The sequence below is a fragment of the Antechinus flavipes genome, chromosome 4 (genome assembly GCF_016432865.1).
Source record: "Antechinus flavipes isolate AdamAnt ecotype Samford, QLD, Australia chromosome 4, AdamAnt_v2, whole genome shotgun sequence".
In the NCBI taxonomy this organism is placed as follows: Eukaryota; Metazoa; Chordata; class Mammalia; order Dasyuromorphia; family Dasyuridae; genus Antechinus; species Antechinus flavipes.
In genome coordinates this window covers 39,827,673-39,971,851 of record NC_067401.1, presented here as the reverse complement: position 1 = coordinate 39,971,851, position 144,179 = coordinate 39,827,673, and the positions used below count along the sequence as shown (strand labels likewise).

The 144,179-nt window shown below is 37.3% G+C and overlaps 4 protein-coding genes and 1 long non-coding RNA gene across 6 annotated transcripts in view; 1 reads left to right on the top strand and 4 right to left on the bottom strand.

The window, feature by feature from the left end:
- Window positions 1-2,214, bottom strand: part of MCL1 (MCL1 apoptosis regulator, BCL2 family member) — a 7,755-nt gene extending 5,541 nt beyond the window's left edge. The window contains exon 1 of one of the 2 annotated variants that reach the window (XM_051992751.1): window positions 1-2,214. This exon is cut by the window's left edge and continues 1,713 nt beyond it. The gene's annotated coding sequence lies outside the window, so the exon portion shown is untranslated. The other variant, XM_051992750.1, reaches the window with a different exon arrangement.
- A 40,175-nt stretch (window positions 2,215-42,389) lies between these two features.
- Window positions 42,390-50,959, bottom strand: ENSA (endosulfine alpha). Its single transcript, XM_051992755.1, has 4 exons — window positions 50,755-50,959; window positions 47,222-47,347; window positions 45,770-45,936; window positions 42,390-43,133 (listed from the first exon to the last, which is right to left on the bottom strand). The coding sequence occupies exons 1-4, from the start codon at window positions 50,809-50,811 to the stop codon at window positions 43,118-43,120; spliced, it is 366 nt and encodes a 121-aa protein (XP_051848715.1). The 5' UTR covers window positions 50,812-50,959; the 3' UTR covers window positions 42,390-43,117.
- A 28,177-nt stretch (window positions 50,960-79,136) lies between these two features.
- Window positions 79,137-106,831, bottom strand: GOLPH3L (golgi phosphoprotein 3 like). The gene is made up of 5 exons (XM_051992754.1): window positions 106,643-106,831; window positions 103,197-103,388; window positions 83,867-83,998; window positions 83,112-83,226; window positions 79,137-81,351 (listed from the first exon to the last, which is right to left on the bottom strand). The coding sequence occupies exons 2-5, from the start codon at window positions 103,380-103,382 to the stop codon at window positions 80,924-80,926; spliced, it is 861 nt and encodes a 286-aa protein (XP_051848714.1). The 5' UTR covers window positions 103,383-103,388; window positions 106,643-106,831; the 3' UTR covers window positions 79,137-80,923.
- Window positions 106,832-106,994: 163 nt separating this feature from the next.
- Window positions 106,995-107,606, top strand: LOC127559114 (uncharacterized). Its single transcript, XR_007953067.1, has 2 exons — window positions 106,995-107,094; window positions 107,315-107,606. It is a non-coding gene; the product is annotated as an uncharacterized LOC127559114 (long non-coding RNA).
- Window positions 107,607-107,695: 89 nt separating this feature from the next.
- HORMAD1 (HORMA domain containing 1) lies at window positions 107,696-136,376 on the bottom strand. The gene is made up of 11 exons (XM_051992753.1): window positions 136,290-136,376; window positions 135,153-135,173; window positions 134,969-134,995; window positions 131,028-131,095; window positions 130,433-130,584; window positions 129,795-130,045; window positions 123,593-123,656; window positions 123,441-123,514; window positions 121,499-121,582; window positions 110,182-110,253; window positions 107,696-109,040 (listed from the first exon to the last, which is right to left on the bottom strand). The coding sequence occupies exons 1-11, from the start codon at window positions 136,323-136,325 to the stop codon at window positions 108,957-108,959; spliced, it is 933 nt and encodes a 310-aa protein (XP_051848713.1). The 5' UTR covers window positions 136,326-136,376; the 3' UTR covers window positions 107,696-108,956.
- Between the last annotated feature and the right edge of the window lie 7,803 nt (window positions 136,377-144,179).

Sequence of the window (144,179 nt, the reverse complement as noted above, 5' to 3'; positions counted from 1 at the left end):
TAGCTAGCCCTCCTTCATTCCTATTTTTCCCCTATTACTCTGAAATTCTTGACCTTTTTATTCTTCTAAATGAATTTTATTATTCTGCCTAGTTCTTTAGAGCAATTTCTGAGTAGTTTAGTATAATAGCAAATCTATGAATTAATTTAGGCATTATCATTTTTATTATATTGGCATGGATTAAAGTTGAATCTTTGCACTAAAGTCCTTTATATGAAAACTGTTTTGTAGTTGCATTTATATAAATCATGAGTGTGTCGGTTTAAATGTATAGGTTAATTCTCAGATATTTTGTGCATTTTATTATTTTAAATGTTATTTCTTTTTTCTATTTTTTGCCAGTGCCATATAGAAAAGATAATTTTGAGTATTTTGTCTTTTGCTGTTTTATGGCAATTATTAATCACCTAATTAGTTTTTTTCTGATTATCTGGTGTTTTATTTTCTTCCTAAGATATATTTTATTGATATTTTCTGGCTCATATTTCTCTGTATATCTCCTCCTCTCCTCTCTCCATTCTATTAAGTATTCCCTATAAAAAAAGAAGTTTTAAAAATTTAGAAAGCCAGCAAAATCAATTAACATAAATTAGAGAATTCCATATAGGATAGTACATCAGTCCATAAAGGCTTATTTAGGACCTACTGTATGCTGGACATGGAATACAAAAAAAAAAAAAAAAAGACAAAAGAGACTTCCTGCTTTTAAGGGGTTCACAGACAGTGGAAGATGACAACATGAAAAAAACTACCTTGTGGTGTTCAGTCCCATGCAACTTTTCATGACCCTATGTTGCACAGCACTCCAGGTCTTTCTGTCCTCCACTATCTCTTGAAGTTTGTCCAAGTTCATGTTTGTTGTTTTTATGACACTCTCTCCATCTCATCTTGCCTTCAGTCTTTACCAATTCAAGGATTTTTCTAGTGAGGTCCCAACTTCTCATTGTCTTGCAAAAATGCTCCATTTTTTTCTTTCTTTGCTTATCTCTTCCCACAAATTCTGTACCTATTGTTTATAGTTAGATAATATTATGTGGATAGAAGCTGCTAAGTGGTTCAGCAGATAGAGGGTTGGGCCTGGAACCAGTAAGACATTGAGTTCAATACCTCTTCCGCTTACTAGTTACGTGACCCAGGGTGAGTCATTTAGCCATGTTTGTAAACCCCAAATATATTCAATATTTATAGCAAAGGTATTAATTACTCCCTAACAATTTGATGGAATTCATTTGTAAATCGATATGGACCAGAATTTTTTTTTCTTTGACTTAGTTTATAGCTTATTTGATTTTTTTAAAAAATAAAATGAGTTGATTTATTGTTTTTGTCAAATTGATAATTACATTTTAAAAAATATTTTATATAGCAATATTGATAACTCTCATGACTTCCTCTTTATTGTGACTTTCTTTTTGATCTTTCCTTTCTCCTTAAAAAAATTTGATTTTATTATTCTAAAAATCCCCACGTTTTGTCCTTAATTAATTGGTCTGTATATTTATTCTGTAATTTAAATGCTTGTTCTTTTGGGTTTGTTGGATTTTATGTTATTAAAAAAATTACTAAATTCATGATCTGCTTTTTCAAATTTGTTTTCAAACATATCCTATCAGTTCTGATATGTCGACTCATTTTCTTTAATATAGTTATCTATTATTTCTATGATTTGTCCTCTGACATTTATTATTCTGACTATCAGTACTTAGTTTCCTTTTATCTATATTTCAATTATCGGGTTTGTTTGTTTGTTTTTAATTGCTTTGTGATTTGTAAAGGGCATTTGCTTCTTAAAATTTATTTCTTTGTGCCCTGGAACATAATTCTTAAAGGTACTATATGATGTTGAGACTATGCTTATAATATATTCACAGTAAGAATTTTCTAATATTCTCAATCAAAAGTTGCCATAGACATATAATTTCAGATAGGCAGTTTTTCCAAATTCTATTTAGCTGTTTTCCTTTAAAATCTTTCAGTTAAATGTATTTGGCTATGGAAGACTATTAAAGTATCCTATAAATATTATGTCACTATCAATGTTGTACTTTCATTAAGTTTTTCTTTATTAACTTAAGAGTCGTATAATTTGATGCATATTTAAGAATGATATTGTTTCATCGACTATGATGCCCTTAAGCTAATGAAGTTTCCTAGTTTGGCTCTCTTGACTTTGTCAATTTTTATTGTTTCCTTTTTCTAAAATTTTGATCGCAACTAATGCTTTTAGGAATTGCCTGAAGAATAATAACTTTTATTCTGACCTTTCATTGTTAATGTCTTTGTATCATTTGCTTTAAGTGTTTTTGATACAGTAAATTGTTAAGACTATTTTCTGATTTCATCTTAGTGGGGAATTTAAGGCATTCACATATGGAGTGGTAATAGGTGTTAAATTTATGTTTTTAATCCTCATTATTTTATATTGACCTTCCCCTTGCCCCTCACCTTAAGTCAGATAAAGTTGCTGACTGCTTTTAAGACTTTGCCACAGAGTTTCTCTGCCCGTTCTCTTTCCTTCCATTCCCAACAATCTTATTAACCTGTGTGGCCCAAAGTTTTTGAGTTAATTTCAGTTATCTTTCCCCTCTTCAGTCCAGATAAGATTAAAAACAAAACAAAGCAAAGCAACCTTCCCTACTCCAAGCAAAAGAGTTTTAGTTTTAGTAACAGCCCAGTTTGGCATATAATTTCTCATTCAGGTACTTTGTTCTTAGAACTACTTTGTCTTCATACCACATAGGGCAAGATAAAAGCCTTGCTGTTTTCTCTAACCTCCAAAACTAAGACTACAAGTTTTGGATATCATCCACACTTTTCCTCATTTCTCTGTTTTTAAGGGTCTTTTTCTGACATTCTTCAACCCTAGATATAATCAATCCCAGGGAAGGCAGTATGCCCTGGTGGAAGATGCTGTATTTTGTATAGTTGAGCATCTTTTCCTACTTCATGCCTTTTTGTTCACTGTCTGTACAATCCAAGCCTGCATACATGTGGCTACCTTTGAATCATTCTTTCCCAATGAAACCAGATGCAAGAAACACACACACACGCACACACACACATACACACACACACACACACACACACACACACATCCCCTTTTCAAAACCTGTAGAGATGTCCCTAGAGCATTCTCCATGGATATGATCAAATTCCCTCTCGATTCCTCTAGTTCCTATCCTCAATCCCTTACTCTTTCCCTGTTCTACCAAATCTCATCCCCCATCTTATTTAGGAGGGATTAAAAAAATGCTTATTCTCCTTTTCAAGCCAACTCTAGGCAAAAAAAGTGCTTCCTTAATACTCTCACCTCAGTCCCATCATAGAGATTCATTAATGAGGGAATACATATTTATTTCCTCTTCAGGATTTAAACTCTTCACCTTTTTTGCTCTCTTTCCTACCATCCTTTTACTCATTAGTGCTCTTTTGTCTTGCTCAGATAGTGGAAATTTTTATTTCTTAAGATGGGCATGTTTAGCCCCAGAAACACAAAAACTTTTACTTGTTAATTGCTTATTTTTTTCTGTTTCTTTTGTTTGATATGTTTGCATGTCAAATACCCTGTTCACCCCGATTTCTTTTAAAGAAATAACTCAAATTCCCCCCTTTTGATAAAAGTCCATTTTTTTTTTCCATTACTGATTAGACTCAGCTTTGTAGGATATGTTATTTTGGTGTGAAAACTTGGATCCACTTAATTCTTATAAAGATCATATCCCAATCACTTATTTAATTTTTCATAAACAAGAAGTTATCTTCAGTGATTTGGCATATAATGCTGGAGAAACTGAGGCAGGAGAGAGATTAGAGAGTTTTTAATATTTTATTAATGGGAGAGTAAAATTGACTGGACAGGACTCTTGTCTCAAATTATCCAGTGCTGAATGGGAGAATCTCAAACCTTTAAGTACCTTTTGGAGACAAAGAAGAGGGAAAACGCGGGAAAGCCTTTGTCAGGATACGGAAGGCCATAAACCCAAAAAAACCCAGAAACAGGATGTCTGAATACACAGAGATAAAGATGTCAGTGAAATATCTTGAAATATTTTAGAGGGATATTGTAAATTCTTGAGGACAAAAAAGAGTCAGGAGGTCTACTCTCTTGTTTATCTTGCTTGGTATAACAATTTATAACCTTAGCGTAATTGGTCCTCAGTCTTAATGGACCAGAAGGGGATTTACAGCTTAGGGGAATAGTTAGGGAGACTGAGATAAGGGAAACTTGTACAAGGAAACTGAGTCAGGACAGTTAAAGAGAACTGTAGCATAACAGGCATGATTTTCTGAAGGCTCTCCTGCCTAAAATATTTGTTCTTTGACATCAGTCTGAAGTCTTATATCATTGTTGTTTCTTAGTTAAGTTTAAGTTAAATTGCTTGCTGTGTACCATAGAATCTAACTGTACTTTGTCCTCTTTTTCTCAACCCTTCTGGATAGTGTTCTTATATTAAGTATTCTAGAAGCAGAAACAGAATAATAGTAGAAAGCTAGCCAGCATTATTAGTTAGGTCCCAGTCTGCCTATCAAGATAATTTTTATTTATTTATTTTTTTTTTGCTAAGGCAATTGGGGTTAAGTGACTTGCCCAGGATTGCCCAGGAAGTGTTAAGTGTCAGGTCACATTTGAACTCAGGTTCTCCTTCAGGGCTGTTGTGCCACGTAGCTACACCCATTTAATCTTTTAGTACTTAGAGCATCACTCCAAAACTATAAATTGCTGAGGACTCTTTACCATTGATTTTGTATTCAGACAGACTTTCCATTCAGGAAAGCCTTAGAAACTTCAACATCTGACTTATTTTGAAAATCTCCCAGGTTTATGCCCTAATCTGAGGAAAGCCTGGAAACTTTGGTATCTGGTTCATTTTGCTTTCCAGGAAAGACCCTTAGATTTCCTGCAAGTATTAATGTTAACAAAACACAAAACATTTAAAAGGTTTTCTTTATAGAATCAAAAAATATAAAGGCTTTGTGATTGAGCACAATAGTAAAGAAAACTTCCATTTCCAGGGGCCATTTAGTGCTTCTGACTTATATTTCTCCCCTATGTGGCTTCAGTTAAGAGTTGATGTCCTTGCTCTGTTAGGGTTAAAAAAAAAAAAAACTTCCATATATTTCAATAACTTGTGAATGAATATCACATTTCCCACCAATACAGATCCTGAACTAAGAGAGTGCTGTTAGACCCTCATCTGACAGTTTACCTTTCAATCTTTTTAAGTGTTTGGTCAAGGCTTGGAATTTGTGATAGGTATTCATGGCCCCTACTAGTTTCCATAACTAGATTATAAGATCCTTGCATACCCTGAACTTGGCACAGTATCCTATATATAATGTTTATCATAATTTCTGACAAAATAAGCACTTATTAAAAACTCAACCAACTCAAATTTAAATGATGAAATTTGTTACATAGGAGATGAAAATTTAAGGCTCAAAAAAGGTTTAACTTCATTTATGGAAGATATGTTTCACTATTTTAGTTCTATCTTATGAATGTAGTTATACTTTTCCAGGTATACAAGCTTATCTTATCTATGCTTTGTCATCCTTTCAGATTCTTGTTCATGTCCTCTTCTGGTGAAAGCAAAGATCTGTTCATCATGTTGAAAGACTTTCTCAAATATTTTCACATTCTGTGGAAACCAATGAAGCACTACAACCATCAACTTCCTTTCTTCCTCCCTCAACACATAACCAGCCATTATCCTTATTTTTCAGTCAAACAATTTCTGGATCTCTTTTGCATGCAGGTCTCTTGGTGATATACTATATAGTAGGCTGATTATGCCTCCTTTGTATCTCTTAATTGCTCTCTGGATTGCAATTTTGATATTTTAAAGATTTTAGGATACCAGATTTCTCACCTCTATATTTACACCAGAAGAGTATGTGCTGAAAAGATGGAGAGAACAGCTTAATTGAAAATACTGGAGCTTCCTAAATGGCTCTTCCATCTATCTGATTTTATGTCCTTCTATTCATTTCCCTGTTCAGAGTAGATATATTAATAATTGTCATTGTCATTGTCATGAATTTAGGATCATAGAGCTGGAAAAGGCCCTCAATGTCATCTAGTCTACATCACTCATTTTACAGATAAGGAAATGAAGACTCAAGAGAAATTAAGTGATTTACCTGGATCACAAATGTAAAGAGATATATTTAGATATAGATGTATATGGAGATGTGTATAGACAGATATGTAAAGTATGTATATATTTGTGTATCGACATATATAAAGTACTTTGGAGAACTTAAATTTGCGATTTGTAAATTATTATTTCTAAATGGCAGAGCTTGGATTTCAACTCAGATCTTCTGTTTGAAGACATTTTTCTTTCCACAATGCCATTCTGCCCTTCATGGGGGGATATGGGAAGGGTGGAAACCCTCTAACAATACTCCTGGGCTTTATGTAGTCAGCAGAGCAACATCTGTAAATAGGAGCATCTGGAGAACCCCAGCTTCAACATTGCCATTTAGCTTCTGCACTGGCCATTCTCCATGACAGAGGTAAGCATATGCTTTCCCTCCTCCCATTTTATATAGTACTTGACATTGATAATTGGAGGATTGTTGAATTAAGTTATTTCTGTGGTACTTCTAAGAATCTTCGAAGATCTTATTATAAACATAAGATACCTTGTTGGAAGAATACCTTTAAAGCCTCATTTTGCTTTACTGAGTGTTTTGGTGGGAGGTGGTAATCAATAAACACAATTGGATCTTGTTTCATCTGTATTTTTCAGTCATTCAAATTCCTGGAGAGAAGAGTGTATGTTTTAGAAAATTTTTTCCAAAAATCTGTTTCCTCATAGTTTTATAAAGCAAGTCCTCAAATTGTTCACATGAAAATTTTAAACATATTACTGAATTTTCTTGATAGTATTATTGCTTGTGATTTTTTCCAGTTGTTTAGATTATCCTTTAGGTAGCTCCATAATTGATTCTTCCATATCTTAATGTTGTATGGTGGTGATTTATGGAATAACAATAGAAATAAAGAGGGACAGCTAGATGGTGCAGTGGATAGAGTGTCTGCCCTGAAGTCAGGAGCACCTGAGTTCAAATCTGATCTCAGACACTTGATACTTCATAGTTGTGTGACCCTGGGTAAATAACTTAACCCCAATTGCCTCAGCAAAAAAAAAAAAAAAAAAAAAAAAAAAAAAAAAAAAAAAAAAAAGAAAAGAAAGAAAGAAAGAAAGAAAGTTAAAGGTCAAGTAATCCATTTTAGTCACTACTAGGGCAAAGGAGAGTTATGTATAGTGGGTGGTGTAGATTGTTATATATTAACAAAGAAGAATTATGTAGAAGGATGAAGTCATAAAAGTTGCCTATTGACCAGTGCAGTATAATATTGAAAAAAAAAATTATATCCATGTGGATGTTCTAATTATAAATGAAATCCATCCATATATATATAAAATTGCAGCTAAATTTAGGATGGTGGATGGATGGCCTTTGGAAGGAACAACTAGAGGTGCTGGTAAAATTGACCAGCAACATTATGGGACACATTCTTCATGATAAGCATAAAGAATAATACGAAATTAACTGTAATTTTTACAGGAACAGCTGTTGTGCAAATAAGTATAAAAAGTCTATAAAGAACTTAAGATTCTGAAAATCACATCAATATATACATTGATGCTTGGTGATTTCAGTATAAAGATGGCCATGGGAAAGGACGGTTAAAAATATGTCCTAAAATACTGGTTAGGATTAAGTAACAAAAAAGAAACAAGTCTATTACTATTCAGAAGCTTTCTGCCTATCATCAATTCATTTTTCTAGGAAGAAGTGCAAGATTTGGTGAATAATAAACCACTGATAATATCTTGACAGGAAATGATTGGTTAACACGTGGAAATCATTTTGGAATTGGCTAACTATGTTGAGTCAGACTCTCATCTCATTGGAGCAAAGGTCAGAAATCAGCACAAAACTAGATTAAAGTCTAAAAATGACAAGACAAAACCTTACCTTCTTTTTCTCATTCTCATTCTTTCCCGTCCCCCCCTTCCTCTCTACAAACATTTATTAAGTACTATGGGAGATGAAGAATCATGTTGCTTAATAGATAAAATAAACATATATAGTGTTATTTAATATATAAAGGATAATTTGTATTAATTTACATGATTAATTCTCCCTCTTCCCCCCCTCTTCCACTGAGGAGTATGGAGATGTGATTTCATTATAGCAAGGAACTCCTAGTGAGGCAACTACTTCTACCAATGTATATTTTATTTGAGATTTTAGAATATTGCCTAAGGCACTGCAAAGTTAGGCTTCATGTCCAGGATCACACAACTATAAATCTTTCTAGTTTCAAAGCCAGCTCCCATTTCTCTATGGCTAAATTGCCTCTTTCAAATATATTGGGATGTGTGTGAAAAACACATGAGATAGGCTGTTAACAAATGCAGAGCATCAGAGAATGCTTCATGAAGAACATGTACTAAGACTTTTTTTAAAGTAGTATTATCAAACCCAAACTCAGAGGTCAGTGATCTGTATGTAAGGATACCTCTGGGCCACATAATAACTTAGTTTTAAAATGTGATATTGTTGACATTTTATGTATTTTTATTTATTAAATATTTCCCAGTTATATTTTAATCTGATTTAAATGCATGTTTGACTCCTTTAAAGGATGGGTAGGAATTCACTAAGTAAAAAGGGGGAGAGAGTACATTCTAGGTATAAGGGATTGAGTGAACAATGATTGGGGCAGGAGATAACAAAACATACTTAGGAGGCAGAAACTAGACAAGTATGAGTATGGTGTTTATGTAGTAAAAGTGGAGAGTAACAAAAGATGATTGGAAAGATGGGAACACTAGATTTAAAGGTCCTGAAATCCAAAGATCAGAGGAGTGACATGAATGAGATACTAGATTTGACATCAGGAAACCTGGGTTCAAATTATGATTCTTAAATTTCCAATACACTAGTCACTTCACATCTAGGCCTGAACACCACGTTGAATTAGAATTAAAGTCTTCTGGAATATCTAAATTCCATGATCCTCTGCATAAGAAAGATTATTCTAGTAGTTATATAAGAATATGTTTGATCAGTAAGACAATATAATTATGGTGACCATCTTTTTTAAGCCACAAATTGTAATGTGTACGTGGTCTGACAAAGAAAATTCATTTTGCAAAGTTTCATTAAAATCAGTTTTTCATCTTGAAGTTGAAAGCTTCCCAGAAAATCTAAGGTGTATAATTGTTTTATATATGATTTGGCTCCTATAAATCATAACAGTAAAGGGGGTAAAAGGAGCACAATTTATTTACTAAAAAATGAGAATTAGGAGATACTCCTTGAAATTCAAAATAAGGGGGGTTAAGGAAAAGTTATCCTTTGCATAGCAGAACTCTGCCCCTTCAAGTATTACAAACTCAAAATAGAAATAGTAAATAAGTGATCAGAATTAACTACAAATGACATTTCTCTCAGTTTACTATATAGTATGATAGTTTCAAATTCATTATTATCACCTTCAAGTGACATATCTATTGAGCCTTTAGTACCAGGTTTATGTATCTAAATTCAAATGGAAGATGCCACATTTAGAAAAAGAAATGATGGTCACCAAAAGCCAGAACAGACAAGCTTCATCCAGAATGGGTCATGTAAGACTTAAACTATTTGTCAGACTCATATTATATAATTAATCTGCATTTCAACAAATTAACTGACCACTTTCTAGGTATGTTGTAAAGGGGATTTCCAGGTGTAAACTGGATTAAATGAGTTGGGATCTTTTCTATCTCTATTATTGATTTCTGCCTGTCAAAACATTCAAGGCCCAGACCAAATGCCACCTTTTCCTCCATGCTTTCTCTTATTGTAGATAGACTTTCAAACAGCAGTTCTTTCCCCCAGTGAAAAATAACCTTTCCTATGTGCTGCCTAATAGTCCTTTGTATCTCTCGTGGAGTACTTCTCACATACTGGGTAGTAGTCAATTCATGTGTATGATATTTTGTTTTCTTTCTTTCATGTCACGGGGAGCCTTCCTCCACTAGTGTGAATTAACCCTGCCTGGAGTGGGGGAAACTGAATTGTCCAAAAGTCACATAGTCAAAATGTGTCAGAGGCAGGACTGGACCCAAAATTGCTCTCCCTAATCCCAGTGTCACTGTGCTTCTCCCTGTGATTTCTGCCCATAGATTATTCCCCAGAAGGCAGGCACTGTGTAGTTCATCTTTGCATCTCCCTGCATGCCTTACATATATTAGCTAATAAGAAAATGTCAAATGATTAGAGACAGACTATTAGACCGGATGGACCACTAGTTTGACCCAATGTGATTATTTTTATGATCTAATTTTTCTTCATAATAAGATGTCCATCATTATGACATAGTAATTAAGCAACTTGTCTGTGGGCAGACTGCTGAAGGATGTGTTGAGGGCAGAGGAAGGAAGCAGTAGGAAAAGAGGAAACAGCCTCTGTGCTGTGTAACAGTAGACATAGCATGCACAGATGAAAAGTACAGAAGATTTGCAAAGGAATAAAAGTAAAAATGTCATCAAGGGAACAAGGATAATTCCAGAAAGCATCCAAAGCAGCAGTCTTACTAGAATCAAGAAAGAACTAGTTTACTGGAAAGGTGAGAGAGGAGAGGATGGAGCAGAGAGGCCTGTTCAGGGGAGCAGAAGTCTGCAAGAACCTTTAAGAATCATCTCTCTACTGGAAGAACTGCATTATCTTGAGGAAAAAGCACTATTTCAGTAGCATAAAAAAAGCCTTTCAGGCCATTTATGTACCTACCACTTTTATTTTTCACCACAAAAATCAATGGGAAGAAAAGCTCAGCTTTTGATGTAGGTCACTAATGAGCTATAACGAAGGGGAGGGCAACAGAAAGCTGATTCTGCCCAAAGTCTGGCTAGGACTTCAATGAATATTGCTTTGTCTATCATCATGAGGAAGAGAGAGAAATCCCAGAAAAAAGGAAAAAGGAAGACCGACCCCAGGGAAAGTCCTTGAAAGGGTATGGGATTTAGCATGAAGCAGAACCTGGTTAAAACCCCAAGACACTAGTTACATGAGCATGAACAACTCTCTTGGCCTCTTTGACCTTGGTTTTTCTTAGTATAAAAGGATAATAAAATAATAAGCATCCAAAATGTGGGCCTCAAAGCCCACAGAAGTGTTAACTATCATCATTACAGTTTTTGATGAGAATTGTTAAGATATAGCCTGAGATATCATAACTGAATTTCTGGAGCATCATCAAGCTTCATCCACCATCCCTGCTGCTCCTCCTTAAGAGTTAATAAAGTTAGTAAAAACCTAGGTAGGCTGCCAGAGAAAGCCATTGATAAGCCTAAGGCATATTTCAGCTCCCATAGCTTCTGATGACATATCAGTTTTGAAATATGCTGTTATTTCTGAGAACTTACTTCACATCCTCCATAAACAGAAATGAGGAAAAACTTCAGACCCATCTAAGACTTCCACCTCCGGTTTGCTGACTAAGCATTCTTAAGTCTCTTTCTCCTAAACACAGTAACCCTTATTAGTCTTGCCAACCACCAGCTCTAAAAAAAACCGGAATCGATTTTGCTTTTTTTCACCAGCATATCCTAAGAGATCCAAAATTTATCTCCCCATTTTTTGGTACTTTGTTTTGTTTTGTTTTCACTAGTTTTCTAGGTTTACTCCAGTTATGAGTTTTGATGCTAAAATATTTAGATAGCATGATAAAGGAAAGAACTGAGGTTAACTAGAGGATAAGGGTAGTGCTTTCCTCTCCCACTTTCCAAAAAACCTCCCATGAGAATCCATAGCTGGGTTCTTCTCCACAACTTGTTTGAGCAGCATACGTTTTCTGTTCCAGCCAAAATGATCTTATTTTGCACCAAAACCGCTAGACCCATTCTCACTCACCTTAGCATTTAAGTCCATTTTTTCTGCTTAGAATTTCCTGTCCCCCTGCTCATTCACGCTCTTCTTTTAAAAGCCTAGTTCTATTCTTACCTCCTCTATGAAGTCATTTAGCACTTGGCATATGCTATCTTGTATCATTACTCAATTCAAAAAATTCAAAACCATGTATGAAACATCTAGGCAGGTAGGTAGCTCAGTGGATAGAATGTCAGGCCTGAAGTCAGGGAGATTCATCTTCCTGAGTTCAAGTCTGACCCCTGACACGTCCTAGCTGTGTGACCCTGGCTAAGTCACTTAACCCTGCTTGTCTCAGTTCCCTCATCTGTCAAAAGAGTTGAAGAGGGAAATGACAAACTACTCCAGTATCTTTGCCTAGAAAGCCCCAAGTAGAGTCATAAAGAGTCAGATTCAATTGAAATAATGTAATAAAATTAAACATCTATTGTATGTAGAAACATGATTCCTGCTTTAAAGGAGTCAATACAGAATCTAATAGAGGGATATAACAAATACACAAATATTTCAATTATTTATGATTGATATTGGAAGTTCCAGTTCTTCATGTAACTTTGTTAGACAATATCCAAAGAGTTGTTTTGGTGGAAGAAATTCCTCCCCTGGTGGCCCGTTCTTGTAAAATGAACCTCTCTAGACCTTGCTAGGCTGCTTCATGGAAAGGTCACATAGTCTGTCACCAGCGCCATATGGGAAAACTTTCCAGGTTGATAGAATCTGCTAATGATTGGGTTCCACTGATGTAGCTTTTAAGAAAATTTAGAGTCAACTTGACAATGAAGCATATAAACCATTATTGGAATTATCTATTTGTATATATAAGTTTTATACACTAGATTGCTGGGGAAGGGGATTAGCCTTATTCTGTTAGGCCCCAGAGGGCTAGACTAAGAACCTTTGAGTGGTAGTTATAAAAGAGGAAGATTTACACTGATAAGAAAGAAAATACTGACAAAGAGAACTTCCCCAAAAGGGAATGGCCTGCTTGGGGAAGTAGTGGATGTCTCCTCACTAAAAGTCTTCCAGCAAAGGCTGGATGACTACTTGTTGGAGGTTTTGCTAAAGGTGAATTTGGTCAGGGACTTTGTGTCATTTAGTCCATGGGGTCTTTGAGCCTCTGCAATGAATTCTTCTAGGCACCAATACAATTTTGTCTTTATTTGTGTCCTGAAATGCTCTTGAAGAAAGATGTTCAGTGCTGTTGTTGTTGTTGATGATCTTTTGTTGCTGCCATTCCCTGGGAAAAGGTCTGGAGGGGAGTCCTCCTCACTAAAGAACTTTTTCTTTACCCCTTCAGTATCCACTTCAGTGCAGTTGTCCACAGTCAGTACAAATACACAAACTTTTTACAATGAAAGGTAATTTTTGATTACAAATTATACATAGAATAGACATGTTACAGATATGGAGAAGGTTTAATTAATTAGTGTCAATTAGTACTAACCGTTTTTAAAAATTGTTTTCTTTTCCAGGCATTTAGGTGCCTACTAGTCACTAGAGGTTATTGACTATTAATTTACCTAACTTTACCCACCCAGACTCGGGTTAACTATGTTAAAGTTGGTCTGGGTTGAAGCCATATCCAATTTTGTCCAGGTTCTAGATTCAACTTCCAGCTTCAAGTCAAAACTTTTTCCCTTCTAACTAACTGAACCTTAGACCTTAGCTTTACTACATCTTTTGGATTAAATTCCCTCAAAAGTGTACTCTAACCCAAACTTAATCAAATTATCCCTTTCTCCCCTTATGAACTGAACTCACTATTCTTCCTCCCAAGCTTTGTTCGCAACTCTTCCAGCAAACATTATCATCTAAGGTTCCAAATCTCCCACTTTTTTTTCTTTTTAATTATGAACTTGCCTGGTCAATGTTAATAAATCCCAATGTACCATCATTAAGGGTGTCTGCTGTTAAGTGTTGTCAAAGATTACAGGTTATTCAGAAAATACATCTTTAGGAAGTGTTCAAGAGTAACAAAGAGGGATCTCAGCTAAACTATGGCCAAGGTGAACAAGTAAGAAATGGAAACAAGGTCAAACTGGAGTGTGGAAACAGCAACAAGGAGAATCTCAAGTCACATGAAAGTGACTCTGCCAAAGAAAAAAATTAATCCCCAGGTGATACATAGAGGAAAGCAAAAGAAGGACTGTTTTCTGAGATGTCCGTGGAAAGTGAGAAAGGAGCCAAATCTGAAAATGGAAGACAAGTTATGGAAGGCTCTAAATCAAATGAAAGTGACCTAGTTAATCAGTTGAGGCAGGAAGCAATAAGAGAAAAGGTATATTCCAAAGACAGCACAAAATAAGCTATCCAAGTTGAAAGTGTTATTGCATAATAAACTTGTCCTGGAAGTGAGTTTAAGCTACAGTTTTTCAAAGATATAGAAGTATTAGACATATAATGCTATATTTCATCAGTAGGTCCACTGGTTCAATTAGGAGTGGTCAGAATAATGTGATCACTACTCCATCATCTCCCAAAGGGAGTGATTGGGTTAAATTGCTTTTTTCTCCCAAAAGCATTTTTTCCTCATCTAGACTGAAAATTACTTGGGGACAACATTTTAAAATGGGAGAATAGGATTTTAGGTTTTGGACCACTGTTTAAAGATAGGAAAGTTAAATATGTTAGAATTTTTCATATATGAGCAAAGTTTAACTTAGAAATTGTTAGATTCTTAGAACATCTCCTTTTTCAGGATTTATGTGAAATAACTTGAAGGAAAAATCTGTATACATTATTAGCAGTATTAGGGAAATGGAAGTGAGAAGTGAGAGAGATACTTTTTATATAAATTTCCAGCTTACGCCCAGCTTCAAGGAAGAAGATATTTTGATGGTAAGCTCACAAGATCCCTTGGAACTTAAAGACATCTGAGTGTGTAAAGACAGTCACATCTATCTAGAATGTACTGTCTATTATATGTTACCAGAAAGTTGGGTCCCCTTTATATGTTAATTTTGAAAGGCCCTGTAGAAAGAGAATTTTTTTTTTTTTCATTTTCAAGAGTCTTAGATCTTCATATTTATTTCTGTGGTTTTGGTGCTATCTGAATAAAATATTTTCCTAAGCAACTCTCATGGGCACAAGTAACGTCCTTAAAAAAGGGCACAATGTAGCATATTCCCTTATAAGTCCAGTCAGTAGCAGTCCAGTGTATTAATTAATTCACAAGTACCTCACAAAATGGTGGAGTTTTCTGAGAGCACCTCACTATATTGAGAAGTAGGACACAAAAAATTGGGGTAACTTTTACATTTCCTTTGTGTTGGAGATAAAGGCCATGTATGGGATTCTGGCACCAAATGAAGTAAATTGGGAGACCATGGTTTTAGATTGTTAGAGAGTAATAGAATGGGAAGACAGTTATGAATCTTAGGAGAATGATTCCATGAAGAAATCACGTCAGAAATGGTTTATCAGCTGTCACAAGAAAATGCCTTTTATTATGTGAAACAGCTCATGGGTTCAACTAAATGTGAGTAAGCAAGGCAGAATCATAGATGATTAAGCAACATTTTTGTGGATTGGGGAGACTTTTAAAGTCTTAGGGAGAGGAAAAACAAGGGCAAAGTCTGGGGAGTAAAGGAAGAAATGTGGGAGGAGTTAGGGAGAGGCCAGGGAGAGATGCAAGAAGAGCCAGGTGGAGTCTATAGGACAGACCAGGCCCCAAATTTATGTGAAGATAATCTAATCAAGACCAACTCAGAGGTCTGCTCATCTCTGTGAAACAAGGAGACAGGATGGATGGATTAGAGTTACTGATAATGGAGGTAGATAGGCTGATTAGAATTCCTGCTGTACATCAATACTTGTACTGCATTAAGCTTGTAATATATTCATGCTGTTTTGCATCAAACTTTGTAATAAACTGAATTACTTATTTTAAAGGCTTATTTTCAATTTTATAAACTCTTTTCTCATACTGACATTTCACTTTTAAATGTCAAAATTCTAGGGTTCAAATTTATTTGTCCTTTTACCTCATTTATAATCTCAGATTATTTTACCATATAGAGAAGAGGGGTAAACATTTGTATCTAATGTTTCATTATTGCTAATATTAACTAGAATTTAAAAAGTATCCTCAACACTATTCTTTTCTTTATTGTTTGGTTAAATACGAACCCATAGGAAGATACTATTTGTTTTTCATTGATACTTTTTCAGAAATGTGAAAATAAATTTTACAGGGAAAAAAATTTATGAACTTAACAACAAAAATAGTCCATTATTGAAAGAATTATCTATAGAACTGTAAATTTATATTACATTTTGCTTTTTAAATGCATGTATTAAATTTAACAAGACAGTAACAAAATTGCCCTGTTTCCAATCTATTTACAAAGACTACATTCTGTACTCCTTGACACCTACCCCTCCACATAATGGAGTCACATTTTCTGCTTAGATATCATAAAACAGAGATTATAAATCTCTCAGAACAGGCCTGCCAATGCTTATTGACTCTAATTCAGTTTCCTGGGCCAGTTATGATGTCTTACTCCCTAAAGTCTTTAAGAATTAGCAACATCCTAGTTAGCCAGTGGCTAGGAGAATTAGATGTAATTGCCTTGTGGGTATGTAAATACTTATCCAGGAGGGATGGGACCCAGAAAATGTTAAGTGTCCTCTGTACCACCTAGAAAGGGCTGATAAAACTTGAGGGGAGACAGTGGTGGAAAACATTGCAAACTAAATAATGACATTAACCGTAGTCTCATTCTTTATGGCTACCGAAAAAGAGCATACTGCAGGTGTTTAGCCAATTTTTCGGAATGAGTAAAAATTTGCATAAACCAAAGTAGGAACAGTTGGGAAAGTGAGCAATAAGGAGAGGTGATTGATTTCTTTTTATACCCACTCCTAATATATTCTATTTTCTGGTACCTGGTACCTTCCTTCCTCAATTCAGCACCTTCCTATATAAAGTAGTTTTCATTTTTAACTAAAGAAAATATGTTCAGCTGGAAATGGTTGGTGAACGTTTCTATGACTTTTTAATTCAGCACCAGCAATCTACCTTACTATGCTTTACAGTTACAAAGTGCTTGATACACATCATCTTTAAAAACATTTTTTAAAAATTCTGAGTTTACATTCTGGAGAGCAATTTGTAACTATGCTCAAAAAGTTATCAAACTGTGCATACCTTTTAATCCACCAGTGTTTCTACTGGGCTTATATCCCAAAGAGATCCTGAAAGAGAGATGTGCAAAAATGTTTGTGGCAGCCCTTTTTGTAGTGGCCAGAAACAGGAGACTGAGTGGAAGCCCATCAATTGGAAAATGGTTGAGTAAATTGTGGTATATGAATGTTATGGAATATTATTGTTCTGTAAGAAATGACCAGCAAGATAATTTCAGAGAGGCCTGGAGAGACTGACATGAACTGATGCAAAGTGAAATGAGCAGAACTGATGAGGACAATACAGCCTCGCCCAGAAGAGCATCTACATTCCCTGGGAAAGACTCTCTTCCCACACATTATGCACCTTTTGGATGCAAAACCTACATTCCCTGGGAAAGACTCCTTTCCCACACCCTATCTCAAGTATGTTCCTTTTGGATGCAAAACCCAAATTGTTTTTGAAAATGTCTCTTGGAAATTCTTTGACATTGCCCACCAAGATAACATCTAGGTGTCTCTCTCTTTAATAAAGTGCCTTTTCTTATCACAGCCTTTTGTGTAGCGTTTCTCGCTGTGAACCCGCCCTAACTTGGCGTTCTGGAGAACTAGGAGACCAACCCATTTTCCTGCCCCTATCCATACCTCAACAGAAGCAGGAAATCATTGTACACGGTAACAACAAGACTATATGATGATCAATTCTGATGGATGTGGCTCTCTTCAACATTGAGATGATTCAAACCAGTGCCACTTGTGTAGTGATGAAGAGAGCCATCTATACCCAGAGAGAGGACTGTGGGAGCTGAGTGTGGACCACAACATAGCATTCTCACTCTTTCTGTAATTGTATGCTTGCATTTGTTTTCTTTCATAGTTTTTTTCCTTCCTTCTTGATCTGATTTTTCTTGTGCAATAAGAACTGTATAAATATGTATACATATATTGGATTTAACATATATTTTAACATATTTAATGTATTGGACTACCTGCCATCTAGGGGAAGGGTTAGGGGGAAGGAGGGGAAAATTTGAAACAAAAGGTTTTGCAAGGGTAAATGCTGAAAAATTACCCATGCATATATTTTGTAAATAAAAAGCTTTAATAACATTTTCTTTAAAAAATTCTGAGTTTAATGAAATACTTTCTTATACATAGTTGAATAGGAAAAGAGGATTGTATGTGAAAATGTGAATCTCTGTTACTTTATATATTAACTCATTTAATTCTAAAAGCCATATAACTTAAGAGTATCATTTTAACTTTTACATCTAAATAAAAAGAAGTCATAAGGTCACATAAATATTAAACAGTAGAGGCAAAATGACTAATGTTCTATTGCAGCTCCCTAATGTAATAAATTACAGTATGAGTGTCAGTCAACAAATATTAATTTGAACATTCCTGGTATAGTTAAATGACATAATCCAGAAGGCTACACTTTGGGCAGCCAGACTGGACATAACCCATTGTGAAGAATAAAAATTCTTTTATAAATCTTGAGAGTAAATTGGGCTTTACATTAAATATTTTCCAGGGCAATGGGGAAAACTTTTTTCTAATCCTGTTATTTACTAGTTTTATAGTTTGGGGATAGCACATTTAAATTCTTTGAACCTCAGTTTCCTCATTTTAAAACTGAAAGGGTTTAACTATATGACCTTTAAGGCCCCTTCCAGCTCCCAAGTCCTGTGATTCTATAATAATATTTTTCAGGAAGTCTCCTTTTTCCAATTTATCTGATGAGAGGATGCATTCCCAAGAAAGGTTAGGCCATGTTCTGAAAACAAAAAATAGTCTCCTTTGAAAGGATGGTGTTGACTATGTCAAGAGGAAGTACTTGCAAGGTATGATTCAAGGCTAGAGCTTTGAATGCTAGTTAATTCATCAACTATCATTTTAGTTTTCTGACATCTGCAAATCTGATAAGCAGGCTATCCATACTTTTCAAACCATAAATAAAAATGTTGAAAAGAACAGGGTCAAGGGCACAACTCCTGTTGCTTCAATGAAAGAATGCCCTCCCTGCTTAGTCATTTCATTAGTCAAAACATTTTGGGTCAACAGGCTGTAGGTTCACCAACAGACCTTTCATTTACATGCATCTTTTCCATTTAGTTTACAAGAATATTATGAGATGACTGTGGGATGTTTTTCTCTAGTATGGATATCCTGCTTCAGTAGCCCCTATCAAAGAAATCCCTTTAAATCTTAGTTTCTTCATCAATAAAATAGGGGTAATATTTACTAGCCCTACCTATTTCACAAAATGATTATCAAATGAGGTCAATAAGAAAATATTTTGTAAATTATAAAGTTCTATGGAAATCATAAAAAGTCCATAGAGTCACTGATGCCTTATTCTGTTATGTAGAGGATCCCGGGTTCTTACAGGCTATGTTAGGAAAGGGTAAGTGGTGCAGTGAGTAGTGTGCCAGGCCGGGCCTCTGGAAGACATTTTCTGAATTCAAATCCAGCTTCAGACACTCATTAGCTTTGTGACCCTGGGTAAGTCACTTATTCCTGTTTGCCTCAGTTTCTTCCTCTGTCAAATGAGCTGGAGAAGGAAATGGCAAACCTCTCCAGCATTTTAGTCAAGAAAATTCCAAATAGGCTCACAAAGACTGAAACACGATTGAAAACACCTGAAAAACAATAACGAGATTCTATCATGAAAAAAAGACTGGGAATGTGGTTCAGCCAAGAGACTGTTTTCTTTCCAAGGACCAGCCTAGCTCACTGTGGAGAGGTTCAGAAGCCCTATGTTGTGAGATGGACACCACCGGCAAGGGCTGCTGGAGGTCTACCTCAGACTTGTAGAATGGATCTCTTCATGTGAAAGGGTGATGATGATCAAGGAGACTGAGAGGCAGTTGCTATTCTCTGACCTCTCTCCTCTTCCCTCTGCCTCTAATTTATTTCATTCCCAGTCCTCAACACCTGAGTTACTGCCCTGCAACTCCTTCAGACGCCATCATCACAGCTGTGAGGCTCTCGGAGAATCGACCTGCCCCTTCACCTAGGCATAGTCCTTAATAGCCCTAAGCTGACAATGTAGTGATGAAAAATTTGGTCATGGAAATGTATAAAACTAAGAAAAAGACAAAAGTGCCTTTGGCATTGTGTAGCACTCATTTATTTAAGGCATTGTGGATTTTAAAGCTGGAATGGACCTTAGAATCATTATTCCCTTATTCTACAGATAGGAAAACATCTGCCCTGGAATTAGCAGTGAGGCAGAAGTGGAGCAATGGGATTACCGGTTTTTATAAAAATTCTCCACAAATATTAACTGTTGTTACTCTAAATATGAGATCCTCAGTCAATAACCAAGTAAACCACCTATTGGAAGAGTTATATGGTTATATGGCATCTTGATATTATTATTTTTTTTTTTTGAGGCAATGGGGTTTAAGTGACTTACCCAGGGTCACACAGATAGTAAGTGTTAAGTGTCTGAGGTCACATTTGAACTCAGGTTCTCCTGACTTTTGGGCTGGTGCTCTATCCACTGTCCCACCTAGCTGCCTCACATCTTGATATTCTTGCAATAAATGAAACTAGAAAACAGAAGTTGCAGCTAACTAGGAGAAAGAGCTCACAAGTTCTTAGAAGCCAAATAAGAGTCTAGAGAATTTTTTTTTTTAAACATGGGCTTCAGGATCACAAGAAACATTTTATCATTTCATGTTTGTAGTGCTCACAGTAAATATTTGAAGAAAGATCGATAATTCATTTATTCAATGAGGCAACATGGTAGTGAGCTGGCTTCTGAGTCAAGAAGCTGGATTCATGCTCCACCTCTGCCATATATGCCTTTTCCTGTGTCACTGTGGCTGAAGTCATTGATATGTTTAGGCCCTCAGTGACTTTCCAAGGCTGTAAGTTAAAGGTGTTAAAAGAAATTTTCTAATCCAGAAATTCCCAAAACCACTGAAATCACAGGTCCAGGGACTTGTCATTCAATAGGTATTTAGGTGCCTATTCTGTGTCAGCATTGTGCAAAGGCCCAGGTGATACAAAGACAAAAAAAACAAATCTAGCACTTAAGGAGCTTCTATTTTGTTGAAACATGGATCAGCACTTGTGGCAGAGAATAAAAATGTAGAGAGAATCTAGAAAGAACTAATAAGACTTCCAAATTAAATCAGCATATACTTCGATATGCAAGGGCGACTGGTGAGAATGGCAAAAAATGTTAGAAAATATGGATAAAGAATAAGGAATGAAGCAGGCCAAAGACTGCTTATATGTTATGATCACTTCCAAGAAAATGATCAGAAAATGATGCACTTAACAATCATAGAATAACACTGGTTATATTTTAACAAGGAAATGACTTGTTATTGATATGAGTTTATCATGTATCAATTATATTAGTAAGACCACCAATATATTAGACCAAGGAACAAGATTAATACAAAGCTAAAAGAAAAAAAAATAGAAAAGGATGTGGTATTCAATTAAAAAAAACTCTAAACTAATCTGTTTCAACAAGTTATATTTTTAAAATGAGATTTGAAGGAACATCAATACATCAAAATAATTTAACCCATATAAGTCAATTATCCTAACAAGGAGACCAAATGAAACCATAAAATTCATTTCTCAATAAAAAGTTGGCTCAATTGTTAAGTGAAAGCATGTAGCAATAAAGGGCAATGCAGGTTTTAAATATAAATTAATTTGTAAATTCATACCAAAGAATGGTGGAAAATTTAGAGCAGTATTTCCTCAAAAAAACAATCAATAGATGATAATGCCATTTCAAAGAAAGCTTGGCAAGAGTCCTGACTAAACAAAACCAACTTGAAGGCAATTTTAAAATGAAGGTAGAAGGGAGACAAAGGAAAAAAGGACAGGAAAGATACACAAATTTAACAAATTCTTTTCTCTAAGACAGTGAAATTGCCACACTTAGACGCTAACATCAAAATCTCAGAAAGGTCAGAATAGCACTGAAAAAACAAAGATGAGAAAAGCAGTCAGACTAGCCCAAGAACATATAAAGAAGCAGCTTTTTCAAGATTATGTGTGCCCTCAAAGATCAATTTTATAGGTATTTGAAGAAGGAAGATATACCAAAGGTGTGGGGAAAACTTAGGCATTATTACAAAAAATACAATAAAAGAACATAGACCCATAAGCCCAATTCCTCATCTATATGAATTTTTTATTAAAATCTAGACATAGGAATGAGACCGACAACTTTGTATAACTCTGCCTCAGTTAAATCCAATTCATGCAAAAGTAAAGAATCACCCTGTGATGTCATGTATCCTCTTCAAAACAAATTAGAAGGAAACAAGAGGATGTCACAAAATGACTACTTCTATATCAATTCAAATGATGTAAAGATACAGAGAATACGAGATCCTAACTGTACTTGTTTGCTGAAAATTTTTTAAAAAGTGATTCTTTAGAGTAAAACATTTTTAAAGGCTTTCTACCAGCACCATGATTTCCTTTCATAGACTAACATTATACAATATTCCTTGAACTATATAGCTCACCTATTTTACTCCTCCAATTCTGTGCCCAATTCATTGTTTGTTGAGGGTTGATATGATATAGTAGATAATGAGTTGGAACAGAATAACCTGCTTTGAATCCTGCTTCAGTCACTTATGTATAACCCTGGAAATGTCACTAAAACTCTCAGAATCTGTTTTTTCAACTATAAAATGAGAATCATAATAGCGTCAGACTCTGTGAAGATCAAATTAGACATTATAAGTAAAAATGCTTTGTAAACCTAAAATAGGTAACACTTCTCAAATACTGCTTTTTGGGGATGACATTTTACTGGTCAACTTGGTCTCTGGAACAATGAAACCTCCATGGTGGGATCCATAACCATCCAAAAGATTTAATGGCTGAAGAATACCTACTATCCAGGTAACAATATAGAGTCCAATAGGCAGCCAATAAAAAGCTTATTCATCAGCATATTTTCTTAAATAGCTCCTATAAATGATAATGACTCATATTTACCTAGTGATTTAATGTTTGCAAAGCATTTTATGATAGACTGTTTTCTCCAGGACAACTAAAATTAACTAAATTAAAATAGAACTGTTAGTAGGAATATGTCCATTTCAAAAATAACTTTTCCTTCATTGTTATTGTATTGCTTTAAGACATAGAACAAGAGTCTCCAAAGAATTGGCTGAAAATGAGCATCCTAGGCATTAGAAAGGCACATAATGAGTGTGGAGGCCATAACATATCATAAGGAATTATGAAAGAGAAGAAAATAAAGGATATATAAAAAAGATATACTTAAAAAGAAAATGGGCTGATCAGGTGTCAAGCCACTGGACAACTTGTGTCCTATATACATGTGATGTCAAGACAAAGTATGATTCAGCATGGGCAAGCGAGATATCTGGTTGGGCGTCACATGTTGCTGTTCTTCAGACAAGAGGATAAACACAACCCTGGCATGCTTTACCAGAAGATAGGGACTTTGAAGGAGTTTTTAGACTTATTCTTGGTGGTTGTCTTCTTCAAGAAAATACTGTGGTAGCTCTAGGGGCACCTCCTATATCATGTTATCTCAGCTGGGAATGACCAAGGGACTTGGAAGCTCCCTACCTCCGAGTCTGATAAAGTTGCTGTCATGACTATGAATGGCCATCTCTCAGGACCATTATTTATTCACTTATATTCAAAGAAATACAAAGAGGCAGCCAGGGCTTTGATAATACCATTCAGCTGGGTGAGCTCCTATTCTACTAGATTTAGTAGAGCAACTGTCCTTTCTGCCAGGGAAAGGAACCGATATTGCCCAATATAACACAGAAGAGGCAAATTCCACATAGGGAGAGTTATGTGCCATACTTGGAGAAAGAGATATTCCAGCGGGCACATGCTCCTTTTAAGCTCTCCTAAATGAATGGCTCTTCCTCAGTGGCTAGTTCCCTTTGCTATACTTCCCAATTCCCCACTCCAAGTTGTGGGCAATAGCAACATGTAATATATTAAATCAGAAACCATGGTTGCAGATATCAAAGGGCTGGAGTCAATATGTCACCAGAAGGGGCCCAGCTCAGAGTCCTGGAGCTGTTCTAAGTAGTATATATAGCAAGAACGAATAGGGGTGAGAGGAGATCCCCTAATTATACCTAATTATACTAGGAAGGCTACCAGCATGTTGGGTGCAACATGTGGGCGCAAACTTATGTAAACACATAAACAATGTCACAGGTTGGGCGGGCATGGATAGTTCGCAATCTGTATTGTTAGAGGGAAAACCCATATTGATGTGTAGTGGAGTACCGCTCACAAATTGATCTTGCCTTCTGTCTGAGGTTAGTCTTGGCCAAAACAAATTCATGGGCTAGTCCCTAGGACCTGAGAAAGAAAAATACTGTCACTGATCTTCCTCTGCCACAAGTTCACAAAATACAAAGATGGGAGAAGTGTAAACATTTGTTATCTCAAGCAGTTTACCTCTGGGTAGGGCTCAAGCTGAAGAAATCAAGCACATTTTTAAAGAGGGCAGTGATGGACTGGCGTCATCTTGATCTTGCTTGGCTTTAGGAGTGAAATTCATCTAGAAAAAGTACTAAAAATTTGTCTGGAGGAATAAAAGGTTGAGAATCTAACTGGAAATAATGGGGAAAAAAAGGGGGGGGGGGGCGGAGAAGGGAATCTAGCAGCACCAGATCTCAAACTACACTACAAAATAGTGGTCAAAATTATTTGGTACTGGTTAAAAAAAATAGGTTAATCAATGAAAGTGAAAGGATCCACAGAAACAAATCCACAGAAACAAATGAATGCCAGTATTTGGATAAATCCAACAACTCCAGTTACTGAGGATAAGAACTTACTTATCTGACAAAACCTGCCAGGAAAATTGGAAAGCAGTCTTGACAAAAATTAGATATAGCTCAACATTTCAGTACGCCAATATAAACTCCAAGTGGATATATTACTAAGACATAAAAGTTGGTATGATTAGAAAATTAGAGGAGCAAGGAAGATCTATAGAGATGAGAACTTATGACCATATCGAGGGAGGAGAAAGGTGGTCACAGAAAATGGACAATTTCTAGAAAGTTGCATCAACAAAACCGATGCAACTAAAATTAGTAGAGAAACAAGTAACTAATGAAAAATCCTTACAAGTTTTCCTGATAAAGATAACATATATAAGATATATAAAGAACTGATTAAAATTCAAGAGCCATTCATTAACTGATAAATGTTCAAAGGTTATAGACAGCTCCAAAGGAAAGTTATTATCAGCCCTATTTTAATAATGTTCCAGTGATTCAACCATTCCATAGAGCAATCTGGAACTATGCCTGAAGAGCTAGAAAGCCATGCATATCTTTGACTCAGCAATACCACCCCTAAGTCTATATTCCAAGAGACTTAAAAAAAAAAAAACAGGAAAAGGACTTATATGGGCAAAAATATTCATAGCAGTTCTTTTCTGATGGGCAAAGAATTGGAAATTGAGGGGATGCTCATCAATTGGAGGAAAGTTGAACAAATTGTGGATGGGATTATGATGGAATATTATTGTGCTATAAGAAATGATGGCTGCTCTCACAAAAACCTGAGCTGATGCAAAGTGAAAAGTACTATGTACAAAGTAACAGCAATATTGTAAGATAATCAGCTGTGAATAACTTAGCTATTCTCAGCAATATAATGATTCAAGACAAGACTCTCTGAAGGACTTCTGATAAAAAATGCTATCCATCGCCAGAGAGAGAACTGATGCTGTCTGAATACAGATTGAGCATACATTTTAAAAAAATTTTCTTTATATTTCTTGAGGTAATTTTTGGAGGGGGCATATGTTTTCTTATTTTTATTATGAATAAACTATAGTAAATTGCTTGTCTTTTCAATGATGGAGAGTGGGAAGGGAGGAAGAAGAGAATTTGGAACTCAAAGTTTGGAAAACAAATGTTAAAAAATTTTTTTATATGTAACTGGAGAAAAATAAAATAATTAAAACAATACTTTGATAACTTTTAAAAATGTTCCAAATTCTCAATTAGAGAAATGTAAATTAAAGCAACTCTGAAGTGCTATTTCATGTTTATCTTTCAGATTGTTAGATGACAAAATAGGAAAATTGCCACTGGTGGAGACCCTGCAGGAAAAAAAGGCATATTAAAGCACTCTTGGTGGAGCTGTGTATTATCCAGCCATTTGGAAAGCAATTTGAAACTATAGCATCCCTGTTTATACTAAACTGTGCATATTCTTTGGCCCATTGATAAAACTTCCAGTCCTATACCCCAAAGAACCAAAGAAAGAAGAAAGGGTCTTATTTAAACAATTATAGCAGGAAAGAACTTAAAACTAAAGAGATTTCCACTTATTGAGTAATAACTAAATAAATCATGGTATATGTTTTTGTTATTTTTTTCCCAGTGGGATGTAGGGGGGAAAGAAAATGATTTTGTTATTTGAAAAAAATGTATTTTAAAAATTATAGCATGTGAATGTAATATTATTGTACCATAAGAAGTAATGAAATTGAGAAATTAGAAATTTCTCTGGGAAACCTCTGAGAAGACTGCTATGAATTGACACAGAGTGAAGTGAATAGAAACAGGGAAAAAAAACTGGTACAATGATAACTTTATAAAGGAAAAAGTTGAAAAAAAGTTTTGGTAGAAGAGGCATTGACAAACCTGGATTCCAGAGGATTAAAAACAAAACATATTATCCACCTTCTAACAGAGAAGTGATAAGAATAATTTTTAAAATCCAGAATGAGACATGTTTTTTGGAAATGACCAACAGGAAATTTGTCTTGTTCAGTTACATATTTTGAAGATTTTTTTCTTTTGTGGTTGTTGGAAGGGATAAGTAGGAATGGAAAAAAGAATGCTTACTTAATTTGAAAAACACAAGAGTGAAAGTTTATGTTCTACCAAAAGCAAAAAACAAAATAACTCTTTAGAAGTCGAACCCAGCATTTTGTGCTCATAATTCCAGGTCAGCATTCTTGTTTCCACTTTCACTTCAGGTCTCTATTTTGGTGAAGGTAGGGATGGCACAGGGAAAACTTCACTGCCTAAGCAAAGGTTCAAGACAGTATGGCTTTTTCTTTCCTCATCTTCCCCTCTGGTCCAAGGAGGGCAATTCTGTGTTCAGGGCACTCAGTCTAGTGAACTTAGTTACCACCTATGGAACCCAGGAGATCCCTCCCTTTCCCTGATCCAGTTTCTGACCTCTCACCCAGAACAACTGAACTTTCAGATGTTAAGCCCTGAAAGGACAACATACTCCTCCTTACTTTGTCCCTCCCACTTTCTGATGGGACAAAGGGCCTTTCCAGGAAGTAAACGGACACAGGTTTTCTAAGCCTTGAGCCTGGAATGTAACTCCCAGGGGCTCCCAAACTACTGGAGGAAATTTAGCACCTAGTGGGGATGTGGGAGGTAGAGCACCCTAAGCAGTGGGAGGTTGGGAATAAACTGAGGGTAGCGTAGGTGTAAGGAGTCCAGGAACAAAGCTAAAGGAGTCAAGAAAAGAGATGACTAACTACCCCGGAGTGCGAGAGCATGGGGGGAGGGGGGAAAGAGAAGACAGAGACGTTCTCGCAGTGACTGCCGTTTCACCTGTACCAGCCAGCCTGAACGCTAATAGGTTAATTTTGGCGTGTTTAAAAAAAAAAAAAAAAAAAAAAAAAAAAAAAAAAAAGGGAGATGTCCACCGCAACCATCTGTTTTCTGTTTGTAATAGGAGAGCAGATTTACCTGTGGGCAATGGGAAATGAGTTGGGGACAGTTGTTGGGCTGGGAGTGGTCAAGTTATCAGGAGATGATGAAGCAGGCTCTGGTGCATATCATTTTCCTCTCCTGTTCCTATCCTAACATGGAGAGGGAAGGAAGAACTGACACTAGAAACCAACTTTCTGGTCTTCCTTATTACAGAGGAGTTATAAAAAGGGCTGGGCCATGCAATGATTTTTCAATTGAATAATTCAAATTCCCAATCAAAATAGGGGACATTCCTATTGGTTAGAAGGGAGGGATTAAAGATTTAGCTTCCTATGTTTTGCCTCAAGTGCCACATTCAAGGAATGGAAGACTAGGGAAGAAATTAAGGAGAGACACTGATTCCAACTACAATAGAAGGCAAAAATATAAAGACATAAGGATACAGAGATGGCTTGGGTCTCAGGCTGTCCAAGATGTCCTAGCCACCTTAAGATATCAGAAACTGATTCCAGGTGGGGAAATCAGTTCAGTGTCCAGCAGCAACATCTGTGGCTTAGTCCCTTGTGTCTAATTACCAGAAGTGAAAGTCAAAGTGGATCTTAACCCTTGAGGACAAAGATTGCATTTAGACTTCTAAACATTTATTTGGTATTCTCACAACAGTGACTAAATGTCTGTAAAAGCCTCTGGTTTTTATGAAGCCAGATTCTTGTGGGGAGAAGTTGGGTGACAGGAACTTCCTAGGATGACCTGGGAAATTCCTTATAGCACCCTTTCAGTGGAAGAGGAAATGACTTAGACTGACTCAGAGTCATGGGCAGGGACTGTGTATTTTACCGGGGCTTGATTCATGAATATGGGCACTCAGAAAAAAGAGACTGATGTCTTAATTGGAGGTGTCAAACAATAAGCCACAGGGCCCAGATATGGCTCACCATACTGCTAGGTGCAGCCTGACAGATTAAAATGTAACTGGGGATTGATAAATGGTCAAAGGATATGGACAGACAGTTTTCAGATGACAAAATTAAAGCTATGTGGTCATATGAAAAAATGCTCTAAATCACTATTGATTAGAGAAATGCAAATTAAAATGATTGAGGTACCATCTCACACCTTTCAGATGGGCTAAGATGACAGGAAAAGATAAGGATAAATGTTGGAGATGTGGGAAAGCTGAGACACTGATACACTGTTGGTGGAACTGTGAATGGATCCAACCATTCTGGAGAGTGACTTGGAACTATGCTCAAAAAGTTATCAAACTGTGCATATCTTTTGATCCAGCAGTGCTACTACTGGGTCTGTCTCCCAAGGAAATCATAAAGGAGGGAAAAGGATCCACATGTGCCAAAATGTTTGTGGTAGCTCTTTTTTAGTGGCAAGGAAATAGAAACTGAATGGATGCCCATCAATTGGCTAAATAAGTTGTGGTATTTAAAAGTAATAGAATATTCTTGCTCTATAAAATGTAATTGGGGAACATCTAAGAAAAAAATACAATAAAACACAGCATTAAAATGTGAAGCCAGTCTCTATGCAGGCCCCTGTTTTCTCTGAGTTTGGCACCACTCACCTCCGTGTTTTGCTTTGGGGAACGTGACTCCGGAACTGGGAGATAGCTTTCCCGCCTCTCTTCCTTATTTATAACCTACTACAGCACTAACGCTTTAACTTTCATTATTACAGAAATACTGCTTCGAGAAATTTCCCCGGCAGGATGTGATTCTAACACCGCTATTCAGGCTTGGAGCTGCAAGGTCAAGGCCTTGAAAACTTCCCATTCCTTTTAAGTCACGATGTCCTTGGCTTGGAAGAATGTCAGTGACATCCCTGTTGGCGAGGCAGAGTTGCGGTGCGCCAGCCTCGCGCTCTCTTCAGTGGCGAGACACACGTGAAGGCAAGTAAGCGGTGGCCCCGGAGGCGGTGGGTGCCCTTGGCACCTGTCTGACCGAGCTACCTTCATTGCCACAAAGGTGTCCCTGTCTTCTCACCCGCTGGGAAGACTTCCCCTGCCCGGGGAACCGGCACGAGGCCTGACAGCCCAGACGCTTTTCTGGGGATGCGGCTACTCGGAGCCACAGGTGGGAGTTGGGCGGCAGGAAGACCCCAAAGTGTGAGCGGCAAGCTCCCCCCCAGGAGGTCCTGGTCCTCCCTGAACACCCTGTACAGAACAGCAGCAGTTGGGGAGCGGCCACCAGATGGCGCTCGATAGCGACCGTTCAGTGACCACCCTGACTTCGTCCTCCTCAGGCCAAGTCTCCCTGCTTCCCGGGACTTCGTCCTTCCACTTTCAGCATCTTCCCTCCTTCCAAACTGACTGCGAGGTTAACCAGGTCTACTTGGCACTGCCCCTTCTTGCCCCCTTGTCCTCCACCACTTGTATTTCCAAGCAACCCCTCAGACTGGGGCCACCACAGATGCTTTCACTGTAACGCGGCCAATGACAGTCTTGCCTAATTGGTTCTAAGTGTTCCTCCCCTTCAGTTGCTCTAAGCTTCAAACGGCCGACGCCAATTTCTCCTGCTCCACCCTTCCGAAGCGAGGACTGGCTTTGTGGCCGACTAAGGAGAGAGAGACCGTGGGTTTGGAGCTTTCTTTTTTCTCCTACTCTCCGACTTAAATTCTGTAACCTTTAGTCTTCGAGAAGAAATGACCACTCTCCTTGTGCAGATTAAACCCAGTACACATGCCCTTGGTCTCATCTCAGGGGGTAGCCGGGCAGCCATTCATCTCCCCTTTCTAATCTTCGGCCTCTCCTTGTCTAGAGATTCTTTCCCTCAGCTACCAACGAGTGATTTGTTGATAGGTCTCTCTTCATAAAATACCCTACCATCCAAGCTATTACCATATACTGCTTCTCTTTCATTGCAGGTCTCTTAGAAAAAATGTCTACCCCAGTCACCTTTCTTCTCCTCACTCCTTTTTCAATCAATCAAAAAGCATTTACTGAGTGCTATTCACCAGATACAGAGTCTCCCTAGGAGTACAAAAAAATGAAAACAGTTCCTATCCTTAAGGAGCTCACATTTCTTGCACCCAGGAAAGCCTCCTCTGTAAGTACTATATGCCTTAGATGTGAAGAAAGCCAGGAGAAACTGAGGCTGGGAGCTGAGGACAGAGAACATTCCGGGGACAGCCAGTGAAAAGGCAGAGCTGGGAAACAGACTCTTAGGTCTGAGACAGAGCAACCAGGGCAGACCAGCTCCACTTAGTGTGACAAAGGGAGTCAAGGCTAAGAAGCCCGAAAAGGCTGTGAAGGGTTTTAAAAGCCTAACAGAACTGATAGAGAGCCTCGGGAGTTTCCTGAGGAGGGAGGATTCTCAGGGCCAGGCTCCAAGTTTAAGAAAATCACTTTGGCAGCTGAGTGGGGGATGGATGGGGATGGAGATAGATCTAAGGCAATGAGATGAAGTGCAATGGTCCAGAAGAATGGTGATGAGGTTCTAAACAAGGGCCATGGTTGTAGTGGAGAGAAGGGGAATGTATAACACAAGATACACTGTGAACGTAGACATGACAACATTTAGAAAAGAATTGGACATGTAAATGAGACCAAGGTGGCAAGCCTGAGTGACTGGGAAAATGATGGTGGTGCCCTTTAGAGCAATAGAGAAGTTCAGGAAAAGGGAAGTTTTTGTTGTTTTTTTTTGGAGGGGGGAGGAAGGAAAGACAGTGATTCTGTTTTGATCTGACTCGTCTATGAGACATCCAATTTGAACTGTCCAAAAGGCAGTCCAAAAGTAGATGATAGGAAACGAGCTCAGAATTATATAAATCTGGGAATTATGTGCATAGAAATGACAAATATGGGTGTGGATAAGATCATCACATAACAAACTAAACAAGGAAAAGAGAAAGCCCAAAACAGAACACTGGGAAGATTAAGAAGCCATATAGGTAGGGACACAGGAAAAATCATTGTCTTCAAAACTTATAGAGAAGGAAGTATCCAGAAGGAAAGGATGATTGATAGTGTCAAATGATAAATTAACAGAGGTCAAGAATGTGAACTGAGAAACCATTCATTTGAATTGGTAACTGAAATCATTGGTAAGTTTGGAGGAGAAGGTTCAGTTGAAGGACGAGAACAGAACCTAGAAGAAAATGAGAAGTAGTAGTGAAGGCATCTACTAGAGATACTTTATCAAGGAATTTAGTTGAGGAGAAAAGACATATAGCTCATGACTACAGTAGGATCAAGAGAGAAGTTTTTGGTGTTTTTTTTTTTTTTAAATTATGAGGAAGGTATGGGAATGTGTATAGGTAGCAAGGAAATAGCCAGTAGAGAGAGTGAGGATAAATTAAGGGAGAAGAGAGATAACAGTGGGGACAATCCACTGGAAAAGATAAGGAAGAATGGAATCATAGATTCACATAGACACTTTGGCCTTGGAAAGGATTGGTTTCAATTGTCTTTGGTGAAGAAGAGGCTGCAAAGAGAATAGTTTAGAATAACTGCTCTGAAGAACAGAATAGTCAATAAGAAAACAGTAGATGATTTCATAAATTTGCGGTCCCAATCATGGTTTTGTGATTTCTTCCAGTTCTGTTCAGTGACATGTGAATTAGAGAGTAGGAAGTAGATGAAGAGAAATCCAGAATTGGGTTTGGACAAGATATGACCAGTGACAGAACAAAGAGCAAAGAGGGAGTGGGGGGGGGGGGGGAGAGGAAGAGAATGTATTTGCAAATAGAGGAATTTGCAAAAATAGGAACTGATTCATCAAGGGATTGAGTCTGGGGCAAAAACAATATACCTAGTGAAGGAATAATGGTTTAGGAAATTACTGGGGGGTTGAGGGAGGTCATGATGAAAACAAAAACCAAGGGCCATAAGGCATAGAGAAAGATGGATTGAAACAGAATTATGATCAGATAATTTAATTTTAAAAATCATTCAGGTGATGGCAAGATCGGCGATATAGATGTCTCTGTATTTAGCTGAGGTGGACGGGAGAAATAGGTTGTGTAAACTGAATAAATAAAACTAAGAAGTTATGGCAGGGAAATACTGTTGTGTGTGAGGACAAGCAAGTGGGCCAGTGTGGCTTGTATTCAGATTAAAATGTAAGATTAGAGAAGTAGGAAGGGGAAAGTTGCTTTGAATGTTCAACAAAGCAATTTAAGAAATAAGGGGCCACTGGAGTTTATTGCTTAGGGGAGGGAAGTGACATGATTAAACTTGTTTTAGGAAAATCACTGGCAACTAAGTTAGAAGACGAATTATTATATAGACTTGAGACATAGAACAATTAGAAAGCTATTGTAATTCAGGGGTCCTCAAACTACAGCCCGAGGGCTAGATGCGGCAGCTGAGGACGATTATCCTCCTCAACCACGGCTATGAAGTTTATTTAAAGCCCACAAAACAAAGTTTTTGTTTTTACTATAGTCCAGCTCTCCAACAGTCTGAGGGACAGTGAACTGGCCCCTATTTTAAAAGTTTGAGGATTCCTGGGCCTAGGCAATATGTAAAGTGATGAATGAATAGGGCTGATGGTTGTATAACTGAGAAGAAGGGATTATATGCAAGAGATATTTTAGTAGAAGAAATTACAAGATTTATCAAGTGACTGGCTGACACCAAGGGTATGAACCTGAGACAACAGGTAAATTTAAAAGAAGGGAGGGTTTGAGAAAGATTAAGTTCTGTTTAGGGCATGTTGAGTTTGAGATTGCCTACCCAAATGTCAAGTTTGAAATGTCCAATAGGCAGCTGGTTATGCAAGAATTGAAGCTCAGAGACTACACTTGGATAGAGATCATTGCACCAGAAAAGTTGATAAGATCACAAAGGAAGAGAGTAAAGGAAGAAAAGAGAAGAAAGTCGAAGACAGAACCTTGGGACATACTCTCTCATGGTTAATAGACATAGCATGGATGAAAGTCCAGAAAAAAAGACTGAGAAGGAATGATGAGGCAGGTAGGAGAACCAGGAAAGAACCGTCACAAAAACCCAGAGAGAATACCCCAATTTGATCAACAGTATCAAAAGACAAATCAGTGGAGTTTGAGAAGATTAGAAAAAATACTTTGCATTTGGCGATTAAGAAATTACTGGTAACTTGTTTCAGTTGAAAAGATTAAGTCAGAGGTTTTAGAAGTGAATGAGAGAAGTCAAGGGACCTAGTAGAGGTGACTTTTTCAAGAAGTTTAACTGGTTATCTAGGTTAGCATGGTGATTAATAGTTCTCTAATTCAGTATGATTGAATTAATCTTACAACAAATAATGGTTCCCTAATGATATAATGATTAGCTTATACTCAGTATGATGAATGGATTTAATTGTAATAGAGTATTTAAGAGGTCAGAGTTAGACCTAGAGACAGACTCGAAGAGGACAGAGGACTGGAGGCTGGAGCTTAAGCTCTGGGACTCAGAGAGACATTCCATCTTTGATCAGGCTCCTGGTGGCTCTTTCTTCACTGAAACCAGTTCCGTCTGAAGGCCCTACAGAAAGGTAGCTGGGTCTCAGGTGAAGGAGACAGACTGTGAAGGAGAGCCACCAGGAGCGAGATCAAAGATGGAATGTCTCTTCTCCAGTCCTTGTTGGCTCTTATATACTTTATTATAATTACATCATTGTAGGTGTCAATCTTGTACTAAGTACATGTAAAAAGATAACCATTGTCTTATCAATTCCACTGAGTTAATACCTTGGACTAAGTCAATCACACTGTGCCTTAAGTACTTCTCCAGAGTTCTGGCCCTTTCAGAAAAGGAGAGATTTAGGATGAGAGCTGCTGGATATAGTAGTATCCAGTGAAGTTTTTAAGGATGGGGGAGCCTTAACCAGTTCTGTGTGAGCAAGAGAATACTGGATATCTCAAACTGCATGGCCAAATTCAACTCGTCCATAACAGAACTCATCATCTCTTCCCTAAAGCCCATTCCTCCTCTTCATTTCCCCATTTCTCTTGAGGGTACCACCATCCTCCCACTTGCAGACATTTGCAATTTGGGCCCTACTCTCAGCTCCTTATGCATTCTCACCCACATATGCATTTGCTGCCAAGGCTAGATGATTCCATCTCCCCATCTCATACATTTGCTTCCTTCCTTCTTTCCTTTCACTCAGTCACCATCCCAGCTCAGGCCTCATCTCTCACCTGGACTGTCCTATTAGCTTCTTCACTGGTCTCTCCCTTCTTCAATGAATACTCTGCATAGCTGCCTCTCTCCTGCGCAAATAAACAAGCTACTCCTTGTTGTCTACAGGATCAAGTCCAAACTCCCATTTGGAAAGCCCTTCACAACCTGGCTCCAGTCTGTCTTGGCAAGTCTGCATCGGTGGTATCAAAGTCAAATAGAAACAGATCCCAGTAGCTACATATTGATTTGGAAAATCGCAAATTTATATTATCTGTGTTTCATTGTATTTTTATTTAGTTAGTTAACCTTTTCCCCATTGCATTTTAATCTGGATCAGGCCTCGGGAGTGTGGAGGGCCTTAACTCTGACATCCCTGCTCTATATAATTCTCCATTTGGGTTGAGCCCCACAGTTTGGCCAAACTGGTTTTCTTACCGATTCTCATGTATCACATTCCATTTTTCATCTTTGCTCTGACTTTCCACAGACCATCTCCCATCCAAGAATGAACTGCTTCCTCATCTCTACTTTTTAGAATCCTTAGCATTCTTCAAAGCTAAGCTAGCTAAAGCCTTTCCCAGTTGCTTACTGCTCTCCTTCCCAAAATACCTTGTATTATTTTCTAAATTTTTGTATGAATAGACATTATTTCCCTTGATAGACTAGAAGCTCCTGGGAGCAGCCACTGTTTCATGTTTTCTCTATATCCCCAAAGCCTGGTACCTATTAAGTTTTGAATAAATACTTGATGATTGATTTCTTACTTGTGGGTAACTGAGAAAAGCATACAATCCACTCACTTCTGCCTTTAATAAAAATGGAATTTTTATTCCAAAATAACATTTGAAGTAGTATCTAATTTCTACTTATACTATGGTATATAAATAAGAGCAAAATTCAATAGTGTCATATCCAGATTTGGATTATGTAAGGAATCTTGTCCCTAGACTTCAGTTTTAATAATTTGATTTAAAAAAATTAAAAGTAGGGTATTGATAAGTTTACCTAACAATTCCTTTAATTCTGAATATGACCTGATTCAATAGAAGGCTGATTCAGATTTCTGCTAAGGCCATACATTCTGTTTTGAGTTTTACATGTTTATGTGTTTTTGTGCTGTCACAAGCTCCAAAGTGGAGGTTCAGCATTCTGGGATTTTTTTTTTTCCCATTCCTTGGTCAATCCTTTAAACTTCCTTGCCAGAACTGTTTAAAGGGGCAAAACTTCTCCCCTCAACTCCCTATCATCTTAAAGTCATTAAAGCCAAAAAAATCTATTAAATTGGGATTACAGAGTTTTTTTTCCTCTAAGAAAATAAGTCAACATTTTGATGTGAATTTGTTTGTCTGGTCTCTGTAAGCCAATTTATAAGAAGACCCCCCCCCTTTTTTTTTTTTAATCACAATCACCTAGAAACTAGATTTTTTTTGGGGGGGGGGAGTACTAAAGTCAAAGTTCCATTTTGCAAGCATTTCTAACTTGAATTTGGGAATTGGATAATCTCTTGACTCTTCCCTCAACAAAATTTTATCCCCTCTGGCTTCCTTTTTTTGCAATATAGTATACTTTGCTTTTTTTTTTTTTTTTTTTTTTGAGCTGTATGGTAACTTCCAACATGTAAAGCTTCTTTGTACATGCAAACCAGCCACTCATCTATAATTTACTTTCTTAAAAATTACCTGGGGCCATAAAAGGTACCATGACTTGCCCAGATTACAAAATATGTGCCTGAAGGAAAACTTGAACTCAGATCTTCTTGACTCTTGACAACATCAGGCAAATTCTTAAGATTTACAAACTATTTCATTCGATAATCCCAATAAGCCTGTGAGGTAAGTACTACAGGTATTTTCTCCATTTTACAAATGAAGAAAGTTAATAGTGTTAAGAACACCATAACTAGAAATGGTCTCAACACTTTATATATGGTGCTAACCAAGTCACAACCTCTTATAACTCATATCAAATACTTGGAATCTATCTTCTGAGTCAAAGATTCAATACCTCTCGTGGCAGAAGAACTTCTCCCATATCAGCAGATGAAGCACCCAAGGGTTACAGAGGTTTAAAGGGACTTAATTATAATCACACAGCCAGAGAATCAGCCTTTGAACCTGAGTCTCCCCTGCCTATGTTTCTAGTATTCTTTCTCTCATACCATGCTCCATTCTACACAAATTCCTGTTTATCCTATCAGCTTTCCCAAGGACACCACTGTTATGCCACAGTCTCTTTTGAACTGTTCTACCTCAGTTTCCCTGTACGAGTTTCCCTTGTCTGTCTCCCTAATTATTCCCCTTAGTTGTAACCCCCCTCACCCCACCCCCCACCCCCAGTCCATTAAGACTGAGGACCATTTACTCTAAGGTTATAAATTATTAGCACAAGCAAGATAAACAAGAGAGTAGACCTTCTGACTCTTTTCTGTCCTCAAGAATTAAAATATCCCTCTAAAATATTCCAAGACACCTCATTGACATATTTCTGTGTATTCAGACATTCTGTCTCTAGGTTTTTAGGATTTATGGCCTCCCCTATCCTGACAGAAGCTTTCACACCCTTTTCCCTCTTCTTTGTTTCTAAAAGGTATTTAAGAGTTTGAGATTTTCCCATTCAGCACTGGATAATTTGAGACGAGAGTCCTGTCCAGTCAATTATGCTCTCCAATTAATAAAATATTAAAAACCCTCTAATCTCTCTCCTGCCTCAGTTTCTCCGGCATTACACCACAGTTCTCTTAATAACGACATCCATTCATCTTTGCAATGGTGGGGTAGTCCTCAAGTGTTATATATTGCACATTATTTTCAGACTTTCGATTTATTGTTGTTATGCTGATTTTCCCTTTTTTAAAAAAATACTTTAATGGTTTGGCTGTGGATGGATACTGGAAGAAATTATGGTGATGTAAAAATGTATTAATTAAAAGAAACTTTAAAAAATCTTCTCATCTATCAATCTCTAAAGAACTCTATTATTTTTACTTAATCAATTGTTTTCACCATAATTTAGATCTTAGGATAATTTAGAATTTAGGATGTATGCTCCTTGAGGAATGTACTCTTGTGCACAAATGCCTTTGACATTGGCAGATGCTTAATAATTTGAAAACAAATCCACTTTCCCATTTTCCAAAGCTGTTCCCTTCCACAGTTGATTTTATTTGAACCAGGATAAAAAATTCTTTACTCCCTTGACTGTCATTCTAGAGTTAGTCTGTGTACCACTCCATGTTCCGCGCTCTCCTCTCCCTTTCCCTTCCACTTTTTCTGCTCTAGATTCCAAGATATCAGTTGTTGCTAGGGGTCAAAACTAAATACATTAAATATTCATGGAATAGATATAGAATGGTGGAGACCTTTCACATGGGAAGACCTGGATTTGACCTTGCTTCTGATTGGTACTTAGCTGGTAACCACAGGTAGCCCCAGACAAGTGTTATGAAATTGTTCACTGCATCAGTGAAAAAAGCTTCCATACTAGGAAGTTCCTAGACTAACAAAATTACAGGTCTAGACCAAAAAGATAAATTCATGGTATTTCACTTATCTTTCCCGTTTCTTTAGTCTTCAACTTTGACACCCTGTTATCTTTCTCATTTTAGACCCTTTCCTTGTTTCCTGTTCCTAATCATCTTCCTCTTTCTCCACTTTCCACCTACTTCACTATTTAATGGAAAAAGTCATTCAAGCTGAACTTCCCCAATTTTCTTATTCACACATCAAATCATTCCACTGCTCAAAATCTTTGTTGGCTCCTTCTCTGCCTGTCCACCAGTCTAAATAAACTCTTTATCTTATTAGAAGTCTTCCATAGTTTGTCTCCAATTGAGCTTTGCAGACTCATCTTATTTCTTTTCAATTGTTTCAATATGGGCTATGCATGGTTTCTCACAATTATGACCCCCAAATTTGTGCATTTGTTCAATTATCTAGGCCTGGCTTAGTTACCCAGGCATTCATTCGCATGTCCACCCCCTAAAATCCTGCCTGCCTTTTGCCTAGTGCTCCCCCTTCCATGCAGTCTTGTTTCATGCCAGCTCTGAATGTTGCTTAACAATTTGCACTCCTCTGTGGACTCGTGTTCTATTATAATTATTCTTATGGTCCTTATCAGTATACAAGTTTCTTGGGAGTCAGAGAGCCTATTTTTTGTCGTTTGCTCAATATTTATACATTGTGTTTGGCATTTCCTGAATAAGGCCCAGATGTTTAAAAGGAGTTTTTCCTGCCATCTACCTTCACCTTTACTGATATTTCCTACATAGTTTGAAATGAAACACTAATAATTACATCTGACAGTACTAAAAAGTAGTCATGGGACTAGTTTGGGGTTTGGGCATTGTTAATGAACTTCCTAATTCCCCTTCACACTGCAGTGTATTTTAAGTTCAGGAAAATTTTAGGATTCTGTTAATTTGCATGTTAAAATTGCTTTACGAAGTGATCTTTAGGCTCTTACATATATTGTCTTTTCACATTTGGTTTTTGGGCTCAAAGGCACAGACTGAATTTCTTCTATAGACCTCCCATAGTTCCTAACATAGAATTTTCCTATATTTACTAGACTTCTCCTAAGGTAGATAATTTCTTAGATAACTAACTTCTCAGCTTGGCATTAAAGGGTATTCACATATTCCTATTTCCTCAGTAAGTCTATTCTCCTTTATTACCCTACACAGGAACCAATATGACAACTACATTATTTCAAATATCTCACCATTTCTCACTTCTACAGCTCTCCTAACAAGAGTTCCTCATGCTTGCTATGTTGTGGAGTGGATTTGAGGACAAGAATAGCATCTGTTTCAAAATGTTTAACAAATAATCCATTTGAACTTTAAACTCTTGGAGATAGGTGTTACTTGCATTTTATATGTGGAGAAACTAAGGCAGAGGTCGACTCCCTCAGCTTGTACCTTATGACCACTTTTGAACCCAGGCCTTCTTGGCTCCAGATCCAGCATTTCCCCCATGTGCCACCTGGTTTGCCTTTTAAGGATGGCCTCAGCACCGCCTGGAGCAGTCACCTTTCTGTCTTCAACACATCCCATCTTCACTTCCCCCTTCCCTTCCCTTGACTTTTAGACAAGTTTTCTTGACTCTCTCCACTCTAAGAACTCTTTAAGGTAAGGGCTCCCCAAGTGTTTGCACTTAGTCTTTCCCATTTTTCTCTTTGGGAGGCTCAAGTAACATATCTCCATGCAAATGACAAAGTTTACATCTCCACTTCTCCTCCTTTTCTGAGCTCCAGAGCTGCACTCCCAACTGCCTACAAGCACTAATGTGGTGCAGGGAAGAGCTGGATCTGAAAGAAGATCCGAGTCTGAATTGGGCCTCAGACCCTAGTTGTGTGGCCCTGGACAAGTCACACCTGCTGTTTTCTCCCATGTTGTGGGCTGGCCTCTTGGCTTACATCTGCCTCTCCTTTCCTGGCCAGGATGGCTAGCAGACCCTCCTGACCCCTATGCCAACACCACCCCTATTAGGAACAACTGCTTTCCAGCGCTAAAACCCCCGAGAGCTTGGCAGCACAACTAGGCGCCCATTTAGGTGAGACACCTCCCCCCTCCCCCCTGACAATGCAAAATCTTCAAATACTACACAGAAAAACTAGCTGCAGGCCATCTCTTGGATGTCCCCTCAACACCAAAAACTCAACGTGTAGAAAATCAATCTTTTCCTCAAATCCTGCTTTTTATGTTGTTTTGGGTCATTTTGTGTTCCATGTTTCAAATCAGTACATCATCTTTGTTTCTTCCTTGTCTAACCCATGACCAGGTGCTTCCAATTTCTCCCTTTCACTTTTTCCATTCTCCCTGTGATCATCCTATTAATAGGGCCCCTTTATTACCCATCTGAACCAATGCTTAGCACCTAATATGTCTTTCCCATCTAGTTCCTCCAATCCATCCCCATCACTGCGGACTAATTTTCTTTAGGCCTAAATCTAGTGAGCATGCTACTCAAAATATTTTCAGTGGCTCTCTACTATTTTTAAATTCAAACTCCTTTTCTGGGTATTAATTTGGCATTTGCTTTTTCAGCTGTAATTCACAATTCCCTCTACCTACTTAGGCTTCTTTGATGTTAAATGTCTTAATATTTAGACTATTTTATCCTCTCCATCATTATGTCTACTTTAGCATCCTTCTAAGTCCATCATTACTAATGCCATCTCCCTTCGACCCCCTGATCTTCCTCTCTATCCTAGCTTTTCATAATTCAGTGTATTTAACTTGCAACACCATTAACTCGTACATGTCATTTTTTGGACTAGATCTAAAGCTCCATAAAGGTAGGGACCTTTTCTTCCCTAAGCAGTAGCTCCCCAAGCCTATCACATGGGCAGACATACAGGTGTGACCAGTGTTTTTGAAGGCCTCTCAAAGCCTCCTTTATGAAAAGGTTCCCTTTACCCACAACAAAATATGCTCTTGCCTATAACTCTAGAGCAATTTGTGGCATTCAGATCCTATCTAGCTTAATCATGTTATACTTTGCATTATGGTTGAATGTTTTATTTCTTCTCCCACCTCTTCCCCACCCTGCTTCATAACTGCCTTGAAGGCAGACACTGTGAATTACTCATCTTGTTATTACCAACTGTCCATAGCACATATTAGCTATTCAGTTGGTATTAACTGAATCAAACCAGTTGGAAGATATCTGAGCACATACTTTCTCTGAAGATGTAAAGGCCAGGCTCCTAGAACAGAATTCACTTGGCTGGGGAAGACCTACCTGACAAAGAATAACCTTTCTGCCTATCCCTTCATCTTCCCCCATGCAGAAGAGACAAAATTATTTTATAGGAATGCCTCTCCCTTGCAACATCACTTCATTTTCAAGCATACTCTTCCTAAATGTTTTAATCGTACTTTAGAAAACATGACTATCACCTGTCCCTACTAGATACTAGTAAAATGTGCTAGTTCAGGTAAAATCAGTTGGGGGTGGGGTGTGTACCTTGAAGAGTTTAACTAACATCATGAGACAGCTTCTGGGCTCGAAAGAGCAGTTTGCCAGGTTGGGCTTGAGACAGCTTAGGGAGAATACTCTCTGGCTCCTCGAGGGTCACAAGCAGAAAAGGCTTTGGCTTTGACAAAGAAAGCTGGAGAGGGAACTAGAAAGACTCAAGTGGAAAGGAGGTGGGTAGGGTTTCCTTTTCCCTTTATGTTCAGCCTATTAGAACTTTGAAATGGGACCATGAAAATACTTAGAACACTGAATTTATGATTGTGTAAGCTACTACCAATGATACCCAGATGATTGATTTGGCCCTCCCATATCCACCATAGAAACCAAAGCAACAATCACTGGCAGCCTAGGAATGGCTGTAGCCTATTCAACTATGTCCCTATTCCATTCCCTACTCCACCCCTCAATGACAGAAGCTAGAACCCACCCAAAACTTATTTAAGTGTCCCTGTTCCATGCTCGTCCAAGATTCTAGACCAGGTTTATCTCTGATGGTCTCTATAATCTTACTTTCTCCCCCCTCAATAAAACACACCAGCAGCTTCAGAGGACTTCTGGGGTTTTTTTGTGGGTGTTTTTTTTTTTTTTTTTATTTCAAATACTGAAAAAGTTCCCTAGGCTCTTTGGGGCTCCCACACATTTATGCCTCCCCCCAAACTCACAGCTCCAATTCCCACCGTAGTGCTACTTTAAAGGGCCAGCAATCCTCCAAGACAGGTATGTTAGAGTTAAGATTCCCAGCCTGCTTTGCAGAGACAAGGGAACTGCATTTGTGGCAGTCAGATCTGGATGGACAGTCCCATTTACCTGACACTAAATCACCCGACACCAAACCCAGCACACAAGGCATTTTTCTGTGGAATTGGACTGATCCTTCCATCTTCAGTCCATTTTCCCTACAGCAACCCCAAACCCAGCCATTACAACCAAGGGCTACAGAAAGAGGGAAGTCAGCAAATTTTTTTTGCTCCAAGCCCCAATTCATATTACCCCATAATCCCACCCACCCAACCCCACCCTCTCAACCCCACACCAGGATTTCATAGAGATTTTTCCCAGCAGATATTTGGAAAAATAAAACACAAAAAAAGATTCAAGGTCTTGGTGCTCAACCCGAGGGGCTCCATGCGCTGGGACACCGTCGGGCAGGGGCTTCTGCCTCTCCGGCCCGCACCCAGGCCACCTCCTGACCCCCTAGCCACTAAGGCAAGGAGGGGCAGGAGCCAGCACAGGACCCAGGGGGGCAGCGTCTCAGGATCTGTCGGGAGCCCCGGGAAGCATCATTCAACTTGGCCACTGCGGACGAACACAGAAGAAAAAATAAAAACACTGTCAAGTAACAGGGGAAAAAGTATGCAGCCCCATTCCTCTCCCCACCCCATAGTTCTGCTCCATACTCAACAACTGTTAAGCCACTTGGTTTTCTCCCCATCCCTGTCCACACAGGGAAATTCTTTTATTTTCCCCAGAGCAGCAGAGAGAAGAAGGAAGTGAGGAGACAAATCCCCAATCCTGTCTCTCACAGTAGCCTTCTCCTTGCCCCTCTGCAGCACATGGGGATGCTCAAAGAAACAAAATTATCCTTTAGACAAAACCCAACAGTTATCTGGGGTTTCAAATTTCTTGGTTCAGAGTAGGCTCTATTTCAAAGGTACGACTAAAACCATTCAAAATGGTCAAGCTGATTGAGGAAGCAGGACTGATGAAGTGGAGACACCTGAGTAGATGATGGAAGTTGACAGTTCTTTTGGATCTTACACAAAAATGTCTTTTGGACAGAATACAACCAAAACCCAAGTTATTTTGCAAAAAAGCCTTTCTTTGTTAACAAACTTATGGAACTCCATGTTGTGGAAAAAGGGCAGGCTAGTCAGAAAACGATTTGGTTCCCTGTTTTCAAAATTCATAGTTCTCAGAAACAGACATGGAGGAAGGCAATGGAAGGTCTAATTTTCCTATCTCTTCTATGTATTCCCTAAAAGCCAAACTTCATGATGATCATCAGTCCTGAGGCCTCACACCGGGCAATGGAAAGAGTAACTTGGAACGGAAAGAAATGAACAGAGAACTCAAGAAGATTGGAGATGAAAAGGACGTACAAAAATTATATATATATTTATATATATAATAATATATGTGACATATTTATGTACAAAGTGGTCAGGACAGGTGAGGCAACTATACAGGGTGCTTAGCAATTCTCCCCTTCCACATGGGGCTTTGGACCTAAGAAGAGAGCATGAGGAAATGGAGCAAGAAACACAAAAATAATTATATACATTTACAAGTGAGAGCCAGTGAAATTGTGGGTCAGAAAGACTGTGACCCTCATCTTTCCACACTCTTTAACTTTTCTAGTGGCAGCAAGAAATCTGACAGGCTAAGCAGGAGGAAAGCATATATACACACTTCTATATACACATATAATCAAGTTGATCAGTTAGTCATTCACATAAATTGAGTGAACGGATTATCAGGATTTTTATAATAAAAAGGCAAGTAGGGAACAACCTTCACTCTGACCCTCTCTGATAAGTAACAGCAATGAAGTGTAACCTGCTCAGACAATTCTATTCAGGCCAAAGCATGCATTTGTTCCTCCCTGACCAAATTCTTCCCATGGCAGGTTTATAATGAGCTTTAAGATGTGCCAGCCCTCTTTGCTCCCTAGTAGTTGGGAATCCTGACCCCTAAGGATTTAGGTTTTCTAGCCCTTCCCTATACTTCCCACTTTTCCCAGCCTCCTCTAAGGTAAGAGCGGCTGTTCTACATCTGTGGTCTGCTGCTGCTCCTTGCCCTTTGAAGAGCGGGCCCTTCCATTTTTTTCCATCCCAGCTCCCTAATAATACAGGCAAAACACCAAACTTTGCGTATTTATGATAAGCAGGCTCCCGCCTGCCCAGGGACCAAGCTCTCAGCTACTTTTTAGGCCTAGAGCTAAGGAGAGAGGATGAGTGAGAGACAAATATCCACGACTGCCTTCTCCATCATGTTCCCCCTGGTCCTGACACTAGGTGGCCTCTCCCCCCTTGGACAAGCCCCAAACTTCCCCTTCTACTCTCTACATGGAATCCTTAATGGAATCAGCCTACAGCTCCGCCTAGCTGAAACCTACATCAAGCAACTGCTGAACTGCAGAGTCTATCATTTTAAAGTCACATGATTAACAGCAAAAAGTTTTTCAAACAGAAACTCAGAGAGTTAGAAGCAATTGGCTAGTCCAACTTCTGCAGTTAAAAAGAAAATAGGTTAACTTGTTCAAGGTCACACCACCACTTAGTGACCAGAATGGGAGCAGAACTCAAGCGATGGGTCAGGAGTGAAATCAGCTGCTCCAACCACGCCAGCACCCGGCCACATGAAGGCAGGGCAAAGGCCTTGGGGAGGAGGGGACAAGTAGGCTTTTAAGGTTTTGCACAAGTCCAGGAGATTCCTCTCTCTCTCCTGGATTCTCCTAACCTGTCCCAAGGGTGCATTCCATCCAGGCCACCTCCACCCTCTGTCTGCAGAGCTTGTTCTCCAGGGATGCCATGTCTACCACAAAGGGATCCCACTCTTTGGGGTAACCTCTTCTCATAAGAAAGGGGAGACTGCCTTCCCTCCCAAGTTATCAGAACTAGTAAGTTTTGCCATCATCTCACATCAATACCTCTTACTAAGGAGGATTTCCAAGGCTGCGGGTGATGCCCTGAAAATCTTCCATGTGAACAAAAGGTCATGAGCTGAAATGAGAACCTCTCTTCAACGCACCTGCCCCCTTCCTCAGCAGCCTCCAGCTACCAACACCAGGTCCAAAGTCATCTCTCCATTTGCTTGCTCCCTTTTGATTAGATTACTGTGAAGATTTGAATGACTAATTGCTCAGCCCAGCCCAGCCTATAATACAGAGAAGTCCGATGGTGAAGGAGGGGGAGGGGAGGGGCACAGGTTACCCCGCAAGCTTGCTGGTGACGAGGGAGGACTTTCTCTGGGGCAGGTCCTGCGGTGTGGGGATATGGTCTCCTGTCACCGAGTTCTTGTCTGGTCCTGCACTTGGCAGCTGTTTGTTCTTCATCTTGGCTTTGGCCATGTTGTAGTCTCCTGAGTCAAAGTACTTTTGCTAGAAGACAAGAGGCAAATATTGAGGCAAAAGTGGGTCTAGGACTTTTGTGTTGGCTCAAAATGGAAATATGCACTCTGACCTTCCTTCCAAACTCTGTTCAAAAGTCTCATTTACCAAGAAATTAGCAACCTTGTGATTTCTTACCACTTTCTTATACTTTCTTCATGTTGTTTATGCTTCTTTATCTAAATCTTTTTCCTGTAATCACATCTAATTTCTTCACTTTACACTCTGAATTCCCAGAAGACAGGAATCATGTTTCCTTTTTCCTCTTTAGTGAATACCATAGTACTCAAAAGAGAGTACAATCAATAGCAATGAATGAATGAGGGAGGGAAGGGAGGAGCTTGACTGCCCGATCTATTGGTCAGTCTTTGGTAGTCTCATCAGTCAGCTGGAAATAAACTCAGGCTTTGTAGAACAGGTTCAGAGCTAAAATGAACTCCCTAAAAGTGAGAAGTTGAACTAGTCTTTGAGGAAAATCTGGTCTCTCTCCTCTTTCCTCCACATTTTTCCATGGCTGAAAAATGCCTTAATTCGCATTGTTCTTAGCAAGATGACTCAAAAGTCAGCATTTTATCATCAAGAGTGACTAATACTCACTAAGTTTCCCATTCCATTTACAAGAAGCACCTTCTAGTACCTTGGGAGCCAAAGAATCCTACATAGGCAGCTATAAAATAGAGCCTCTCCTTCCCGGGGAGTGGGGAATCATTCTGGAAAAGATAAACTGGCTTCTATAGGGAGTATTAACAAAAGCTGGAGCTATCTCCAAAGGGCTGAAGGAGTTTTATTATTCACTGCATGAAGGAGGATTTCTATGGTAGGGATGGTTTGGCCTTCCCTTCAATAAGGCATTCTCACATACACACAGCTTAGCCATTATTCTTCAAATGTCAAGTGGGCAGATATCCAGAACAACACAGTGGAAATAGAAACTTTTTGGAGGGAGGTTAATATCTTATTTTTTTCCTACCATTTTCTACCCATTTAAATGAAACCTCCTTGGACCTCTTCTTTTTACCTTTTTTCCAACAACATCCTAATATGCTTCTTTATATTCTGACATACCTAGAGGTGCCATTTCTGATTGATTCAGGTGGAATATATCACAAACAAGAGTTTATAATGTTCTAGTTCCAGAAAAAAGGACAGCAAGACATTTACAGTCCTCTTCCTCCTCAGTTCCCCTTCACCCTCCTCCCGCTAAGATGCCTTCACAATTTATAGGGCCCAAATGACAAACACATAACAGAAAAAGAGACAAGATAGTGCCTCATACCCCCTTCTGGAGTCTCTTCATGAGGAAGTCCGAGCCCCCAGGCTTTTGTCCCAGGCTTGGGTATTTGGCCTTTAGCTTTGCCTCCTCAGCTCTCTCAGGGAGAATACCTTCTTTCTCCTGTGTGTCCTGGGGAGATAAACAGAAACCATTTTGTCAAACTAAGGACCAAGTAACAGCTGCAGTTAAGACCACCGTTATCACCCACTCCCTACTCCTGTTTAAAGAGTGTCCACAATGCTTCTCATAAATCATTGCTCAAATCCATGAGGGTGAAGACAATCCCCATCCTATTGCCCAGGGTAAGAAGAGGTGCAGCTCACACCATACCAGTAGATCAACCCCACCAGTTTACAAGACTTGGGCAGGGAGCAATATCAAATTGCAGCAGTTTTAACCATGGAGCAATTCTTATGCTAAAATGAGCCACATGGCTCATTCTCAACAAGGAAGTTCAAAAACCAAGGAAAAACTTGGGTGCCCCAAGATGAAGAGGCTACCTGTGAGACAAAAGAGGCAAAAAAAAAAAAAAAAAAAAAAGGAGGGGGATAAGATAAATGGAATGCCATTTTTTATATAGAATTCTCATAAGTTTTAATAGTATTGGGGCAATTAAAGTCCCACCACAAAACGGAATTCATTTCTAATTGCTCCTTGACCAGAAGCATGCTACTCCCCTCTGCCTTATTAGATTTAACCACTCCTCCTTTTCATTTTTATCCAGTTAGATATCTTCAGCCCGTAGCACAAAGTCTGACACACAGTAAGCATTTCATAAATGCTTGTTGGTTGAGTGACTTTCCTGTTTCTGTCCAAGACACCATCATACTAATTCTGTACCCATGTAACCTTGAGCAAGTCATATTACTTAAGTGTCTTGTTTCCTGAAATATTTAGTTTATATGACCCTTACAGCTCTGAAACTAGAATCTTTTAGTAATCCATTAAAATTTTTGGTGCCATCCTTGCCTTCTCACTCTATATTCCATCAGCTGTCATTTTACTTCCATAATATATTTCTTATCTATATTCTTTTCTCTTCTCACACAGCTATCAGCACAGATTTGTAGAAAAGTAGGCTGGATGCACTGTTCCTCTGGGAATGCTACCAAGCTTTTGCTCTATACCTATTTATCAACATCATCCTAATTATTACCTTCATCATTTCTCACCTGCACTATTGCCACAGCATCATAATTGGTCTCCCTGCCTATGTTTCTCTCCTATTTCCAATCAATCTTCCACATAACTGCCAAATTTATATTCCCAAAGCACAGGTCTGAACGTGTCACTGCCCACTCTTGAAGCTTCAGTGGCTCCCTAATGCCTGCAGGATAAAATGCAAACTCTTGTTTGATACTTAGAATCAATCTAGAGTTACCTTATCTTTTCAGGCCAGTTATACATATTTCTCCCAATAAGCTCTATCTTTCAGTCAAACTGCCCAACCCATTTGCTATGCCTCTTACATGACATTCTTCCTCTGGTTTTTCTGCCTGAGGTGCTCTTGCTTCTTCTCTCTTAGAACCCTTAGCTTCTTTTAAGGCTCTATTAAGAGACCTTCCCTAATGCTACTGTAAGTAACTTCTGAAATGCTTTGTTTTTTTTATTGTGCATATGCTATGTATTTACTTCTCTGTGCACATTTTGTTCCTGTATTAGAATGGGAGCTCCTTGCGGGTATGACTATTTCATTTTTGTCTTTGTATGACAGGGCTTTCCATGGTCTTGAAAGCACAATATCTATTAATTAACGCCAACTGAACCATATGTTGATTCAGTAAAATACATAAAGAATCCTACATTACTAGGTGCTGGAGATACAAAGATAAAAATGAGCAATATTTTAATTTTAAAGAGTTTACATTTTATTGGGGAGGAAGAAAGAGAGGAAAAATGGCCAGAGGCACCAGAATCTAGCCTTGGAAGAAGCAGAAATTAAGAAGGTCCAGATAGGAATTAGAGAAGCTTATTCAAATGCATAGAGGGAGATATAATAAGAGGAACAGCTAGTATTATAATTTAACTGGACTATAGGGGGAAAAGAATATGACAGCTGAAAACAGACTATGAAGTGCCTTAAACACCAGGGAGAATTTGTATTTTACTCAAAAGGAAAAAGGAGTCACTGTAAGCTTTTTGACAAGGATCCCAGTCAGATTTATGCTGGCAACTGTATGGAAGATAAATGAGAGAGGTGTGGCTGGAAGCAAGAAGATCAATCAGAAGGCTACAGTATTAGTTCAAGTGAAAGGTGGTGAAGCCATAAACTAAGTGGTGGTCCAGGGGAGGTGAGAGAAAGAAGTCAGATTTGAGAAACTGTATCAAGTCAACTATCATCTTAGCAACTGACAGCCCAGTGCCTGGCACATAGTAGGTGCTGAATGACTATGGTAGCTGCCTCAGTATCTTCAACTGTATACAGGGCACAAAAAGGTCCCTTTGGAATTTACTCACAATGTTGGAAACGAAACAAAGGATGACAATTTGGAGCTGTGAAAGACCGACTGGGACTAGCTGTGTGGTACTGAGATGCTCTCTTCTTCACCCCACCTTTGGCTGGTCCCGGATCCTGTTACTGTTGGGAATGGGGGGAAGGGAAGATCCTCTGAAGCTTTTTTGTTTCTTTCAAGGCCTATCTATCTCAGTGCCACTTGATCAATGAAACCTGAAGCCTTCTCTGCCAGATCAGTTGTCCTGACAACTCTCTATCTGCCTCCCACTAGAAGTCACTTATTTAAGGCCATGGAAGTCCAGCCTGGGTCATCTCTGTCCTGGCGGTTTTGGGGGCTCGCACACATCAGGGAACCTGATTGATCCACGGCCGCTGAATGAATGAATCTGTTAAAGAGCTGCCTGCCCTGCTGGTGATGACCTATTTGGCCGCAGGGAGGGCATGCCAGGTTGCCTGGCCTGCAGCCCGGCGCCTCCCCCACGTCTCCTCTCAGAGCCCTCAGCCCCCTCGCATCCTGCGCCGTCTTGGTGGAGGTGGAAAACAGATTGTCTCAGTCCTCCACAAACACGAATCTCTTACTTGTGAGAAGCCTCCACCTTAAATAGACGTGACGCGAATCGCCGCCCCCACCAGCCCAGCCGACTGTTTAGCGGGCGCTCGCTCTGTAGCGGGCGGAGGGCGGGGAAGAATGAAAGAGCGTAGGACTCAGAGACCCCACGCGCCGGCTCAGCGTCGCGGCACCACGCCGCCCCCGTAACACACTAGACCTTTAGCCCACTTCATTCACTCAGCCTCTCCCAGCACCCGCCCGACGCCCCGCTCTGGCCAATCACAGCACGGCTTATCCCAGTTGAGCGACAGACCGGCCGGCCAATTAGGATGCAGCGCGGTCCTGACCGACAGGCAACCTAACTAACCCGAGCTCAAAGGATCGGCGGTGGTGGGACTCACCGTACGCGACGAGGGAAGTGGCCAACCCGAGCCGAGCTTGGGACCCTACCCGCCAATAGACGCCGGGGGAAGGCCATCTCTTGCCCCAACACGGTCGCCCTGTCTCGCTCCCCACCCCCCTCCATTTCACCTGCTTCTCCTCTCCGGTCTCCTCCGAGGGGTTTTCAGCCTCCTGTTTCTGGGACATGGCAGGGCCGGGGCGACGGGAGTACGGGGCTCGCGGGTGGCGAAAGGAATAGGGAAGGGGGAGGGGAAGCGGGGAGAAGCTGCGTCTGCCTGCCCGGCTCCTGTCACTGGGGTAGCTCAGTCAAAATGGCGACCCGCTCTCGTGACGTTTGACGGCCTCTGCTCTTAGGAACCAATGAGGGTCGGGCGATGGAAATGACGTCACGACTCACCAATAGCCGCTGGGCGAAGGTGGGCTCTTCGCTGATGATGGGTAGTTCGAAAAGCCAATAGAGTAAGAGAATGAAGGCCTCTGACCAATAGGAAATTTGTGGAGGCGGTATCGGAGGCGGGGCTGCTGTTGCTGGGCTCTTAGTTCCTTTGGTCTGGCTAGACAGTGAGGGCAGGCCAGGAAAAATTTTCTGGGCGTTATCTACAGTGATCTCTGGAGCTTCGTCAGGCAGTCCTATAAGCACTTTCATTTCCAGGTGGCCAAGAAATGGGAGCGCTCGGGAAAAGCAGAAAAGGACCGGGAAGTCAGATTGGACTGCCAGCCAAGGCGGGCCCAATGTGGCACTCGGGGACTCGTCGTGGAGACAAGTGAAGAGGAGGAGGAGGAGGGGTGCATTGTGTTTTTTTTGTGGGGTGCTCCGGCTTCAGGCCCAAGCCCTTCTCTTAAGATGTCAAGGACGTACTCCGTCAAAGAATATAGGATGCTCAGAAATTATTATTGGCTGAATAGGCAAATCCCAAGGATTCCCTGAGTCCGTCTGAATTGTGACTAATCTGGCCAAAGGCTTGTGTCTAGGCAATGTCAACATCAGTAATAACTCACCTTTGCAGTATTCCTTACACCAGTGCAGTGAGGTAGGTGGCACAAGGATTGCCGTTTCCATTTTGTAGACTAGTGTTAGTTTTGACGATTTAGCCAACACCCAGAGTCCTTGAAGATTCACAGAGTGCTTTACTAGCTTGTCTCATCTGATCCTCGAACACAGCCTTGTAGAAGAGGGGCCATTGTGATCCCATTTTACACTTGAGAAGATGCAGTGCTTAAATAATTTGCCCAAGGTCATCTGATGAAGATGAAGGTGATGACTGATATCAGGAAATAAACTGGAGGTGGCAATTTTATTGAAAGAAGAATTATTAGATTTGATTCATAAGAAATTGGGGGTCATATGGGAAGGCAATATAGAGCAGGTTAGTGTGTATGAAGTATCCCCATCCACATGAGGGACATATGGGGAAAATCTTGAAGAAGAATAACCTAAAAAGTTAGGAAGCTGGAATACACTGAGAGAGTACATAATAATTTAATGTTAAAGAACAGAATGACTGATGATTAATTCAGTGACTTTCTTTACCCATAGCTCTTGTCCTGATTGATATTTTTTAGGTCAATTTCCAGAATGTCTGGATACAATCTTGGAATACTGGAAAACATGCTGAATTTGAAGCCAGAGAATTAGAATGCATAAATCTGTACTTGCTATACAGGTGACCTTAGGCAAATCATTTAAATTCTCTGGACTTTAGTTTCCAAGTCTTTTGTTTTGTTTTCAGTCAGTTTCGACTCTTTCTGACCCCATTTGGGGTTTTCTTGGCCAACATACTGGAGTGGTTTGCCATTTTGTTTTCCAGTTCCTGTCACAGATGAGGAACCAAGGCAAATAGGGTTAAGTGACTTGCCCAGGATCACACTGCTAGTAAGTGTCAGGAGTCAGATGAGTCAGATGAACTCAACAAAGCCTTCCTGACTTTAGGCTCAGCGCTCTATCCACTGTACCACTTAAGCTGCCCCTAAATGATCTCTTCATTCCTCCATATTCTAAATTTATGGTCTTTGACTAAACATTCTCCTTTTCTCCACACACACAATCACCATTGTGCCTCTTCCTATGCCTCACCCCTCTAAACCTATTCTTTCTCTTTATCAAAGATAATTTATAATTCTTCTACTCCCCAGAATTTATGCCATTCTCCTTTGATTTAACTTTTTACCCTTTTCCAATCTTGATCCTTTAAGCCAATTTAACTCTTAAATTGTCTTGTACTCTTGAATCTCTTGCCCCCATATCCTTGTTGCTCATCTATTGCCAAACTTCAGTCAGTTACTCTCACTGTCCACAATCCTAGCTGCTCACAGAGCTAGCTTAGCTGGCCAAGGTAACTTTTCTCAATCATTAGTTTGACCTTGTCACTGCTTAATGAATTCCAATGGCTTTCTCTTAACTTCAGGATTGAACAAAAACTGGCATTTAAAGCTTTTCATAATCTGGCCCTTTCCTATTCCTTCCTCCCTCCTCCTCTCGTATTGCACTTTAAAATAAGTTGTTAGTCTTCATTGATGGAGAGAGTATGGGAAATCTATTGGGAGTAATTCACACCAACAGGTCCAGAACAAAAGCAATAGATGATGATGATGATAATGATGATGATGCTAACAACAGAAGAAGTAAACCTGAGGTGGGAGAATGTTGTTGAGGAAGGAGTCAAAAGATTATCCAACTCAAGAAGTTCAAATTAGAATTCTTGCAAGATGGAACTTTGATTTCAGTATTTACCGCCCTCCCCCCCCACAAATTTAATTCCTAGATGACTGAGGTAGAAAGGGTCTTCTTGTGAGTTGGCTTACAAGAGAACCAGACAACTGAATTCTCACCAAAGTGTCCCAGTTCTTTTTTTGGAGAAAAAAATCAATCTCTGTATTGCACTTTTAATAACTTCTTTTAGTTTTGTTGGATTTAAGATGATTTTATGACCTTGGCAGAAGGAACTCTGAATCAGTCTTCCTTTGAACTAGGTCATATTTAAAGTTAAAGAGATTGTTAGGTAAATTTGTTAATACCCTACTTTTCTTTCTTTCTTTTTTTTTTTTTTTCAAGTCTAGTGACTTGGAAGTTAAAGTTAAACTGAAGTTTAGTGACAGGATTCCTTCTATAACTCAGATCTGGTTATGACACTACTGAATTTTGCTCTAATTTATATTTTAGAAACTAGATACTACTCCAAATGTTATTATATAATAAAAATTATATTTTTATAGAAAAGGCAGGAGTGGATTGTATGCTTATGTTAGTCATCCACAACTAAGAAATCAATCACCAAGTGTTTATTCAAAACTTAATAGGTGCCAGGCACTGGGCACATAGAGACAAAACATGAAACAGTGGCTGCTCTCAGGAGCTTCTAGTCTATCAAGGGAAATAATGTCTATTCATATAAAAATTTAGAAAATAATACAAGGTATTTTGGGAAGGAGAGCAGTAAGCACCTGGGAAGAGCTTTAGCTAGCTTAGCTTTGAAGAATGCTAAGGATTCTAAAAAGTAGAGATGAGGAAGCAGTTCATTCTTGGATGGGAGATGGTCTGTGGAAAGCCAGAGCAAAGATGAAAGATGGAATGTGATACATGAGAATCGGTAAGAAAACCAGTTTGGCCAAACTGTAGGGCTCAACCCAAATGGAGAATTGTGTAGAGCAGGGATGTCAGATTTGAGGCCCTCCACTCCTGAGTGATATCTGAACCAGGTTAAAATGCAATGGGGAAAAGGTTAACTAACTAAATAAAAATACAATGAAACACAGATAATGTAAATTTGTGATTTTCCAAATCAATATGTAGCTACTGGGATCTGTTTCTATTTGACTTTGATACCACCGATGCAGACTTGCCAAGACAGACTGGAGCCAGGTTGTGAAGGGCTTGCCAAATGGGAGTTTGGACTTGATCCTGTAGACAACAAGGAGCGGCTGGATTATTTGAGCAGGAGAGAGGCAGCTATGCAGAGTATGCATTGAAGAAGGGAGAGATCAGTAAGGAAGCTAATAGAACAGTCCAGGTGAGAGATGAGGCCTGAGCTGGGGTGGTGACTGAGTGGAAGGAAAGAAGGAAGGAAGCAAATGTATGAGATGGGAAGATAGAATCATCTAGCCTTGGCAGCAAATGCATATGTGGGTGAGGATGCATAAGGAGCTGAGAGTAGTGCCCAAATTGCAAATGTCTGCAAGTGGGAGGATGGTGGTACCCTCAAGAGAAATAGGGAAATGAAGAGGAGGAGTGGGCTTTAGGGAAGAAATGATGAGTTCTGTTATGGACGAGTTGAATTTGGCCATGCAGTATGAGATGTCCAGTATGCTCTTGGTCACACAGAACTGGTTATATAGATCGTCTTCTCTAGCTTTAAAAATTTTTCACTAGGTTCTATCTGTTTATCAGCTCTCATCTATATTTCATTTCTAAGCTAAACTCCTTGAAAAAAGGCAACTAGATCCCTCAGCTTTCTTCTTTCTCATTCTCTTCCAAACTTTTACCAACTTGGTTTCCAACTTCATTATTCAACTAAAACTAATTTCCCCAAAGTCATTCTTGATTTCTTTCTCCCCCCATTTCTGGGAAAATAAATCTCACCAAAATAAATTTTAAAGTTTAGATGTTAAAAAAAAATCAAACCCCCAAGAAATACTGTTTTCTAATTCAAAAAGGTTTTTTTGTTTGTTTTAATGTAGAGTTAATTAGTATTTCAAAGAATAATAAAATAATATGTGAATTTGAGGTTATAAAAGTTAACCTCCAGCTAATATATCTCTCAATTTAATTTTTGTGTGTCACCGTTTGCATGTCTCAATGTTTTATGATTTGTCTTGCTGTATGTTCTTGATTTTGTCTCTCTTCTGTTGGTGAGTTAATCTATTAAGTATTGAATTCATCACATTGATGAATAGTTTGATCTTTACATTTGGCTTATTTCAATCTTTGAAAAAGTTCTCATGAATCTGCTTTCCCCATTTCATCTTTTTTTCAAGCCGCTCCTATTTCCCTGAATTCAAAGAAATATGCAAATAATAATATGCAGCTTTCTCTGATGGAATTTCTGTCATGAAAAAAAAAAGTTTGCTGTCTGAGATCAAAGAACTCTTTGAGTACTTCAGGCCTGGGAAAAACCAATGATCTCTTCAAAAAAAAATTATAAAATTAATTTTATTAACTATTTCCCAATTATATATAACAATTGTTAAACTTTTGAGTTTCAAATTCTCTTCTTCTCTCTTGCCTTTCCCCCCTCCATGAAAAGGCAAGCAATTTGATTTCAGTTATATATGTGAAGTCTTGCAAAATATTTCCATATTAACTACATGCAAAAGAAACCCAAATAATAAAAAGAAAAAATTTTAAAATATGCTTCAACAACAAGATAATATAGTGATCAATGTGATGGACTTGGCTCTTTTCAGCAACAAAGTGATTCAAGGCAATTCTAATAAACTTGGGTTGGAAAGAGTCATCTGAATTGAGAGAGAGAATTAAGGAGATTGAAAATGGATCAGAGCATAGTGTTTTCACCTATGCTTTTTTTTTCTCTTTTTATTCCCTTTGATATGATTTTTCTTGCACAGTATGATAAATGTAGAGATATATTTAGAACATGTTTAACCTATATTGTATTACTTGCTATCTAGAGAAGAGAGAGGTGAGGAAAGGAGAAAAAATTGCAAGGATGGATGTTGAAAACTATCTTTGCACATATTTTGAAAAAAAAAAAAAGCTGGTTATAAAAATATGTTTCAAGTTGCATTTAGAGTATATCAGTTCTTTTTCTGAACATGAATAGCATTTTTCATCATAGGTCCTTTGAAATTATCTTGAATTATTATCTTGATCAGACTAAATCTTTCAGAGCTTATCATTTTTATAATATTGATTTTATTGTTTTGCTGGTTCTACTTACTTCACTTTGGATCAGTTCATATGTTTTCCCAGGTTTTTGTGAAATCATTTTGCTCATTTTTTATTACATATAATAACCACTTGTGCAGACATTTTCTAATTCATGGGCATCCCTCTGTCCAATTTTTTGTCACTACAAAAAGAGGTGTTATAAATATTTTTGTTAAAATAGGTCCTTTCCCTCATCCTTTTAAAAAAAATCTCTTTGGGATACAGAACTAGTAACGATATTGTTAGATCAAAAGGTTTGTGCAGCTTTAGTTCCAAATTTCTCTCTAGAATGATTGAATTAGTTTAAATTCCATCAACAGTACATTCATATCTCAATTTTCTCACATCCTCTCCAACATTTGTCATTTTCTTTTTCTGTCATGTTAGCCAATCTGAAAGGTGTGAGGAGGTGGTATTTTGGGGTTGCTGTAATTTGCAAATCTTTAATCGATAGTGATTTAGGGTACTTTTTCATGTGGCTATTCATAGCTTTGATTTCTTTTCCTGAAAAATGCTTGTTCATATCCTTTCACTTTTATCAAACAGGGAATGACTCTCTTATAATTTTGACTCATTTCCTTTTATATTTGAGAAACTAGACCTTTATCAGAGAAACTTGTTAAAACATTTTCTTTCTCCATTTATTATTTTCCTTCTAATTTTGGCTGCATTAGTTTTATTTAGGCAAAACTTTTAAATTTCATGTAATCAAAATTATTTTAATAATTTCCTCTCTTGTTTGGTCATAAATCCTTCCCTTATCCATAGATCTGACAGATACATTTTCCCATGATCTCCTAATTTATTTATGGAATCACCCTTTATGTCCAAATCATTTATCCATTTTGACCTTATCTGTTATGGGCCAAAACTCTGAACTTGAAACAAAGGATTCTTTATCATTTTGGAGAGCAATTTGGAACTATGCTCTAAAAGTTATCAAACTGCACATACCCTTTGATCTAGCAGTGTTACTACTGGGGTTATATCCCAAAGAAATCTTAAAGAAGGGAAAGGGACCCACATGTGCACGAATGTTTGTGGCAGGTCTCTTTGTAGTGGCCAGAAGCTGGAAACTGAATGGATGCCCATCAATTGGAGAATGGCTGAATAAATTGTGGTATATGAATATTATGGAATATTATTGTTCGGTAAGAAATGACCAACAGGATGATTTCATAAAGGCCTGGAGAGACTTACATGAACTGATGCTGAGTGAAATGAGCAGGACCAGGAGATCATTATATACTAATCAGGGGTCCTCACACTACGGCTGCGGGCCAGATGCAGCAGCTGAGGACGTTTATCCTCTTCACCCAGGGCTATGAAGTTTCTTTATTTAAAGGCCTACAAAACAAAGTTTTCATTTTTACTATAGTCCAGCCCTCCAATAGTCTGAGAGACAGTGAACTGGTCCCCTATTTAAAAAGTTTGAGGACCCCTGAATTATACTTCAACAACAATACTATATGATGATCAATTCTTATGGACCTAGCCATCTTCAGCAATGAGATGAACCAAATCAGTTCCAATGGAGCAGTAATGAACTGAACCAGCTACACTCAGGGAAAGAACTCCGGGAGGTGACTAAGAACCATTACATAGAATCCCTATATTTTTGTCCGCTTGCATTTTTGATTTCCTTCACAGGCTAATTCTACACTATTTCAGAGTCTGATTCTTTTTGTACAGCAAAATAATGGTTTGGACATGTATACTTATTTTCTATTTAATTTATACTTTAACATATTTAACATGTATTGGTCATCCTGCCATCTAGGGAAGGGGGGTGGAGGGAAGGAAGGGAAAAATTGGAACAAAAGGTTTGGCAATTGTCAATGCTGTAAAATTACCCATGCATATAACTTGTAAATAAAAAGCTATTAAAAAAAAAAAAAAGAAACAAAGGATTCTTACAAATGTGCTAAGTTAGTGGAATTGATAGAGACAATAGTTATCTAGTTTAGCATGGTTCAGTATGATTGATTTAATCTTACAACAAATAATGGTTTCCTAGTGATATAATGATTGGTTTATACTCAGTGTAGGACATATAAGCTAGGAGCCTCAGCCAGGATTCATTCAGAGATTCAGAGGTCAGAGAAGACAGGTAGGAGTTTATTGACAGAACCCATGCCAGGGTAATTTTTTACAGCATTATCCCTTGTACTCACTTCTGTTCCGATTTTTCCCCTCCCTTCCTCCATCCCCTCCCCCAGATGGCAAGCAGTCCTTTACATGTTAAATAGGTTACAGTATATCCTAGATATAATATATGTGTGCAGAATCAAACAGTTCTCCTGTTGCACAGGAAGAATTGGATTCAGAAGGTATAAATAACCCGGGAAGAAAAACAAAAATGCAAGCAGTTTATATTCATTTCCCAGTGTCCTTTCTTTGGGTGTAGCTGCTTCTGTCCATCCTTGATCAGTTGAAACTGAATTAACTCTCTTTATCGAAGAGATCCACTTTCATCAGAATACATCCTCAAATAGTATCGTTGTTGAGGTATATAATGATCTCCTGGTTCTTCTCATTTCACTCAGCATCAGTTCATGGAAGTCTCGCCAGTCCTCTCTGTTTTCATCCTGCTGGTCATTTCTTACAGAACAATAATATTCCATAACATTCATATACCACAATTTACTCAACCATTCTCCAATTGATGGGCATCCTTCATTTTCCAGCTTCTAGCCACTACAAACAGGGCTGTCACAAACATTTTGGCACATACAAGTCCCTTTCCCTTCTTTATCTCTTTGGGGTATAAGCCCAGTAGAAACACTGCTGGATCAAAGGGTATGCACAGTTTGATAACTTTTTAAGCATAGTTCCAAATTGCTCTCCAGAATGTTTGGATGTGTTCACAATTCCACCAACAATGTATCAGTGTTCCCGTTTTCCCACATCCCCTCCAACATTCCGCGTTAGAGAGATAGGCCTTTAAGAAAGCTAACCAGGCTCCAGAAAAGGAGACAAGACTTTGAAAGAGATAATAAAAGATTTGGACTTTAACTCCTGGCTACTCATGCGGTGAGTAGCCACTGAACTGAAACAAAGACTGCCCCCAGAGACCCCCAAGAAAACTGAACGCAAGAGAACATTACATTATCTTAGTATAAAGTGTGAGATACTGGTCTATATTTAGCTTCTGCCAAACTGTTTTCCATTTTTTTTCTATCAATTTTTGTCAAATGTTGAACTCTTAGCCCCAAAATTGGAATTTTGGGTATATTAAAGACTAGATTATTGTGGCCATTTATTACTGTGTATTGAATACCTATTTTATTCTATTGATTTTTCTTAGCCAGTACCACATTGTTTTGATAATTACTGCTTTGTAATATACTTGAAATCTGGAACTGCGAGGCTGCCTTCCTTAAAATTTTATTTTAATTGATTCTCTTGATATTTTTGACCTTTTGTTTTTCCAGATGAATTTTGTAGTTATTTTTCCTAGCTCTATAAAATGATTCTTTGATAGTTTGATTGGTATGGTACTAAATTAATTTAGGTTGAATTTTTTATTATAATATATATTATTTTTATCATATTGGCTTGGTCTACTATGAACAATTAATATTTTTCCAGTTGTTTAGATCAGTTTTTATTTGTGTGGAAACTGTTTTGTAATTGTGTTCCTATATTCCCTGGATTTGTAATGGCAGAGATGCCCAAGTTTTATATATTATCTGCAGTTGTTTTAAATGAAATTCCTTTTCCTTTCTTTTCTTGCTGGATTTTGTTGGTAATATATAGTAAACTGTTGGAGTGGATGGTGAAAAACTAAGACACTAATATATTGTTGATGAAATTGTGAAATGATACACCCATTCTGGAAGCAATTTGGAATTATACAGAAAGGGCTATTTCTCAAAGAGATTTTTCTTTTCTTTTTTAATAGCTTTTTATTTACAAGTTATATGCATGGGTAATTTTACAGCATTGACAATTGCCAAACTTTTTGTTCCAATTTTTCCCCTCCTTCCCTCCACCCCCTCCCCTAGATGGCAGGATAACCAATATATGTTAAATATGTTAAAGTATAAATTAAATAGAAAATAAGTATACATGTCCAAACCATTATTTTGCTGTACATAAAGAATCGGACTCTGAAATAGTGTAGAATTAGCCTGTGAAGGAAATCAAAAATGCAGGCGAGCAAAAATATAGGGATTGGGAATTCAATGTAATGGTTCTTAGTCATTTCCCAGAGTTTTTTTGCTGGGTGTAGCTGGTTCAGTTCATTACTGCTTTATTGGAACTGATTTGGTTCATCTCATTACGGAAGATGGCCAGGTCCATCAGAATTGATCATCATATAGTATTGTTGAAGTATATAATGATCTCCTGGTCCTGCTCATTTCACTCAGCATCAGTTCGTGTAAGTCTATTCATATACCACAATTTATTCAGCCATTCTCCAATTGATGGGCATCTACTCAGTCTCCAGTTTCTGGCCATTACAAAGAGGGCTGCTACAAACATTCTTGCATATACAGGTCCCTTTCCCGTCTTTAAGATTTCTCAAAGAGATTTCTTGAAGGGTTTAAGAAGGATCTATTTTACAAAAATATTTATAGCAACTTTTTTTTTTTGGTGATAAAGAATTTAGAAATCAAGTATCTCCCTCCCCAAAATATCTTGTATTATTTTCTATATTTTATATGAATAGACATTATTTCCCTTGATAAAATAGAAGTTCCTGAGAGCAACAACTATTTCATGTTTCGTCTCTATATCCCCAATGCCTAGCATGTAACAAGCTTTGAATGAATACTTGATGATTGATTTCTTAGTTGTGGATGACTGAGAAAAGTATACAATTTTCTCACTTATGTTTTTTCTATAAAAATATAATTTTTAATCACATAACATTTGGAGTAGTAAACAATTTCTACAATACAAATTAGAGCAAAATTCAATAGTGTCATATCCAGATTTGAGATATGTAAAGAATCTTGTTACTAGATTTCAGTTTTAAGTTTGACTTAAAAAAAATTTTGGAAAGTAAGGTATTTGATAAATTTACTTAATGATCCCCTTAACTCTAAATATGATCTGGTTCAAAGAAATTTTGAATATTATTTATTATTTGAAAAAAAGCTCTACTTATTCCTAATAAACTAATAAACAATACATTCTATTGTTTATTACAGGAATAGTAATTGTCAAAAGCATTTTTAGCATTTCATGATAAAAATCATAATTTTTTGTTTTGTTATTGATGCAATTTATGCTTATAGTTTACCTAATATTATGCTAGACCTGTATTCTTCATGTAAATCTAGTCTGATCATAGCATATAATCTTTGTGATCTATTGCTGAACTTTCCTTTTTAACAATTCTTTTTTTGGCATTAATATTCATTAGGATATTAATCTATATAGTTTTCTTTCTCTGTTTTGGCTCTCTTTGATTTAGGTACCAAGACAATCTTTGTATCGTAGGTAGATCTCTTGTTAGCAATCTTCCTTTGCCCCCAAAATTTTGTGTGATTTTAGAATTATTCTTTTTTTTATATTATTATAACTTTTTATTGACAGAACCCATGCCTGGGTAATTTTTTTTTTACAACATTATCCCTTGTACTCACTTCTGTTCCGACTTTTCTCCTCCCTCCCTTCACCCCCTCTCCCAGATGGCAAGCAGTCCTATACATGTTGAATATGTCACCGTATATCCTAGATACAATATATGTGTGCAGAACTGAACAGTTCTCTTGTTGCACAGGAAGAATTGGATTCAGAAGGTTAAAAATAACCTGGGAAGAAAAACAAAAATGCAAACAGTTTACATTCATTTCCCAGTGTTCTTTCTTTCTTTCTTTTTTTAAAATATATTTTATTTTATTTTATAATAACTTTATATTGACAGAATCCATGCCAGGGTAATTTTTTAACAACATTATACCTTGCACTCGCTTCTGTTCCGATTTTTCCCCTCCCTCCCTCCGCCCCTTCCCCTAGATGGCAAGCAGTCCTTTACATGTTAGATATGTTGCAGTATATCCTAGATACAATATATGTGTGCAGAACTGAACAGTTCTCTTGTTGCACAGGGAAAATTGGATTCAGAAGGTATAAATAACCCGGGAAGAAAAACAAAAATGCAAATAGTTCACATTCGTTTCCCATTGTTCTTTCTTTGGGTGTAGCTGCTTCTGTCCATCATTTATCAATTAAAACTCAGTTAGGTCTCTTGTCAAAGAAATCCACTTCCATCAGAATACATCCTCATACAGTATTGTTGTTGAAGTGTATAATGATCTCCTGGTTCTGCTCATTTCACTCAGCATCAGTTCATGTAAGTCTCGCCAGTCCTCTCTGTATTCATCCTGCTGGTCATTTCTTACAGAACAATAATATTCCATAACATTCATATACCACAATTTACCCAGCCATTCTCCAATTGATGGGCATCCACTCAGTTTCCAGCTTCTAGCCACTACAAACAGGGCTGCCACAAACATTTTGGCACATACAGGTCCCTTTCCCTTCTTTAGTATCTCTTTGGGATATAAGCCCAATAGAAACACTGCTGGGTATGCACATTTTGATAACTTTTTGAGCGTTGTTCCAAATTGCTCTCCAGAATGGCTAGATGTATTCACAATTCCACCAACAATGTACTAGTGTCCCTGTTTTCCCACATCCCCTCCAACATTCCCCATTATCTTTCCCTGTCATTCTAGCCAATCTAACAGGTGTGTAGAGGTATCTCGGAGTTGTCTTAATTTGCATTTCTCTGATTAATAATGACTTGGAGCATATTTTCATAATAGTTTCAATTTCTTTTTCTGAGAATTGTCTGTTCATATCCTTTGACCATTTATCAACTGGAGAATGGCTTGATTTCTTATAAATTAGAGTCAGTTCTCTATGTATTTTGGAAATGAGGCCTTTATCAGAACCTTTGACTGTAAAAATGTTTTCCCAATTTATTGTTTCCCTTCTAATCTTGTCTGCATTAGTTTTGTTTGTACAAAAACTTTTCAATTTGATATAATCAAAATTTTCTATTTTGTAATCAATAATGATCTCTAGTTCTTCTTTGGTCATAAATTCCTTCCTCTTCCACAGGTCTGAGAGGTAAACTATCCTATGCTCTTCCAATTTATTTATAATCTCGTTCTTTATGCCTAGGTCATGAATCCATTTTGACTTTATGTATACGGTGTTAAGTGTGGGTCAATGCCTAGTTTCTGCCATACTAATTTCCAATTTTCCCAGCAATTTTTGTCAAATAATGAGTTCTTATCCCCAAAACTGGGGTCTTTAGGTTTGTCAAATATTAGATTATTAAAGTCACTGGCTGTTTTGTCCTTTGAACCTAATCTATTCCATTGATCAACTAGTCTATTTCTTAGCCAATATCAGATGGTTTTGGTAACTGGTGTTTTATAATATAATTTTAGATCTGGTACAGCTAGACCACCATCATTTGATTTTTTTTTTCATTAATTCCCTTGAAATTCTTGACCTTTTGTTCTTCCATATGAACTTTGTTATTATTTTTTCTAGGTCATCAAAATAGCTTTTTGGGAATCTGATTGGTATAGTACTAAATAAATAGATTAGTTTAGGTTGTATTGTCATCTTTATTATATTTGTTCATCCAATCCAAGAGCATTTAATTTTTTTCCAGTTGGTTAGATCAGACTTAATTTGTGTGGCAAGTGTTTTGTAGTTTTGCTCATAAAGTTTCTGATTTTCCCTTGGCAGATAGATTCCTAAATATTTTATATAATCAGTAGTTACTTTAAATGGAATTTCTCTTTGTAATTCTAATTGTTGGGTTTTGTTAGTGATATATAAGAATGCTGATGACTTATGTGGGTTTATTTTGTATCCTGCAACTTTGCTAAAGGTGTGGATTGTTTCTAATAACTTTTTAGTAGAATCTCTGGGGTTCTCTAAGTATACCATCATATCATCAGCAAAGAGTGATAATTTGCCTATTCTTATTCCTTTAATTTCTTTCTCAACTCTTATTGCCAAAGCTAGCATTTCTAATACAATATTAAATAGTAACAGTGATAGTGGGCAATAGGATTATTCTTTAAATGTGAAGAAATCATTTACAAATCTATCTAGTCCTGGAAATTTTTCCCTTGGGAGTTCATTTAAGACTTGCTCAATTTCTTTTTCTGAGTTTTTTTTTTTTTTTTGGTACTTTTGTATTTCCTGTTTTGTTAATCTGGGAAATTTCTATTTTTATAAATACTAATCTATTTCATTTAGATTATCAGTTTCATTAACATATAGTTGGACAAAATAACTCCTAATAATCTATTTCTTTATTGAATTGTGAATTGATCTTCAAAAATGTTTATACTAGTAACTTGATTCTTTTTGAAAACTCAAATTAATGGCTTATCTAAGTGGATTTTTTGTTTTCAACTTTGTAAATCTTATTTTCATGATTTATATTTTAGTATTTAGTTGGAGTGTTTCGATTTGTTAGTTTTCTAGGGTTTTTAAAATTTGCATGACTATTTCATTGATCTGCTTTTTATCTTTTATTGATGAAAATATTAAGAGAGATAAAATTTCCCCTAAGTACTGCTTTGGCTACATCCCAAAGACTTTGATATGTTGCCTCATTTTTGTCATTATCTTAGTGAATGTTTCTATGAGTTCTTCTTTTACCCACTCATTCTTCAGGATTAAGTTTTAGTTTTCCAATTAGCTTTTAATCAGACCCTCTTTAATTGAATGTAATTTAAAAAATTACATTATAGTTGGTAAAAGATGCATTTAATATTTCTACTCTTCTGCATTTATGAGGTTTTTATGCCCTAATACATGGTCAGTTTTTGTGAAGATGACATGCACAGCTCCATAAGAGATCCCCTACTGTTGTACTTTTACTTTCCTCACTCATTTACTTACCGCTTCTTTTAAGAACTTGGAGGCTATGCCATTTAGTGCATATATGTTTAGTATTTTTATTAAATCATCTTTTTTGTTAGGTGTGTTTTTGCTTTTGTTTTGTCTGAGGTTATAATTTATATTTTTGCCTTTTTTTTTTTTTTTACTCCAATGGAAGCAGAATAGATTTTGCTTTATCCCCACATTTTAACTTTAAGCATCTTTCTGTATTATATGTAAAGTAACTGTTTTTGTGTCATGTAAAACACATATTGTTAGATCTTGTTTATAATCTATCTTATGTTTTATGAAGTGAGTTCATCTTATTCACATTAACAATTATGATTTTTTTCTTTTCCTCTTATTCTGGTTAAAAAATTGTCTTGCTTCTGATTAGCCCCTCCTTTAATCTTACTTCTTTGCTATTCCTTTATCCTTATAGTCCTTTTTTTTTTTTTTCTGTTTTTCTATCAGGTGAAATGTAAATATATTTATATATAAGTTTATATATAAATATGTTTTTGTGTGTGCATTCTTCCTTCCTTTGATTAGTTTAGATGAGTGAACTTTCCCACTCTCGCTTCCTTGTATAAATTTCTACTTTCAAAACTTTATGTTAGAAAATTTTCTCCATTCCTCTCCCTTCCTTACACTCCCCAGGATATTCAGTTTTCCTATTCTTTTCATTTTTTTTTCTTTTTATGATTCTCTTGACTCCTGTGTTTGTATGTCAGATTTTCTACTTAGCTCTGATCTTTTCATCTGAAATGCTTTAAAGTTCTCTATTTCAGTAAAGATTCATTTTTCTTCATATAGGATTATGCATAGTATTTCTGGGTATTCTTGGTTGTAAGCTTGTATCCTTTGCTTTCTGAAATATATTCTAAGCTGTCTACTTATTTACATTAGAATCTGCTAAATTGTATATAATGTTGACTCTTGAGTTTGCCATACTTGAATTTTTTCTTTATGGATGCTTGCAGCATTTTTTTTTTTTTTTTTAACTTGGGAGCATTGGATTTTGATTATAACATTTCTAGGCTGTTCATTTTGGGATTTCTTTTAGGAGGTAGCTGGAAAATTATTTAAATTTTTGCTTTTCTCTCTGTTTCTAAGAGATTTGGGGCAGGGTTTTTTTTTTTTTTAATGATTTCTTAAAATACGATTTATTTGGTCATGGCTTTCACTTGAAAGTGATTCTTACATCATCTGTTTTCCAGACCATTTGGTTAGCTTTGAGAGAACTCATATTTTCTTCTATTTTTTTCAGTCTTTTGACTTTGTTTTAATATTTCTTGACATCTCATTTAGTTAATTGCAATTTTCAGCTCTTTTTCTAAATTCTTGCTTTAATTTTTATAGGAATTCCTTTTGTATTTGGGTCCAGGCTTTGCTTGTAGATGTTTTTGAAGCATTCTTTTCTTCTGGATTTTGCCTTTATCTTCCTTCTTGACATCATAACTCTTTATGTTTCCTTTCGTGTCTAAGACCTCAGAAGTCCTAAGCCTCGAATGTCTAGATCTGAGAAATCCCAGTTATATCCCAAGAAAGTCAATGGTTAAAATGAAAGATAGCTGCAAAAATACTTTAGCATTATTTTCTGTAGGAGCTAAGAACTGGAAACAAAGTAAATGCCTATAAACTGAGGAATGGCTAAGCAAATTATGGCATGTTGTAATATAATATTAGGCATAAATATAATATAATGTTACTTGTAATAAATGAAGAGAATCATGAAGAAACATGAATTAATACAAAGATGTAAAGAGAAACTATCTATACATATATGTACATAGTAAATGGAAAGAACAACAAAACAGTGGAAACAGAATACTATGAAATCATCATAACCAAATTTAGTTCTAAAAAAGAAATTTGAGAAGACAAATCCCACTCTTATGTACAAAAGTGTAAACTATGCATTTGGAACCCATGAAGTGGATAAATACTGCCAAACTTTTCTATTGTTGGCTTTGTTGAACTTTTTTCCCCCTTTCTTGGGCTCTAGAAGATTGGGGGTGGCTATGGAGAATATATTTGGAAATAAATGTAAGTGATGTAAAAAAAAGATGGGAAGGAAGAGAGGATGGTCAAGTATCCAATCTTGTAGAGAAGATGGATAAGAACTGAGAACAGGTCATGGATTTAGCAATTAAGGAATAACTGGTTACAGTAGAACAGTTTCAGTTGAATGGCAAATTTGCAGACTGTAGTGGGGAGATAAGTAGAAGCAAGGAATAAAGATGACAAAATATTCCTGTAGTATTTTGTTTATATCTTATGCACACAATAAATAATATTTTGCATTATGATTCGCTGAGTGTTTTCTATTTCCTCTGGCATTTACTGCACAACTCTATACATAAGTCATTTTAAAAATGCTTGTTGAAATCAAACTTGAAAGGTAACAAACTCAGCTCTCCAGAGGAGAAAAATGAGATTGTAGGAGGGAAGGATTTTGTATTTTCCTCTAGCAATTACATTTCCTGAGATCCTAAAACAGGGAAAGTATCATGGTGCAATGGAAAGATTATTAAACTTTGATACAAGGAATCTGGGTGCAATTACTGATTTTACCACTAGATTTGTGAACTTTGGCAAATCACAACCTCCTTGTGTCTCAGTTTTCTCATCTGTAAAATGAAGTGATTGAACCAGAGAGGGACTGAACTTAGAGAAAGTATTTCAGTAAAAGTCAGTATGAGAAATAGAAGTGATATTGTTATCAAAGTATACAACAAACTACTTGGACAAAAAGAAATAGATAAGGTGCTTGGGAAACAGATCAAAAGCCTGGCAGAAAGACAGATTGTCATTAGTGATGAAGGCCTTCAATTATCTAGATATCTGTCGAGACTTTGTCTGCTAAAGCCAGAACAACAGCTAATAATTTCTTGACTTGTCTTAATGATAATTTCAAACTTCAAAAGATGGGAGAAACTAATAAGGGTAAATTTTATTCTGGACCTGATTTTTCATTAATTAGGTGCTGGGTTAGTGTTGGAATCTTTGCAAACTGCTAACTCATTAGAGTTGATAGATTATTGATCTGATCTTACAAGAAGATGTTTTGGGCCAGAACCTGAAACAAGGTACTAAGTAGAACTAATTGATACAATGCTTGTGTTCACACCTTTACTCATTGGAGTTCACAAAATTAACTGTGTAACTTTGTGAATTCACACCTCCCTTGAAGCTCTTAGGGCCACAGGTTATTTATACCTTCTGAATACAATTCTCCCTGTGCAACAAGAAAATTGTTTGGTTCTGCACACATATATTGTATCTAGTATATTCTGTAACCTATTCAACATGTAAAGGACTGCTTGCCATCTAGGGGAGAGGGTAGAGGGAGGGATAGGAAAAATCGGAACAGAAATGAGTGCAAGGGATAATGCTGTAAAAAATTACCCTGGCATGGGTTCTGTCAATAAAAAGTTATTAAAAAAAAAAAAAAAAAAAAAGCTCTTAGGGCCAGAGAGCACTATGGGAGAAAACCCATAATCCCTCTCTCTAGTATCCCACAATTCCTCTCTCTCGTATAAAAGAAACAGACAGAGGCCCTCGGATAGATTTCAGCAGAATTACATGAAGAGTGGAGCTGGATTGGAGGCTGAAGAAAGCAGAGACAGAAGCAAAGGACAATCTGCAAGAGCTCTTGGAACCAAGCAGAAAGATAGGCCTCAACTAACCAGGCTACTTTGGAAGGAGAAAATAAACGTTTTGTATTTTTACCAGCTGGCTGCATTTGGGGTAATTATTGATCTGAACTGATACTAAGGCTACCTCCAGAAAACCTCCCCGAGAAACCTGCTTTCTCCCAGAGAGAACCATCATCTTTATATTATTTAAAGAAGAGAAAAAAAAAAAAAAAACCCTGAGGGTCCAGGATTCAAGTCCCTGTTTGAGCACCAAAACGTGGTGTTTTTCTTCTTTTAAGTAAAATAGTTCTCTCTGCGAGAGAAGGTTTCTCAAGGAGATTTTCTGGAGGCAGCCTTAGTATCAGTTCAGATCAATAATTACCCCAAATGCAGCCAGGTGATAAAAGTTCAGATCTTTTATTGTCTCTAACATAGCCCAGTTAGCTTAGCCAGATAAGAGAATAGATTTTTGGCATGATCCTGTGAAAATGGTAGGAATGCAAAAGTTCAAAGTGAGTTGAAGCTGACAAGTCAAGATCAACGAGAAGAGTTGTTTTTTTAAACCTGGGAAGCAGGTAGGTGGTACAGTGGATAGAGGACTGAGCTTGTCCTCAGGAAGATATGACTTCAAATCCAACCTTACACACTTATTAACAGTGACCCTGAACAAGCCAATGTTAACCTATGCTTATCTCAATTTTCTCATCATCCATGTTTCTTATAAAGATAAAATGAGCTGTTGTAAAATACTTTGCAGGCCTTAAAATGCAATATAAATATGTAAATGCTATGATGATAATTGAAAAAGAATTATAGAAGGGAGAGGAGCTTTGCTTGGGATGGACAGAATAACAAGAGAAGCAAGGCAGCAGCTCAATTCTTATTTTATCATCTTTTTATTCAAAGAAAAATTACTTTTGTTTGGAAATGAAATAACAAAACTGGCTGACAAGGAGTTGATAACTCAAGATAAGTTAGAGGAAATTGTGAAAGTACAGTTTCCTTTGATGAATTCAAGATTTGAAAGATCATGGAGAACAAGAGAGGTACATAGGACTGGAGAAGAGCCCAATTGTCCAAAAAGGGAATTGAAGAGTTTGCATGTTATAGGCCAGTCATTTTTACCTTAATTCTTGGAAAAATTCTGAAATGGATCAGTAAAGATATGGTTGACAAGGGAAGGGTGTGGATTAACACGCACAACAGGAAGTGGTAATTATAAAGAGCCAGCATAGTTTCATCAATAATTCATGCCAGGCAAAACTCTTTTTTTTTGACAAGTTATTAAACTAATGGACAATGAGAATACTGTATAAGCTTCAGCAGAGTTATGAGAAGATGGAGAAATGTAGACTAGATGAAAATAGTTAGATGGAGTCAGACACCAGCTGAATAGGCAGGTTCAGAGAGTAGATGGTTTAGTGTGAATAAAGCACAAACTCTGGAGAACCTCAGGGGCCAGTGTACTATTTGACATATTTATCAGTGACAAGGAATAAAAGCACAAATGGCAAACTCATCAGATTTGTAGATGACACAAATTTGGGACAGATAGTTAAAATACTGGATATGCCAGAAACAGAAAAAAAAATTCTGAAAAAAAATTCTATAACATTATTTGATTTGAATTTAATACTATGAAATTCAATATGGACATGTGAAGCAAATCTTATATATGTACAAAAATCAAATTTCTTTAAAAAAAATAATAGCTTTTTATTTTTCAAAATACATGCAGATAATTTTTGACATTCACCCTTGCAAACTCTTATGGTCCACATTTTTCTCCCTCTCTCTCCCCTGGATAGCAAGTTACCCACTATTAAGTTAAATGTGCAATTCTTCCAAACGTTTTCACATTGATAATGCTGCATGGGAAAAATCAGCTTAAAAACAAGAAAAACAAGCAAATAACAAAAAAGGTGAAATACTATGCTGTGACCTACATTCAGTCTCCAGTCTCCACAGTCTTCTTTTTGAATGTGGATGGCTCTCTCCATCACAAGTCTTTTGGAATTGCCATGAATCATCTCATTGTTGGAAAGAGCCACATTCATCACAGTTGATCATCATATATTCGATCACATATTCTAATTTCTGTGTACAATGTTCTCTTGATTCTACTCACCTCACTTAGCATCAATTCAAATAAGTCTTTTCAGGCTAAAAATCAAGTTTCTTAGATGGGCCAGGTGTGTTTTTACAGCAGTGATTCTTTGTTTGATTCTTGAAGTCTTATTGAGTCATTCACTTCCATTTGTTCAATTTTAATTTTTCGTATATTCAGTTACCTTTTTTAGCCTCTTTTATAATTGGCCAACTGAATTTTTTTGTTCATTGCATTTCACAAATTTTGTTTTTCAGTGAATTGGTGTCTTTTTCATATCTCTTTTGTATGGCATTATATGCTTTTTCCATTCCTTCTTGCCATGGTCTCATTTGATTTCCCCCATATTTCTTCTCTCTTTTAAGATCCTTTATGCAATCTCTCATGAAAGCTTTGTGAAAGGAACCCAACTCATGTCTCCCTTTGGACTTCATCTGGAGTTGCTGTGCCTTTTAGGAACCTCAGGATTTGAGGTCTGTTCTCTCCATAAAAGCTGTCCATGCTGAGAATTTTTTTTTTTTTTTTGGTTTTTCATTATTTTAAGACTTGAGGTCTGGTCAATGCTAAGGGGCAAAAGCTGCTTTAATTTGCACTGGGGCAGTTCACTAATTGACTTCCAGTGCTGGGTAATGCTGGCTAGGTCCCGTGTTCTTCCGGGGGGCTCAGTGTTTAAAATTTGCCTTTTGTAACAAATCTGCCAAACCACCTGCTTGCAACCCAGAGTGGCCTAAGAAGCTCATAGAAGGTTCCCAGGTGTGGGATCCAAAAGGTTCTGACTCTCTGCTCCAGCTCCTTGCCCTGGGGTCCCTGTTCTGTGCTTTGGGCTCCGCAGATTGTCCCTGTCTGAAACAGACCTGTTCTGAAGTTCTTCCAAGGTACCTTCTTCTGGGAATGTGTTGTACTCCAGATATTTGTGGGTTCTGTGACTCCAAAACCAGTTCAGAGGCTTAATCTGCTGTTAGTTTTAGAGAAGGTCAGAGGAGGTCACAGAGTGGTGTCTGTTCTCTGCCATCTTGGCTATTCCCCCTTCCTCTCCATCAGTGATTCTGAAAAAGATTTGGGGTTTTGGAAGCTGGAAAACTCCATTTGCATCAGCAGTATGAAATTGCAGCCAAACAACTAATATGATCTTGGTTTGAATTAAGGCATAGTTTCCAAGTACAGGATGCTGCTAATCCCCTTGTACTCTCTTCTGGTTAGACTTCATCTAGACACTTCTATCATTGTCTAAAAAGGATACTGATAAACTGATGAATATCCAGAGCATACATAGTAACCTAGTAATCTGTATGGTAAAGAGTTTGGGGTTCATCTCATGGGGACAAATTGAAGGAACTGGCGAAACTATCCCACAGGATTTTTGTTGATCGTGCCAAGATTTTATATTCACCTTTTATTGCCTGGCTTTGCTTCCATCTTCTGTAATTTTTATTTTTGCTGAGGTTAATTGGGGTTAAGTGACTTGCCTAGGGTCACACAGCTAGGAAGTGTTAAGTGTCTGAGGTCAAATTTGAACTCGGGTCCTCCTGACTTCAGGGCTGGTGCTGTATTCACTGCATTACCTAGCTGTCTCCTTGTAATTTGTTTTTAAAATCTCGGTTACTGAAAATCACCATTTTTCTTTCTCATAAGTATTTCACTTTGTGTCTTCAAATTTTCATTCTTGAGCACATCTTTATAGCTGTCCAATACCTGAAGGGCTGTCAAGTGGAGGCAGGATTAGATTTGCTTGGTTTGACCTTAGAATGTAGAACTTATGTGATGGGCTAAATTGCAAAGAGGCGATCTGACATCAGGAAGAACTTGATAACAATTAGAATAATTCAAAAATGTATAATGGACTTTCTGGGAAGATAATTTTTCCCTATTATGTATGTCATAATGGGTATTCTTTTCTGTTTGGATTGGATCATATTGGAAAGTCTCATCTTCAAATTCTGGTATTCTTCTAAATTACTTTTATAGTTCCTGCCAGTCCTGAATCTGTGATTCTATGCACAGAATTTCTCAAGCATAGGAATGCATTCTGAGCCTTTCTCCAAGTCTGGATTCCCCTAAGGTAGGGGGACTTTCATTTCTCTGAGGTCTCAAGAAACTGGTAGGGTTAGATTAGGCTCTTGGATGGAACAAAACCATTCCCTTGATGCTGCAAGTCTTTGGTAAAGAAGAGAAGTGATCTAAGGGGAAAGAGACATAGGAAAAGCTCTCACACAGATTCCAGGAAAAGAAATTTGTGGAAGAGTAGGTGGAAGAGTATATTTCTACCCAAAAGATACAAGTCACTAATATCCACTGAAATGATTAAAAAAAAAAAAAAAAAGACGACATTTAAAAGGTTCATGAAGGAGCTGATGACCTTATAAACTGAAGCTTGGAGCCAGAAGGAATGCGTTCAAATATGGCCTCAGACACTTGCTAGCTGTGTGACCCTGGGCAAATCATTTAAACTGTTTGCCTCGGTTTAAACTAGAGTTTAACTGTAAAATGGAGATAATAGCACTATTATTCAGAGTTGTAAAGATTGAGATATTAAAAAAAAAAAGTCTTAGCACACAGTAGGCATATTAATGCTTATTTCTTCCCTCCCTTTTGCAAGCTCTGGGATAATGTTTCTATATAGACTTTCAAGGACCCATAAGATAAAATTAGGGTTGGAACTTCAACCATGCAGATTGCAGCCTAAGTTTCCTCTGCCTTTCCATAAATACTCCCATGGTGACTACCCACATGGCGAGAACCTTGTAATTTTTCTGAGATTATCTAGATGTATCAGTGGAGTAGACTTTCAATTTTCCCCACGTGACTTGCCCACCTCCTTTTTTTCAATCATACAACTCTGACAGCATCTTTTGTAGCACACTTCTTAATGTAGGACACCTTCCAGTCACCCTTGTATATAATAGGCTAAGCCTAGACAATTAGGGTATGGGTTGATGCCTCTCTACGACACAAAAGTCACCAGTGCCCTCTGATGGCGAGGCTGGGAACATCAAACAGAAAGCAATCCAGGAATAACTGACTCATGTCAGCAGCCAGGAACTCAATTGTGGCTGTTAAGTACTAATTAAGACACTGGAACTTCTAGGCATTTGAGAGAATGGGATGTGTGACTAGCTTTAGATATGGAGCCTTTATTTAGTATTTCTCAAAAATACTATTACTAGCCAATGTATTTAGGAAAGAAAAGCTCTGATAAAATAAAATAAAGAGTCCTTTGAGTGGCAAATCTTTTGAAGGAAAATATCTAACCGCAAAATTTCAAACATTCTCATAGGCCAGTGGGAGAAGTTTTTAAAAGGCAGGGTTTCTTCACCTAGAAATCATACCAAAGAGGTAAGTGCTGACACCTCATTATACATAGAGCTGACACTAGACAGTTACTTTGATAACATCAGGGAATCCAGAACATGGGATTTCTATTGAAAGGTAAGCCTAGAAAACTGGAACACTAATGCATTGTCGGTGAAGTTCTGAACTGATCCAACTATTCTGGAGAAAAATTTGGAACTATGTCTAAGGGTTATAAAACTGATCCAGCAGTGTCACTAGTGGGTTTGTATCCCAGAGATCATAAAGGGAAAAGGGCCCACATGTAAAACATGTTTATGGCAGCCCTTTTTGTAGGGGCAAGGAACTGGAAACTGAGTGGCTGCCCATCAGTTGGAAAGTGACTGAATAAGCTATGGTATGTGAAGGTTGTGGAAGATTATTATTCTATAAAAAACAATCAACAGGATGATTTCAGAAAGAGCTGGAGAGCTATTAACTGATGTTGAGTGAAGTGAGCAAAACCAAGAGAATATTATACACAGCAACAGCAAGAATATGTGATGATCAACTGTGATGCACTTGGCTCTTCTCAACAGTGCAGTGAATTCAAGGCAATTCCAATAGACTTAGAATGGAAAACGTCATCCCCCATCCTTCTGGATGGAAACAATGTAGATCAAAGCATTGCATTTTCACTTTTTTTTCCCTCATTTTTTCCCTTTTAATCTGATTTTTCTTGTACAACATGACAAATATGTAAATATGTTTAAAAGGACTGTCCACATTTAAGCTATATCAGATTACTTTGCTGTCTTAAGGAAGAGGAGAAAAATTTGGGCACAACATCTTATAAAAATGAATGTTGAAAACTATCTTCACATGTATTTGGAAAAATACTATTGAAAAATGTTTAAAAAGACAAGCCTAAGTTAAGTGCCATGGATAGGGTTGGTAATACTCATTAAGCATTAAGGGAATAGTGAGTCCCTTAGGATGGAGGAGCACCCTAAAGAGAAAAAAAGTTCATGGAGCTGGTGTAGGGAAGGTCTAAATCAAATGTTTTCTTTATCATATTTTTTAGCATCAGCCCTCTCTTCAGTGATCCAGGATCTAATCTTGATTGATTAACCCCATTTGCTCCTCCTTCATATACATCTACAAAAGAATGGAGAAACGAAAAAAGGCCAAGCTCAAGATAGGCCATGGGATTGCTAAGTTCAATTGGTGGGGAAAGGAGATGGAAACTTCTGGCCAAAAATGAGGCTTACAAATTGTGGCAACAGTGCCTTCATTATATGAAACAGCTGACCTAGAGGCAAGCTCTTGTTAATCTCTCTAGGCCCAAGTTTCCTCAACTGTACAATGAGAGGTTAAGCTGAGGTCCATTGTAGCTTAACATTTTTTGACTACAAGTTTAAATACCTTGTCAAAAGTTTTAAGTTTTAAAAATTCTAAGATCATTTCATACTTAAAAATTGGCCAAAATAGGAAATGATGAAAAAAGGACAGGAATGAAAGACAGTAACAGCTGGTTAGCTGTGAATTGGTTCAGCTATTTTGGAAAATTAAAAATTATGCAAGAGAAGTTATAAAGTTTCAATTCAATGAAACAATTCAAACATTAATCAAGTGACAATTTAAGCAAGGCAATAGCAGATACAACCAAAACCCTTGTCCTAAAAGGGCTTACATTTTACTGGCCAGTAATTGATTGGGTTTATTTATATTTCAAGAGTTTACTGAAAACAAGGAAAATCATATGAAAAAATGCTCTAAATCATTACAGTATTCAGTCAACACAACTTTGAGGTATCACTTCACACCAATCAGATTGGCTAATACAACAGAAAAGGAAAATGATATACGGTGGAAGGGATGGGGGACAATTGAAACACTAATGGACAATTTCTTTTTCTGAAAACTTCAAAGCAATAGAGGAAGATTTATATGTAATGTTGCAGAGTAAGCAAAGCAAATCCAAAAGAATATACCTAATTATAGCAACCATATGATGTCCACTTCTTTAAAAGTGAACAAGTATTAGATTCCAACACTGATCACAATCATGGTTGCAAGAATTCACTTACCTGGAGGAATTATATACTTTATGAGAATTGTAAATACTTTGAAGTTTTATGTGATAAAACAAAACTTAACAAAAAAGGAATAAGCAGACGAAAAAAATTGTTCAAGTTAAAGACTTTGGGGAAAAAACTGGTTATATTTTAGAAGTAACTTCTGATATAAAATTAAGATGAATAGTAGTATTATTAAAACTAATAGGATTGTTGACGTGTCTGCTGAAATGAATTTAATTAGCTGGAAAAGCTTAAATGCCAGGCAAGCCTATTTAAATGAACCACAGTAACATCATAGGAATTAGTGGTTAGCTTTTACTTATCTGTTACTTGCACAGACACGCATAAAATCAGTATTTTATTTACTATGAAGAGTTATAATGGCAAGGGGGTCCAGGGAGGAAAGAAAATGGAAAACATTGGAGTGGAAGGGGGCAGAAGCTCCTAGTTTGTAAACTAGTTGGCAATGATACCAGTACCCGCTCTAAATATATTCCAAAGCATTTCAACAGAAGCCATTTGTGCTCAGTCTTTTAGATACACATAAGCTTAGTAAGAATCCAGTCAAGAATTTTTCTTTATTTCTGTCCTTGAACAAAGCAAGAACTTAATAAATACTGAGTTAAATATGAAAGAATTTGTTTATTTTTAGATTTGGGAAAAAGCTTTCTCATTTCAACCTTAATCCATCTTTTCCTGCTCTCCAATCCTACCCTAGAGTGGACATAGATACTGTTTATGAAGAGAAGTCTAAGAGTTTGAAGCAAAGGACAAAATAGGGACAGATTAGAGATTTATCTTTATAACTAGAAGTGGGGATGGGGAGTAGGATGGGAATCCTAAAATATTCTCTGGCACATCAGCTTTAAAAAACTCCTTAGCCTGTTAGGCCTTCCAATCTGGCGCCCACACCTACACCTCCAGTTTAATTTCATTCTGTTCTCCTGTACAAACACTTTGTTCTAGCCAAAATGAACTACTGGCTATTTTTAAATTGTCCTGCCTCCTTATGTCTGCCTCTCAGGAACTTTTGTTTTCCTTCAAGGCTCAGGTGTCACTGCCCCCATGAAGTATCTGATGCCATTGTCTGTTTTTAATTTTTCTTATAGTTATTTGTATATATACTTCACCCTCCTACTCTTCCCACTCCTAATAAGAGTGTAAGCTTCTTGAGGGCAGGCGATTTTCTTTTTATAATTCTAGCACCTAGCACAGTACCTTCTTAATTCTTTTCTTATTTTCAAATATAAGAGGAAAAAAATCAAATTATACTGAAATGTTGAGTAGAAGAGAAATTAGCCTTTGTTTTGTTTTTTAACTAGCCTGTAAGAAAGCTCTTAAAAGGAGCCTTTTAGACTTTCAGCTAACTCTCCAAAGTGAGCATATTACCAGAAAAACGACTAACAAAGTATTTGAGATGGGTTAAGACAACTAATAAAATAATTTTTAAAATACAACTTATTGTTTATATGTAGGATATAGAAAATTCTGAAAGGCACTTGATTTACTCAATTTGAATTTCCCTTTTATATATACAAAGTGTACTTTTTTCCCTAGGAAATGAAATATTTACTTTTAGAAGTGATATGTGGTGGGGGCAAGGGAAAATGGGAGGGATGGCCATTATCAGGTGATACTACCTACAAATGGGAAGAACAAATTATACATTCATTAATTTAAAACACGTGTATATAATTGTTAAAAGATAATTTCTTTAAGTGTAAGACTTTTTTCTAGGAATTTACAATGATCTAAAATTCAAATATCAGTGAAATATAAGCTTTATCAATCAATCACTTATGGATGGGATAACCCCGAGAGAAAAGGAGTCTGTTCAAACTAATGACTAAAACACAGATGACCACATAAATATACACAGGACCCTAATAAAATTTCTAATTATGTTCTATTACAGGCTAAGGGATTAATTAAAAAGAAGTAAATAAACTAGTTACATTAATATTATCAGCTTTCCAAGTGTTTTAAAAAATTCTGCTATGTTTAAGTTTGAGATTTAGCTTTCTAATAAATAAAACAATAAGGTTAATTCCAGCAGAAAATAATTAGTATGAGAATAATTCTACTAGTTTCCATACTATTGCTATTTATTACTACTATCTTCTTCTTTTGATCTTTTTGTAAAATGATATTACGAAGAAAGATTCCTCTGATGAAGGTCCACATTTTCTGGTATTTGGATTTTAGCCAAAACATGTATATATAAGCACTAAGCATATACACATATTACAATTGTAAAATTTTGTGTACCTCAGATTTCCCACATATAACAAAGCAGCATTTACTAAAATGCCTGGTGCTAACCCTGGGGTCTTGAAAGCTTTGGCCAATAGAACATAGTTCTGAATGACAGATGTGGCCAAAGTGGAAAAGCTTTGGATACTTGTCTTCCAAGACTATCTCTGTTAGGACTGACTGATTTCAGTTATAGCAATTAAGACGTCAGAAAGGTTGGTTAAGGGAGTAGCCATACTGATGAGATCCTGGAGCCCTAAACGCTAGATTGCTTAATGAAACAACACACTTTGATAAACTGGAGCAAGGAGGAAGGGCAAGTCATTTCTGGACTTGTTCACAAAGGACCCACCTCCAGACAGAGCTCTAGTTGCTATAAAATTATACTCAGAGAGAGACACAAGTGCCAAGAATACAAACTTTATTGAAACAAAGGCGATGGCCATATGCAGGTAAAAGGAAGCTGAATGGCAGTATACACAATGCAGATTTATTTCTACCTGGCCTCTCCCTGTCTTTTTGAGAGAGATACAAAAAATAATGACCAACCAAGGACTGAAAATAACCAAACTCATGATGGCCTCTAGCATCATTTAAAGTGATACTTTCCATAGGACAATCTGGTTTTCATGCAAACGAACAGTTCAAATTGCAAGAAAAGCAAAACCAAGTTGGACTATGAGGGGCTTGGTGTCTGTTTTGAGAAAAGCAAATTTGGAATTCAGCCGAGTTTCATAATTATTACTGACAATTTGCTTCTAGCCATCAAAAGGTCATTAAAGGAAAAACTAAGACATGTTAATTTGATACTATCTGTGGTTACTGTGGCCAGGTTATGGAGAAGGAGGGGGGTTACGCTGATACATTCAATTACTTTTGAACATGCATGATAACTCACCAGAGAGGTCCATTCCAGAACTACCAGGAGGCCTGGCCATTGACAGACAACATTTTAGTCAGAGTCAAGAAGCAGTGCTAATTTGGGGGGAGGGAGAAGGAGGTACAGGGGTGGGTAAATTTCTGATATTAGCTAAACTCATTCCTGGGATCTGTCCTTCCAATCCCAAATTTCCTTCCCTAAGATACATAAGCCCCAAGAGGAGCCCTCAATGAAGTTTTTCCTGCCTATTCTACAGAGATGAGAGCAGGAGACCTTTCTGATACAAATTAAAGATGGGTGTCCTCGTGGCGTGTGGCCATAGCAAAGCTACCTTATAATTAACAATAAACAGAGAATCACAACCTCTGGTCAGGAAGCTTGATGGAATAAATAAAGACCTAGATCACTTTGAACTCAGGAGGCTGCATTCCAAGAGCAATTTCAGTTCTAGCCTCATTGGCTGAAACCAAAATAAATACATGAAAAGAACTGGAGGGCACAGGAGGAAGGAGTGAACCAGAATAATCACCTTGTAGTAAGGGACAGGAATTTCATTCCTTCCCTATCACAGCTTCCAATGTTGCAATGCATAGAGGAGGTAGTTAAGAGACAAATTTTAAAATTGGTTTTCTGGCTGTGGGAAGGTTGAAATGGAGTAGGAGGGAATCTGAAAATTTATCTCTCATTTATCTCTAAATATTTGTTAATGACCAGGCTGGTAGATTTTAGACATGCTTTAAGCCAGAAATGGAAAGATGGGGGAAACCATCGGCATGATAGGGATATACAAATACCACATCTCAAGTGCTTCAAAAACTGATTTTGATTTCTGCCCTTCACCCAAGTAGGATGCTACTTTAATAAACTACAGTACGCTGAAAGAGTCCAAGACACAAAGGACTTGAGTGAGCTATATATTTAAGATGGGACACATTTTTTAGAAAAATGAAGAGCTTGCTCTACTACTTCTGCCTGACACTCTGTGGCTGAAGCATCCAGATCCCGCCTGACTGGTCATATGTGCCCAAGCCACGGAGTGAGCCAAAAAAGGAGAGTGGGTGCCAAGCCCCACGTTCTCCTCCAGCGGATAAGAACTGTTGGGGAAAGTGGCAAGTCTTCATTTGTCATGTCAAGGCCTGTGGCGATGCCCTGAGGTTGCTCCCTTACTCACCAAGAATTTGGTCCAAGAGAAGGAAAAAAAGATGAATATCAACCAACTCCCAAACAAACACCTCATCCCATGAACGGCGCGATGTGGCTTCTGATGGTCAGCAACAGCAGCAGGGGTAAGGAGGAGCCCCCCTGCCGGCTTTAGGATTTATTGAAGGCTGCCAACACGGCCCAGATCATCTCTGTGGCACTGTGCTTTGTTCCTTCCACCTCCGGGTCCAGCTCTACCAGGTCCTTGGCTCGATTCATGGCTATGTCGTATCTGTCATCTGCCAGGCTGGAGAAGACACTCTCCAGCACGTCTGAGGAGTGAGCCAGCACCAGGAGGGCCAGGGTTCTGCGGTCCATGCGCTGGGGGTCGTTCACCCATCGCTCCAGAACGCTCTCCTGGAGCTTTCTGACCAGCCGCTGTTTCTCTGTGGTATTGGTCACTGGGTGTGTGGTCATATCAAACAGTAGGAAGTTCTGCTTCTCGGTAGTCAGAATACCCTTTTCCACCAGGTTTTTGGCAATCCGTTCTCGCACATTCCTCAGCTGGTACTGCAGCTTGAAGGGATTCCACGTTTCACCTGTGATGATGGGTGAATGGACACAGTGCACAGAGACAAAGAAACAAACAAAAACGTTAATTTTCTGACTCGCAGTAGCATGTATTAAATTCTAGGTGTCTCGGGTAAATTTTGCGGCGCTTTGCCCTGCGGTCCACGGCTTCGCTGAACATTCCGGGGTTGACCCTTCTTCCATGGCTCATCACTGGACAAGCACTATAGTGGCCATAAGATCTTGTGAAAAGGGAAAGAAAAGTACTGATTGGGATGGCAGTGGGAAAAGAGGCTGAAAGCTTTTGGATTCTCTCCAGATATCAATTCTCCATGTTTCCTCTGTTCCTGGATGAGAGAAAAGACTGAATCCTAGCCGATGTGATAAGAACAAAGGCTTTGCGGTGACAGAGAATCCACCCCTCCCTGTAAGTCCCTCTTGAGACTTGCCCACACTGTAAGACAATCTGCATGGGAGGGCTCTGTGTGCACTGGGTAGGAGCAGAGGGATGGACAGAAGTTGGCAGACCAATAAAAAAAGGGACTGAGTGTGTCCATCTCATAGGGAAAATGTGGAGATGCACCCAGCCTGAGCCTGAGCCTGTCCCAGTGCCTCCCTTAGTGGTGGGGAAGAAGTGACATGGCCAGTGATTCAGGCCAGAGAGAAGGACTGAAGGGGGCAAGGAAGAAACATCTCCTTGTTTCCCCCGACAGGGATAGGACACAGATGAAGGAACACATGTACAATAGGGCTCAATGATCCCCCAGCAGGCGGCCCGTAGAGGTTCCCAGCCTTTTTCAAGTTCTGTACTCCTTGGCTATATGAACCCCTATTCAGCATGAAAGGAAATAAATTCTTAAGTTGACCAAGAATAAGCACACAAAAAACCCCAAATTACTTTCAATTAATTACTTTCTATAGGATGATGTGGTTATTTGCCAAATCTTCCAAACTGGGGACTCCTGCGATAAGAAAACGAGACTCATCCTGGTGTATTTGGTGTCTGAATTTACAATACCAACCACATGACCCACAGACAGAGGGTAGCCCTTGATGCCAGCCCAGTGAGGGCTCAGACTGCCCTCTGGGCTCGGGCCCAGTTTTCCGTCTGCCTTTTCACCTACCTCATAGCCCCACTCAGGGGAGCCCCTGGGAGCCATCTGATGGCTCTTCGTCTCTCAACAGGCCCCAGTCTTTGCTGACTTTTCTATCTTCCCTGCCTTGGGGACAGATATAAAACACATCAGGCTGTATCTTCTAGAAGCTGAAGACAAAGGCTGGTGTCCCGAAAAAATAGTGTGACTCCTGTCATACCCTTGCCTCCCATGTAATCATCACCCAAGTTTTCTTAAAGATTTCAGAAGCTGCAAGAAGGCATTAGAAATAAGGGGGAAAGGAAGAGAGAGCTACAATCAAGTGGACAGTACTGGCATCTCTGGCAGCTAAAGTGGCACAGTGGGTGGAAGGCTGCTTCGGCAACTCACTTAATCTCTGTTTCTACTTCAGTTTCCTCATCTGTAAAATGAGAACCAGCATTTACTTCCAGAATTGTTGCAAGGATCAAATGAGATAATATTCATAAAGCCCTTGGCACAGTGCCTGGCACATAGTAGGAGCTGCATAATGTAGTTACTTATTATTGATATTAATTTTATGCATTCAAAATCAAGTTCTTATTCTCTCATAAACAAGAAAATCTGAATTTCTGCTTCTCTTTTCTTGGCAAGGAGACAATACTATATCTTAGCCACAAAAATGTGGTAACAAGAGATCCTTTGAATTCTTTTACCTGTGAGCAGCTCTATCCATGTTTGAACCGTTTCTGCCGGTTCTGTGGCCTTGATGTGCTTGAGGGTTTCATCCAGTAAGACATCACCAGTAGGACTATCTGACTTTAGCAACACCTTTTAGAGAAGGAAAGAAACAAGGAACATGTATTTACTCATTCAAAGGTTTTCAATAAATGGCTATTAAGGGACTATTATATCCATAATGTTATATTGATGCTATATGAAGATATGCATCTCTTGGGAGTTTACAAATGAATGAAGACTTAGGACACAAACCCTTCTTTCCCCCCCAAATTAAACAAATACAACAACATAAGAAGAACTTTTAAAGGAAGGACTAAAAGGATTTGCAGTGGATGTAGCAGGAGGAGGGAGGATGGGTACAAAGAGACTGCGTGAATAAGAGCGTGATCCACAGAAATAAAAAAGGGATGCTGGTCTAGGAAGACGGTGAGAAATGTGGTTTTAGAGCTAAGAAGAGGTTCCTGCCTGTGCTAATCATTAATGAACTATGAGCCCTCCATTCCCAGAGGGGATGAGATGAGTCTGTGAGGAGACAGGAGAGCACTGGGCATGACTCCCATGTCCACTGGTTCAATAGAGAAAGTGGAAACTGGATAGCAGCTAGAAGGCAGAGAGAGGAGGAACCAGGGGCCCACTTCTTTCACCTGGTTACTTCCCCTCCCCAGGGCCTCCCTCTCAGGGCAGAGGTGGGAAATGCCCGTGTCTGTGTGTGAAGGGAGGGACGCGCTACCTTTCTGTCCAGCAGTCTCTTCTTCCGGATGGTGGGGGGCTCCAGATGGATCCGGCCGCGCATGGCCAATTCTATCAGGATGCCTCCTCGAAGCCCAGAAGAAATGCAGTCATTCCAGAAAGATGTGTAACCCTAGGGAAAGGGGAGGGGAAGAGGTTGGGGGAAGGCTCAGACTCAGCCGGGTCTCTTTGAGGACATGCTGTCCACTGCTCAGGTTCATTTTCACGGCACGTACTTATACCCTGTCTGTGCGGGGTTCTCTGGTACTTCTGTGAGTTCTTGCTCCCCTGACAGACTAACCTTTCCTAGGCAGGAACTAGTTCTCTCCCAGCAGCTTTGGCTCTCCCCCACACAAGGGAACAGCGTCTCCTCTCCCTCATCTCTTTCCTCCAGCACCAGCACATGATTCAGACAGAAGACGTGGATTCAAATCTGACTTGTGTCATTTAACTATGCTTAGGGGACACAGAGCCAGCTCCTCTGGGCATACCTATAAATTAGGGGGTTGGATAGATAGCCTGTGAAAGTTCGGCACAATTAAACCTGCCGCTTTCTGAGGTTTTGTGGCTCTTCCAGAAAGACCATTTTTTCCCTAGTCCCGGGCCACTGGCAGTCAATAAAGTCAGTCTCTGTAGAAAAGAACTTATGTACTCTCCAAAGTTTGGATAACTGCTGAGAGGTAGGTTTAGTTTTGATATAAGGAAAAACCTCCTTACCATTCAAATAATTCCAAAGTAGAAATGGGGCATCTGGATGCCTTAGTGAGTACAATGCTAGACCCAGATTTGGGATGACCCAAGTTCAAATCTGTCTTCAGACAATTTCTAGCTGTATGATCAGAAAAAATCACTTAGTTTTTGTTCACCTTAATCCACTGGAGAAGGAAATGGCAAATGACAAACCCACCCCAGTATTTTGACTAAGAAAATTCCATGGGTAAAATGATCCATGGGATCACAAGTCTAACATGACCAAACAACAAGGAATGGTCTAGTTTGGGAGATGGGGGGGAGAGAAAAGGGTGTCTCCCGTCACATGAGGTCTTCAAGCAAAGTCTAGATTGACCAGATGGCCGTTTATCAGGCACGTGCATGAGTATGTGCACATTTTTATTGAAGTATGAGCTGGACCAGATGGTCTCTGAAGTACTTCCAAAGTTAAGAGTGCTAACCAAAAACCCCTTAAATAACACTCTCTACAAACTGCTCCTGTGATATTACAGAGTTTAGGGAAGAATACAGATAAGTTAGAAAGAGCAAACCACAAACCATCTAAGCTCTCAGACATTAAGTAGGCTGCTAGAGAGGCCTTAGCTTTGGTGCTGACTGAATTTTTAATCTAGTTGAGATAAGAGTTTAGGAGAAGAAGAGATACCACAAGGTCACTGATTGATACATAAGTGGTACCAACAATGTGCCTTAAAAGTTCAGGGGACTGACCCTTTTACTGGGAGTACTCCAGTTAATAGAGGGGCAGACTGAGCTACATTTAGGCTAGGGAGAGAAAACTAGGGCAGGCATCCCAAGCTGAGGGGATGGTGTGAATGAAAGGGGAGAAACACCCAAGGTGCATTTGAAAAAGAAATATTTTTAGGATGTATCAGAGGAGGTGGATGGGTCAAGGGCCAGGTTGGAGAGGGTCATGAATACCAGACTAAGGATTTTGATTTTACAGACAAAAGAGTTCCTGTAGTTTTCTGAACAAATAAATTTCATGATCCAAAGAGGAGCAGAGGAATTTACAAGTAGAACAGACTCTAGCTTCTGGGGTGTCCTGCTAACTAGAGTCTAATTTTTAATCATACTCATAGTTATGGATATGACCCATAGCTTCAGCAGCTTCCCCTGACAAGATAAATTAGTTATCCTGATGCATCCTTAAAGGAAGAAGACAAAGTGCTTTTCCTCTGAGCTGTCCACCTCAGATCTTTTCTAACCTTACCTCTTCTGCCAAGATCCTCCCTCTTTCATCCCAAGGCCCATTTAACACTGACAGGTCAGCAGAAGTCTTTACAAACTCCACCTCGTCCCTCCCTGGAGTTTCCTGATGTCTATTCTACCCACTTCTCTACCAGTGATCTGCACCTGCTGTGTAGGGCCTATGGAAACAAGGACATCTATTCTTTTTGTAAAAACACTGGTGCTTATTCCCTTTACCTGCTGGTTCAGATTAAAGTATAACATATTCCTGACCAACAATGCCATGTGGAGAGGCAATAAATTGTAGATGCAAATCAAGGCCTTGGTTGCCCCACACATTTCAATTAGGTGTACAAGTAGGAAAGTATTTCTATTTTTCCAGGGCTTTCTTCTTTCTAACTCACAACTCAGCTTTGATTTTCATTATGATGAGATTAAAGATTTCAACCATATCAATAAAGGACAACAAAAGCCAGGAGGTGAACAGATTTCTTCAAAAAGCTTTCTTTCCCACTTCAGCTTCACAAAACCTATTAAAACCCAGAAAAATGCCTTCCTTTAGGACTATGCAGGAGCAGAAGAGTTTTATAAAGATAGAAGGAAGAATAGAATGGCACAAGGTGAGAAAAGATGTGACTGAGGCTGTGATTCCCTTCCTTGGTGGTGTCTCAGAACAAAGAGAATACTGACACAATCTGGGTAAATAATACGTAACAGCCAAGGCAGAGATAGGATGGATTAGGTCTCTGAAGGATTCTTCCTGATATTTCCTTCTAAACATAACACATCCAATCTATTCTATCCCTGCAGAGGGACCCTCGTGATAAAGGGCCACCGCTTTTTAAATCTGAGCAGCACCATCTGATGCAAGAGAAGCAAACCCTTCCCCAGTGCTTGTGCCAATAAAACAGATCGATAGAAAAAGGAACGTAATGGTGTGGTCTAGTGGCTGAGAAGTGAGTAGACCAGACCTCATGAAGCTTTAGGGAGGGATAAGGTGGAGTTCCTTAAGGTTTCTGCAGGGGATGGGATAAGAGTTAGGAATTTGGGCAGAAGAATTAGGGTTAGAAAAGATCTGAGATGGACAACTCAGAGGGAAAAGAGAGGCAAGTTTTTAAAATACTCAGTCCATTTTATATGCCTGGAACAGATGGATCAGGATGGCTAATTTGCAAGGTCCCAAGAAGCAACTGAAGCTATGGTTCACACCAACTCTGGAGGATGTGATTAAAGACTAGATTCTGGTTAGCAGGGCTCTGGAAGCCAGAATCTTTCCTGCTTGGAAATTCCTCTGTCTCTTAGAGAGAGAGGCATATTTATCAAAAATGGTGTTTTGATCATGAAACTCACCTGGCCAAAAAACTTCAGGGGCTCTTTTGTCTACAAAACCCAGTAGAGTGGAAAGTATGAAAAGGGTCATGTGTTAGGTCAAGAAATTTCAATAATCTTCTATCTGAATAATCTTGCCTGAATTTCCACCCAGCAATGTATGCATAGCGCCCTTCCCTATGCGAAGCTTCCTTAAAGACACACCTTAAAACAATTCTATGAAGGTCAAGAATTTAAAAGTTTCCTGCTTCCAGAGCAAACAGAATTAAAGATAGGAGAAAAAAAAAATCTTCAAAGCATACACTAAAAATATTTCAAGTATTCTGACTTGAAGACTGGCTTAATTTCCAAAGAAGAAGGAATCAGCTCTCTAGAAATATGAAAGAATACCAAAAAAAATTGTAATTAATTTTAATTCATAAAATTATGTCAAATAGTGCTTTCTAAAAAAATATGGCATTTTTTCTTAATTCAGTCTGTTGAAGGGGCAAATGAAGAAGAGTGCTCTGGTACTACCTTGGTACCTGCTTTTGTCTACCCCTTCGTCCGATGCCTGCCCAACTTATCTAATCCACATAGACAAAGCTCATGGAGTTAATTCTCAAGGGTCCATCACTGACACTTTAGGATTGTAATGCTGGAGAAACTGAGCAAGATAGAGATTGGAGAATATTTAATTATTTATTAAATGAAGAGATATACTGGGATCAAATGGATCCATCCTTTGGTCCCAGGACTGAATGAGTCTCCAAGAATCCAGCAAACAATACGAGTTCTTAAAGACATATATACACGTGGCTCAGATACAGGGGGTAGACTGAGGCAGGGCGGAGTCAGAGTGCTGAGAGCAGGACAAGACTCTGACAGGATGGGGTGAGCCACTGGAGATGGGATGACACAGGAGATGGAATGACCTAATGGGGGGAGGAAACCCGGACATGGGGAGAGGCATCTTGATAAGATAGTATCTGCCATTCCGATAGCTTGGGATGGGGAGAGGCATTCTGATATTCTAAAATATAAGATCTTTTATTCTTATCAAATATTCTGCTGATTAAGAGGAAGGAGTGGTTTTGCAGGACTGAGCTTTTAGAAATAGGGAAACTGAGTCAGGACTAGGTCAGGATAATTATGGAAACTGATAAACAGGATAAAGAATATTGGCCTGATGAGGTTGACTGGGGGGGGGGGGGCAGGGGGTTGGAACCCTGAAACTGTCCCCTGTGACTTTTAGAGGGAAGTCATGGGGGTGAGCTCTGAAACTCTCCTCTGAGAGAGACCCACTTTTCTCAGTAGTTAGTGGTTTTATTAAGATTAGCCCAGAAAATTCAGCTGGGGGCAATGACAACATTGAAGGAATCTCATTCAAGCCCCAGATTGCCAATAAAATGACCATTCTGAACTCCAAATCTTTGCAGAAGTCCAAAATGGAAATGATGCTTTGCCAATAAAGCTCTCTTCTTGGCAAAGCTGCCTGCCAGGACTCCTGGGTGCTGTGAAGAGACCCTCTTCTCAGTGATAACCTTTCATTATTTCTCTGCCAAGACCTCTTGCCACTCAGAAGTCTGTCTTCCTACCAAAGCTGGCTTCTCAGTGCCAATAAACTTCCCTTTTGCCATTCAGACTTTTTAGGTTCCTGAATACTTTCACACTGGACCAAGGGGATTCCCACCCCAATTCTCACAACTCTCTGCAGTGCTACTAACCGCATCAAGGTCATTAAGAAAATACCAGTATTAGAAGTTGTTCAAGTTCATGACAAGATGATTGGAAAGCACCCATCATACCACTGGTCTGGGTAGTCTATCAATCCCTGTTCAGGATCGACCCCACAGTATTTATTATTTGAGGAAATCTTAGTACCAATGAACAGTCCATGAGGGCCAAGGGTGAACACTAAAATCTTCTTGGCCAGGCTTTTGTAACTCTAGCACCTTGGCACATGGCAGGTACTTACAATCAATAAAATTTTACACATACTTAAAACTGGCAGGATGGGGAAGAGAGTCAAGGCAAGGATTACAGCTTGGGAATAGACTGAGCAGTAAGAGGACTAGAAGAGAAGACAAAGAAAATGGCTGCAGGGGAGGCACAATGGGCATGGATCAGATAAGAAGATTCCATAGTTGATCAACACAGAAGTGGAACATTTTGTATATAATGACCAAGGGCTATCTCTGTAATGGAGAAGCAGAATGGAGGAGAAGGTCTGGGAGAATGTATAAGCTAGCTCTGAACCAGGACTCACCCTGCCTGTGCCTGGGGGCAAGGAGGAACCTCCCAAGGCCTGTCCCACAAGTAAAAGGTGAACTTCATCTTAGACCAAAGTGTTGCAATGTCTCCTCTTCCTCACCCCCACAGCTAGTGAGCTGGGGATGGATATGTAAAGCAAATTATATACTGGATAAACAGGAAATAACTGAGAGAAAGAAAGCATGAGAATGAAGAAGGGTTGAGGAAGGCTTCCCGTGAACTTAGGCCTTAAGGCCTTGCCTTTAAAGCAAAAAGGGAGGCCAGCAGTCAGTGGACGAGGGAAAGTGGGCAGAGGAAATGCGTGGAGCTGAGAGGCAGTCTTGCTCACAGAACAGCAGGAGCCACGGCAGTGTCACGGGATCGGAAGGTGTACTGGAGTCATGTGCAAGAGGCCTGGAAAGGGGGCAAGGTTATAAAGGACTCTTGAGTGCCCAACAGAGCCTTTTGTCCTGGAGGTAACAGGAAACCACTAGAGCTTGTTGAAAGGGGGCAGGAGGAGCAAGAAATGCCACATGTGATCTTTCCTGCGCTTTAGAAAAATCACTTTAGGGGCAGAATGGAGAATGGAGAGACCCTCCCCAGCAGCTACCGCAATAATCCAAGCATGAAGTGATGAGGGCCTGCACTACAGTGGCAGCTGAATCTGAGAGAAAAGTGACCAAGAAAGTATAAAAAATGACCAATTCCTTAAGTGGGATTAATTGACCTGTCCAGGGTCACACAGCTGTAAGCGTCAAGTGTCTGAGGCTGATGGTCCTCCAGACTCCAGGGCAGGAGCCCCTGCCACCTAGCTGAATGGGACTGATTGGATGAAGTATTTCTCAGTATTGCCGCATGACCCCTGTTCCCAGAACTTTGGACCTTGGGGGAGGTCATGTACTCTCTGGAGGAATGGACTTTGAACCTGAGATACAGGAAGTTGCAGAAAGTGACATGACCTGTGGGAGGCAGCGACATTGGTGATCATTGGTCAAGGATGGTTATATCCTATTAGTTTATCCAATGAGAAGGCGGAGTCTTTTGCTTTTAAATCCTAGACAAGCCTGAAACACTTCAGATTCCAGGTGCACATGGGGGAGTTGAGATGGCTCCTGTCTGGGCCTCTCCCTGCAGGGATTAAACAAATGTTTTCTCTTTATACCTGATAATGTTTTTAATTAGTTAATTGGATTGGGAAGGGGGTCTTACATCAGACCTGTCCCACACATAACAATCTGAACAAAGATCAATTCTTAAGCTATTTTATGTGTGAAATCTTTATGAAAATAGCCCATGTGCATACATCAACAGTATCCTTGATAAAACAAGAAAGGAACAGATAGGTTTTTAATGATTATTTTCTATAGCAGAAATGGATATAGTCTCAAAACTGACTGAAAACTGACCAGAATATCCCAAATTATCTGCTGTTAGTTGGTTTAAAAAATGCATTTGATATCACACTGAAAAATGCAAATTGAGAATGCTTTTCAAACAAGCAGTCTCCCCAATTAAAATTATACAAGAACTTTTTTCATCAATCACCTGAGCACCAACAAGCAAAACATGAAAAAAGAAGGAGATTTATTTACTTACAGAAAGGTATCAGTACAAAGAAGGACTAGCACAGAACCTAATATACAAAGAAAGATTTGTCAATGGTGAGTATGGTTTTTCAATTACTTCTATCTACAGCACTGGAACACAAAAAACCTTATCCAATTAGATCTATGATCATTCAAAGGAGGACTGGTTTTTTCCCTTTATTGTCCTATTATCCTATGGAATGGAAAACAAGTCTTTTCCTTCATTCTCCACTCTGTCCACAGTTCCTAGGAGCTGACTTCCAAAAGAAGGGCACCAATAATTAGCAAAGTGGAAGGTGTAATGGGCTGAGGCTTGAGTTGATGCACTGAGGTCCCAAGCACATGAGGCTAAATAGTAATTGGACCATACTCTATTAATATATAAGCTTGGAGAAAGAATAGCCCCCGCTCACTCTTTGCACAAGTCCTGATGTGTTGTATAGGAAATGACCATTTTGGTGGGTGGAGGCAGGGCAGAGGAAAGGGAAGCTGAAAGAGAGGCTGCTGGCTGGCGTCTTGTCACAGCTGCTCACATTGCTATTGCGACACCCCCTTCATCTCCGATCCCCCTTTCACCTGCAATCCCCCTTCACCTCTGCTGGCTGGCTTCCTGTTGCAGCTGCCCATATTGCTATCGCAATCCCCCTTCACCTCAAAAAGAATAAAGATTGAAGATTTTTCCCTTAACCTGAATTCCTGACTCTGGCTGTTTTTAAATACGCGGTCATCACAGGAAAGCTTTGTGTAAGTAATTCCTGGGGTCACAGGTCTCTTCCAACTCTGAAATTCTATGAGTCAACTGAAATTTTATATATATATATACATGTATATGTATGGGTGTATATATATTATTAAATAAGATAAACACATTTTATATAAAATCTAATGTATTATACATTATATATTACATAAATACACATTACATTTTATGATTATACACAGTATTAATAGGTTTTATTATATTTACACACCACATATTTTCATATTATGTTATACATTCTATTGTTATATATAATCATATATAAAATATAATATATATTCATGCAATATATAATGTCTTATTATATACTGAATAGATACATAAGATATTAGATTATATACTAGATATTATTACATATAAATTATCTTATTTAATAATATACACATACACATATAAAAATCGCAATTGACTTACAGAATTTCGGACTTGGAAGAGACCTGTGACTATCTAGCATTATTGAAAAGGCATGTCCTCTATGACACAGGAGGCAAAAGCCATCCTGCCTTCGCTTGAAGATTTCAGAAAAGGGCGAACCGCTCTCTCCATGGAGCTATTTCTGCTTTCAGAAAGTTCCAATTATTATGTGATCATAGATTTGGAGTTGGAAGGGACCTCAAAGGTCCTCGGGTCCAAGCTCAGAGGTGAACTTGACTTGCACAGGATCATACAGCAAGGAAATGGTTGAGGCAGGATTCCACCTATGGTCTTTCTGATCCCAAGTCTAGAGCTCTCTCATCTCCATTACATTAGGGTATTTTTTCATGGCATCCTTGACTTCCACTCGTTTCTACTTGTTCGACCCTCCAAGAACAAGCTGAATAATCCTTCTCTACAGGACAGACCTTAAAGCACTTGTAGCAGCTCTCTTGTCCTCCCTATGGGCAGTTCATTGGGACTAGCCTTGGCTGCAAAGGACTTAAACCAATTCTCCATCCCCCTAACCTCTCTACCCCTCAGTACTTTTACAAGCCATCTTTCTTGCTCTAGCTTCATTTGCTTCCCTTCCTACTCTATAATCTTTGTCCATCCTATGTGCTACTCTTAAAATTCACAGCCCGATGCCCCTCACATCCTGCCAAGTTCCAACACTGGATTACTCTGCTATTTCCTCATCCCAGCCCTACCCCAATGCTGCCTGATGAGACGGTTCTTCTTATGCCAAAGTCAATGTCTCTGCAAGTCCCATTTTCTCCTGTCTTTCCCAGAAATCTGCTCCTTCTATTTTCCTTCTAATTTTCAGTCGTTCCCTGGTTTCTTCCTTAGTGCCAACAAACATTTTCAACACATGTTTTCACCAGCTATCTGAAATGCAGGGAGTGTTCTGTAGTTTAATCTTCACCTCCTGATTTTCTTCAAGTTGAATTCCCAACCTTCTACAAAAATACCTTTTTGGTTTACCTTAATGATAAGATAGAAACCACTCAAATTTTGAAGCCATGCCTTAAAATTGAAATACTAATCATTATTCTTCTCTAGCAAATCCAGAACTTTATTTGTTTATTTATTTGTTATCATGGTAATTCTGTCACTGTGAAATCAGTTGCTTGTAACAAACTGGGAAAACATCTTTACAATTAAAGGTTCTGATAAAGGCCTCATTTCCAAAATATATAGAGAACTGACTCAAATTTATAAAAAATCAAGCCATTCTCCAATTGATAAATGGTCAAAGGATATGAACAGACAATTTTCAGATGAAGAAATTGAAACTATTACCACTCACATGAAAGAGTGTTCCAAATCACTATTGATCAGAGAAATGCAAATTAAGACAACTCTGAGATACCACTATACATCTGTCAGATTGGCTAAGATGACAGGAAAAAATAATGATGAATGTTGGAGGGGATGCGGGAAAACGGGGACACTGATGCATTGTTGGTGGAGTTGTGAACGAATCCAGCCATTCTGGAGAGCAATCTGGAATTATGCCCAAAAAGTTATCAAACTGTGCATACCCTTTGATCCAGCAGTGTTTCTATTGGGCTTATACCCCAAAGAGATACTAAAAAAGGGAAAGGGACCTGTATGTGCCAAAATGTTTGTAGCAGCCCTGTTTGTAGTGGCTAGAAACTGGAAAATGAATGGATGCCCATCAATTGGAGAATGGCTGGGTAAATTGTGGTATATGAATGTTATGGAATATTATTATTCTGTAAGAAATGACCAGCAGGATGAATACAGAGAGACTTGGAGAGACCTACACGGACTGATGCTAAGTGAGATGAGCAGAACCAGGAGATCATTATACACCTCGACAACGATATTGTATGAGGATGTATTCTGATGGAAGTGGATTTCTCTGACAAAGAGACTTAACTGAGTTTCATTGGATAAATGATGGACAGAAACAGCTACACCCAGAGAAGGAACACTGGGAAATGAATGTGAACTATTTGATTTTTGATTTTCTTCCTGAGTTATTTTTACCTTCTGAATCCAATTCTCTCTGTGCAGCGGGAGAACTGTTCGGTTCTGCAAATATGTATTGTATCTAGGATATACTACAACATATTTAACATATATAGGACTGCTTGCCATCTTGGGGGGGGGGGGAGGGAGGGGAAAAAACGAAACATAAGTGATTGCAAGGGATAATGCTGTGTAAAAATTATCCTGGCATGGATTCTGTCAATACAAAGTTATTATTAAATAAAATTAAATTTTCAAAAAAAAAAAAAAAAAAGAAATCAGTTGCTTGTTATATGGGTAAGCCATATAATTATTTTCAGTTGGAGCAAGTATAGGATATTGCAGCTTTTAAAATTCTGAGCCTGTATGTTTATCAAATCAGAGAGATGACTGTGTGCCATAAAAACTAAGCAGGAACCATGGTGCTTTCCCTCAAGGGATTTACAATTTAACAATTAAGACACAACTAGAAAACAATTTTGCTGTTGTCTTTGAGCCATTTTGGTCTTCATGGCCCCATTTTGGAGTTTTCTTGACAAAGACACTGAATGGTTTATCATTTCTTTCTCCAGTTCACTTTGCAGATGAGGAAACTAAGACAAACAGTTTTAAGTGATTTGCCTAGGGTCACATCATTAGCGTCGGAGGATGGATCTGAACTCAGGTCTTCCTGACTCCAAGCCCAGTGCTCTATTCTCTGCAACACTTACTTGCCCTTCAGAGAACACTAGTGTCTAAATAAGCTCAAAATTGAGTGGTTGTAGACTTGGGCCATGAAAATTTAGGGAATAGAAAAATTGTCATATACTGGAGAAGCTGAAAGTTTCAAGGACGAGTTGATGAGACTTTACCTGGACTTCAAAAGAAGTGTAGGATTTTACCTGATGGAGAAAAGACAAATGAGAAGTGGAGAAAAGATGGAGGAAAACAAATTCAGGCAGAGGAAAGAGAAGGGTGAACAAAAAGAAGCCAGAGAGGAAATCTCTCTGAATAACAAAACTGAAATAAAAGGTTCATGTTGGGGAGGAGCCAAATGAGAACAGACAGAGGGAGGCAAGTGACAGAGAAAGGAAAGCCAATGTGAGGAGGGAAAGGAGCAAGCATTTACACAGCACCTACTGTGTGGTAGGCACTATGCTAAGCACTTTTCACAAATATCTTCTCTGATCTTCACAACAACCCTGCGATGTCCGTACTTCTAGTATCCTCATTTTACAGATGAGGCACCCAGGGTTATAAAGCTGAATTTGAACTCAGGTTCTTGACTTTAAGTCCAACATTCTATCTACTGCACCACTGGCTGCCTCTGTGAGGGTAATAGTTATGAAAAGCCATTTCCCTTAAGGAGCTTCATTTAATGAGAAGAAATGACATAAACAAATCATAAGCAACAATCTCAAAGAGCTTTTTACTTCACATGGGACAGAACTATCAAGATCAGGGCTTTTTAACTTTTTCTACTTCCAATCCCTTTTTGCCCAAGAAATTTTTATGTGATCCTGAGCATAGAGACATATAAAATAGGTATACAAATCAATCATGTACTGATAATAAGCCATAATTACTGATGATAAGTCTCTCCAGTCAGTTACGAGACCCTATGTGGGGTCATAACCCACAGTTTAAGATTAAGGGACTTGTCCGGAGTCACTAAGCCAACAGGTAAAAGACATGAGACTAGAACATAGGGCTTCCTGAGCTTTCTTATTTCTCCCTTGATTTTCTATCCTTGGGAACATTCTATAAGTACCATCTTGTCACTAAAAAGTTATAGGTCCCTGGAGGATCCATTAGCGCTCAGAATGTCTTAGTTTGTCCATAAATGCAGCTGATAGAAAAGTGATTTAACAATGTTTTGCATGAAGTACATGAAGAGCCTGTATTAAATTGCCTACAATTTTGGGGGAACTCAAAATTTTTTAAAATGAAGGTTAAAAAATTGTTTTTAAAGGCAATTGGGAAAAAATAATTTTAAAAAATGAGATTTAAAAAGGAAAAACATGAAATTTATTGAGTGGTTCTCAAAATTCTTCCTCTACTCCCTTTTTAAATAGATGCTTTGCTAGTAAAGTGGGGTGAAATGCACTATTTTGTCTCCCAGGTGGAACTTACAGAAGTGTTGCCAAGAGGATATCCTCCTACTCTTATCTCGGAAGTGTGATTAGAAGAATCAGACATTTCCTTATGGACCCTTCTTTTTAACTTCGAGCAGACCACAGCACCTAGGTCTCTAACAGGGCCTTAGGACTGGAAGGGTTTTTAGAGATCATGAGGTTTGACTTTCCACACTGAGAATGCCCTCTAACTTATCTGCCCAGTCACTGACTCACTATTTCTGGTGATTGGAGTGGCAGGAGTAAGAGAACTCACTATTTCTGGTGATTGGAGGGGTAGGGGTGAGAGAAATGAGGGGCACTCCCTCTCATTTGTGGATGCTCTACTGGTTACTGGAATTTTTTTTAAATCTGGAGAGGACCTCCAACCCACAAGCAGCAGCCTCGGTTCTGTCTTCTGGATCTACCAAGAATTAAGAAAATTCTTTCCTCAGATTACAGAACTCCAACTATTTGGAAAAAGCAATACTCTAAATGCACAGTTCTCACCGTGTCATTCCTTCCTCAATAACTTCTATTCACTCCAGATATCTAGGACTAAGAGCAGGCGTCTCACTTTAGCTCCAAGCTATCTTTCCAGGCTTACTATCCAATATTGTCTGCCCCCACATGCTATGATCCAGTCAAACTCATGTTACCATCTTTATGCATCTGCAGAAGTTAATACCCAGATGTGGGACGTGTCTCCTTCTCTCTTCGCTGTCTTTCTGCAGAGCTCAAATCAAGTGACACCAGCATCCCCCCTCCCCACAACTACCATGTAATAAACTTAGATATACTTTTCCTGATAAAATATAAGCTTCCTGAGGAGCAATTCTTTCATCTTTTTTTTTTTTTTTTTTTTTTTGGTATTCCCAGGCCTTAGCAGAGTGCCTTCCTCATTTATGTTTGTTGTTCAGTCATTTCAAATTCAGTCAAATTCAAATTCAAACTATTTTGAGTTTTTTCAGCAAAGATACTTTAATGGTGTGCCATTTCCTTCTCCAGCTTATTTGACAGATGAGCAAACTGAGGCAAACAGGGTGAAGTGACTTGTTCAGGATCACACCATAGTAAGTGCCAGATTTGTGCTCAGGAAGACAAGTCTTGCTGATTCCAGACCAGCACTCTATCCATTGTACTGGATGCTAAATGTTTGTTGATTGCCTGAAAGCAGTTCTCCTGGTTCCTCCAAAAGCTCTTCTTTTCCACATTAAACATTGCTAATTCCTTTATCTGTTCCTCACATGACACAATTTTAAGTTACTTAAAACTTAAGTCATTCTTAAAAACACTTATTTACATCTGGGTCACTCTACTCTGGATGTCAAAATCCAAAGGATCTCTTTTAGAACATGGCCCTCAGAACAGAAGGCAGTATTCCCAAAGTTTTGTCCATGATAGTGGGACTATCTTCAGTGACTTTATCCGTTTCTAAATTTCAACTTTAGCTTCATCTTGAGGTCTTACATCACAGGTGAGAACGTCAAAATATTAAACGTTAGAGGAGTGGTTCTCAAATTGCTTTGAGTAAGGCAGTCTTTTTAATGCCAAATAATTTCTCAAAACTCCACATGAAAGTAATTGAACTATGTGTATACAGTGATTAATATAAGAGGATGAAAATTTAATATAAGAAAAGCAGCACGATAGATGTAGCAGATCCTGGAATGGACAGGAAGACCTTCTGGGACATATCCTGAGTGTGTGATTCTGGGGAAGTCAATGGTCCTGGAACCTCTGAGACTAGTACTAGCAAAGCAGTGACTGAGCAGCACTGATAGTTTCCCCACAGGTATTCCCTACTCTAATGAAATCACAGGCCCAGGTCAAGGGAAAGGGAGAGGTTTTATGTCTGAAAAACAGCAAACATTTCTGATATCTTTTATTCAGTATCCAATTGGTATTCTCTTATTTACTTACTGAACTATGGTGCAGATTTGATTAGAGCTAAATAATGATTAAAAATGACAATGCTTAGTATGTAAACAGAATATTGGATTCCTTACCATAATTCCAGGGCATACAGGGAGAGAGTCCACAAGTTGGGAAAAGCTGTGAGTTGAGCCCAGGACAAATGGCTCATGAAACAGCTATTGGCTGAAGGTTATACCCTTACTGCTTAACAGTACATAGGATAAACCACTAGATTACCTATGAAGCTACCTCAGGGCATAAAATTCTTGGGAATGCTGCTTGAGAGTTAACAAGCCTGAACCACTCCCTTGGCTTAGTAAGGAGGACAAAGACAGGCAACAGGCGATGTCATCTTTTAAAAGCATGTCATTTTCAACAGTAAAGTGGCACAATAAAATGGCACCATATCAAGTTCCTGGGCTGAATGGTCCTATCATCATCAGGGGTGGGAAAGGGAAGGAAAACAAGCATTTATTAAGCAGTGCCTGCTTTGTACCAGGAACTGGTTTTCAAATGTTATCTCATTTGTAAATGAGATAAAGCTGTGGGCTAGGTGCTGTTATTATCCCCACTTTGAGGTAAAGTGCCTTGCCCAGGGTCATATAGTTGTTAAGTGTCTGAAGCCACATTTGAACTCAGGGCTTCCTGATTCAGGCTTAGTGCTCTAAGCCAAAGCTTTTAAAACTGTGATCACAACCCCATAAAACCCCATGATTTATTATCAGTAAATGTTGGACTATCTATCTATCTATCTATCTATATCCCTAATGTTATGCAAAAATTTCTTGGGCCAAAAGGAGGGATCAAAAGTGGAAAATGTTTTAAAAATCTTCCTCTAAGCTCTCAACTCCAGTCAAAAAAAGATGAGACTTTTTTCCTCACTGCCAAAGTTAGATCTAGAAAACAGTTGATACTTTGAAGAAGGAACAGAGATGAGTTAGTTTATCTGAACTATAGTTATTCCACATACAAAATAAGACTTTAGCCTTTCAAGGTATGAAACATTCCTATCTAATGCTAATTAGGATTGGTTTAAAAATTTTAATTTGAAAATTTTTAAAATGCCTCTGCCTTTCAGAATTTTTTCTTTGAAAACCTGTGGCTATTCCATTTGTATTTCAGTAAATGCGAGAGTCATATTAACATACTATATTTCTAATGAATAAGAGAGAAAATTAAACAGTGACTTACAAATAGGAGTTATTCAATCAATTAGGATTAGTGAAATTACAAATGAATAGCCAATCCAGGTACTGTAATTGTAAGAGATTAAAAGAACTCTTCTCCTCAATCATTAAAACACAACTGTTCACTTAATTCTTATTATGGATAAATTTATATCCAGAAAATATAGATTCTAATAAATTATCAAGTTATAAAATCCCAGTCTTTCACAATTAAACATCAGTGAGTCAGTAAAAGCTCAATGTATCACAAATTCTTAACAAAAGCAATATTGACAATTCAACAGGATCCTGTTTTCAACAGGAAATGAATCTATTTTCCATTGGCCAGGTTGGAGCTCAGGTTCAGTGTACTCATTTGATGCCAAATGTTCTTTATTTGTGGTAATATCAAATTTTCCAAAGGTGTTTTTTCCATATTTGAATTTCCCAATGTATCAAAGAAAGAATTTATATATTTTCAAATAAATTCATGGTGTATCTTCTATACTACAAATTTCTAAGAAAAGAAAAGACAGCTAGCTAACTTTCTGTAAAATCTGGAATACAATCAAACCTTTCCAGCTGAATGAATTAACCTCATGAAGTGAAGTCTTCTTTGAGATCAATAATCTGAAAAATTTGTCTTTGAGTTTTGAAAATATAGGTCTAAATTTAATTTCTAGTGCCACTAAATGATGTTTCAAAGCAGAGGCTAGGAAATCATTAGTCAAATTATCTTAAGGTAAGTCTTTTCAAGTTACAAAGTTTTTCAAAGAAAGAAACAGTTTCATATTTGTTAGAGTCTCTGAGATGCCAACATGACATAATAGGTTGGCAACCCGGAAAGGCCTAGGATTCAAGGACTGATTCTGATACAACTGGGAATACAACCTTAGGCAACTTTTAACCCTTCAATGCTCCAGGAAGTTCTCCAAGCCTATAAATTGGCCTACACCAACTAAAGGAAGTTTCTTATACCAAAGAAATCCGAGGTCTAGCAAAACCTATCCCTATATGATTGACACCAAACACTACACACCCAGTTCTTTGGCTAAAGAGAATAAACATAGTGAGTAACAAATCCTAACAGAAGCAAATGGTTGAATTTGGCTAAAGTACTTAAATGAACTTCTTTTCATTTAATCATGGTGCTCTCTTAATTAAAAAAGCTTCAATGCCCCTCTACTCACATTTCCTACTTATAGGGTAAAATCCAAGGACACATAATTATCTTAAACTCAGAATATTCATTAAATCAGTAATCTGGAAGATCAGTAGAGGAAGTACAGATGCTACCTAATTTACACATCTGCAGAGATAGTAAAGGTAAGTAAGTGGCAGTTCAGAATTGCAGTTCAGGTACATTAGACTACTTCTTCCCAAATGATCTGATTCAAAAATGTCTATAAACTTTCCTTATATTTCCACGAGTTAAATAAGATAAAAACCCTGTTTATGAACTTTCCTTTGAAAGCCAAATAGAGTGATCCAAAAGGCTGTTAATTCAATTCAACAGCCATTTAACTAACTAGTGCCTGCTACACTCTTGGCATGGTACACAGCAGAGTTCGTTAGAGATTAGAAGATCATTAATCAGGACAGGATGTTGTGTAGAGATTTCTACAAAGGGAAGGAAAGGAGAGAAGACAGATGACACGATCATAATGTGTGAACACAAAACACTAACTGATGATCACAGACTAAGTCCAACCTCTCAATCTACAAATCAGGAAATTGAGATCTGAACTCTAGGATTCCATCCTCCTCCAGGACTTTGAATTCCTTTTAACCTGCCCCTCCACAACAGACTTCTCCACTCAATTAAATCCAAGGCTGGAATTCCCATCCTCTTAGATCCCTCCCAGCTTTATTTCTATGATTACTGTGTTTATAACAGCATGCATGCTGGTTAACAGTTTTTTTTCTTTCTTTCTTTTTTTTTTTTTCTGACACAATTGGGATTAAGTGACTTCCCCAGGGTCACACAGCTAGGATGTGTTAAATGTCGAACTCAAGACCAGCTGACGTCAGGGCTAGTGCTTTATCCACTGTGCCACCTAGCTGCCCCTGGTTAACAGTTTTTAAAGTGTTTATAGAAAGATACTTTTTTATTTGACTTCTAACTAATTACCCTATCCCTAGACCCTTTCCTGTACCACAAGAATTGTCCCATGCTGTAAGATTCCTATTAGCACCTATGTAAAAAGACTCACAAAAACAAGAACAGAGAATGGGGGTCTCAAGAACAGAAACATCAATCTGAGCATCTGGAGGTTAGCAGGAAGCTCCCTCCCTTTCCCACACCAGGGCTGAGCAGCCATGCACAATGAACCAATAAATCCCAACAATCCCAAAAATGCATAGTGAACCAATAAATCCCTTCAGTCTTCATTGTTACATACTTTGTGAGAAATGTTCTGGCTGCTGTTCTGAATATCCTTCCCAATCAGTAGCTGTGCTTATTTAATTGGTTCTTTAAAATTTTCTTATATAATACAAGAGCCAATCCAACTTTTCCAGCTAACTCTAGTAATACAATGGAGTTTTGTTTTCTCAATTGATTCTTATTCAATATTTCTTTTGTCCTACAGAGCTCGGATTCAACTTTCTCAACAAACAAGGAGGGAAAGGAAGGAAAAGAAAAAGATACTAAAGACCTTTAAATATTTAACTCCTTTGTGATTACAATTAACAAACCTATAATTTTATCTTAAGGAAAAGGCTATAAATTCCTACTAGCCACAGAGATCCCCATAAGACTTTTTATATATGTCTCTTATTCATGTACTGGGCATTTCTTTAATATTAAGTTAACAACTTTCTTTGTAAGAAGCCTACAGCTTCACCTGAAAAATGGAAAATAAAGAGATCATAATTGCAAGCCAAAGATGTAACAAAGATGTAACTCTTTCCAATTATACCAAAGAATCCAAGGCAAGGGAGATACGATAACATTTGGGACATTTTCCTCAAGTACCCTGAAACGTTTCCTTGTTGGTCATGTCGCCTTTCAGGTCGTCAAATAGCAGTGAGATTAAAGACAAAAAAAAACAAAAACAAAAACAAAAAAAAAACCCAAGGTAAATCATTATTTTCAAGTCAAATCAAAATTGAGGCAATATTTCAGTCTAAGAAATTTTCCACATCTCCATTAATAATGAGGATTTATCATATTTACGCAGAAGATATGCAAATACTTTCTATATGTATACTTTCTGTGAAGGGTAAAAAAATACAGGCACAGAAAAGTTAAATGACTAAATATAGGGTAAAAATGTCCTACTTGGAGGAAGCATCTCTTAGCCAAGGTTTAACATCTCAAAGCAATTATTTGCATTTATATCATAAAGCAATTACATAATAAATGTTCTGTCATGGTAAGGGGAAATACAGCAGGAAGAGGAAAGTTTATATTATTTAAAAATGAAACCAAACCCAAATCCTCATCAAATGAGAATATTTAAGCTTAAGCTAAAACAGAATCCATAACATTCCAAACATTATAGGATTCTTCTCCCTATTCTTTACATGTGTAAAGATAATGTTTCAATATAAGAACATTTCCTTCAGAACTGAAGTCTATAGTGGGCCCTTTTCAAAACAGGTAGCTAATTAATTCTGATTTAATCAACAATTTAGTCTAGGGAAACTGCAAGTACAGTAAGCCTGCCTCTCCCATAAAATCCAAGACTTTGGAGGAGCTTCTCAGTTAGTTATACCTCTGGGTCTTACCTTACAGGCCTCAGTCATCATCCCCAGAGGGTAATGGAGCTCCAAATTGTGGACTACAAAATTCATGCTTTGCAAAAAAAAAAAAAAAAAAAAATCCCAGGGATTTTATTTTTCTTACACTTCTCAACATCAATACGACTAAAATATATCATGCACACGGAGATCGATACCTGAACTCCATTACCTCCTTATCCTTCAGGCCCAGGAGCAACACCTCTTCCATGAGGTTAAGGCGAATATCCTTAGAATCCCCGGAATCATCATTATCCAGGCCTCTTTCTTGGTTGGAGTCTTCCTCACCTTCCAACTTCTTTTCAGAATTCTTGCCAACCTCAGCTCGCCGCCGGCCTCGGTGAGTCAAAGATGACATTCTCACCTGTCCCGGGGAGGTTGGATAAGAACATATACATATATGTATGTGTGTATATATATGTATGTATGGACACTTACAAATGCATATATGCATGGACACACATATATATGGTCAACCATCTCCCTTCTCAATATATATCTATATGTACAAAAAATATTTGAAATTTAAGTTGATAATAGAGTGTAAAGGAAACTTATAACAATGAAGTTAGAAAATCCTATTTGCTTTAAAAAGGTAATGGCCTGATTTGCCTATGTATAATCTTTATCGAACTGTGCTTGCCCCTCTCAATGATGATAGAGAATTTGGAATTCAAAATTATAAAAAATGAAGGTCAAAAAAAATTAAAATTCATTAAATAATAAAGTAAATATGCATTTGTAAAAAAAAATGGGGGGGAATATATTCTTCATGTATCAAGTTTGATCAAACCATGAAACCAAGTGCTCAACTAGATAATATCTTTATGATTAATAAAGCATTCTTTCTGTCTAGTGTTCAAGTGAACTTTCTATGACCTAATGTAAAATATCATCCACATTGCATCTAGAATTAAAAAAGATAGGCAAGCATGATTTATTAACACTGTTCATTCATACATCTAATATACATTTTTTAAGGTACCTGGGTACCAGATTCTGTGAAAGATCCAAAAATAAATGAGAAACATTTGTCTTCAAGAAGACGACATTCTAGTAGGGTAAATAAGAGATGGACTCAAACAGCTACAACACAAAATAGAATATAAAAGCATGTGGGGGGAAAGATTGTATGAGATTTATTTGAAGAAAATTTCCCTTTAGAGTAGACAGGACAATGGAAAAGGCTTCACAAGAAGTGACTGACCTTCAAAAATGGATAGGATTTCAATAGGCAGAGATGAAGAGGTGACTATTTAAGCAGAAGCATGGGCAAAAGTGGGAAAAAATGTAATGTACTTCAGGTTCGAACAAGCAGCCCACTTTAGTTGATAATTAGAATAAACGATGGTACTGTAGTGTAAGATAAAGTTGAAAAGACAGGCTAGCACCAGATTGCAAACAGTCCTCCTTAAAAGTCAGACTACAGGGTTTGAACTTCATCAGATAGAAAATGGAAACCTACTAAAGTTTCTGATGTGTGAAACAGTGATAAGGGCTGTGAATTAGGAAAATTAATCTGGTAGTGACATGCAGAATGAACTGGAGAAAAGAATGGAGGGAGGGAGGCAGAAAGGCTATTATGACAGTCTGGGCTAGAGGTGAGGAGGGCTCTCCCAAGGTGATAACAGTGGAAATGTCAGGAAGCAGCAGATTTAAGACTTTTTGTGATGGTGGAATCCCTAGGACTTGGTATCTTTAGACATAGAAGATAAAGGAAAGAAAAGTTCAAGGCTATAAGCAAGGATGATCATAAGAACTGTAGTGCATCCACAGTAGTAATGATGTAGAGATCAAGGTTAGATAAGAGTTCTATCTCATGGAGGCTAGTCAACTTTGTTTTACCCATGGCTAGTAAAGACTTCATGTTGGTCAGGGGGGTAACTAGCATTTATTAAGCACCTACTTTGTATTATGTGCTGGGCTAAGCAGTGGTTAAACTAACCTTAGCCAGCGATCCATTTGGCAAATACATATGATTGGTCACAAGATAAAGTGGCAGGGAAGGTGGAGGACACCGTAATGTGAGTTACCTGGTTTTGAAGCTTCAGCGTCATCCTCGACACTCCTCCTGTTCCCTTCTAATATCTAATCAACTAAATCCATAATACCTTTCACATCCATCCCCTTCTCTCTATTTACAACCAACTTAACTCAGGACCTGCTAGACTTTCACCTGTTCTACTTTTTTAACCTGATAATTTTCCAATTCAAACTGCACTATTAGTTTTCCCTGATGTTTCAACCTCCAACCTGCCTGTATTTGCATGTGCCATCCCTTATTCTGGGACTGTGCTCTCTCCTCTTGGACACTTCCAAAGATTGGTCCCATGGCCACCTCCTTCCTAACTTGCTAATGCTTACTCTTGCCTCAAATTATTTTGTAGTACGTTTGTGCACAGGCTATAGCTCTCCCACAGAATAAAAGAATCTTAAAACAGGAATTGTTTCTTTTTTTTTTTTTTTGTCTTGCATCATCAATGCTTTGTGCACAGTAGGAGCTTGCTTAATGTTTGTTGTTAGATCACTTCAAATCCATTTCACAGTCCATGATCTCCAGATGGTTCATCTGTGGCATTTTTTTCAAATGTGAAGGAAAGCTGCACTAGCAGAGTACATTAGAAAAGTCAAAGTGTAAGGAGAAGGGTAATAATGACAGCCAGGCCATTCACAGATAGGTATGTCACTGTGACTAAGAAGTGAGAATAAAAGTGCAAGAGAGCCATGAACTAGAAATATTTATTTAGCTGAAGGTCAAAAGAAACTTCACTATGTTAACAGGACTTAGAGCTAAAAAGGAACTTTGAAGGATCACTAATCCAACTCCCTCATTTTACAGATGGGCTAAGTGGACACTTCAACACAGGGAAAGTATCTTAGGAAGGTCACAAAGTTACTAACAACAGGTGTGGCATTTACGTATTGCTTTTTTCTTTCGATATATGACCTCATTTGAACCTCAACAATCCGGCGAGGTGGGGACTAGGAAGAGATAGCGGTTGACCTAATTGATGTGCCCACGTGTCAGAAATTAGATTCGGGGGAGGGGACCTCTGAGTCCCAGGCTCAGCACTCCATCCAAGGTTCTGTCCTGTCTAAAAGGACATTCTATGTAAAATAAGCCATGCTGAGCTTCAGGAGGGCCTAAATGTTGACTGCAAGAAACATTTAAAATCAACAATTAAAAGGGGAAAAGATGTGGAATTCCTCAAAATACGGTTTCTCATGCAAAATGAGTCCCAAGTGGGTACCCTCGTGGGGTCGTTCCCGTTCCAGTAGGCTGGAAGGAAGCACACTTGGAACTCCAGTTAGAGACTGGAAGAGGAGGAGGAGGAGGAGAAGATGGTAAATGACCGGATCTGGCGCTGCACTAAGCCCAAGCGTGCGTCCTGCCCAGCTCACAGCCAAGAAACTTTAAGCCCCGCGTGACCGTGCCGAGGCGGAGAACTTCCCCGACGGACCCGGGCCGAGGCCCAGGACGTGGCTGCGCGCGCTTGGCGGCGAAAACAATCGTGAAGCCGTCGGACAACCAACAGGTCAGTCCAACCTGCACCGCTGCCCAAGAGAACACTGGCGGCCCGGCCGCCGGTCGCGCGGAGAGGCCTCGAGCTGACTTACCTGGCGTCGCGGCGGCTTCTCGGGGTGCGGGCCCGGACTGTGTCAGGCTCCCGTGGCTCAGGACACCTGTGCACCCTGCAGTCCTTCGGGGTGAGAAACTTATCTGGCGCCGAGGAAGCTCCAACTTTACTTCCTGGTCCTCGGCTGCAAACAAGGACTAACACATCAGCTTCCTCGGCGATCGCTAGGCAACCTAGCTTGGTGCTTCTCCCTTCGACCAATCAGGGGCCGCCAAGGAGGATCTCCAACCAATGGGTGGCAGAGAGGGGCGGGTCTCCCCGTTATTGTGTTGCCGTCCAGACAAACCCCACCAAAAGGAGGTAGGTCGCGGCTCCGGCTGACAGGTGGCCCGCCCAATGATGGACCCCTAAGCTGAAGTGTCGGAAAACAGCCCACCCTCCCGACCGGCAGGGTCCGCAGAGGGAGGGGCGTGGCCCAGAGCCCTGGAGCAGGTGTGCCGGCGCGGCATCTCGCGCAGGGGGAGGGAAGGGACAGGGCTGGAGAGAAGGGAAATGGGGAAGCCCAGGATGGGGAGAGGGGTCAAATCTGCCTCTTTAGGGGTGGGCCCACGGCGCGTGACGTCACCAGCCGGTCCTGTGGACACGTAAAGGCTGGGCCTAGTCAGGGCAGAAATTAACGGGCCCATCTTTTTGCAACCTGGCCGGGCTCCAGACTGGCGGATCCCGAGGCCTCTTCCCAAAGATCCCCGAATCTAGCGCAAAGACGTCGGATGATCCTCAAGCCTGAGGCCCTGGGCTCGAATGACACCCCACGGGGGAGCTTTAGGGCCCTCCTTGGTCAAAGGGCGAGATCCTCCTTGCTTGGAGCCACCTCTTCTCCATCTTTGAAGCTCAAATGTGAATAACGTCATTCCTTTTGCGCCCACTAGGTAAAAGCCTATGTACCCCCTTGCAAAATCTCATTTTTCTATTATTTAAATAAAAATTAGAAGCCTTGAAAGTCACACAGTGCTGAACAGGAAATGTTTTATTTATGTTGTTGAAAATGCCATACAATGCTCCAGAGAAATCCAAATTCAAAACAACCCTGAGGTTTCATCTCATACCTGAAAATTAGCAAAAATGGCAACATTGAGGGGATTGTAGGAGGAGACGCACACTATTTGTGAGTGGTGCTATGAAATGGTACCACTAGTTTGGAAATTCTGCAAATAAAGTGACTCAAATGCCCATACCCTGAACCAGAGACTCCATGACTGGGCTTATAAGAAGACAGTCCCCAGAGCCTTCAAAATATTTGTACTAGCACATTTTGTGAAAGTTGAAAGTGGGAAACAAAGAAGATGCCCAGCAAGTGAAGAATGACTGAACAAATTGTGATCTGTGGATATGATGAAATATTAAAACCCTGTAAAGAAATGCATGGATGACTACATATAAGCCGGGAAAGCTCTAGATGAACTGATGCAGACTGAAGTAAGCAGAGCCACATACAGTGGCTCAAACAATATAAATGTAAAGAACACCACACCTAAAATTCAAAAATAAATTAAAAAATCAAAGCTCAAATGAAGAGTTATGAGAACGTCCCTCCAGTCCATCCCCCCTTTGTAGAAGTAGGTGTTACATACAGGTTTTCAGATTTTTTTCAATGTATTGATCAATTGTGCTGACTTTTCTTCTCTAAAAATACTGTTTGTCAGTAAGGGATGACTTTCTATGAGGAGAAGAGTACATGAGAAAGAGAAAATATCAACAAAGACATATTTAAAATCTGTTGCTGTATTACATTTTAAAAAAATTTACCAATATTTGCAATAAATTCTAAATCATTTTAATATGCTATTAAAAGTACTGAAGAGCATTGTTTTAATAGTAAAACACAATGACAAACAGTCACAATTTATATGGCAAAGTTCAAGCACATATAATTGTGGATCCCTCAAATGTTAGTATCTCAAAATATATTATTTCAAAGAATGGTAAGAGCAAAGCAAATTCAAAATTAATGAGCATATTTTTAAATGAATAATCTACCTAATAGATATAGTTCATTGCTAATTGGAAAATGACTTAGCCAGTCATCTGACAGTTTTATTACTTGCTTTTGTTCCACAAATTTCCTCAGCATTTTTTTCAGAGTAGATCAAAATTTGGTTCTTCATAATATTTTAAGCTATAGTCAATTCTGAAATGTGTGCAAACTGTTTTAAGGTTATATACATGAAGTTTCAAATTCATTGGACGTTAAGGGTAAGAGAAGACACATGTTAAAATGTAATATTACTACACTCATATTTAGTTTAGATAGCAGTGTTGAGATCTTTACAAGCAAGCAAAAGGGGAAGTGATCTCTATATGTAATCCTTTGGTTCACTAAATTTTCTTCTTTTTGGCACTGACTCTTGACTACAGGAAAATTCACCTTGTTGAAGGACCTGTCAAGAGAAAACACAACTAAGGAATGATGCTTTCCACAGTTACAATCTTCACTGTGAATTAGGTCTCTCTATGCTCATTCGTTATTTGGGAGCAGATAATAGGGTTTTACTTTGATGATAAAAGAACTCACAGCTTCTTTAAAGTTATGTGAATATTGTTAATGTGTCCATTTCCTGATAGCTGCTAAAACAACGTTTAAATGTGTTAGGGAATGCCATATTAAAAAGCATCATGCTCCCCAAATAATCTCTCATATATTTCATATTGCTGCTCTTATGAATTCTATATATTAAACCACACTAAACTACAAATCTTTTCCCAAAGCTTAGCATGATACTCCCAACTTCTAGAAAATATTCCTTCTTTATTTCTACTATTCAGAGTCCTTTTCCATAAAGGCTTAGTTTAGGGTCCTTTGTGAAATCTCTAGCATTTACAAGTATTCTTCCAACCTCAAATTTTTCTAAAGCATTTTGTTTGGATGTTTCCCTTGCCAGCATTACGGTTCTTGTGTTTTATGTATGTATGTATCTTAGCTATCTACATGTGTGTTTTGTGTGTGTGTGTATAGTAATACATAAAGATACATGCCTGCACATAGGTATATGTGCATATCTGTATATATGTGAGTGTATGTTGTATTCTACCAGATCAATTTTTATCCTTGTATCCTCAGTGCTTAAGATAGTGCCATTAACATAATAAATGTTTAACTCAACTGAATCAAAAAGAGATACTTTATGAATGGGAAATGCAAAAATATCTTTCCTTTAGAGTTGCATAAGATTAAAATCAGGGCCTCATTAACATGATTTCCTGGGCTTATATTAATTTTCATAAAGATTTATATTTATGGAAAAAAGCTATCAGTATAAACTGCAGTTCAGAAATCACTTTACAGAAAATTGGTATGTGGACAAGCTATCTTAGGTAAAGAATCAACTCACTTTAAAAAAGCAACATTTAAAGATTTAAAGATCTTTAATGTTAAAGATAATAATATACTACATAACACATTAAAGTCCATTATCTTTCCTATTTATCATTTTAATGCTAGTTTATAGAGATATTTTGGTAGTTTACTTTTCATACGATATATACCACAGCAATAACTTTTCTGTAATCATATAAATTTACCTTTCTCCCAGATCCAGATCGACTCCTCTTCTTAGTTTCTTTACAAGTCTTCATTGACTGATTTCCATAAGCCTGAAAAGAGAAAAAATAATTGGTTAGCATTCAAAGTAAGTGAAAGGTACTTGGTCATAGGTAGATTTTCTCATCATTGTCATAACAAATTTCATGTTTAAAATTATGATAGAAACTTCAGAATTATGAAAAAGTAGATATAACCTTATTCTTCCCTGGAGGAAAACTTTTAAAATATAGACTTACAATATTCTTTAATTTTTATTTCCACTATATTGCTGCAGGATAATACATATATGGCAATATAAATATCATCACGATTTATGGCAATAATATTGAAAGCTATAGTTATGAAGATAATTGTAAACATTTAATAATTCATTGGACAAACACTTATTATGCACCTACTATATCTAAAGCACTCTAAGTACTGGAAATAAAAGGACAAATAAAAACTGGTTCTTGCATTCAAAGAGTTTATATTATACTCTACTAGAAGATGCAACATCCAACATAAATCCTGACAAGGAAATGATGTGAGATAACTTTTGCATTCTAAAGGGCTCCAAGGAGAGGGTGGCAAGTGAAGTGAGCCATGAGCAAAATTAAATGATTTCAAAAAGTGAAGGTAAAGAAGGAACTTTGTTTTAGGCATGGAAGACAGTTTGTTCAAAGGCATGAAAGAAATGATAAAATAGCAAGTTCTGCTATTAGCAAGGAGGCCAAATTGGTTGAAGGATAGTAAATAAGAACTCAGTTTAGAAAGGCTAGAGCCAGATTGTAGGGAGCATTAATTGCGTGGTGAAAAGATTTACTTTATCCTGGAAGCAACAGAAAGCCATTAATACTTTCTGAGAATTGAAATAATATGACCAAGATTATGCCTTATAAATATTTTAATAGTTATATGAAAGATGGATCAAAGAGGAAGAGGATTAAAAGCAGAGAAATCAATTGAGGATGCTGCAGCAATCCATTCCAAAAAGAGGAAGAGCCTAAACAATGACTGAGTGGAGAAGGATAATTCATGAAATGATATGAAGGTAGAATTAACAAAGCTGGGTTATAGATTGGATATGGAGGAGGAGCAAGGAAGAGTGAAATGTATCCCTAAGGGGATATAAACATGGATGACTGGATGAGCAACAGATTTAGGGAGAAAAATAACTATATCCACTATAGAACTGTTGAGTCTGAGAAACTAAATGGGACATCTAGATGGAAATGTCCTGGATACATAAGGTGATGTGGAACTGGGTTCAGAAAAGAAATTGAGGCTGGTTATAGATTTTTTTTGGTCATTTATATAGAGTTGATAATACTGTTCAACACATTTTGTCATATAAAAAGTTAATGTTTTATTTGTGTGTGTGTGTGTGTGTGTGTGTGTGTGTGTGTGTTTGTGTGTATTGCTGAGGCAATTGGAGTTAAGTGACTTGCCCAGGGTCACATAGCTAGGAAGTATTAAGTGTCTGAGATCAGATTTGAACTCAGGTCTTCCTGACTTCAGGGCTCGTTCTCTATCCACTGTGCCACCTAGTTGCCCCCTCTTTGTATAACTTCATGCTGAATTCAGAAATATAAATTGGAATTTCTTGAACAGCCACCATTGTGATATTTTGATCTAAATTCTTTCTATGAGGTATTCTCTAGACTCCATCAGCTTGTTGAAATGGTCTCTCTACTCTACCAGGAGTGTGCTAGCACTGTTAAACTGTATCTGCATTATTAATATTTTCTCCATCACTTATATCTAAACAACCAATAAAACAATAAAGTCCTGACAGTGTTTGTCCATTTCTGAGGTATAACTATTCACAGTCAAAATTTAACATCAGCTTTCACAAACTAGTATAAGCTAGCCATAGAACACCCCTGCACATGTAGATCTACTGCAACTGGCTGGGAAGAATCTTTTGCAATTGATCGCAGGGTGAGGACAATTGGCATCTTCCAGAAGGCTCTATCAGTTCCAGTTCCCTCTTTTTGCTTCATTTGTGTCTAATGGAGCTCATGATGAGAGGACCATGCTATAAAAGGAAAAAGCCCTTACGGCATTCTTCCCCTCTGGCCATAGAATCTTCTCCTCTCCCTTTCCCCCAAAATGAGCCTCTGTTCTTGGCCATTTTAAAAAATTTTTTCATAGTCAAAAGAATGAGCCACAGGAACCTGAAAGTCAGAATTGAAGTGGGATGTTGCTCCCAGTCTCACATCAATGTCCCAAAGAGCAAGGAATGATCTTTTAGGGTAACTTTTGGGACTTCAGCAGTGATGCCCCATCTAGATTAGATATTGGATGGACAAAATGCTATACAGTAATTGAACTGAGTTATGAGCTCCACCTTCCCCTCCTCTCCTCCCTGCTGATACTGAGGTGATAATGGGAGTATGACCTGAGATTATTAAGGGAAATATTTATATATTTGTTCTTGTTATTATCTATAAAATAAATATCCCTTTATAAAAGCTAGTTGATTTTAAGTCATTAAATGAAACTACTAGAAAAAGATAGTAGAGACTTAAGTCAAGGATATTTGATAAGAGAAATACCCCTACTCCTTAAGGTGTCCCCTAGAATCCTGTACCAGGATTCTGGGAAGGGGAATCAGAGCATCTTTGAAATACATGCAATATAAATAATAAAGTATGATTTGGTTAAGGAAGATAAGAGTGAGAAATCATTAGGTATTTATTTTGTGACAAGGCAGCTGAGACTTTGTTACTATCATATAAACTTTCAACATGAAGCAAATATTTGTTCAGTTCTGTGTCAGGGACCATTAAGTGAACAGCATTATTGTTTCCAATATTGTTTTCTCAACTGTCTTATATTTTGTAAATTAAATTCCCATTATGCCTTGTGTATAAATCATCTAAATAATTATTGTTATGTATATAGTAAACTGTTTTTTAAATCTGAAGCAAAATTTTACTCTTCCAGTTAAGAAAATATATTCTGGTTATAAAATAGGTTATCAGGAAAAGGCTCACACCCTTCATTTGTGCCACATCCTTTTGGTTAGACTATTAACTGACTCACACTGTATATTACACTGTATAAAATTTTTTACAACATTATCCCTTGCACTCTCTTCTGTTCCGATTTTTCCCTTCTCTCCTTCCACCCCCTCTCCTAGATGGCAAGCAGTCCTATACATGTTAAATAAGTTACAGTAAATCCTAGATACAATATATGTGTGCAGAACCGAACAGTTCTCTTGTTGCACAGGAAGAAGTGGATTCAGAAGGTAAAAATAACCCGGGAAGAAAAAAAATAAACATGCAAACAGTTTACATTCATTTCCCAGTATTCTTTCTTTGGGTGTAGCTGCTTCTGTCCATCCTTGATCAATTGAAACTGAGTTAGATCTCTTTGTCGAAGAAATCTACTTCCATCAGAATACATCCTCATACAGTATCGTTGTTGAAGTATATAATGATCTCCTGGTTCATTTCACTTAGCATCAGTTCATGGAAGTTTCACCAGTCCTCTCTGTATTCATCCTGCTGGTCATTTCTTACAGAACAATAATATTCCATAACATTCCTATACCACAATTTACCCAACCATTCTCCAGTTGATGGACATCCATTCATTTTCCAGCTTCTAGCCACTACAAACAGGGCTGCCACAAATATTTTGGCACATACAGGTCCCTTTCCCTTCTTTAGTATCTCTTTGGGGTATAAGCCTAGTAGAAACACTGCTGGATCAAAGGGTATACACAGTTTGATAACTTTTTGGCTACTCCTATATTTAACATCTATTTATTTAAGTTCACACTTGGACTTCTTTCCAGAAAACTTACATGCTATAAGTAACAAGCATGGGGAAAGCTTCGATCAAGAAATCACAAAAAAGAGAAAAAGTGGTACCAGGATAATATAACTGAAGCATCCACTTTTGGATGCTAAGGAAGAATGTTCCACAGGCAAAATACAATTAGACATTATCAAAAGCTACCTTTTAAATAATTTAAATAAGCATAATTTTGTTTAAAAAATTTAAACATCAAATTGTGATTGTATCAAAATGTGGATAATAGACAAAATCTGATGCCATATTTGAAAAAAGCACAAACATTATAGAATTCACTTAGTTTTGTGATTATCTTTTTTATTATTGTTGTCATGCCATGGGAACTAATGGGATTACAAGGTAGAGAACAGAGGGGAGATGGTTCAGGTTAGAATCTTGGGGAATATACTGACAATGAGAGAAGAGATTTATAAATAACTTAGCGTCACAGTGTCCTCACCTATATGGCAGCTAGTGCAAGAGGTCTCATATCTGTTAATATGCTTAGCACAGGGCTTAACACACAGTAGGTGCTATAGAAATGTTTTTCCTTTCTTTTCTTTCCTTCCCCTTCCTAGTATATAATAGATTTTTGGTAAATGTATGCTGATCAATCAATTGAGTAAATGATGAGGATATAAAGGGGTCTTAAAATGAAGATGAGTTCTTGTGAGATAAGGAAGAAAGGAGAAGAGGGAACTTATTAGTATGAGAAGAGATCCTCAGCTGAATGGATGAGATTGAGAGACTTCAGAAGAGATGGAAAACTTGAAATAGCCACTTGTGAGGAATGGATATTTATTAGGGAGGAGTAAAAAGATGTCTTATTTCAGTGAAGGCTTAGTTAAGAATGGGTAATAAAACTGTAGCAGTAGTTGGATGACTTCCTCTTGTACATGAATAGTAGCAAAGAAGGCAGACAGTGGGAATAATATGGAGTTAAGACTGTGGCAAAGGCATGAGCATGGGCAGGAGAAGGGAGCAAGAAACTCCAAGATAGAGAACAAGGTTAATTTGAACTAGTTCACTAAGATTCAAGTCTGAGAAGAACAGAGAGATAGGCAGAGCAGAGTTGGTGAGAGTTTGGGAGTACTGAGAGGTAGAAGAGCTGGAGATTCAGTTAAGGATAAAGGGTAGATTTAGGAAAAGGCAGAGAGATGAATGACAGGAAATTAGGATAAGAAAAAGAAATTTCAGAGTTCTTGAAAATGGAAACAGAACACTAGTGGGAGATAGAGACCCCAAACAATATAGAGTTGAAATGGAGAGAGGAGTAGGTCAGAGGAATTGATAAAATTGAGAAAATGGGACATTAGGGTATTTTGGAAACTAGTTTTTATGTAAATCGCCTACAATGAGGGCAAGATTTGAAGTAAGCAGAGATTTGAAATTGAAAGTTGAAATTGAAAAAGACTGTGGATTCCAATAGATAGAAGAAAAGAAGTATTTAGTAGGGCAGGAAGATAAGGGTCAGCAGTCCTCAAGAACTGAAGTGAGTGGTAAATTTGAATAGAGTGAATCTCAAAGCAGATTATTGAGTGGTGGGAGTAAAGTAAATATGGAAGTGGCAACAGGAAAATGTGAGAAGGTCCAAGAAATATTGGATAGAATTGTCAAGGCAGCAAGGTCTCAGTGACAGAAGTGCTTTCTCCAAAATTACCAAGTTTATTTCTTCACTGCCAAATCTGATAAGCCTTTTTCAATTTTAATCTTTTTGGCCTCTCTGCTCCACTTAACACTGTGATCACCTTCTCCACTGAACACTCAATTCTTTCCAGGTTTTCCTGACTAAGAATTCTCCTGGCTTTTTTCTCACCTGACTGCTTGGACTAATAGATTGTTAACTATACAAAAATTGGGTATGTTTTTGTTTTGTTTTTTAGTACAAAAAAAAAAAAAAGGACCCATAAATCAAGCCAATAGTATTAGAATCCTTACAAAGTGATGAATCAGTTTCCTAATTTAGCATGGTACTTAGAAAATTCTCTAGCTCACTAATGTATTTAAGTACTCATTGAAGTTCACACTTTTTGATTCACAAATCAGTATTCAGTATGAGATTTACAAATCAGAAACTCATAATCCCACTCTCAGATCCCATAATCCCACTCTCTCAGAAGAGGAATCAACCTTTGGAAGATCATATATAAGAAGCTGACAGAGGCTCAGTCAGAAGTTCAGTTGAAAAGATTGAGAGGAGAGCATCAGAAGAAGCCCACTCTCAGAGGCAGAACCAGATTCATTCACTTCATCTCACAACACTGTGGTGGCTGGCCTCCTGCACTTCCCCCACTGAGACCAAGGCTGATCTGAAAGGCTCTCCAGAAAGCTAGCCGAGCCCCAGGCAAGGAGACAAGACTTGGAACGAGAAAATAAACGTTTGGATTTTATCAGCTGGCTGTATTTGAAATGATTATTACTCTGAACTGAAACTAAGGCTGCCTCCAGAAAACCTCCCTAAGAAACCTGCTCCCAGAGAGAACCATCATATTTTAAAGAGGAGAACACCACACAATAGTAAAAAAAACAAAACAAAACAAAACAAAAAAACTCTTCCACTTCCCACAGAGACCTATACATTTTTTTTTTTTCATCTCACTGCTGAACTGTGTAGGGCTTAAAAGTTGACATTCACCTGGATCTAAATCTTCTGGAACCTTATGGAATCTCTAGGATTCACCATACCAAGAAAAGACAAGGTTCTGGTTTGCTCTTTCAGGTCAAGGTCTTTATTGTACTTATTGCTATTTGGCTCTGGCCTTTTCTCTAGTCCTCATTTCCAGAGTCGGACCATATTGGTATTTCTCCCTACTGCAACACCCCTATTGGTCCTCCTGTGGTTCAGCATCTCCATCTGGCACCTGTTCCTTCTAGAGTTGTATAGGTGCACTGCCCTTTAATGTAGGACTATTTCCAGGTAGTCTTGTAGCTAAGTAAGTCTATCTAGTGCCATATCCTGCCATGTCCTTCACTCGAGGGGCCTGTGAATGCAGCATTCTTCAATGAAGGCCTCTTCTGGGGATCATGTGCATCTTAACATCTCTGTCTTGTCTGGTCTGCCCCCACTTTCCAAGTCTGCATGGTGTGCTTAACTGTGCGTCTTCCATTTATGGCATGTGGTAATCCCTTATACAGAATAGGCTCTCCTATTTCTTAATGTGTTCTAGCAGTCTTCCTTGAAAGAGGGGGAAGAAGCTTACTCAGTTCTTTGTAAATACCTGCTATATGTCCAAAGAGCTAGAAATAGTTCCTAGGTTACTGATTCATTTTATTACTGTTTCACATCACCATTCACCATTTATTAAAACAATGCATACTCCCACTAAAAGTAGTCTTCAAAGAAGATTTGCCCAAACTAATAAAAATATAAATGGTTTTATCATATTATTTTGTAAACATCATCATTTTCCCTCCTATGTCCTAAAGTATAATCTAAGTATAAACTGCAGAGAGTTTTAGATTCTATTTTTCCATGCTTTTTCCCCTTTCACTTGCTATGATTAAGATCTTGTTATCATTAGGAATGTGTTCTTATCTCACTGAGAATGAAAACATGCTTGCATAATACATATTAAGGCACAATGTAGTACCTTCATTATAAACTGTAATTTATATTCCTATATCTCTGATGTGAACTTTGAGAATAAATGTTTTTTAATATGGATAAGAAAACCTGTTATTAAATTTTAAATTCAATGATAAGGGGGATGCAAGTTAAATAAAGTATCCTCTGCCCTCCCCCCCATAATTTGGGAAAACAAAAAAATGATTATAAAGATGTAATAAGATTAACCATTTGCAGAAGTTATTCATCTTAAGAGATATTTGTAAATATGATGCTAATGAGACTACGCTGTCACCTAAATCACATCATGGAAACATTAAAAACTATAACCAATGTAAAATAATAAGTAATCTGATTATAGGGAAGCTTAAACGAACACAGGTTTGTTACGAACTATACTTGCATGTGGCAGAAAGTAATTTATAACAAAAGAATTGAACTGCAGGGAATGAGGGCAGAAGCCTTACATATAATTTTCCCCTTTCCCCAGCCTTTTGTTCTTGTCTTTCCTTTTCTCATTCATTTGCTCTGGAGACTCAGGAAAAGTCCTGTTTCTCAGACCCATGTAACTTCTATGGAGTTTCCTTGGTTAATGGGCTAGCAAAAATAGTTTAGCTCTAAGTCAGAAAAAAGGCTGGGACAAACAGCAATTGTCAGGAGGAAATTCAAAAGAAAGTCTAGATGCTTATAGTTCTAACTAGCTGACTGGTTGGCTTGTGTTTCAAAAAAAGTTTAGCTCTACCGTCAAGCAGAGACTACTTTCTCCTCAAAATACTTAAGTTCTTAGCCTCTTTTTGCATCATAGACCCTGTCTTTGGCAGTCAATATGGTGAAGTCCATATGCTTCTTCCTTGAATCATGTTTTTAAGTGCTTATGATACCTTATGATACCTAAGATTACACAGGAAACTTAATTCTATTGAAATAGTTGTAGATATTTTGAAAATAAGTTCCAGACATCAAGTTAAGAACCTTCTTGGAAAGCAAAAGCAACTTTCCTCTGGCTTAGTGACTAAGTAAGGGTTCTACCTTTGAAATTTAAGCTAAAAGAGAAAGGACAGAGACCCATACTCATCCTCTTGTTGAGACCTTGTAGACCTTAGCTGAGGATTCTAGAAAACAGTTCAGGTAAGAGAAGTAGGAAGCAGATGTGTTATGGAAGGAGAGAGGAAGAAAGAGGGAAGGGTCCTGAAAAGCAGTACAGTGATAACATATAAAGTGTCACCCACATACATGAGCTGGCCATATGTATTCCAAATGGATATGCCTTTCCATGTGTGTGCCCAATATGCATTTTTATGTGTCTCATATATGATTGCCCAATATGCATTTTTTATGTGTCTCATATATGATCCTTAAAGGTGTCTACTCTTCCTATTGATGATAAATGAGTTGGAGGGATTGTCCATTTTTGGTGTCCCCAAAATAATATTTTTCTGGGGGGAGAATAAGCTAGTTCTGCTTTTCTTCTAGGCTATTTCATGAAATGTCTTTTCTTTGAATTCACTGTTTCTTTTGGCTGAATAGCAATGTCAATAATATCAACAGGGGTCTGTGTGGTGTCACTTTTCTGGTCCTAAAGGGAGAGGGGGGTAATATATAATTATGGTAACATGTTTCATGAGATAATGACACAATGACAAAAACATAATGGCTTACCTAGAGTCTAGAAAAGTTAGTGAGGCATTATATGAGATTTGTTTAAGGTAGCATTATTATATATTTTATAGAGTCAACCATTCTGATTTTTTGCACAGTGTTCTCTAGTCAAATTCTCTAGGCATTGGCTGGGGAAAGTGCAGCAGAGAGAAATGAGCAATGGACTGTATTTCTTGATTTGATTCTTGATTCTACTAAATTGTGGGTGATCCTACCCAACTTGGGCACATCATTTAGCCTCTTTCCCTGTGTCCTCATCTGTAAAATGGAAGCAGTGCTAAGTCTAAATCAAGACTTGTTTTAAGGAAAGCAAATTCTAAACTACAGAGTACTGTGTAACTTTGGCAGGAGCTCTCCAAGAACAGCTCTAGGAATTCTGTGAGTCTGAGCATAGCTTCCATGTCTTGGGGATTTATTGGATATTGCAGGACTGTGAGACTGAGTTTGCAAATAGTGCAAACCTGTGAAAAAGAAAAGAGAGTAGAAGCTGTGGAGAAAAGAAAAAGAAGAGATAGGAAGTGGAGAGGTCCCATGGTCAAGAACAGGCTTCCTAGGCTGGCATAACAGAGCTGTGGGATGAAAAGAGGAGCCTCTGGAACACAGCTGCCATGATGTATGTTTCTAAGTTCTGAAAACCTCAGAACCAACTTGAGGCTTCAGCTGAGTCCAGCTGCCTTAAATGCAAGCTGAATCCCTGCATATGGAAACAGAGAGCATGCTGAAAACAGTTTCCCCATCCTGTGTAAGTTTTTCTCAAGAGATTTCTGTCCTCATAGTGAGGAAGTATAGGAACTGTATATGTGAGGGAGACAGAGAATAGTTATACTCTTTTATCTCCTTTAGTTATTCACATTGCTTTTACGTCTTTATTAAATGTTTTTGCTATAGGATAGGATGATTTTTATAAGGTGGTCTGGTTCTCCTGGGTGGAGAATTGGGCATTATTTATATAATTTATTACTCCAAATATGGTCTGGTTCTCCTGGGTGGAGAATTGGGCATTATTTATATAATTTATTACTCCAAATAAGTATACTGAACCTGAATCTGGGAAAAGTAGAAAGGGATCAGTTATCAAATATTTCAGGGCCCCAATTGTTGCAATCAATCAAAAAACATTAAGCACCTTCTATGTGTTGACCATTATGCTAAATTCTGGGGGATAAATATAAAAAATGCACCAATCACTACTTTCAAGTAAGGTAGAAAAGCACATATAATACAACAAATACAAGTATATAGAAAATATAAGAGGAAGGAAAGAAAACCTCACCCCAATTAACATAAACCTAGAAAGCCTAGATTTTTTGATTGAGCCTATTAACAAAAAGTATAAAACTAGATACAAACAAATTTATCAACTTGGGAAGACTCATAATCAATAGAAAATAGACCAGATGGGGCTCATGAATGACATTATTTAAAAAAAAAAACTTCATAATTACCCTTAGAACTCTGAGACTAGCCCATTGTCTTGTGGAAACCTATTTGGCCTATATGAGAGGGAATTAGTGAAGCACCCCCATGAGTGCTATAAATATAAAGAAAATAATTACAAATAACTATAGAGAAAATCGGATACAAGATACTTTATAACTAAGAGTCAGAAGTGAGTAGAGAACAAACTTCATGGAGGACTTTGATCCTAGAAGATACCAGGAAGCCCCTGGAGTTTACTGAGTGGGAGGAGAAATGGTCAGACCTAGGCTTTAGGAAAACCGCTTTGGAAGCTAGATAGAGGCTAGACTGAAGTGAGAAGAGATGTGAGGCAAGAGTAACAACTGGGACGATATTGAAATAAGCCAAACAAAAGGTGATGAGAACTTGAACTAATGTGATGGCTATGAATGGAGAAGAGAATGCAAAGATTGAAAAGGTAGAAGATTTGTTAACAACGAATACATAGGATGAGTGAGAATAAAGAGTCTATAACACTGAAGTTGCAAGTCTGGGATACTATGAGGACAGTAGTGCCCTTGACAACAATAGGGAAGTTCAGGAGAGGGGAAGGTTTGGTGCTTTGGTTTATATTGAGTTTGCATGATCACCACTTGGTAAACTGGTAAAGCTGGGTTTCTAAAACAACAAAGCTAAATACCACATTGATTTGTGTTGACTTCTCTAAGATAAAGCTATCCCATAAATCTCAATTTGAGCAGTCATCCAATTGGCCACATCCTTTCAACTTAATATCATCTAAAAATTGCAACACCATTCATTATGATTGAGATTACAAAATAAAACAAACTAGTTTTATAGCTAGTTTATTCTGAATGACTTACCAGGTTACTCTGAAAAACCTTTCCACTTCTTGTTCTACTTTCAGACACATCAAGTTCTGAAGTCTTATTGATCAACTGCTCAACCTAAAACAGATAATACCATTTTAGTACAATACCACAAAATATCACATGTGAAAAGTGCATTTAAGAAATATCTTGTTCTAACTTTGAAAAAAATCAGAGATTAACATCAGAGATACTAAAGTAGTTTTAGTATAAGTGAAAGAGCACTGGGCTGGCTAGTTTTGACACTGTGTGACATTGGACAAGTCACATAAATTTCACAGGTCTCAGTTTCCTCACTTGTAAAACAAGGAGGTCAGTCTATAATAATAATAATGATGAAAACTAGCATTTGTATAGCATTTTAAGGCTTGCTAAACAATTTACCAACATTATCCCATTTTATACTCACAACAACCCTAGTAGATAGGTTCTTTTATTATCCTTTTACAGATGAGGAAAGTGAGGCAGATGGAGCTTAAGTGACTTGCCCAGGGTCACACAGCTAATAAGTATCTGAGGATGCATTTGAATTCAGGTCTTCCTGCCTCCAGGTCATATGATCTTTAAAGACCCTTCCTGCTACAGCATTCTGTGAGCCATATGTAAAATAATAAGAGTTATAATTATATATCTATAAAATCCCTTTTCGTCACAAAAATCTATGATTATATATGAATGGCCTGTAAGATTACTATAAAATGAACCTGCTAACTTCTAATAACTCTCTGCCAACTCAGTAGGAAGATTTTATTAAAGTAACAGGTAAATTGGTGGACATTATTTTTGAAGAACTGAAAATAAGCCAATAAATTATAAGAAATATAAGAAGTAGCTAGCCAGGGAGCAAGACCCTGAAGTCAGGGAGACCTGAGTTCAAGTTTGACCTCAAACATTTACTAGCTGTGTGACTCTGAATAAGTCACATAATCCCAACTGTCTCAAAAAAAAAAAAAAAAAAAAGACAAGAAAAAAATACATCTAGCCAAAATAAATAAATGAAATAGTTCATTCTTGGGAAATAAATGCTTTTTGTTTTCTTTTTAAATTTTTTTAATTTAAATTTTATTTAAATTCTTTTTAAATTAAATTTTAAAAAATTTAACCCACATCTGCCTTCTTTTTCCCTTCTACCTTCCTCCCCACCCCAACTGAAAACAAATATGTATGGTCAAATGAAATACATTCCTACAAGACCATATCCAAAACAATATATCTCCTTTGGCACCCTTTGTCCATCTGCTCTGTCAAGAGATGGGTAATCTGTTTTGTCACAGTCCTCTGAGAAGTATGGTTGTCATTATGTTGATCAAAGTTCTTAAGTTTTCCAAAGTTGTATTATCATTATATTGTCATAGTTCTGCTCATTTCACTCTGCATCAATTCATTTGTTTTCCTAGGTTCTCTGAAACCATTGTGTCCATTTCTTACAGCAGAATAGTATTCTATTACCTTTAGTATTCTATTACCTTCATATAATTTGTTCAGCCATTTTCCAATTAATGGGTGCTCCTTTAGTTTCCAGTTCTTTACTATTACAAAAAGAGCTGCTAGAAATATTCTTGAGCATATAGATCCTTTTCCTATTAGTTACTCTTTTTGGGGTAAAGGTCTAATAGTGATATTGCCATGCTGTAGAGTTTATTACCTTTTTGGATTTCATTCCAAATTGCTTAGTAGAATAGAACAATTTACAACTCTGTCAGTATGTATTAATGTACCTAATGTACCTGTTTTCCTACAAGGCCAACATTTATCATTTCCCCCCTTTTTTTGGTCAACTCTGACAATCTACAAGATAGAATCTCAAAGTTGGCTTAATTTTCATTTCCCTAATTTTTAGTGATTTGGAGCATTTTTTTCAAAAGGCTATTAATGCTTGGATTTCTTTTGAGAAAAACTGAAGTCCTTTTAAAGTGAAATTAAAATGTTTTTATACCTGATAATGAGATAATGAGTTTGGGCTTTCTTCAGACTTCATAATTTCATCTTCTTCACAAGCTAAACTTATTTCTGTAAAAACAATGAGATTAAAAATGACATAATATAGAAATTAAGAAGGTGAATTAATCTATATTTTCATAAACTTACCTCCAACTTCTGAAGATTCGTTTTTTCCCTGCTCTGTCACTTTATCACTACCGAAAAAATCTTCCTATATAGAAAGTATATAATGAAAACAAGAATGAAATGTACATATTTTTGAGAGACACAAAAACAGCTACATGGAAGTATTTTCTACCACAAAAAATTAATTTAAAAAATTTAAAAATTATTTGTATTTTAAACCTAACACCAAATAAATTTAGCATTTCTGTATGAATTATAATATCAAAGCTGATTACATAAAAAGCTGAAATATACAGAACTTAATTTTCTTTTAAAATATATAATAAATTTAACATGCAACCTTCAAAGTCAGCCTGCTTGTCTGTGATTTCTTCTGTTCTGTTTTCTTTGGAGGAAGAAGTGCACTTCATCCCTAGTTCTATCTTCCTTTCTTACTTCCTTCCCCCAAATTTGGAAAAAAACAAAATTCTTGTAACAAATATGTGCTAGTAATGCAAAACACAGTCCCACACTGTGTTAAATTAAAATGTACATCTCATTTTGCATCCTCAGTCCGTCACCATTCTGGAGTGATGGTTTACCATCTATCCTCTGGAGTTGTGGTTATTTTCAATGTCTTTAAGTCTTCCAAAGTGTTTTTCTACAAAATGTTATTACTATATAAATTGTTCTCAGAGTTCTCTCTTCAGTGTGAATTAGTTTATGCAAAATTTCCCAGATTTGTCAAATTATATCTCATGATATTTACATATTTTTAAACAAATTTTTCATTTAAAGGTTAAACATAATTATGATACTATATCTGCTGCATGCTTACAGAAATGTAATTCTTGCAAGTGATAAGTGTTTCTCATGAAAATGTGATGCTTCTAAAAAACGGTACCAGAGATCGAATTCAGTATCTTCAATTGCCTACTGGTTATTCACTTCTCCATTTAGAAAAATTATTAGCACCTTAAACTCAGTATGTCAAAAAATGTATTATCTTCTTACCCAAATCTGCTCTATTTCCAGTGGATGGTCCTGCCATCTTTAAACCTTGTAGCCACCTCTGACTTTCCTTCATTTTCCACAATCAGAAACTGTTAATTTCATCTACTATTTTCGTATTTAGAAAGATATGCAGTGTAATGAATAGGTCAATGGACCTGGAAGTCAGAAAAACCTGATTTCTAATCATACTTTTAACAATAATCATGTGAACCGAGAGAAGCACTTATCTTTTTAGTATATGTGCTGCTGAAGCAAGCATAGAGATGCACTTATCTTTACTTTTAAGATTCCTCATCTGTAAAATAAGGCTAAGAATATCTCACAGGCTTATCACTCCAATATTCAAATAATGAGACAGATTATACATTGTCAAGTCCTATTTTGCTCTCAATCCTGTTCTCTCATTATGTTTGGAACAAGGGGCCACAGGAGCCTTTCTTTGAGATTTCTGGTTACCTCATAGATAATACCGCAGCACACAGACTTCTTATTGTTATCCTGCCTTTAATTTTGTGGCCAAACCCTATTTTGTGCAGGCAAATGATTTGTCTAATGAAAGCCCCTTGTAGCTCACTTATGCTCACTGTACGATACCCAGAGAGCCTTTCTGGGATCTCTAACCTCAATCTTTCAGAGACAATGATTTATCATGATTTGTAGTCATACAATAGCAGCATTAAAATATGGATTTTAAATAGATAAGCCTTAATTTGAAGAACAAATGGAGATTATTAAAGGAAATTTGCAATATCTCAAAATTTAACCTATTCTTCCTCTGTTCAATTCTGTGTTCAGGTCACTTTCTATTTTCAGTATCTGTCCAAGGTAAAAATACTGCTTTATAAATATAAAAATAAAATATTAAAATATATTTATACATATAAAATATGAAGCTTTATATGTTTTATATATTCTAATATATATGACTAGAATTTTCTTCATTTTTTTGGTATAGATAGAGCAAACTTCTGAATTATAAATCTCATTTAGGAAGTTTTGCAGTATTCTGGCCTTCATGCAATAAGCACAATATTATATGCAAACATGACCATCTGTGAAACTTTCCTATCTTGCTTCAACTAAAATACCATTAGATCTTTTCCCTGACAGTTATAAACAAACACCTTTGTGAGCATGTTATCTCTCTATAACATGACTTGCTAAGGGTCACACAGCTAGTAAGTATGTGGTTTTGCACTCTCATCTTGACTCCAGCTACAAAGCACTATGTAAAAAATATTTAGAGTCATCCTGGAGATACAGTGTATACAGCACTGGGCCTGGAATGAGGAAAACATTAGCATATGCTGAACTCTATTCCTGAAATGTCTACCCTTCCAGCTGTTTTTTTCTTTTAAGTTTGCGAAGTGCTTTACATGTTAACTCACTTGCTTTTCGCAACAATCCTTGAGGTAAGTACTAGGGTTACCTCTCTTTTACAGATGAAAAAACTGCCTGAGAGAGATGACTTGCCCAGGGTCAAACTGCTAGTAAGGCTCTGAGGCAGGATTTGAATACAGGTCAGCATGTGGCAGAGGACCTGAGGAATAGTAGGCACTTAATAGGTGCTTGGTGACTTGACTTCCTGACTTCAAGTCAAATGCTATGCTTAACATGCTAGCAGTTGAATTCCTTCGTAGCCTATAAAAATCAATTCAAGTATCACTTATTCATAGGATTACAGATTTAGAGCTGGAAAGGAACTTGGAGGTGCCTTTAATTCAATCCCCAAAACTTTACACATGAAGAACTAGAAAAGGAATTTAGGAAACACATCACAAGTCTGGCACAAAAGCTTATTTTAGTAGTCAAGTTCATATGCTGGAGCTCTATACCAAAAGCACAGCAGCCTTCTTCACTTGCCTTAGAGTGATAATTTCATTCTTCAAAAAAGCTGAGGAACTAAAAAGGAGAAATTCTATTTGGGACCTTATTCTCACTAATAGGAAGAAAGTATATCAATAGAGTGGAAATTATATGAATCCTGTGGAAAGATGGCATTTTTTGCCTCAAATTTCTACTGAAGGAGAGGTAATGAAGATTATATTATGACCTAAGTGTGACATTTCAAGGATGAAATTCTAAAGACACAAAGGGAAACAATTTCAATAAAGAGAAAAAATAAGATCTGTCTGAAAACATCACTAGGTGAAAAGGAATTTAGTAACCAAATCAGATTATAAAAATAAATTTCAAAACACAGAGGTAAAGCCAGGCAACAGAGAATTAAAAAAAAAACAAAAAACTAGGCAGTCCTATAAAAATAGTAATAGGCACACTCAAGCTCAAAATGAGCTTAGTCTGGCAAGATAATTTTTTTTTAAAATTATAATGGAAGAAAGAGGATGATCAAAGTGGTTCTTCAGGAGATCAGGATGATGATTGACATAGAATTAAAAAGGCGAACTGCTGATTTCTTCTTTGGTTTTCCCTGTGGAGAATGACTTTTATATTGGAAAAGATAAAACAGAAATAACTTATCTGTAGCAGATACCCAAGATAAGGAGATGCCCAGAAAGTACCAACTGCCCTTTCTGAATCCAAGTCACTTGGCCCAAATGGATGACATGCTTGAGTCTTGAAAGAGCTGGCTGAGATGATGACTGAATCACTGTCAGCAAGATGATGGAAACCCATCTTTTATAGTTGTGAAAAGGGAAGATGCTGTTTTGATTTTCAAGAAAGGGAAAAGAATGGGGTCTGTAAATTACAGACAGTCCAGCAAGCTTGATTTTGATTCCTGGAAAATTCTAGATTGGATGGTTAAAGATACAGCATCTAGGAAGGGAAGCAGTGATTACAAGCCAATATGGTCTCTTCAAGCAAAGGCAGACTAATCATGAGAGACTAATTTCATTTCCTTTTTGATAGAATTACTAAATTAGAAGTTGAGAGTACTGTGGATATAATTTGTCTAAGTTTTACCAAAGCTTTTAAGAAAGTTTCTTGTGAAAACATTTTAAAAAATAAACTCATTTTTAGTTTTCCTAGAAATACTCTAAATTTTTCCAGGAAAGAATAAAAACTAGGTTTTTCCTCTGAAATTGAGTAAGGATGATAACTCAACCCTATGAGTGTCTTTTTGACTAGAATCTGAGGGAGAACCTTGAGAGAAGGAATTGTTTTTTTTTTTGTTTTTTTTTTTTTTTCTATCTACATCTCCCGGGGCTTACACAGTGCTTTGTATAATAAGCACTTAAGAAATGCTTCATTCATTCATTCATTCTGCAATATTATGTAGCAGCCAAAAAGCTAATGTAATCTTGAATTGTATTGAGGGGAGCACAGCTTCCAGGAACAGAAAGAAAATAGTCCCAGTATGAAAGGGACCGTATGTGCCAAAATATTTGTGGCAGCCCTGTTTGTAGTGGGTAGAAGCTGGAAAATGAATGGATGCCCATCAATTGGAGAATGGTTGAGTAAATTGTGGTATATGAACGTTATGGAATATTATTGTTCTGTAAGGAACGACCAGCAGGATGAATACAGAGAGGCTTGGAGAGACTTACATGAACTGAAGCTGAGTGAAATGAGCAGAACCAGGAGATCATTATACACTTCAACAACGATATTGTATGAGGATGTATTCTGATGGAAGTGGATCTCTTCGATAAAGAGAGCTAATTCAGTTTCAATTGATCAAGGATGGACAGAAGCAGCTACATTCAAAGAAAGAATACTGGGAAATGAATATAAACTGTTTGCATTTAAAAAGAAAAAAAGAAAGAAAATAGTCCCAGTATAATTAAGGCATCCCTGCTTCAGTACTGTGTTCATTTCCGGAAACTACTGTTTGAGAAGGTCAAAGATGAGCTGGAGATTGAATCCACATGATATTAATTAAATCTTATCTAGTAATTATATAGTGCTTGAAAGTTTGCAAAGTACTTTATATGAGTTTCACAACTCTGGGAGGTAGGTATTACTATCCCCATTTTACAGGTAAAGAAATAGGCAGACAGAGATTGAAAGACTTGCTCAGAGTTACACAACTGGTTACTGCCAAAACAGATTTGAACTCAGGTCTACTTGACTTCCATTACACCATCTTGCGTTTTACTACTCCATTTATTCCCTCATTTTCACAGTTGTAGTCAAAATCTCTTATTTTCTATCCTTTAGTCTCATCTTGGCCCTTCCAATCTCATCTTTTCTCATTTGAGCACCATGCTTAAATGAACTATTTTTATTCTCCTCTCAGTCTCATATTTTGAAGTCTCTTTCTTCCTCCAAGGCCCAACTTGGGTTCCATCTTTTCTCCAAATAAAAATCTCTTCCTATTTCAAATCACTCAGAGCACTCTGCCTAATGACTCTTTAATATTTATCACATCGTTCCTTGCACAGGTTTTTTGTTTCCAGGTATTCCCCTGCCCAAGATCCTAAGTTCTTTAAGAGTATCATCTACATTAGGTGTCTTTTTTGTATCCCTAATACCTAAGATTAGTACATTGAACATTATATTTTCAAAAAGGGTCATGGATAAAGAGACGTAATGAGGTCTACATCAGAACATAAATCAAAATTGTTGAAATAAAGATTAGCATCACTGGAAGCACTGAGCCAGATATCACCACTTAGCAAATCACTTCTTACAGATCCTATCTTTCTCCTTAGTCAGAAGATTGCAAGTGACAGAGTAGTATGAAAAATAATTTGTATGCCCCATTAATATCTAAATAATACCTGAGCATACTTTAAAGGACATATATTAAAGAACTTGAAACATTTCAAGATAATTGCACTAAAAAACATTATATATCATTAATAAAGGTTAGTAGGGAAATTTTTTTTCTTCCTAGTTTGAATTATCTTTCTTTCAAATGAAGTCTATAATAATAATAGCTAACTTTTATTTAATAATATAATGTATTTAATAAATTTAATATTTAAGGTTTACAAAATATTTTTAAAATACTATCTCATTTTATCCTCATAATAACCCTGGGAAATAGGTACTTTTATTATCTCCATTTTATAGATGAGGAAACTGAAGCAGACAGAGATTAAGTTACTTGCCCAGAGTCACATAGCTAGTTAAGTATCTGAAACTGGATTTAAATTCTGGTCTTCCTGACTCCAAGTACAGCACTCTATCCAACATGCTACCTAGACTGTACTGAATGAAGTTCACAGAAGATAAGGTAAATGATCTTTCCCTAACCCCAATTACCAGAGTTAAGAGTAAAACATAGTGCTAATATCTGTTATAGACCTTCACAAAGTCTTACATTCATAAATTCTTCTTCCAGATCATCTTTATCCATCAGGATTTCCTGCAATGGTGTTTTTAACTGTTTTTGTGTTAATATTGCTTTATCAATGTTCTCCATTCGTTCTTTCTCAGTTGTCACTTTCACTTTCAGGGAATGAAAAGGTGTTGGAACTTCCCCAACGTTTAGGTACATGGGTTCCCCCTCAAATAATACTCCTTCACTGTCACCTTCCTTGAAACCAGGTGGCTGGTAATCTGGTGGTGTAACTACCAAAAAACACACATATATAAATAAATATAAACTACATTTCTTATGAACGTAAGGAAAAATTAATAGTACAACTCACAAGGCCTTTTCTGAGTTTTTAATATAATAAGTAACTCATAGTCAAATAAAATATATATAACTAAGAGAGGTTAAGTGCCCCTAAAACATATTCTTGTCATTGGATTAATATATATAGTATTCACTACTAACACTTTATATAGTTAAATTATTCCAAGCCACTTTCTCAAATATTGACAATAGGAAGATTCCTGAAATTTATAAGTGGTATGACTACAAGACCATATAGCTAAAGGACAGTTAAATTCAATTGTTTCAATAATAAAATCTGTTTATATTTGCTAAAACAAATTGCAATGTAAATGTACCTTCATCATAGTAAAAAAGTTTCATTGTCAAACAGACATCATTAGGTAAAGGTCCCATGTTCTGCATCAGAACATAAATCTTGCGAATTAAGAGAATACTTGCTTTCTTTGTGTCAGAAGATGAGAAATTGGAACTACTGCCTTTGCTTTTACTAAAAAAGAAAAAAAATTGGAGAAATTAAGGTAGCAATAATTTATATATCAGACTTAATGTTTTAAAATATATTCAAGTATATCAAAACATTATTCAAGTAAAAACTTTCATGAAAATAAACACTTATTTTCAAATTTAATAGTACTTTAAAAAAACATTCAAAAGAAACTAGAGTTGTATAATTTTACTTCGTTCCAATTCCCAAATAAAATAGTTAAGTAATTTCAACACTTTTCTACTCGTTCAGATTTTTCATAAGACTAACATTTCCTGAGAAACAATTATGCTGTAACACTACAAAAGGATCACAACTCTAACAGCTTTACATTAGTGGGCAGATAGGATAGCTTGAATAGCTTCAGACAGTAACTTTTATATTAGTTTTATTAATAGAAATAAGTAAAACTCAGTAAGGAAGAAAAAAAACTAACAGAAAAATACCTTGTGAGATCCATGACTGGTCCATTGCTGGTATACTTGAATTTAAATTGATAACATTCTGAAATTGTCTTAAAATACAAAAAAAAAAATTATAGTTATGTATCTAATATAGAATGCTACTTTTTTTTTTGCTGAGGCAATTGGAGTTAAGTGACTTGCTCAAGGTCACATAGCTAGGAAGTGGTTAAGTGTCTGAGACCACATTTGAACTCAAGTTCTCCTAACTTCAGGGCTGGTTCTTTATCCACATGCCATCTAGATGCCCCAGAATGTTAGTTTCCAAATGTTTATCTGATGCTTTGATCTGGCTATTAAAATGTAAAGATTGTAAATTAAATAGAATTGAATTAAAATGGTTTTCATATTGACTACAATTATTTTTTAAACAAAAAGATAATGTGTAAAAAAAAAAAAAAGGGTGAGCAAAGGATATAACCATCTATGGCTAACAAAAAATGTTAAAGTACCTGTACATAATAGCAAGTAGTCTCTTTAGATCTCAATTTTTTCATTTTAAAAATGGAGATAAAAATACTTGCACTGCCTACCTCACTGGGCTGTTGTAGAATTAATTAAATAACATTTAAATTCCTTTGTAAATTATAATACAACATGAAGACATAAGCTATTATTTTAAATTTTTAAAAATTACAAATATATTTGGATATTGCTTTATATTGACTTGTTTATTGTTTCATTTACTCACTACATTAGGGATCCATAATTTCAACCCTTCTATCTATGCCTTTGTAGATAATCTTTATGTACTACAAAAACCAAAAATATTTATCTGGTGTCCAACTCTTTGGTAATGATGGTCTTCTCCTAATTTGTCTAGCCTAGTCTTTGGGTAACAGATACACTGTCCCTGAGCCCTTATTTATTTATTTTTTACTTTATTAATATTTTATTTTATTTAATAATAACTTTATATTGACAGAATCCATGCCAGGGTAATTTTTTTTACAACATTATCCCTTGCACTCGTTTCTGTTCCGATTTTTCCCCTCCCTCCCTACACCCCCTCCCCTAAATGGCAAGCAGTCCTATATATGTTAGATATGTTATAGTATATCCTAGATACAATATATGTTTGCAGAACTGAACAGTTCTCTTGTTGCACAGGGAGAATTGGATTCAGAAGGTAAAAATAACCTGGGAAGAAAAACAAAAATGCAGATAGTTCGCATTTGTTTCCCAGTATTCTTTCTTTGGGTGTAGCTGCTTCTGTCCATCATTTATCAATTGAAGTTCAGTTAAGTCTCTTTGTCAAAGAAATCCACTTCCATCAGAACACATCCTCATACAGTATCGTTGTCGAAGTATATAATGATCTCCTGGTTCTGCTCATTTCACTTAGCATCAGTTCATGTAAGTCTCTCCAAGACTCTCTGTATTCATCCTGCGGATCATTTCTTACAGAACAATAATATTCTATAACATTCATATACCACAATTTACCCAGCTGTTCTCCAATTGATGGGCATCCATTCAATTTCCAGTTTCTAGCCACTACAAACAGAGCCTGAGCCCTTATTTAAAGCTTGAGAGCAGTTGACAAAACGTGTATTGTGGTGATATGTCTTTAAGAACTCATGTTCACTACCACAAAATGGTACTGAGGGTAGGGCTTTATGGTCAAAGTATAAGAAAGATTATATATTTATTTAATCTTTTCCCCAGTCAGCCTAAGACCCAATTTCTGCACACCCTCTCATCAAAGCAACAGTACTGTCATTCAAATTGCCTGTAGAGAATGAGATTAAATGTCATATTCCACTATTATCAACATAAATTTATTATCTTCTATATCATAAAACTCACATTTCCATAGCCTTTTATGATTAATAAGGCCTTATAATCATGTGCATTTTCATTTGGATATCCAAGAGAATCAGAAAAAAATAAATTTTCTCCCTTCAAGGAATGTTGATATTTGATTATTTTCTGCATAATTTAAGACTTTAAATGGAAAGGGACTTTTTTCTAATTCTACTCTCGCTTCAGAATTGGAACTCTCCTTTGTTTTATTTTTACTGTCTTTTTAAATTTCCCTACACCTTTCTCTTCATTTCTGACCTTTTCTTTTCCCTGATTGGAATATGTTTCAAATTTTAAATGATGAGTAGCAAAAGGACTAAGTATACTTATTCAGAGTTTGAAGATCAAAAAAAATGTTAGTTTCTTTTGTCTGACCAAGTATTTTTGGGGTTTAGTAAAGAAACAGTATTTTATAGAAAGTCAAAATGGTATAATAAAAAGCAGTGGACAAGTAATCCCAATACAAACAGCATCACTGCAGCCTTACATCATTCTACTGAAACTGTTAGGTCATTGTCCCAGGAGATGGTCTCTTTTTCAGTTCTTCTCCTTGGCCTTTCGGCAAGGGTAATACTATTTTATTGTTTTTTTCCAATTGGTTTGTTTCTCCTTCCATCTTCAGAGACCACACTTTCCTGGTTCTTTTCATACATCTCTGCCAACCTCTCTCCCTCTCTTCCCCACTCCTTTTCCTGCCTACTTACTTTCCCTCCCCACTCCCATTCCCTCTTTCTCCCCCTCACTCTTCCTCTCCCTTTCTCTCTCTCCTTCCTTCTCTCTCATTTCCTAATCCTTTACCAATCTCTTAATGTAAGTGCTCCCAAATGTTTGTCTTTGGTCCTCTTTTCTTCAATTTTTATACTTTCTTCCCTTGACTATGATTTATTTCCAGGGCTTGGCTTCAATTAGTACACTCTATGCCGCCAGCTCCCAAATCTCATAACTCTATGAGATTTAGTAGCAGAACAAAAGTTAAAGATCTTATAACCTAATCCTTTTATTTTACAGACAAGAAAACTAAACTTCATCTATTTACTTCACTTCAGTATGTCACCAAGGACTCAGAACTCCATATGTCCCAAGCCAAGCTTATATTTTCACTTCAGACTTATTGCTTCACTATTTTATTGCTGGCATTATCATTAATTGTCCCTCTCTTAATCAATCAGTTATGAGAGGCAGGATGGACAATATCCTTGAAGCCAGAAAGTCCTGGACTGAAGTCTAGCCTCTACTATCTCTTGGCTGTGCAGACAAGACATTTAACCTTCCTTGTCAGCTCTCCAACACTCTTAAGTTACAAAAAGAAGTTGAGTTCTCTTTCTCTGCAATTCTTTATATCAATGCACATCATATGAATGCAGTTATTGGTCTTAGGTCCCACCATCACCAGGTCTCCCACATCTCTCTCCCTCTTCCTTCTATTTCACTCCCAGAAAGATGAGTAGAGACATTCACCTCCTCCCCCCATTAGCCTCCTTAGTCTTCTTGCCTTCCTACATCTCCTCAGTATTGCTTCCAGAATACTCCCCCTTGCACCTGCATTTGGCAATGCCTCCCCTCTGCTCAGAAACTCTTAGTAATTCCTTTTTGTTGACTGAGTAAAGCTTGAAGCCCTCTGCCTGGTATTCAAGACCCTACACGGCTTTTCCACTTCTCTTTCTCCTCTCCCCATCAGGCCTGTCCTGCCTCCTTCCTTGATGTGTGGGGGCCCTTCAGGCCTCCGCTTCTGAGCATGTGTGGAATCCGCCCCTCCTGGAATGCCCACTTGCATGTCAGGTTGTCGACAACCCTTCTCTGAAGCACTTCTATAACTCTGTGTCCTGGGCCTTCCTATCTCCGTCCTACTCCCCAGGTACTTACAAGGCGCCCTCCTGCCACCGCCAGGCGCACCCCTCACAGCAGCCCCTGCTGCTCTCCGTCCTGCCAAGCCCATGGAGCCCCTTTGTGGCCCTATATCCCTCAGTCTTAGCTTCCTTATCCAGTAAGGAATTGTGTGAAAGCTCCTGAAAACTAAAAAGTTCTCTAATATCTTCCTTGTGTTATATTACAAGTCGAAAACATAAAATCTTTTTAGGCATTAAAAGCAATGCATTATTTTACTTATCAATTAAACTTACCTGAGGGTCTTCTGGATTGCTGTATACCTGTAAAAAATAATGAAAAATTATTTAAGACTAAGCCTATTTTAATTAAATTCATTAAGGAAATTCAATAAAAGAAACTGATTAAACTATCTTTAATTTTGAAATTATTTAGAGAAGGCCAAATTAAATAATCTTGAAAAGAATCAAAAATACTTACTGCCAGAACAACCATTCTTAGCTGAAATACAAAAACAAAAACAAAAATTTTGTAAAATATTTGACGATAGATCATAACATTTTAAAACTACCATTTCACTATGCTTCCAATAGGAAATTACTATGGCATTAAGTGAGCTACATGAACAGATGGCTTAGGAAAACCCTCCTGTCCCCCAATTATCCCCTATCAATTTACTGCTCAAAATTTCAGAACAAGAGATGTAAACAATAATAATCAGAGGTGGGTTTTTTTGGCTTAAATCAAATAAGAACTTTAAAACCAGTTTTAAAAATAAATACTGAGAAATTTAAAATGTTAATATATCAATAATCTATACTTTTACATGAATGACATGGCAGCTCCTTTTCTAGGAGCTAGTTTTATGAAAGAAAAAGTAAAACACGAATGCCTAAAATAGGAAGGAAAGAGACCCTAATAAAGTGTTTGAGAGAGCCCTAAAATAGGGAGATGAATTTTGTTACAAATAGCTTATTTCACCAGTTTTTCTAGGACTAAATTTCTGTATAAATGTATGTACATATACATATATATATATATGTGTGTATATATATATATGTATATATATACATATATATACATACACACACACACACACACACACTTATGCTTATATCAAATTTTAGTTAGGTTAGTATATTAGAAATATGGCGTTAATCCTCATTAATGCAATCTCTGTTAATTCATATAATACATTCCATATTTGACACTATGGTTAGAGAATATGCTGAGGAAGTTATGGAAAAAGAAAGCTTGTGGAAAGCATACTAATCCACACATAATTAACTGTTTTAAATGTTAATATTTTTATTTATTTATATTTAATACTTATAATATTAATATTTTAAAACTTTAATATACTGTTTTAATAATCATTCACAACAAAACAGTTCTTAATCCACTGATTAAAATAAGGCTGTCAGGACTTGGGAAAACTTCTTTAGTATTAATTCCAATTGATAGAAATGACAAAGTAACAAGACTATTTCTTTATAAATATTCTGTAAATCAGTTTTTATTTAATTTGGAGTATACCTTTTTTAGTTCTAATGAGTAATCCTTTAATATAATACTGTATCTACAGATATAAAAAGTAAATGACGATGGAAGACTTACATATTTTTTCTGCAAAGCATCATAGCATCCTAGCATCCTAAAAAAATCAAATGTTATTTGTCTTCTATCCTGAACTCTTGCATATTTCAGTTTATTTCCAGAAAATTAAGTTCTTTGCATAAGTCTTCAAGATAGCTCATTATAAAAGTGATTTTAAAACGGTTTCACTGTTGTAGTTAACTAGAGTCTTCTCCTTTACACAGTCTGGAAAAATTATAAAATTATAGCAGGAAATAAGAAATGAGACAAGAGGAATTATTCTAAAGGCAAAAATGAAGATTTTAGCAGCCATTGGAGAAGAGGGTAATGAGAGGTAATTAAGAAATTGAGTATATTGTATTGTTATATGATATGAGAAAATAGAAATTTGAATATATAAACTAAAATGAGACTTGAAGAAACATAATGAATTCGTAAGGGCAGAATGGTTCACTGAAATTCAGTTAAATAATTTAAAGTATGCATAGCTAAAACAAAGTCAACCGTATATTCTTGTGATTTAAGGGAAAGCTCTCCTCTTAGGTAGCTTACCATTTCACTAACTGGGAGGATCCTGGACAGTTTTTATCTTCTCTCAGAATTTTGACACAAAGATCTAAACATAAAAATATAGGGAAGATGATTATACTATTTTGCTTCTTGAAAAAAACAGTAAAAATTTAGAAATAATGAAATTGTATTTACAGTAAAACTAAGTAAGAATGAAATGGCAAACTCTTTAGTTATATTTTAATGATTTTTTTTGTTGTTCAGTTTTGTCTGATTCAGTCAGGACCATTTCCGGTTTCCTTGGAAAAGATAATGAAGGGTCTTGCTATTTTCATCCTCCAGCTTATTTTTATTTGACAATCAGAGTATTAAGGTAGTTGTCCTGGGTCACACCGTAGTGTGCCAGATTTGAACTCAGGAAGATGACTCTTGTTGACCCCAAGCCTAGCACTCTATACACTATACCACCTAGGTACTCCATAGCAAGGGTTAAATTTACATTATTGTTGAATTTTAGCAGTTAATTTACAGATAACTAATATTACTAAATGTGTATTTTTTAACAAGAAAAATATGAACACATTGTTTTATTAGTTATTACAGTAAGTTCTTATAAGGATTACTGCATTATCTTTAAAAATTAGAAAAAAACATTCTATTATCTTCATCGAAACATAAAGGACCAAGAAACTGACTGCCTAAAAAAGGCCAATGAGAATATACCATGCCCACAGTATTTTAATTTATTTAAATTTACACAATAACAGATATTATTATTATATATGACTATACAATACACTACTTTGTCCGCTGTACTATTCGCGTATAATGACAGGTAAAAATAATTCAAACAAAGCAAAAAAAATGAACAATCTTCACTCCCTTCAAAAGGGGAAGCAGAGGGGACAAATGGATTCTTTTTTCTATTTAAATTATTTTTATTTTCAATTCTAAATTTCTCCCTCCCTCTGGTTCTCTCCCTCCCACTGAAAAGGTTAAGAAATATAATACCCATTATACATGCAAAACTTCAAATGGATTTTTTTAAAACCTTAAAATCAAAATGTTAAAAAAATCAAAGCTAAATTAGAATTTTAAAACAGAAAAAACCTAATATGACACATCCTTTAAAAAGATCTTCAATAAGTTGTTACCATCCAAATATCTTGTTCCATAAGCACATTCTGGAAATATTCCTCTTAAGTATGTTATGCAGGATACAGAAACAGCTAGAAGCCTCTTCACCAACACCAAAGATTGTTGCTCAGTTGAAATCTTATTGGGAAATATCACTGCACTCTAAAATTTAAGGACAATTAAAACATATTCCAAATGTCATTGTAAAAAAAGTTGACAAAAATAGTGCAATAACAATTTTGAATAGGGTTAGTTACTTTCCCCTACTAGTCTAAGTAATTAAGAACCCTGGAAAAGAGTAGGTTCTTTTAAATTAAACATGTTTTGAAGAATCCCATGCTAAATAAAAGGAGACTTTTTGTAACTCAAATTTACACCACTCATCTAACATAAACTAGTAACAGAACAATTATATGCAAATACACAATACTAATGATGTGCCAGATCATTTTTTTTTGTCACTCTCTAGACAGAAACAACAGACACAAGCTTCTTCTACACTTAGAACAACAAGCACTTTGAAGAAAAACATCTGTCTTTGAGAGATGGACTTCCTTTTTCAGAGACAGACAGAAGTTGACAAACTTAAATTCCTTAAAGACAATAAACAACTTTCAGTAAAACACAGTATAAAATGACTTTGAACTAGCAACTTAAGCATAAACTTCCCCCAAATTTTTAAATCCACTTTTAATGTATTGTCAACATGTCAAGCATTTACAAATTGATCATTATTTCTTGGGAAAACAATTAATTTACATAATAAAAGATCTAGACCCAAAACATGAAATTATTATTTTTAAAATGTAGAAATTCATTATAAAGTAATTGGAAATCAGAGAACCCCACTCAAAGACTTTTTGGTATATTTCTGGTGGCAAAATATTATACTCATATAAATGGAGTCATACCATATAATTTCTCTGCATCTGAGCAGTGGCCATTTTTCCTCACAAAAAGTGTTCAGTTTATTTCAACCTTGTGAAAAACAAAAAACAAAAAACAAATTTTAACTCCAGATTTTATTCTTATTCTCACTATTCTAAAATCTCATCTCTATACATAGTAGAAAAGAATTTCCAATGAATAAGAGCTGAACACATGGAAAGCTTCCACATCTAAAGTTAAATAACTTTTGAAAAATAATTCTTGTATAATTTTCTTATTTTTTATTCTTTGACTAGCACTATCATTATATGGGAGAAAGTAAAAAGCCAAGTTTAATGGTTTGTGAAATTTAGTCGCATAAGTAAAAAATTCGTAAAAACAAAAAAGTAGTAATACTGCCTGTTTCTTTTCTACGTATTCTTTTTTTGGTCAGCCTGTAGCACCTGGAAAATCCCTCAATAAATACTAATAAAAGTTGTCACCCCACTACCCTTTTATGCCCTCCTCAAAATAATTTCCTTTTCCTTTTCCTTTCAGCCAGCAGTTTTAACAGACTGTTATTCTTCCTTTACTGAAACAATACCCTAGGCCCAAATTGACTCCATGAATTTTCTTAAAGCTAGCAAAAAAAAGCACATTCATTTTTTAGGCATCTTGATATTTTTAAACAAGGCAGTCTCCTTGGACTTGTGACTTTTTATTTTAACTTTTTAAGGTGGATAACCAGTGCTCGGCATACGTTTGGAGCGCCTTGATTAGCCCTATTAGAGAGATGTGACTTGGACGCAATATTCGTCTGCAAAATGGTAACTTTGGGGTACTTTTTAAAAAAATTATTTGGACATTCTGCCCATTCAAAAAAAAAAAAAATGAAATAAGCATTAAAGGATCCTTAGGATACAGCCTGAGTAACTGGAGGTTGGGAAATAACGAGGTAAAGACATATTTTACAGGACGCATGGGAAGCCGAATCGTGACAAACGAAAACTTGTCGGGCGCCACTCGGTTCTGCGCGAGACGCACTGCGCATGTACCCACCTTCACTAAGCTACACCCCCAGCGGTTAACGCCCAAGGCGCGAGAGCTCGCGGGCCAATCCCGAGGCCGCTTTTCCCGTTCAATTAACCCAACCCCGCAGCCTGCCGGGAAAGCGTCACGTCGTAATCCTCAAATCGGACAAAATCCGCCATTCAGAGCCGCTTTCCTCGTGCTGTACATCCGGGCTTTTGCCCGAAACGTGCTTTACCTCAATCCGCCCCGCGTGGCCCTGGGGACTCGGGTCCTGAGCGAGGGCGTTGCGTACCCCCGAGAATCTCTCGCTGCTCGAGAACCCGGACCTCGTGCATTCGTGCATTCTGTGCGTCCTGTCCTGCCGATTAAGAAGGATGGGCCTACAGGGGCTCCTGGCCTCATGGGCCTGCGCGAATTGTTCTTCACATCGGGGCTATTTTTCTTCTAAATTTAATTTTGCACCATTTTTGTACCGTAGTTCCCAGTTAGGGTGAGCTCTTTAAGAGCAGTGGCTGCGTAGCCTTTTCTGTTACATTTTTTGGTTTTGGTTAGGGTTTGTTTTTTTGGGCTTGGCTTGGCACATAGTAAATGCCAAATTAATGCTTTTTTCCCTAAGGTAATTTCAGCAGCCTTAAGTGCTTTTTTCTCGTGATAGTCATCAGTGCTGATTTGGCAAGTTAATCAAGCTTAAATGTGAAGAAAGTGAAGATGAATTGATTTACCCATTTTCAGCTTGACTTTCTTCATAACCTGTTCTCTTTTCTCTCTTTTTCACCTTTTGTGTGACTCCGTAATGTGATTTCTTAAATCTTCGCTAAGATAATTATCGTAAAATATAAGTGTGTGCTTTCATAATTTTTTTTTTTTTTAAGGAAGGACTTAAGTGTTTAGTATTGTGTTTCCTAAAGTGGAAAAAAAAGGAAGGACTAGTGTTTTTAGTATTGCATTTCCTTTTTAAAATGATCGGTATATAAAACATTTGTCAATAGGACATTCAGAAGAAATAATAGAAAAAAAAAAGCTATTCTGTATCTGGGCAAAGCTTGACTTCATTTCCTCTGACTTAAATAATAATTATACAAAACTATTGTAAGATTGGGCATAAAAACGTAAAGACTGAAAAACAAATGAAATCGGTATCCTTAGAGGTCAAAGCATTTAGTACAAGAACTTAAGAAAAAACGGAAAATTTATCAAAATATGTTTAAATTTATATTAGCATATATCATGCCACAATAAATTCCTCGTAAGTGTATGATGTAAATATGAAAAGTCACAGCTAAATATTAGAGGAGGAAAAGTGTTATCTTTTAGGTTTGTTCTTAGGAATTAAATTCTCATCTAAATGAGAGACTATTGAAAATAAAAATTTTGGTTACAGAAACTTGAAAAGCTTTTCCTTAAAACAAAATTAGCAAAATGTAAATAGAAGAGAAAATTCCCATGAGATAAAATTGATGTATTAAGTATTTCTGATAAAATTTGATACCCAAGATACATTGGGGATTGTCATAAAAATGTAATTTGAAGAGCTATTTTCCCAAAGAAAGCTGATAGTTTTCTAAAACTAGTGTAAACTATCTAGCTACATAAAAAATGCTCCTAAGCCACTAGTAATAAACAAATTAAAGTACTCACTTTTAACTCAGTCATAAAACATAATGTTTATAAAAGAGGAAAAAGTTGTTGGAGGATGTTTGTTAAGACGGGCATGGTTGGTGGGCAGATATATCAATTGGTACCAGTGGTGGTGTGTTGTTTTGTTGTTTTCTGAGGTGGGGAACAAAGTAGAATTATGTGAGAGAAGCCACTAAATCATTCACACCCTTTGACCCTTCATGTAATTCAAAGACAAAGTTATTCACGATATACCAAATTTTTGAGAGCATCACTTTATGTTCCTGTAATTTAGAGAAAGACTGAAGTATATGGTATGTGAATATAATGGAATATATTTATGCCAAAAGAACTATAAATGTAAGAAATATGAGAAAACTTGTACCAAATGTTGTGTAGTAAAGGAAATAGAACTGAGGAATAACATATACCATTACTTTAATAATACATTTTTTAAATGTCACTAAAAAATAGCCAGGTTAATTGTAATAAACAATCTTGGTGCTGAATAACATGATGAAAAACATTTCCTTGTTTCTTTTGGAGAGGAGTGAGATATCACTTAGCTTTATCAGTTTTACTTAATTTTTTTTGCAATTAGGGAGGGTTCATTATGGTGTGGTGGATAATAAAGGAAATGACTAAGCTATATGACAACAAAAGGTAGCAATAAAATTTTAAAATACATTGTCTTTTTCTATTCCCAATTATGAACTCCCTCAACAAAAAACCGCGACAGATCATTTGAACTTTGCAGTTTCAGTGACAGTAAATTCACTATCTAAAAGAAAGCCCATTTTTCTTTCTCTTGCCTTCCTGTAACTTTCACCTGCTTTCTAGCTCTAACTTCTACAAGTAGACAGATAAAGTCTAGTTCCTATTCTAGATGATAGTTCTTCAAATATTCAGAGGTGGAAATCATACTTCCACAAAGTCTATTTTTCTGCAAGCTAACATTTTGAGATCTGAAGAAATAAGCCTATGAAAGTATACATGTTTATATATTTTCACATGTCTAAATTTAAGGACATTATATTTTGTTCCAGCAATATTAGAAGAAAAAAGCAAATTATTCTTATCTTCCATAAGTGATTATTAAAGTTTATAAAGTACTCTCTTTACTTTGTCCTTAGAGGTAGGCCTGTCTTATTGAAGAAGAAACTAAGACTGAGATTAACTGACTTGTTAAGGGTTTTATAGATTTTAAGTATAGGATTTGAATTCAGGTTTCTTCTGCCATATTTTCCAGCTTTCTTTTTTACATTTATTACTCTTGCATCAAAGATTTTTTTTCTTTATAAGCTTATCTGTCAATGTCAGTGTCAACCTAAAACAATAATTATAAAAGAAATCATAAAAGTTTTTCTCATTGCTATTTCAGCAAATGAAACTTAAATGAGAAGTGTAACTATAGTTCTCCACAAAAATTGTCTTTCAATTTGGTATTACATTGGATGTAGCCAGAACTACTCCTATAACTTAAAAATATCAAGGGAGCCATAAGTCACAGTATCCCAGAATGAAGCTTTCAGTTAAATATTTATTTGTGTAGATATACGTGTAGATAAACATATATGTGTTTATATGGTAAGATCATACTGCATTTACAGTGACTTGATAATGATGCAAAAAATGAATGGTTTAATGATAAGAGAATGTTAAAATGTATTAGACAGACACTGAAGGAAAATTAATTTCATAAACACTTATTAAATGCTTATGTGCAAGTTCCTGGGATGTATGCTGGCAATACAAACACAAAAAATAAAAGTCCCTGGACTTAAAAAAATGTAGGTTCTAGTAGGAAGAATAAGACATTGATGAATCTATCTCATTAGTATGAACTGCCCATAGGCAATGGCATCTGAATTGAGTCTTGAAGGATGCTAAAGATTTATTTTTTGGTCAAAGTTGATTTTTTAATCCCCCCAACAACTGATTGTGTTAGTAGAACATGTTTTAATACTTGTCAACTCCATTAAACAGGAAATAAGACTGATCACTTAAATGGGCACAGTTTTTATTTTAAAAATACTTTATTTTTCCAAATACATGCAAAGATAGTTTTCAGTATTCACCTTTGCAAAACCTTGTATATCAAATTTTTCTCCCTCTCTCCCTTCCTCTCCTCTCCCCAAGACAGCAAGTAATCCGATAGAAGTTAAACATATAATTCTTCTAATCATATTTCCATATTCATCATGCTGTACAAGAAAAATCAGATCAAAAGGGAAAAAGCATAAGAAAAAAAAGCAAACAACAAAAAGGTGAAAATACTGTTTTGATCCACATTTGGTCTCCATAATTCTCTTTAGATGCAGATGGCATTTTCCATAACAAGTCTATTGGAATTGGTGCTAAGAATTCTTTAAGAAGTACAGGTGAAGAAGGGTATTTTAGCCATGAGTGACAATCTATATAAAGGTATGAAAACAGGAGATGAAATGTCAAATTTAGGAGATAGCCAGGTCAATTTGGTGTGTCTAAGTTACACATACAATATGTTGATATGTGCAAGTACATAAATACACAAATCAGAATGAAGTACACTGGAGAAGTCCAAAGAAAGGCATGAGATTGACTAATGAGCTATCACTTAGATGAGCAGAATCAGGAAAGCTTCTTGAAGGAAAAAGCAGTTCAACTAAGCCTTCAGGAAAAGGAAAATTTCAATAGGCAGAAATATGGAGAGAAAGGTTTTTAGTTATTTCTATGTTCTACCAGTCTAACAACCCTTTTTAAATGAAA

Excerpts from the sequence above, each read along its gene's own strand:
- GOLPH3L (XM_051992754.1), bottom strand. The coding sequence starts at position 103,382 with ATGTCATCTTTGACTCACCGAGGCCGGCGGCGAGCTGAGGTTGGCAAG. Across the intron at positions 83,227-83,866 it reads AGAGACTGCTGGACAGAAAG|GTGTTGCTAAAGTCAGATAG; the intron begins GTAGCGCGTCCC and ends CTTCTCTAAAAG. Across the intron at positions 81,352-83,111 it reads ATGGATAGAGCTGCTCACAG|GTGAAACGTGGAATCCCTTC; the intron begins GTAAAAGAATTC and ends CCATCATCACAG.
- ENSA (XM_051992755.1), bottom strand. The coding sequence starts at position 50,811 with ATGTCCCAGAAACAGGAGGCTGAAAACCCCTCGGAGGAGACCGGAGAG. Across the intron at positions 47,348-50,754 it reads AGACCGGAGAGGAGAAGCAG|GACACACAGGAGAAAGAAGG; the intron begins GTGAAATGGAGG and ends TTATCTCCCCAG. Across the intron at positions 45,937-47,221 it reads TGAAGAGACTCCAGAAGGGG|CAAAAGTACTTTGACTCAGG; the intron begins GTATGAGGCACT and ends CTTGTCTTCTAG.
- HORMAD1 (XM_051992753.1), bottom strand. The coding sequence starts at position 136,325 with ATGCTAGGATGCTATGATGCTTTGCAGAAAAAATAT. Across the intron at positions 131,096-134,968 it reads GCAATCCAGAAGACCCTCAG|ACAATTTCAGAATGTTATCA; the intron begins GTAAGTTTAATT and ends TTGTATTTTAAG. Across the intron at positions 123,657-129,794 it reads TGGAAGAAGAATTTATGAAT|GAAGATTTTTTCGGTAGTGA; the intron begins GTAAGACTTTGT and ends CTTTCTATATAG.